Genomic DNA, 144,179 nt, shown 5'->3' with positions numbered 1-144,179 from the left:
TGGGACAGCTGCATATTCCTGCCTTGCAGAGGGCTGGACTAGATGATTCCTCGGGTCCCTCCCAACTCTACTGTGGTTCGGTTCAGCAGCCCAGCACATCTGAACGAAAGGTTTGTAGCCCAAGAGGGTTTGTTTCTCACGTGGGAGGTAAGGTAAAAAGCTAAAGGACCCCTGGACGGTTACATCCAGTCAAAGGCAACTACGGGGTTGCAGGGATCATTCTGCTTTCAGGCCGAGGGATCCGGTGTTTGTCCACAGACAGCTTCCCGGGGCATGTGGCCAGCATGACTAAACTGCTTCTGGCACAACAGAACACTGTGATGGAAACCAGAGTGCACGGAAACACCATTTACCTTCCCGCAGTAGCGGTACCTATTTATCTACTTGCACTTTGACGTGCTTTCAAACTGCTAGGTTGGTAGGAGATGGGACAGAGCAACGGGAGCTCACTCCGTCACAGGGATTAGAACCGTTGACCTTCTGATCGGCAAGCCCAAGAGGCTCGCCACCCACATCCCTATGTGGGAAGGATGGACCATCTTTCAAATATATGATTCCTTTCCTTGCATTCTGAAGCGGCGGAGTCAAGAATGTCACCACCTCTCATCATTCATTTATGTAAACTGCCTTTAGAATTTCTAGTAAAGGTAAAGGGACCCCTGACTGTTAGGTCCAGTCGCGGACGACTCTGGGGTTGCGGCGCTCATCTCGCTTCACTGGCCGAGGGAGCCGGGTGGGTTGCGACAATTTAAAATTCAGAATTATCAACAGGTAAATGGATGGCAGTCACGAGAATAAAGTGAGTCCTGAAAAAACCCACCTCAGGGGTCAAAGGTCAGGGCAAAAAGGTGTATCCTCAACTTTCACCAAAAGCTGTAGAGTGAAAAATCCAGATGTACCTCTGGGAGGAGGGAGTTCCAAAATTTCAGGGTGGCTACAGAAAGTTTTCTCTCCTGGACCACACCTTGAATTTCTGAACTTCTAAGAGGGTCGCTCCTGCTGCTCTTAACAACTGGGAGGGTCTGAAGGTGATCTTTCAGATACAGTTGTACCTTGGATCCTGAAAGTCCAGGAACTCGGACATTTTGGCTCCTGAATGCCGCAAACCCGGAAATGACTGTTTTGGTTTGCTAATTGGCTGCAGTCAATCAGAAGCCGCGATTTGGTTTTCGAACATTTTGGAAGTCGAAACAAAATTTAAAAATTCCTTCCAGTAGCACCTTAGAGACCAACTAAGTTTGTCATTGGTATGACCTTTCATGTGCATGCACACTTCTTTAGATACCAATATTTTGGAAGTCGAACGAACTTCCGGAATGGATTCCGTTCGACTTCCAAGGTACGACTGTACTGGGGCGGCCTAAATTCTTTAGGGTTTTAAAGACTAGCATGAGCAGCTTGAATTGGGAAGCCAATGCAACTGTTTTATGGGATTATCTGAGTTCCAGCCAGCAATCTGGTCACTGTATCTTAGACCAGTTGAAGCTTCTTGGTGATCTTCAAGGGCAGCACCTAGCAGAGAGCATTGCAGCAATTCAACCTAGAAGTGTAGATCAGCACTAAGCCCCTGCAAAAAGATGTTGATTGTTAGTGTTGCTCCTTGTGCCCAAATGTTTTTTTTTTGGGGGGGGATATTGATACCAGTGTTGTTGAGATTGGCCAATGAAATTAACAGAAGCGTTTTGCTCTTGCAACGCCTTGGGGTTCCTCAACACACAAAGGTGTATTTTCCCCCACCCACCCCCACCCCCAGACAGGCCGTAACAAATTCCACTAGCAAACTCCAAACAAAGCACCACCAGGACACACAAATCTGAATCATCATTTTAAGTCTTTCCCCCAAAAAATAAAATAAAAAAAATGCACAGAAAGGGCCAAAAAGTGGGGATTCCATTTGAGAGTGTGGCAAGAAGAAAACCAGGGAGCTGTGTGTTCTGGATGCTTGGAAGAGTCCCCCCCAGAGGCTTGGAAGTGTTTCCTGCAGCCTGAGGGGCAACCCTTCTTCAGGTGGAGGGTGAGTCGGAGCCTTCGCCTCTTTGAAACGCTCCCGGAAGAGGGAACCAAGGGTTCTGGGGCCTTCTGCAAAAAAATGCTGGTTTTGCAGGAAGCAGCCGTATTGCTTGTTGATTCCGGTGCCACTTTCTGGCATTACAAAAAGAAGAGAAAGAAAAAAAGTGCATTATGAATAGTTATAGGGAGAGAGGGCTCATGAGGGCCAGAGCCCAGCCACTTAGGGCTCCGCAGTCCTGTTTGTCCTCTGGAACTCTTCCAGCTCCAGTTTCCTGCTCATGGCCAACTGCAGTTCCTGCTTGATAACCTGAATCTGCTTCTCCAGCTCAGAGAGCTCTTGGATCACAGAGGTCCTGGCCACGTTGAGGGAGTCCGCTTTCCCATTTGTGGTCAGCGATGCTGGGGAGTCTCTCTTCAGGAGGGGGAGAGGTATGTCTTGCTGTTGCTGTTGCTGCGGCTGTTGCTGTTTAAGCACCACTTCGTTCTGGCTCTCTTCACTGCAGATGTATTTCTTCCGAAGGCAGTTGCCTGGGCTGGCTGTGTTCCAGACTGAATGTTGGCTGTTCCCTGCGTTGGACCTGCAAAAAAGAAGAAGTCACAGTTAGGAGATGACCATCCCAGACCCTCCAAGTGTTCCTATTTTCCAGGGACACTCCTGGATTTACAAAAGCCTTCCCGGTTTCTGATTTGATTCTGGAATGTTCAGCTTTTTCCCTAGGACAGGGTTTCCCAAACTTGGGCCTCCAGCTATTTTTGGACTACAATCCCTATCATCAGGGCCGGCGTGTCCATTAAGGCGAACTAGGCAGCTGCCTAGGGCGCCAAAATGGAGGGGGCGCTGGCCAGCCTGCCTGCCACCCCCTAGTGCTGCCTGGGGCCGCCTCCACTGCGCCTTCCAGAAAAATGTTGGAGTATGGAGTTATGTGACCCCCGAGCTAAGGAGATAAGTGACCATGCAACCTTTAGAAGTCATCTGAAGGTAGCTCTGGATAGGGAAGGTTTCTAATGTCTAATGTTTTATTATGTTTTCATATATGTTGGAAGCCGCCCAGAGTGCCTGGGACATCCCAGGCAGATGGACAGGATATAAATAAATATCAGAGTCCCTACCAGAGAAGAATGGCAAACCAAGCTGATAGACTATGCAGAAATGGCAAAGCTGACTGGAAAACTCAGGAACTAAGAGGACAAAAACTTTACGAAAGAGTGGGGAAAATGTATAGGTTATTTAAAAGACCACTGTAAGCAGATGGAAACTTTGGCAGGATTTTGATTTTACATGTAGTGTAACAATTACCATGGAAAATATGAAAAATTCCTTCCAGCAGCACCTTAAAGACCAACTAAGTTTTTGTTTTGGTATGAGCTTTCATGTGCATGCACACTTCTTCAGATCAATCCATGGAAAATATGGATTGGTATAATAGAGTATGGAATAAGATGCAGCTTTAAATGTTTAAAATGTTTAAATAAAATAAAATGTTTTTAAAAACTCCAGGGAGGGGATAGGGGGAAGCCCTGAAATTTGGAGGAATCTCTGTATATGGATATGTATTTAATTTTTTAAAAAATATAATTTTGTTTGTAAAATCAAAGAAAAACGATTAAATAAATAAATAAATAAATAAAAATTGAACAGGGCTTCCTTATTTTCATAGGAGAAATGTTGGAGGGTACGCCAGGAGTGGGGAGGGTGTGGCTCTCTGAATGTGAATGGACTCCAACTCCCACCAGGATGGTCAGAGATGATGGTTACCCACCCCTGACTTACATTGTGCCAATGGTAAAGTAATGGGAAACCCCCAACTCTTCCTCCTCCTGTTCTCGGCCACCTCTTGCTTCCAATGTATGTATGCAGGAGATGGAAATGTAGGAATAGATGAAACTAAGGGCCCATTGAGTTCAGCTGGGTGTTCCAACAGCACCCAGCCAGAACGTCCAGAAGCCCCCCCCCACCTTGTTGTTTGCTTTCCCGGGAGGTGGCATTCATAGGCAAAACTACAGAGAAAATGGCAGCATGTCCAGGCCTTAATCCAGCCCATAGGGCATCAGATTTCAGTTCTACAGACTCTTTTTAAGAGATAAGAGCTGAGCAATAAACAGAAATTTCCCTGGGCATATGCTAAGCACAGACACACTGTGGGGCAATGCAGAACCCATCTGCAATGAGCTTTTGTTTTCAAAAATGAAAACGGGCCAAAAATATCCCTCAGATCCAGATTGTGTGTGAACCACGTAGAAGAAACAACCACACAGTCTCCATTGATTCTAGAATAAAATGTTGTGTATGCCGCCCTATACTAAAATATACTCCACTTATCAGACACCGTTTTATTTTCACTCAGTTATTTTATTACAACATTTTAATCACATCATTTTTTTAACGTTTGAAGGCTTATTACTCAAATTTAAGTTTGTTTTCTTCTTTTGCTCTTATTGTGCGGAGTATTTTCAACTGGTATATTCTTTGCAAATCTTATATATTGTGTTTACAGCAGACCGTTGAAGAAGACCTATGCTCAGAACATCTTTGGTTTAGCTATGTTAAGTTTTCCGAAAACGAGTTCATATTGTTCTATTTCGTGGAATTTTGCTATCCAGATCCCAATTTGCTTGCAGAGGTTTGGGTCCCCACTCAGTCATGAAGCTCACGGGGAGACCTTGGGCCACTCCTAGTCTCTCAGCCTAACCAACCTCACAGGGTTGTTGTTGGGTTGAAATGGGGAAGTGGAGAACCAGGCACATCCCAGTCTGCGGGATGCAGGAGTTGATGGCAGGTGGCGAACATCTTACCCGCTGCCAGCTACCAATCTTGCTTGTAAGATTTCTTTCTTCTGCTAGATCCACATAGAGAATGTTGACCCCTAGGCCAAAGAATTTCCACTTAGCAAAATCTATGCTAACTGAAGCAAATGAATCTTGATATGTGAATCCTGTTTAGGGAAGCTTTTAATGTTCACTAGATTATCGTATTTTAATATTCTACTGGAAGCCACCCAGAGTGGCTGGGGAAACCCAGCCAGATGGGCGGGGTATAAATAATTTATTATTATTATTATTATTATTATTATTATTATTATTATTATTATTATACACCTGAAACCGTCAAAGAGGCGAGGGTGTGCATGTACTCTGTTTTTTATAGGTAGAACGTAAAGGTGAAGGACCCCTGGGCGGTTAAGTCCAGTCAAAGCATAGCTCTCAACCCTCCCTTTTTTTGCGAGAAACTCCCTTATTCCAAGCCACAGCTGTCAGCCTTCCTTTTTTTGGCTGGAAATTCCCTTATTCCAGCGCCATTTCCCGCTGCTATCCTGGATGGTTAGATATACCGTATACTGTCCCCGGGACAGGTGAGGATGCTGCTGATCCCTTATTTTCAAATCTGAAAGTTGACAGCTATGAGTCAAAGGTGACTATGGGGTTACGGCGCTCATCTCACTTTTAGGCCGAGGGAGCCGGTGTTTGTCCACAGACACCTTTCCGGGTCATGTGGGCAGAATGAGTAAACTGCGATGGAAGCCAAAGCGCACAGAAATGCCATTTACCTTCCTGCAGCAGTGGTACCTATTTATCTACCTGGTGTGCTTTCGAACTGCTAGGGGTTGGCAGGAGCTGGGACAGAACAAGGGGAGCGCACCCTGTCAAATGGATTCAAACCGCCAACCTTCTGATCGGCAAGCCCAAGAGGCTCAGTGGTTTAGACCACAGAGCCACCCGCATCCCTCTCTCTCTCTCTCTCTCTCTCTCCCTGTCTCTCTTTCTCTTTCTCTTTCTCTCTCTCTCTCTCTCTCTCTCTCTCTCTCTCTCTCTCTCTCTCTCTCTCTCTCTCTCTCTCTCATGTATACACACCCAAACCCTGTGCCTTCTGGGAAACGTATGATTGAAGAAAGTGTCAGAGTATTATTCCCTAGGGAAATAATAATACAGTAGAAGCTATTTTCATCAGTCCTCTGTTTCTTCTCGTTTTCCAATGCAGCAGCTATCTAAAGGAATAAATGAGTTTTATCGTGGGATGGAGGGGGAGTTTTGCTACACTGTTCTACTGCATTAATTCATTATAGTTTGGTGCCTGTGCTCTGGTTCAGCATCATGGCCCTGTGGACATTCTCGGTGAATCTGCAACAGAAACGCTGCTGGTTTGAACAGGCTTGGGGCTGAGAGGGTTCCAATTAGACCCAGCAAATGTGAAAGGGATATTTTTTATGATGGTGCACGACCCTTCCTGCTGGAGAGATCTTGGCCCCGCCATCTCATGCAGAATTGTTCTTTCTTTCAAGAGAGTTTGGGAAGTCACATTTGCCCGGAGATTCAGTTCTGTCAGCTCTCCCAAACTTGCCCTACGGTCAGGCTGGGTTTGTTACGGGGACACGGAAGGGGAAGGCAAAAATGGGCTCCATGGAAAAACAGAGGCAGGCACAGTTTGTGTGACTCATGGCATGAGTAATGCCAGGGCACTAAAAACACAGCTGTCAAAGTTGATGCAGTGTTGCGATGCCAGCTTGTATACTTAAGTCTTTTAAAGAGCAATGGCTTCATGTTGTAAACAGCACAGTGTTTTTTTTTTTAAAAAAACTGTCAGCGGTAACAATGCTGAAGAAAACAGGTTCGCAACTGTGGCGCATTTTTTTAAACAAGTCCGAAAAGGCCAAAAATAAATGTATGCCTAATTATAATTTCTGAACAGTGCCTGGCATTGCGGTGCTTCCTGCATTCCTCGGTTTGCACATAAGGAAAGGGATTTGAGCACGCAGAACAGCTTGGCCTACATCTGCAAACCTGCACTGGGACGCTGACCTTTTTTGGAGGGGATGAATGGGCAGATTCAAAAATCTGCCTTCCGCGAGTGTGCCGCTGCTACAGATGAGGAAGCCGACAGAGGGGTGCAGCTGCCACTGCGGGTCGCTCCCCGTTTTTCTAGATGTGGTTGTCTTAAATGAGAAGTTTTCATGTGCCAAGCATATTGAAAGGGAAAAAGTGGTTACATGTCTGACTGTCATGTCATTGCTGGGTCAGACAGCTATAGTGTGTATATAATAAAACGATGTGAATGGAATTGCTCTCTCATATAAAATCATACAGCCAAAGGCCATTCTTTATGATTTACGATTCTCTTGGCACAATAATAAAAAAATGATTTTCAGTTTCTCTTCAGTGTGTGACTCACATTATACAGGACTGTTTTCCCAAGTGTTTCTCGTTCCTTTTCCTTAACAAAAGAAAAGGGGGGGGGAGTGTTTTGTGTCGTGGGAGCTAATATCTATAGATTCATCTGGAAACAAGGGGTTTAAAAAGTCGTTTTTCTTACCTCTTTTCAACTCGCTTTGCTTTAGGCTGGTGTTTGTCTTCAATAAATGAACTATTAAGAGCACGGTGCAATCTCTAGAGGAAAAGCAGGGAACAAATTAATCAGTACAGTAGTAGCTTTGCATTTTACGGTGGAGTGGATAGGAAATATGAACGCTGTAGAATAGTGGGTAAGAAGGTAACACAGCTCTCAAAACAACCAGCTCTATATTCTAGCTCTGAGTCCAGACTGAACAGCAGCTTAGCCAACTGGCTTATATAGTGCTCAGTAATTTGCAACAGTAACAAACTTCCCCTAGCTACCCAATCCGTGAACAGCACTCTCAATCCTTCATTTGCATGTTGTGGACCTGAGTGAGAACTGCAGCCACAGTGGGCAGGGTAATACCGTAACTGCAACCACGGTGGCCAGTAGGAATACAGCAGTTAACTTAATACATAACACCCACTGTGGATCTGAGTGAGAACTGCAGTCACAGTGAGCAGGGTAATACTGTAACTGCAGCCACGGTGGCCAGAAGGAATACAGCAGTTAACTTAATACATAACAAACACTGCATGTAACAGGCTGTGATTTTGTTAGAAGTAAAGTACAGTGGAACCTTGGTTCTCGAACGGCTTAGTTGACGAACAAATAGGCTCCTGAACGCTGAAAACCCGGAAGTAAGTGTTCCGGTTTCCGAACATTTTTCGGAAGCCGAACGTCCGATGCAGCTATTAGCTATTGTTTCCAGGAAGCCTGAGCCAATCGGAAGCCATGCCTTGATTTTCAAATGTTTCAGGAGTTGAACGGACTTCTGGAACGGATTAAGTTCGCGAATCAAGGTTCCACTGTATTGAGCTGTTTGTGTATGACCTCCACCGTTGTGACCCCCGCCATCCCACTTTCACTGATGCTTTATGGTTTGGGAAGAGACCACAGAAGATAGCTAGAACCTTTCTCATTTAGACAAGATGCTTAGAAAGTTGAAAGAAATTTGATCTTTTCTAGTATTTTAACATTTGTTTGTATGTACTGTATGTCTGTTTAATTTGTATACCGCCCTGTACCTGCAGGTCTCAGGTACATAAAATCACGATATAAAAACACAAAATACATAATAAAAACAAAAACAAAAACAACTCAATAATCCTCCTGCTCCCCAACACATTTTAAAAGGGCATTGGATGTCAATCGGCTGAAGGCCTGGTTAAAGAGGAACGTTTTTGCCTGGTGCCTAAAGGTACATAATGAAGGCTCGGGTCAAACCTCTCTGGGGAGAGCATTCCACAAACTGGGAGCCACTGCAGAGAAGGCCCCGTTCTTGTGATGCCACCCTCCGGACCCTCATGGAGCAGGTTCATTAAGAAGGGTCTCAAGATGATCTCAGGGTCTGCGTAGGTTCATATGGAAAGAGGAGGTACTGTGTTTTGAAGTATGGCTGTGATTCCCCCCCCCCCATTTTTCTTGTTTTATCTTTTTGTAAGCGGCTTTGAGGGGTCCCCCCCACGCTCAATAAAGTGGTGTTAATTTTTTATGAAAGAAAATAAACACAATTTTTTAAAAAATAAAACCTTTGCTTCTCTGGATGGAGAATATAGAGAGGTTACCCAAGGCAGTTTTGTGGTGTAATCCAGGCCTCCCCAAACTTCGGCCCTCCAGATGTTTTGGACTACAATTCCCATCATCCCTGACCACTGGTCCTGTTAGCTAGGGATCATGGGAGTTGTAGGCCAAAACATCTGCAGGGCCGCAGTTTGGGGATGACTGGTGTAATCCATTCAGAACAAGAGTGATTTAATACCAGGAGTACGTACCTGACTTGTATGAAGCCAGTATCTTAGCTTAGATTTCTTTTTGAGTCTTGGGATCACCAGCCTGTATACGATGTGCTCTCCAATAGTAGTGAGAATTGACAAGCCAAACCCAATGCATAGCATCACAAAGAGTCCAGAAAAGTGTTTGATGCCCATCTGCAGTGTCTGTAAAGAAAACAAAGGAAGTGAGTGACATTAGAAAAAAAGTGGAATAAGGATGTAATCTGGTTGATTTTCTTCTTGCTGGTTCAGTCCGGGCCCCACCCAGGTCTAATCAGACCCAAGACCTACATCCAATCTCAACATGCAACAGGTCCCTTCTCTTTATCATAGATGCCCATTTTATCCTTCCCACTTTCACTGTGCTTGTGCTCATCCCCAGCTTCTGATACAGCATGAGAGGCTTTAGCCAGAGGCAATTCTGTGTTGACATTAGGGTTGCCACTAGGGCAGGCATCCCCAAACTGCGGCCCTCCAGATTTTTGGCCTACAACTCCCATGATCCCTAGCTAAGAGGACCAGTGGTCAGGGATGATGGGAATTGTAGTCCAAAACATCTGGAGGGCCAGAGTTTGGGGATGCCTGCACTAGGGTGATGGCTTTTTCATTTCTTTTCTCAAAAATTATTTCCTGTAGCACAAATGGATGAACCTTTGCCTATTAATGACTAAAATGAGGTACATTCCATTGAAATATTTAAAAAGGTTACGCACAAACCGTTTTTATTTTTTTGTATGCCGTTTTACCATTTCATAAAATTGTATTAACAATTCTATATATATTTCGTAGCAAATTTGAACACAACACCACATTCCACAATGGGGAGTGTTCTTAGCAACATAGGGTATACAAATGTCACACCTGCGCAAGGTAAAAGCCCCTTTTTGGGACCTCAAAACTCAGCCAGCAGACCCTGCCGGACATGCTGGGAGAAGAACCTACAGGAGAGGTAGCAAAACATCGTCCTCTAGCGGCGTCTATACTGTTACTGCAGCTAAAAAAAGCTTCCTTGTGTGTTTGATGACCCTATATAATGTTGTATATATATGGCTCTAAAGCTTGGGTTCAATTTTATATTTGCTTACAGTGACTTCAAAAATGATCAAAAAACTGATAAATATTTTTTTTAATCATTTTGTGTGTGAGGTTTTTTTTAATTTATCAAATCTCTTTGAAAGTAAGATTTTATCTAATCTTTAATGAAAGCTCATCAAATTATGATATAGGGAAATGAGGTTGTAAAAAAGTCATCACCCTAGCTGCCATCCATCCCTGGGAAAATGGGATCACCTCATTTTTGGACAAAAATGTCCCTTGTCCCATTTGGACATCAAATGGGATGTCTTCACACCCACACACCCCGTATTCAAGCGTGGCTGGCCCCAAATGGCGAGTGTATCACTGTTAGTGCAGCTGACGAGGAGTCTGGTGGCCTGGTTCAAGCATGAGTGATGCTCCTCCTCCTCAGCAGAAGCCTGATGGTCTAGCATGGTACGGGTCTGCTGCTGCTTGGCCACTCTGCCACACCAACCAGACCTCTCCTCCTCCCTCCCTCCCTCCCTCCCTCCCTCCTCCTTCCTCCTCTGCGCTTGAGTCTCTTCTGACGCAGCATGCATGAGAGGCTGGAGCTGCAGCTCGAGTCGTTCATGGGAGCCGGCCATCTAACCCTGGCCTCTGCCCATCTATGTGGGTCGAGTGGAAGAGCAGGACACCTAGCTCCGAGGGCCTTCTGGTGGTTCCCTCACTGCAATAAGTGAAGTTACAGGGAACCAGGCAGAGGGACTTCTTGGTAGTCACACCTGCCCTGTGGAACACCCTCTCATCAGATGTCAAGGGGATAAATAACTACACAACTTTTAGATGTCTGAAGGCAGCCATGTATAGGGAGGTTTTTGATTTTTGGTGTTTTTATTATGCTTTTTAAGTTTGTTGGAAGCTTCCCAGAGTGGCTGGGGCAACCCAGTCTGATGAGCAGGGTACAAATAATAAAAGCATCATAATCTTTTAAGCTCACTTCCTTAGCCACAGAAAAAAAAGGTAAATTACCCTGGTTAAGTACTTGACCAATTTGTAGCTATCTCTGGAGACAACCAGGAATCGCAAACAAAATGTATGACATGCAATTAATACCAGTTGATGCCCTTTTGTCCATTAGGACATTTTCCTCAATAAGACCCCATGAAATAAAACTTTGGTGTTTCTGCTATAATATTCTGTCTCATGTTAATTAATGAGTGAAGGGTGCTATTGAATGATGCTCTCAAATTTGTCTTGAGCTACCCTGTGCAAAACAAATAGATGGGTTCTTAATGGAGATGCCTCCATTATGTATGAGTAGTTTTCTCTTAGTAGGTAGGTGTGCATCAGAACAAATATATTTCTCTGTTCACATAGGAGATGCCAAAACAAAGCATGAGCGAAACAGCCAATAAATATGCTGTGACAGCTCTCTTGAAAGCCTACATTTCAGAGGCACATTTAAATAAAAATAGAAGAAGAGGAGGCAAATATAATTATAGCAACAGCAGATTTACAAACTGGCAATTTTCTTAGCTGTATATATCATAACACACACACACACACACACACACACACACACACACACACACACACATTTTGGGCAATCATAGAGCAAAATATGTATAAATTTCAATAAAGACAATAGAGCCTTGTGGCATCTTAAAGAACTGACCAAAGCAGAATAAAGTGGTATTATTCCTTTCCTTGATCTATTCTAGACGCTATCCTTCTGCTGATGCAGCCTAGAATAGCATTAGCTGTTTTTTTGCTGCTGTATCACACTGTTAACTCATATCAAACGTAAGGTTTACCAAGACCTCTAGAACTTTTTCACATGCATTCGTATCAAGGCAGGTGTCACCTGCTCTAAATTTTGGTGTCTGATAATTCCTGCCTTAGGGCTTATCCATACACCTGTTTGTCCTGAGACTTCCTCCTGGGAAAACCTTACTTTTGGTACTGAATTGGAAAAATGCAGTGGGCTTTCTGTGGATTACTTTTTGTTTTGATTTAGCGCTAAAGAGCAGGGGAAAGTGGCGGGTCAAAGGCAAACTTACTTGGACCTGTGTCTAGAAAACATGGGGTGAGCAAAAAACAGCTCGGACCCATGTTTTCTAGGTATGGGGCAAGCAGAAAGTATGGATGAGCCCTGAGTTTAGTACCTTACATTTGAAATTCATTTTATTTGTTAGTCTGCCCCCCACCCCCTGTAACCAGCTCTGGTAAGCAGTCTGGCCACAGTCTCTTAAAACTAAATGCTCCCCAAATGCTATTGTTGTTATTAAAATGCATTACAAAATGCAATTCACTGCATGACTGTGATGGAGGGAAAAGGATAAAAGCAACCACAACAGCAACATCACCACAAGCCCAAAGAATGTGGCTAACACCATAGCTGCCAAGTTTTCCCTTTTCTCACAAGGAAGCCTATTCAGCATAAGGGAATTTCCCTTAAAAAAAGGGAGAACTTGGCAGCTATGGCTAACACAACAACAGCAATAGCAACAATTTTATTATTTGTACCCTGCCCATCTGACTGCGTTATCATGCCCAATTTGGCCCCAGGACTGAAAGAACAGGTTCTTTCGATGGGACAGATAAGCTTCGCCAAGCTGACAAAAGCAGAATTGATCCAGCTCCAGGGTATGCCAATCTCAATAAAACTTTTTTTGCTTGGTTTTCGTTTTGTCCCCTTTCCTTTCTATAAACTGCATTAGTGAAATCTAATCTTGCTCACTGGCTGAAGCAAGCTTTGCAATGAAAATGCGCCATTGCAGAAAAGGTTTCAATATCATTCCCTTCCTATTCAGAACTGATAGCAAAAAAGTGTGGCATCTGTGCTTGATTAATTAAGTAATGAGCTTAATGATTCCATTTACTTAATGGAGGGGGGGGGAGGGCCTGCTCAATTTCAATGAGCTGAGGCCAAATCAAAGTGAAGTTAAATTCAAAGTTAAATATCTGAGTAGACCGGACACCTGTGGGGTTTGGTTTTTCTTACAAGGATTCCACTGTGAAAGTATTCCCTTTAACTGGGACCTTTGTAAAACCGGGGTGGCTTCTCCAAATCAGGGACGTCCCTGGAAAATAGGGACACTTGGAGGTTCTGAATGTACAGAGTTATGTGGTTTAGAGCAGGCATCCCCAAACTGTGGCCCTCCAGATGTTTTGGCCTACAGCTCCCATGATCCCTAGCTAACAGAACCAGTGGTCGGGGAAGATGGTAATTGTAGTCCAAAACATATGGAGGGGCGAAGTTTGGGGATGCCTGGTTTAGAGGAAAGTGTCCAAACAGAGCTGCCCTCTTCCATTCCTGAGTTGGGAAGAAGAGGAAGATGGAAAATGCTGAGAAAGTCTTGGAGTTCAGGCAGAGAACTGAGCCGCCCATTGAAAAGTCAGCAAAGTCTGACTCCAACTAAAGACCCAGCAAGACACTTTGTGATAGAAATGGGAAGTAGGGCCAGCTGAGGAGTTGCCAACAGTAGACATTTTGGCCTAGCAAGGACATTTGCAAATTGCTTTACAAAATTGTGTCTGTTAGGAGAAAACCAGGGCAAAATGCTGGTGAATTTTCAGGGTGTGTATGTGTGTGAATCTGTGGGATGTGACACATAGAAAGCAGTCAAGTGCATTTTCAGGGTGTGTATGTGTGTGAATCTGTGGGATGTGACACATAGAAAGCAGTCAAGTGCAACATTCCTAGAGCGGACATGAAAGGGGATGTTTGCTCCAGCCAGTCTGAACTTCCTGTGTCCTCCTGAGCTGGGACAAACTTCCTCTGTGTGTGACTAGAGGTGGGTGTGACCTTGCCTGCTCAGCTAACAAAGAGGCAAGGCACACTTTCTTCTTTTGGACATCTTTTGGACTCTCTTCTCCATCTTGCTTTCGTCGTGTGAGCAGCAGTGACTGCCTGTCTGCAGTCACTGGGACTAACTCATATACAGGGTAGTTCCACATGTATATACTTTGTAACCTAAGTCTGCCTTCAGGGATCCATCTGTGAACTGAATGTGTGAGTAAACTTCTTTTTATAATACTTTGCACAAGACTGTGTCGTGTCTATTCTTTTTAAGGGGGAGAAAAGGGGATTACCAGGAATTCTATATTTAGAAGCTTAAACAAGCTTGCAACAAGTTAACCATTCTGCGCTTAAAGGGGAATGTTAAAACTCTGCTAAGTTATAGAACTTACTAGCGCAAGTTAGGAAGGATATTATAAAACAATATATCCCCTCCTGCCTCCCTGAACATTCCAACAGAATCATAGACTGATGTGAAAATGTAGAGAACTAAGATAGGAAAAATGAGAAAGCGAGAGAAAATGAAATTGACAGATTTGCCCATCACTACCACAAACTTTGTGCAAAAAAGTAGGGTGAAGGCACAATAAACAGGTCCTCTAGCCACAACCCCTGTGTCGTGGGACGCATCTAGTTTTTCCTTGGCCCATGCTCCACCCACAAGACTGTCATTTCCTAATAAAACTTAAATCGATCAAGCAGCTAACACATGATTAGATGAAGCAGGCAAACAGCTCGGCCCAAGGAAACTAGCACCTTTCCCCCACAGAACAAGTTCAACTGTTTGGTTTAAAAAAAAAAAAAAAGTATGGGAAAGCAAAATCTAGAAATCAATTCACAGAATATTTCATCTGGGAATAAAGTGAAAATGCATTGTGTGTCTAAAAATGGGTTATAACACCGCAGGGGTAACAGTAAAAGCACAAAGATGGATATTTTGCCGTTTAAAAGGGTCATCACAATCAATATTTCACTTACAGATATAAGTGGGGTTGTGCCATTATTCTTTGCTGACATGTCATTGTAGACCAGCCAAAAAATTCATTTAAAGAAGAAGAAGAAAGATGCAAGGGGGAAACTGTATGGAACCTTGCACTGGTTATTATAAATATCCAGGTTCCCACTGTAGCATGTAGCAAGAGAGGATATCCTTTTTGCCATTCTTTCAGCCCAGAGAGATTTGCAGTTGAGCCAGCAGAAATGCAGAGAATAGGCTGAGGGAATTGTTATGAGGCTTAGGCACCAGTCCTGTGCCCACTTACCTGGGCGTAAGCCTCACTGAAATCAATGGGATTTACATCCAAGTAGACATGTTGTATAAGGTTGCTCTGTTAGCTTTCAAAAAGGTGCTTGACCTTTTGCCTATTCATATGAATGTCTGAGAGCTGTTAATGCAGGTGAGAAAAGAGAAGAGTGGAATTTGTAATGAAAATGAAACACTCCGGCCTACCTTGAATGTTGACATTTGTATTACTCACTGGCTTTAACAGTGCAATCCTAGACATGTTTACTTAGAAGTAAGCCCCACTGAGTTCAGTGGGATCTGACCACAGGTAAGGGGGTACAGGATTGCAATCTAAGCACCTTGTGAGGAAACTACCCATATTCTTCTCCTCTCTCTCCCCCCCCTTGATAATTATAGACTTCATAGAATTGTAGAGTTGGAAGGGATCCCTAAGGGTCATCTAGCCCAACCCCCTGCAATGCAGGAAAAATGAAAGACTGTTCTTGACATGCAGCTTATAAGGCTGCATATGAGTTTACGAAGCTGCTACTGTGCAAGGTATAATAGGATGGTGGTTAGTCTATATGTTATATTTGGCACGCCCTCCGTGCCTATGATTTTATATCAGGAGATACGGGATTCTGTAGAAAACAGACTACGAAAGTTGTCAGACGGTTCTGGCCAGGCCTGTTAAGCACCTCTTTGCATGATTAAAGAGTACAGGTGCCGGGTTGCCACAGAGAAGGCTAACTGGAGAGTATTCCAGGAGGCAGGCTAAAGCGAGCAGCGATTCAGCTAGATTGGTAAAGAAAAAGCGTTTTATATGTGTCGTATATGCGATATGACACTGTGACACCAGATGGCGCTGTGGAGTCCTGTCTTTCCCAACTGGATTTCCCTGTATGAGTTTACAATGAGTTTAATTGAAACACTTCATTGATGTGTCTAGATCCAGCCCAGGTCTGTTCTCTCTCCCCCGACCAGAGGTGAGGTCCATGGTGAGTGTAAGAGAACAACAGACCTGGGACCACTCCTTGGCTGGCTCTCTATGTTGAATCTAAAGCTAAGGTGGCACCCTCTGCCCAGTTTAGAATTGTGCCTTTCTGTATGCTTTTCTCCGTATTTCTGTATTCTTTTGCTTTTCAGTTAACAAAAGCTGCACCATCACCAGCAGGTGGGAAGAGCACTTATTCCCCGCCCCATTAACAGTTCAGTGCAAAGGGGGTGCTTGTGCAGATTCAATTAGGCTGACCAGAGCCATCTGGAAGATGATTTAGGAAGACACCTTGATATGATAACGGGATAACTCCAAATATGGGGTGTCCAGTTGGAAGGCTAGGTAAAGAGACACGAGCTGTTCACGGGTTGCTGAAACCAATAATATTGCAGAAATGATAGGGCACGGGGGCTTCATGCCTTCAGAATACTATATAGATGCCTTGAATTTTTGTATTTGCTGCCCAGCAAATTTGGAATTATCCACTGGGGCCACCTTTGTTCTGACTGCAGTAAGCAATAAAGCTGACCACGACGCTGCTGTCTTTATTTTGGCCAAAGAGGACCAGCCTATTTCTTGACCCCCTTTGTAGGCTTTGCCCTTAGAAACCTAGTGTGGAGACCCAGATCCACTGGACTGTTAATGCTGTGAGCCCTTCCATCTTATACTCGGCCTAAATATATGTGCAAATAGAACCATACACCACAAAGGCACCACTGTCTCTAGTGACCTTTCTTGTAAGGAAATCAAACCTGAGGTGTGTGCTGGAACCCTTGAAATCTCTCACCACCTGGAGCAGGCTTCCTCAAACTCGGCCCTCCAGATGTTTTTGGCTTACAACTCCCATGACCCCTAGCTAGCAGGACCAGTGGTGAGGGATGATGGGAACTGTAGTCTCAAAACATCCGGAGGGCCGACTTTGGGGATGCCTGGCCTGGAGACTGGGGAGCATATAACAAAGGTAAACAGACCAATCCTAACATTTCCTTAAAAGTATTTACGGCTGAGACTAGACAATACATTTACCACATGATCATCTCTATATACATACAGTGGACGCTCGGGATGCGAACGCTCGGGTTGCGATTTGGCGCTTCTGCGCATGCGCAAATCATGATTTAGCGCAGGGGGTCCTCAAACTAAGGCCTGGGGGCTGGATGCGGCCCAATCGCCTTCTAAATCCAGCCCGCGGACAGTCTGGGAATCAGCATGTTTTTACATGAGTAGAATGTGTCCTTTTATTTAAAATGCATCTCTGGGGTATTTGTGGGGCATAGGAATTCGTTCATATTATTTTTTTCAAAATATAGTCCGGCCCCCCACAAGGTCTGAGGGACAGTGGACCAGCCCCCTGCTGAAAAAGTTTGCTGACCCCTGATTTAGCGCTTCTATGCATGCACGAGCACCGAAACCTGGAAGTAACCTGTTCCAGTACTTCCGGGTTCGGCACAGTGCGCAACGCGAAAAGGTGCAACATAGAGCGTCTGTAACCCGAGGTATGAATATATACAGTGGTACCTCGCAAGACAAAAATAATTCGTTCCACGGGTCGTGCCGCCTTATGGAAATTTTCGTCTTGTGGAAACAGACGGCAGACGGCAAAAAAAAGCAGCAAAAAAAAAATCGTCTTGCGAGACGCAGCCATAGAAAGCTTCGTCTTGTGAGGCAACAAAGGATCGCTAGACGCTTTCATCTAGCGAGCTTTTCGTTGTGCAAGGCATTCGTCTTGCAAAGTACCACTCTCTCTCTCTCTCTCTCTCTCTCTCTCTCTCTCTCTCTCTCTCTCTCTCTCTCTCTCTGTGTGTGTGTGTGTGTGTATGAATAGTCTTCTTTCTTCTTCTTCTACTTGTAGCCGAGTAAGATTGTCTTCCATAAACATGGTTTTAACAATGGGCCCGTAAGTGACTGTGGAGGCCAATTCTGGATCCACACGTCCTTCCACAGTGGGGACATTGGCTTCCAGGTGGGAGTTGATCACGGTGTGGATTTGCCAAGCGTGCCTTCCTCTTAGCACATTTCTCCCTTGCGTCCTGAGATTGAGTTTCTTCAAAGCCCATGACACCTTTGGTAAAGACTGTTCTCCAACTGGAGCGCTCGCAGGCCAGTGTTTCCCAGATGCCAGTGTTTATACTACATTTTTTTAGATTTGCCTTGAGACAGTCTTTAAACCTCTTTTGTTGACCACCAGCATTACGCTTTCCATTTTTAAGTTCGGAATACGAAGACGATCATCAGGCATCCGCACAACATGACCAGTCCAACAAAGTTGATGTACCTTTTATATGAATAGTATTGCAGATTCAAGTGGTAACAAGAATAGCACTATCACACAAGTGTGCGTGTTGTCTAACTGTGACTCTTCCACCTTATTTCCTCCTTTGTAAGGCGTCTGGGAACTAGCCATGGAACCACAGCTTTTGCTTGGCAAGTGTAAAGAAGGCTGCAGCCTTAAGCTAGACAGATAAGCTCAATATCCTGCCCTTAGCCTGCACAGATATCTCAGATATAAGCGAGTTATCTAATCTGCAGAAGGATTTTTCAACTAGCGTTATCTTCTGCTTTAACAGTTCACATCTCCTCTAGTATAAACGTAACATTTTTGTTGTTGTTACATAGAATCACAGAATCGTTGAATTGTAGTGCTGGAAGGAACCATCAGGACCATCTAGTCAACCCCCTGTGATGCAGGAATCTTTCACCCAATGGGAGTCTTGAACCCACAACCCTGAGATTAACTGTCTCATGCTCTACTGACTCAGCAAGGCTGGGAGAATATTTGAAGCCACTTCACCTCATGTTCCAGGGCCCATGTTCAATGGCCAAGATCTTCTGTTTTAAAAGGCTCATCGCTTAGCAGGAGCGAGAGAAGCTTCTGCCTGAAACAATGGACAGCCTTGGCCAGTATATAATTCTATGCTAAATGGATCAATGGTGTGACTCAGTAGAAACTCCCAAAACAGCTAATTTTTTAATGAGCCAATATGTTGGTACTTTATAAACAGTAAAGGTAAAGGTAAAGGGACCCCTGACCATTAGGTCCAGTTGCGAACGACTCTGGGGTTGTGGCGCTCATCTCGCTTTATTGGCCGAGGGAGCCAGCGTACAGCTTCCGGGCCATGTGGCCAGCATGACTAAGCCACTTCTGGTGAACCAGAGCAGCGCACAGAAACGCCGTTTACCTTCCCGCCAGAAGGTACTTGCACTTCATGCTTTCGAACTGCTAGGCTGGCAAGAGCAGGGACCGAGCAATGGGAGCTCACCCCGTCACGGGGATTTGAACCGCCGACCTTCTGATTGGCAAGCCCCAGGCTCTGTGGTTTAACCCACAGCGCCACCCGCATTCCTATAAACAGTAATAGTAGAAGAAGAAACACCATTCATGCTAGTTCAGTTTATTCTCTGTCTGCTGCCCATGCAGAAGGACGAGATTTAGCTTCTGAGATTCAAAAAGAAGTCGTCTAGATAGTTTCCAACTGATGCTTTGTAACTGAAGAGCTCAGTGGGGAGGTGTTTTTTGTCAGGAACGTGACTGGCGAAGGGAGGGTGAAGCCTCCCTCCCCGCTGGTGTGTTGCTGCCCTGATGAAAATTGGTATTAAGTTTTTTTAACACCCTGATATAGTTGTTAACAAAGGATTTAGCAGCACATGTAGTTTGATGCTCTATGGCAGGGGTTCCCAACAAAATTTCCTTGAGGACCCCTCATCGAGCCGCTATTGTGACAAGGACCCCCATTAATTCCTAATCCTAAATTAATTCCTAATTCCTAATCTATTTTTTCCAGTAAGATTAACACTGATCTTGGAAGGGTTAGGTTCAAGGGACGCCGACGATTTAGGTTCAATGGACACTGACAAGATCGGTTCAAGAGTCACTGACTTACTTGCTTGAACATCAAATGCATTATCTTCCTCTTCATCTGTAGGCCTTTGTCGTTTTAACGAACCACTTTTTAACCAACGGTCCATTTTTAACTACGCGAACTGTAGCTTCCGCAAAAAACAATGCTTTGTTTACAAACACTACTGTTTTGCAAAGAGGCAGCGCGCGCCAGGGAGGAGGGAGGGGGATGGAGAAGACAGGGTACCTGCGCAGTAGTGCACAAATGAAATGAAGCCGACGTGCGCAAAGCATCTTGGGGAGGTGAGCGTTAGTAGAATGCCCGCGCTGCCTCTTTGCAAAACAGTAGTGTTTGTAAAGCGCCACCTAACGGCATACAGCAGAACTACTGCCTCTATCTAATTCTAGTTTTGCGCTAGACTCTGCTCCTGCAGGAAGCGGCCAAAACAAAAAAATCTGTTATCATACGAAATATATTTAATATATTTTTTATTCTAATAGCATCTTGCGGACCCCTCTGGCATAGCTCGCGGACCCCTGGGGGTCCGCGGACCACCTGTTGGGAACCACTGCTCTATGGCAGAGGTGTCTAATCTGTGGTCCTCCAGGACTTGTTGGGACTACAACTCCCATCATCCCTGATTTTTAACCAGGCTGGCTGGAACTCCAGCATCATCTTGGAGCCACTTCTGCTGTACAGACCAAAAGGATGCTTGAATCCTCCAGAATCTGAGTCAAATATCACAATTCATGTAATGATGGTTAGATTTAAAAAAATACACAGAGAGCTGCAAAGCATGGTTCTTAAACAAAAATCAAGCAACCCTTTACTTACACAAAGATTGCTTTTCAGTATTCCTAACAGGCAATTTTGTGCAATGCCTCAAAGGCTCAACTAGATGTCTCTCTTCCAGTACAGATTAACTTCAGCTTTCAAGGGTCATCACACGTTTGTTGTGGGTTAACATTTAATTCAATAGGAGGCTTCAAAACAAATGCCATTACATTTTTTTTTCATTGCAGGAGTTGCCAAGAAGTGTTCTCTCCCCACCCCCACCATAGCTGCCAAGTTATCCCTTTTTTACAGGGATTTTCCCTTATGCTGAATAGGCTTCCTCGCGAGAAAAGTGAAAACTTGGCAGCTATGACCCCCACCCCCATTTAAACAACAACCACTTGACAGACTTTTCTTTCTGACCTTTTAACTCCTTGGGGGAGGGGGGAGAGAGAAGAAAATAAAAACCACTACCGTATATCCTTTTTGCATTTCGCAGGCCAGCTTTTTCCTGGCAAAGGTACAGTTTCCTCTGTAAGCACCTTGGTGCTAATGGACAGCAATTGCCTGTTGTTCCTTTTAATACAATTTCATCCAAGAGGACAATATTCCAGAATATGTAAAGGACCAAGAGGTCAGAGATTATAGAGTTTGCTAGGTGCAGGCGTGCTGCCTTGAAAACTGGCATTTTCCCCAATAACATTTTATTTTGGATGACACTGTTGTTGGAGAATGTGGAGTGCATCTGGCTTAATAAACATCTTGAGATCAGCAGGTTTTCGTTATTAACCTGCTCTGCTTAAAGCCTACTGATTTCTACACGGTTGCTGCCATGAATGCTGGAGGGAAGACCACTCCCTGCTGCAAGGCCCATTTCTACCTGGCCTAGGGGGCAGGGCCCACACTCACCCTGAACAGCTAAGAGAGGTTCCGGGGAGGCCACTCGGACATTGCTGGAACAACTCTTGGGTTGAGGAAACCGGCTAAAATGCTTAAAACGGTTCTAATTTTGGTTCCTCTGATTCATTTTTTGTTGGGTTGGTGTTGGTTAAATGTTTAGTTGGGGTTGGTGGTTACTTTAATTTGGGTATAACTGTAAAATGTTTATTATTATTGTTGTTGTTGTTGTTGTTGTTATTGATTTTTATTGATTTATTAGTTGGTTTGTTGCTTGTATAGTATATCTTGTTTTTTAATGTTTGATGTTTTGTTGTGTTTTATACGTTGTAAGCCACCCAGAGTGGCTGGGGAAACCCAGCCAGATTGACAGGATATATAATAATAATAATAATAATAATAATAATAATAATAATAATAATAGTTATTATTAATTATTATTATTATTATTATTATTGCCCCATATATTTTTCTGTGCTCTACAACAGGGATGTCCAACACATCAATCACAATCTACTGGTCGATCCCTGTGAGGCTCAACAACTTTGAGCTGAACCCCCCCCCCCAAAATGGGGGTAGATCACCGCCAGATTTTAAATTTGAAAGTATATTGCAGTGTCTCTGGAATTGGCCACCCCTGCTCTACAACATCTCTAAATGTTGTTGGGCTCCAGCTCCCATCTACCCCAGCTAGCATAACTGGTCAGGGATGTTTTGGGGCATGTGCAAAGTGCCCATTAAACACGCCAGCAGAGTGTGCCAATGGAACAGAAAAACACCAAACAGTTCCAGATAGGATCAGTCCCTTTACTGATAATATAATGCAGCCTCATAGCTTATAGGTTGCATACAGTTGTAATATACAGTCCTTCCAGCAGTATGCAGGCTGGATCTAGATACATCCAGCCCACGACTTCCAAGCCTCCCCCAGCTGTCAAAACAAAGGGGGAAGGGGGGAATTCCGCCGGCTCAGGGTAGGGTAGGCTTGGGAGTCGTGGGTGGGTGGTGTTTCCAAATGTCACCCCCCTCAGCGAAGGCACCTGGGGCGGTCTGCCCCCACCACACACCCCTTCCTCTGCCCCTGGGCCAAGGGTAACGTGTCCAGAGGAGGGCAACCAAAATGGTCAAAGGCCTGGAAACGATGCCTTATGAGGAACGGCTTAGGGATCTGGGCATGTTTAGCCTGGAGAAGAGAAGGTTAAGGGGTAAAATGATAGCCATGTTCAAATATATCAAAGGATGTCATATAGAGGAGGGAGAAAGATTGTTTTCTGCTGCTCCAGGGAAGCGGACACGGAGCAATGGATTCAAACTACAAGAAAGAAGATTCCACTTAAACATTAGGAAGAACTTCCTGACAGTAAGAGCTGTTTGGCAGTGGAATTTGCTGCCAAGGAGTGTGGTGGAGTCTCCTTCTTTGGAGGTCTTTAAGCGGAGGCTTGACAGCCATCTGTCAGGAATGCTTTGATGGTGTTTCCTGCTTGGCAGGGGGTTGGACTGGATGGCCCTTGTGGTCTCTTCCAACTCTATGATTCTAGGAGCAAATTTGCTTCAAACACAAGTGCATTTATACCTTCGATTGTGCTGACTTGCTCTCAGATGCTTGCTTAATCAATTGCAGGTGCAGGAGAAACATACTCAAAAATTAACCAAAACACCTAACTCAGCCCTTTCTTGTCCTTTTTCTCTGCATGCATCAACCCATATACGTTAACTAGATGATGGGACTTGGAGTTCAGCACCCTCTGCGGTACCTTGCGACATACAATCCAGTTCTGCAAGTTCACAAGCTGCGTATCTCTCAGCCTTAGAGATGAATCCTAAAGTTCCCTTCCCTTTTAAGGTGCCATTCCATCAAAAGGCAGCAGCGATTGTTCTCGTGGTTCTCGCCACACATCACCATAATCCCCAAACTGTAAAATGGCTACGTTTGTATTAGCAGAGGGCGCAATTTTCCCCGTGTTTTTCACCCCTTCTCTTTCACCCCACTGTCCCTTGCATTAACAGAGCTGCTTACAGAGATTTGTCCTACTTTTCGCCATGCTGAAGCACAATTATCTGAAGTATCTTCACTTTAGCATATGGCTTTGGATTAATGGAAGCAGCTACATTTCGCCATGGTAACTAATATGGCTGTAGCTCAGCAGCAGAGTGCACAGATGGCAAGCAAGAGGTCTCATGTTCAACGTGACATCTCCAAGTAGGGCTGGAAAGGCTCCAGCCAAAAACTCTGGAGAGCCAGCGCCACTCAGCATTGCCAATGAGCTGACTTTGCACAGGCCTGGTGACCATTGGGCTGTGATAATGCAGAGGTGGGATTTTCCATTGCATTATGGAACACACTCCCTGAAATATGAGAGGCCCCAGCTTTTGAAGACGGAGGAAGTGCCTATTCACCGAGACCAGAGTTTCCCAAATTGAGATCTCCAGCTGTTTTTGGACTACAGTTCCCATTATCCCTGACCACTGGTCCTGATAGCTAGGTATGATGGGAGTTGCAGTCCAGAAACAGCTAGAGAGACCCAAGTTTGGGAAGCACTGACCTAGAAATTTCTAAGATTTCTCATCCCGAATCGCCTGTTTGCTGTATTGTCTTAATGTTGCTAATTTAATGTGCATCTTAATAGTGGATGCTTATATTTCAATGTTTGCACAACTTCTTATACTTTGTCGACCATGTGGCTGCTTTGCTTTGCACAAACCCCACAGCAGCATGGGTTCACAGCCACTGAAAAGTGACAGCCAGACCACTGTGTGGCTGCATGTCGAAAGGAATCAGTAGAATAAATCTTTGGCATTTGACTGGCTTACATTGGGCTCAATGGTCCTCTGTATTCATCCCGCTGCAGCTTCCAAAACCACCTGGGTGTGTCAGGAATTGGCTGGATGAGGAGGAGTGGTGGAAGCTGCCTGACCAAGACCCCCTCAGGGAAAGCACAGAGGGAGAGAATTTGGATCCTGGCTCCTGGTGGTGAGAAACTGGCCACAGCCCAGATGAGGGTAGGAGCTGGGAGGCAATGGAGGCTGAGAGCTTGAAGGATAATGAAGAGGAGGAAACAGGTAGGTGCCCAGACAGGAATCAGACTCAGGGGTGTAGGAAGATAGGGGCGGTAGGGGTGGGCCGCCCCGAGTGGCAGGCTCCAAGGGGCGCTATCGCAGGCGCCCGCCCCCATAACGCCCGCCCTGTCCCCGGAACATGTGCTACACCCCTCCGGGAGGCGCACCACGCCCCCGGAACGTGTGCCACGCCCCTCCGGGAGGCACACCGTGCCCCTGGGAGGCGTGCCACAGCCCTCCAGGAGGCGCGCCCCTGATCCTGGAGCGCGCACCCCGCCCTCGCCCCCGGTGCCGGAGCATGAAGCTCCGCCACTGATCAGACTTCGCAGCTCCACCACAGAACCACCCAGACAGATTCTGTGCTGACAAGTCCCTGCTCCCAGAACAAGGCGTCTATTGCAGTGTTTCCCAACCAGTGTGCCTCCAGATGTTTTGGGACTACAACTCCCATCATTCCTGACCACTGGTCTTGCTAGCTAGGGATGATGGGAGTTGTAGTCCCAAAACATCTGGAGGCACACTGGTTGAGAAACACTGGTCTATTGCATGTTACTGAGCAGAGAGCCAGGCAGAAGCAAAGAGGGTTCCTTGGGGCACACCATTGACAGAGGGATGGGCCTGACACAGAGGGCTAAGGAGTGAAGGGGGAGCTACAAGCCAGTCCAGGCAACTGCTTCATTAGGACAGGAGCCACCCTTAGAAGTCTCCATGTGTTCTCTCTTCTGCTTCCTTTATAAACAAACTAACTCTAAGTTAGCCGGTGTTTCACGGACTTTCTCTGATCTGCAAACGACCTGTTCTCCTTGTCGGCTCCCTGACAATGTGTCAATTACATCATACAGTGGTACCTCGGTTTAAGAACAGCCCTGTTAAGAACTATTCAGTTTATGAACTCCGCAAAACCGTGTGTCCCAGTTTGTGAACTTTACCTCGGTCTAAGAACGGAAGCCAAATGGTGGAAGGGCATTGGTGGCGGGAGGCCTCATTAGGGAAAGCACGCCTTGGTTTAAGAATGGTTTCGGTTCCAGAACAGATTAAGTTCGTAAATCGAGGTACCACTGTATTAGCATTTTACCAAAGTGCTGCTCAGAGGCTTGTCGTATTATTTCTGTCTCCGCCACTTCTAAATACAGTGGAACCTCGGTTTATGAACACCTCGGTTTACGAATTTTCGGTTTACGAACGCCGTGGACCCATCTGGAACGGATTAATTCACTTTCCATTACTTTCAATGGGAAAGTTCGCTTCAGTTTATGAACAGACTTCTAGAACCAATTACACCCATGCTTCGGGTTAAGTACGCTTCAGGTTGAGTACTCCACGGACCCGTCTGGAACGGATTAATCCACTTTCCATTTCTTTCAATGGGAAAGTTCACTTCAGTTTATGAACGCTTCAGTTTAAGTACTCCGCGGACCGTCTGGAACAGATTAATCCACTTTCCATTACTTTCAATGGGAAAGTTCACTTCAGTTTATGAACGCTTCAGTTTATGAACAGACTTCTGGAACCAATTGTGTTCATAAACCGAGGTACCACTGTAGTCATTGTTATTCAGACCTCCAAACAAAAATACAAAAAACAGAGGCCCACCTGCTTGCACAGCTACCTCTATTCACTCTGTTTTGCTCCCTTGACACCTTTCTTTATAACCCCCCCTGCAATTTCTGTATTTTTTGTTTTGTTTTATTCTTTAATTATCAAGAAGCACAAGTGGTTTGCTTTTTGCCCAGGGCAGCAAGAGCAATCGCTGCCCATTTCTGGTCAGTACTTAGAGGGAGCCACCATTGAACCTTGGCGCATCGAGTTTTGGGATTTAGCAATACCGGAAAAGCTGATTCAAGAAGGCCTGATTGCTTAAGGGGCAAATTCAGCATGACACGGTTTCACAATACATGGTTTTCTTTTATTAAATTTCCAACAGGACACAAAGAGTTCAGAAAAAGTTCCTTTGCAGTACACATTTCTGTGGCGCGGGTAATGGACATGTATTTTTGCTCTGGTGGATACCTTGACAGGTTAACAGAGCATCTATACAAGAAGCATTTGGCCTGGGGTAAAGGCCAGGAGAAATATAATTGTTAGATGGTTGCGTCTCTCCCCACTTTACTTTGTATTATTTTATTTCCTTCTAAAGAAAAGGAAAATCTTTTTTTAAAAAAGAAACACACTATGTGATCATGCTGCTGTCTTTGCATGCTAATCCCACATCCCACACACTTGTTGAAATAACTCTGCAAACAGCACTCTTTACATCAACCAGAGGCAGAGGAAACCGCTCAGGCTCCTGGGGCGGGGTGGGGTGAGCTGCCCATAGGGGCAGGGTGCACTGTGGGGCCTCTGGAGTCTGCCTGCCTCCTCCCACTCAGCTGCCCTACAGCTGGGGGTGGACCATTGGGCAGTGTGGAGCCTGTGGGTGTCCAAGCCACTGCGTCTCTCCCAGGAGAGACGTGCGGCTTGGGTGCACTGCAGGCCCCGCAGTGAGTGCTGTCCGGCATTTTGTCACCCCCCTCAGTGGTGACTCCTGGGGCGGCCTGCACCCACTGCACCCCCCTTCCTCCGCCCCTGACATCAACACCAATAATCTTTTAATTTCCGCCCCTTGCTGCACGTCATGTACTGAGTATGTGTGCGTACATGTAAGTAAGCATCTGAGCCGAGAGAAAAATGAGGATGCTGTCGGATGGATAACTACGGAACGTCTCTTACCTCCGTCACAGCAAAGCTTCTTTTCCCGCACGGTACAACCTTGTACCACTTGTCATGCAAGACATCCATGAAGCCGTGGGACTTATACTGGCTTATCAGCTCAGAAATATTTGAGGTTAGTGGAGAGTTTGGAGGAAGGCCAATACCATACCCTATGGAAAGATAAAACGCAGTGCAATTAGAGAGGCACAAACTTGGAAGACATCTCACGAGGTCACCCTTGTCCATTGTTTTGCCATGATGACCAAAACAATAATACCCACATTTTCCTGAGTACTCTTCAGCTTGCTTACGCATTCCTTGAACAGTGGATGTTGCCAGATGATGTCCAAACTGAATTAGGACAAATCCAATTTAAAATCCAGTGTCTATCCAAGGGTCTCCTGAGAACGATTGAATGGCTGCATAGCTGAACGTGGGTTGCTGTTTTTCTTATTAAGAAAAAACCCTTCCCCAGATCATTAATTAAGGTTTTATTTGTCTATTAGTAGATTCATTTTGGCAATAAAGTCCAATAACAGATGCTGGTTAGCCAATCATCATACCTTCAAAATGGCAACAAATTTGCACCCCCCACTTTCTCAAACCAGCTATGGGGGGGGGGAAGCATAACTTATTTGTCCTTCCTGATCCACTCCAAACAGATAATATGCAAAGGATATTAACCCTAACCCTAATCTACCTTGTAGTACCCCCACCCCCACCCCACCCCTCGTGTTCCACGGAACAATGTGTTAAAATATAAATATAAAATATAAAGCAGAGCAGCCACAAATATAAATGTTAACAAATATATGCATATGTATTTACTCAGTTCCCTAGAAAGCTGTGTGGTGCTTGGGATATAGTTTTGTGACTGGCGAACAATCAACACAATTCTATACCTCCCCCATCGTGGACCCTCAGTTCTAAACACACTATAATTCTATTATGCGAAATAGGTCGCTTGAAGAGGAAATGTCTCCATCATCCAATAGTACGAGGGATTTCCACCCTCATTTGCTTTGTTCGATTTTGTTGGTCCTTGTCAACCGACCAAAATCAAGGATCTCTCTGTGAGCCACAGGAATAAGTGATAGATGTTGGCAAATGTGGAGGCTTTTCAAGGTCAAATAAGTAATAATGAGGTAACCCAAATGGGGAGCTCATCAGATATTGAAGCTATTTCCACCAGAGCAGCCACAATCTCCTCTAGTACTACTTCAGATTGTGTTGTGATTTGCAGCCAATACATCTGTTATTGTGCACAAATTTGAATGTGTGCGGGCATGCACTTACACCCACACACCATGTGGATTCGTTGTCATCCTCCCCCCCCCCCCGGTGTATACACAACACAAGTTCATTTGTCTCTTCATCTACTGACATGCTGGATACAGACAAGGAAAATGCTGTCATAATGACTGATGGGGGTGTTTGTAGAGGGTTCGTATAAACCTCTGCTTCCTTTGCATCTAGAGACATTTTGAACCTCGGATCCTCGACAGCGTGGGTTCTGTTCCCCCCACTCCATCACAGCCCCAAAGTGTAGCACTTTGCTTTTTCCTCAGATGTAAATGCTAACTGTTCACATATCTTGGAACAGAGGCGACGGCTTGCTCCAAAGATTGGGGCAGCGTTGCATGCGTGACATGCGATGTGGCATCACGATGGTTGGGAGGAGGCAGGAGCAGAGCTGAACCCAGTGCCAGAAGCTCCTCCTCTCTGGTGCTCGGCCTCCTCCTCCTCCTGCCATGGGGGGGGGCGCCTCCCCACCAAAGAATATTGGGGGGGGGAGCAAATTAGTCCAGCCCTTAGGAGATGGCGCCCTTGTCTTGCAGAGGGCAATGGGGAGTATTTGGAGTGGAATCTTGACCCAGCTCCTTCTCTCATCAGAAACCAGCCATTGTGAATCATGCCTGCTTCCATCCTCTCAGCCCCACTGCAGATTCTATTCCTTGGTCACACTAAAGTGTGACAGAGTGCGGGGAACTACTGCAATGCGCTCTACGTGGGGCTACCTTTGAAGGTGACCCGTAAACGACAACTAATCCAGAATGCGGCAGCTAGACTGGTGACTGGGAGTGGCCGCCGAGACCACATAACACCGGTCCTGAAAGACCAACATTGGCTCCCAGTACATTTCCAGGCACAATTCAAAGTGTTGGTGCTGACCTTTAAAGCCCCTAAATGGCCTCCGCCCAGTATACCTGAAGGAGCATCTCGACCCCCATTGTTCTGCCCGAATACTGAGGTCCAGCTCTGAGGGCCTTCTGCCAGTTCCCTCACTGTGAGAAGCGAAGTTACAGGGAGCCAGGCAGAGGGCCTTCTCGGTAGTGGCATCCGCCCTGTGGTATGCCCTCCCACCAGATGTCAAGGAAATAAACAACTCTCCGACCTTTAGAAGACATCTGAAGGCAGCCCTGTTTTGGGAAGTTTTTAATATCTGATGTTTTATTGTATTTTAATATTTTGTTGGAAGGCGTCCAGAGTGGCTGGGGAAACCCAGCCAGACGGGCAGGGTATAAATAATTTATTATTATTATTATTATTATTATTATTATTATTATTATTATTATGGGGCAGAATATTGGAAACTTTCTAGTCAGATGTAGATCTGTATGTATGTATGTATGTATGTATGTATGTATGTATGTATGTGGAGGGGGATGTTTGTGGTTTGCATTGTCATAAACTGGATGTACTATAAGCATGCTACATTGCTTCCCACTAACTATGCACCGTGAGTCGTGCATCTAAATGCCAGCTCGTAGTTTAAACAATCCTTTGTATGGAGGGGTGGGGGAGAAATAAGGCTGGCTGGGGTCATTGAGAGTTGTAGTCCAAAACAATGCATGGTGCCAGGTTGATGAAGGCTGGTATTGATAGACGTAGGGGTATGTTTATGTGTGTGTCTGGTAAGAAATTAAAAAAGGACATGTCTTTTGTGTACCACAGTTAGTTCACTGTCGCAACACCTCTAAGTGCACAGAGAAAAGCAGCAGGTTCAGACTAGTAAAACAGAAGAAGCAAAAAGCTTTTATGCCTATTAAGTGGGTGAATTCACAAACAACTCTGCAAGTTGCCAGCGGGAGATTGCTAATTGCTTGTATAATCACCCTTTTTAGCACATGCAAATTCATGACTATTTGCGGCAGAAGAGTAGCCCACAAAGCCATAAGCACAAAGCCAAGAAGCAGCAGGAGGTCGGCAGCCCCACTGCCATGTTATACAACTAGGAAATTAGGCGACGTTGTAGTGTGTATATTTATATATATGGGTATATACACATGAAACTATATTTAGCTGGTTGAGCTGGCCTGCTCTAGGGGCTTGCCCGTTCTAATCAGCTAAACACACATAGGCGGGAGGGAAAAATCGGGCTACCGAAAGTTTAAAGTCCAGTTCTAGAGAGAGGCAGGCAGGAAACTCAAAGAAGGCTCAAAGAAAGAGAACTGCATGTTCAGGTCGTGTGCACTTGGATTTGGCAACTACAGAAGCACCAGGAGAGTGAAAAAAGGCCCGAAGGAGCGGAAAAAACAGACCAGTTTCAATATGCAAGCCAATTTCTGGATTGCATCTCTTTGTCACACTACAGCGTGACCAAAAACCTGAATGCTGGGCAGATCTACCGTTGATTCGAGAGCTGCACTAACATTCTATAAGCTGTCCTGCAGGCTAACAGTACACGCATTCTCTGAGTGTTGATCCTTATGTCACCAAAACAACACCATCAACAACAGACAATAGGAAGGTGCAGGGAGCATGGGTGAGGAATCCCAAGGTTGGCAAAAAGCAAAAAGCAAAAAAACAAAACAAAACCCACAAACCATTGGTTTTTTTTGGGGTGGGTGGGTGGGGAACCCCTTAGGTAGGAAATTGCAAAACAGTTAAATGAGGACATGCTCCATGGCCACAAAACACTGGATAGTTCAAATACATAGACCCTCTAAGTGTCCCTATTTTCCAGGGATAGTCCTGGATTTATAGAAGCCACCCCAGTTTCTGATTAGACCCCAGAATGTCCCACTTTTCCTTGGGAAGTCCTATTTTCATTGGAGAAATGTTGGAGGGTGTGGAGTTATGCAACCCCTGAGCCAAGGAGATAGACAACCTTTAGAAGACACCAGGAGGCAGCCCTGTACAGGAAAGGTGGTTTTTTAAAAAAATACAGTAATGTTTAATGTTTTATTATATTTTTGTTTATGTTGGAAGCCACTGGGTTGGGGCAACCCAGCCAGATGGGTGAGGTATAATAATAATAATAATAATAATAATAATAATAATAATAATAATAGTAACACCCCTCTTTTCATCAGAGAAATGTTGGAGGGTATGTAACATTTCTGCTTTTATCTGTGGGAAAAAATGGAGGGCAAGTTAGTGGTGATGAGAGCCTGTGACTGCTGCATGCAAGCCATGAATCTAAAGGACATTTAAAACACACCCCAGGATTCTTTGAGTTATCAAATGTGTGGTGTGTTTTCAGCCAAGGGCTTGGGGACCTTTGACTCTGCAGATGCCATCGATCTACAGCTCTTCTCATCTGGCCATGCTGAATGCAGCTGATAACAGTTCCCCAGCCCTGGCTTAAGCCTTACAAAATGAGCTTTCAAGGGATTCGGTAATCTGAGACAGCAGCTACCATGTCATTATTCATCCACAGCAACGGAGAGTTTAAAATGGCTTTTCAAACAGGCCTTTCTTCAAAATGGCAGTGCTCGAGTTCTCGATAGTATCGAGCAGTATTGAGTGCTCGATAGAACCACTCGACTTCTCATGGTTTCATAGCACATCAAGTGGCGGAAATTGTGCTTGGTCCAGCACAGTGGTCAGTGGGTGTGGAGTTAGATAGATTGCCGCAGAAAGCGGGGGACAGGAAGCGGGAAAAGGGCCTCCATCTCTTCCAGCTTGGATCATCCTTCCCAGGAGAGTGAAGAAGCCCAAAGTCTAAAGGCTCCTAATATGGTCCATGGTGGTTATGTAACTGCTGCTGGTCCTTCAAGCTGTTCTTTTGAGTTTCCTTCATGTCAACCTCAAGGGAGCACAGCGGTGGGAGAGGCAGAGGAAGAAAGCCCATGACACCTTTGGTAAAGGCTGTTCACCAACTGGAGCACTTGCAGGCCAGTGTTTCCCAGTGTTTATACTACATTTTTAAAGATTTGTCTTGAGACAGTCTTTAAACATCTTTTGTTGACCACCAGCATTACGCTTTTCATTTTTAAGTTCGGAATAGAAACTCGATCTCAGGACGCAAGGGAGAAACGTGCTAAGAGGAAGGCACGCTTGGCAAATCCACACCGTGATCAACTCCTGCCTGGAAACCAATGTCCCCCCTGTGGAAGGACGTGTAGATCTAGAATTGGCCTCCACAGTCACTTACGGACCCATTGTTAAAATCGTGTTTATGGAAGACAATCTTACTCAGCTACGAGTGATCGCCATAGAAGAAGAAAGAAAATAAGAAGAAGAGGAAGAAAATGAGCCACTTAACTCAACCACCCATTTGGTTGAAAATTCAAGACGTCTGTTTGAAAGCGGTATTGGGGGAACCCAATTTCAGGTGTAATTGTGCACCAACAGCACCAGTGAAACCAGGACTCTTAACTTGTGAACGACTGGAACATTAGCGAGCGCCTTCGGTAGCAATCCTGTACCACACACACATTTACTTGGAGTAAATCCAATTGAACTCACCGAGACTTCTGAGTAGACATGTGTAGGATTGAGCTGTTTTGTCATTTAATGCCCAAACAGACAAAACCCCAAAACCTGATTATAAAAGGAAGTGAGATGTACTGGAAATGATGGAAGTGATTGATGTTGTGATAAATATCGGTGACGGTTATGGATGGCAGGCAGCCTGAAATAATTCCAGGGAGGAAAACATACAACAGCAGCAGAATCTCATGTCTAATCAGAAGCAATCCCCGTTGAGTTCAATGGAACTTACTCCCAGGTAAGTGAGTTCAGGATTTCAGCCAAGATGGCTTTGGCTTGCACTCTGAAATTAAATGATATTTTAAAATTTGATCCATTCAATTCAATGGGTCTGCTCTGAGTTTGCAGCCCTTTGATTTCAAAGGCTGAATTGACTCATTACACAGCCCCAAGACTTACTGCTTTTCATGCTGCATCCTGGGCTGTCACTTATTTATTTACTTGTATTTAAAACTTTAAAGGATTGCTATTCTTGTACTGTTTTTAATACTGAAATGCTTTGAATTTTATTATTGTAAGTTGTCTGGTGGGCTTGTGTAAAAGAGAGAGAATCACAGAATTGTAGAGTTGGAAGGGACCACGAGGGTCATCTAGTCCAACCCTTTGCAATGCAGGGATCTTTTGCCCAATGTGGGGATCAAACATCCAACCCTGGGATTAAGAGTCTCATGTTCTACTGTTAGGCTTCGGGGAATTGGCTTCCTCCCCCGTGGCCGTAAATGAGCAGATCAACAAAAGGGAATTCTTACCAGTTTGTTTCTTTAATAAACACAGCTAAGGATAAAATAAAGCATCTAACCAGAATGGTGGTGCTCCCAATTAAGGTCTCTCCCCTCTCCATCCCTTTTAATCCATGTCACTCCCACATTTTGTAATCTGAGCTTGTACCCTCTTTTCTTTCTGTTCTGAAACTTTCTGAGCTCTCCGGGACTTTGGGGAAGTGGGGTGGATACTATCCAGAGACTGTGAATCTGTTAACTCTCCCTCTTCTAGTGTTTCTTCTGCTAGCTATTCCCCATCCTGTATTTCCCAGCTTCTGCCTTCTGAACTATGCCCCTCTGCAAACCACCGTTCCTGGGAAGATTCAGGATCAGGATCTGGATAAGGGGCAGTGGGTGGCTCCCACCATTCTTCCTCAGTGCAGCCCTCCTCAGCACGGTCCCTGACACTGACTGAGCTACACCAGTTACCTGGATGTATGTATAAGTAATAAAGAATATCTGAGTGCTTATACGCACTTGTAGAAATATTTCCACAAATATTTCATACCTTCAATAGCAAATGGTTTCCCCACTGTTAAAAGTTTGCAGTCGGCATCTATTGACACTTCATAGTCCAGGAGCGCTTTGTCCATGATGAAGGCATCTAGTTTTTCTGGATCATGCCTGTAAGTCAAAGCATAAAACCACCACCACCGAGAAAGATCACTTGATAAGGAACAAGAAGCTATTCCGCTGTACTCATCAGCAGAAGCCTTATTGTTTCTGGATGGAAATTCTGGATCTATTTTAGCTAATCCCCAGGAATCCTTTAACATAAACACTGTACAAAATCAAACAGAAATCTAATTTATAAGTCAATAAACACAAGTGCTTGATGCTGATGTCAGAACACATAGTAGTCAATCGATTTATTTATCTGATTTTTTTGTCTTAAAAAACCCCACACCTCTCTAAGAATTGAAATCAAGTTGGTTTATAAATGCTTAACATGAATTTTATCTAAGAATATCATGAAAAAATAACCAGAGATTATTCTTATTTTAAAGGAAATGGGTATTTTTTAATAATAATAATAATAATAATAATAATAATAATAATAATAATAATAATAATAATAATAGGTTGTCTGGAAGGATTCCCTAAATAAAAATGATTTGATGGGTCCTGAAGGCTAAAAATATATTGGCCACAACACACCTGCAGTTAAAAATTTCAGAGGGAAATATTTAAAGGCATGTATAATTCATTACAATTGATGGAGCTTGCAAGTACTTAACTTTGACTTTGAGTTCATAGAGCATTGCACAGACTTCTCTGGTGGTTTAGCTTAGATGGTTTTTAGTAATCTCTGCCAATTTACACAGGCTAAGCATCGAGGTGGAACTGATCCAAACAGTGGCAATTAAATCAATCTATAGGAAACCTACCAGATCCCAAAGGTCCACCTCGAGATACAATATCTTTATGTGAAATTGCAATGTGCACTTACTTCAGGTATTCCACTCCATCGGGAGTTGCAGGCACGTTGAATCTTTTCATGTACTCATGCATGTCTGGAAAGCTTTGCTTGAAATAATCTTCCGCGCTGCTTTCTCGCACAGTTCCAAAGCGAAACCCTTGTGAAGGGTGGTGCAGCTAAGGAAAAACACAAAGGAATATGTATTATGTCCAGGGCAGCTGTCCACCAGCTCTATCTGGTACGCAGGCTGAGACCCTACGTACCAGCGTGGTGCATGCTCTGGTTATCTCCTGCTTGGACTACTGCAACGCGCTCTACATGGGGCTACCTTTGAAGGTGACCAGGAAACTGCAACTAATCCAGAATGCGGCAGCTAGACTGGTGACTGGGAGCGGCCGCTGAGACCACATAACACCAGTCTTGAAGACCTAGATTGGCTCCCAGTACATTTCCGAGCACAATTCAAACTGTTGGTGCTGACCTTTAAAGCCCCTAAATGGCCTCCGCCCAGTATACCTGAAGGAGCGTCTTCCACCCCCATTGTTCTGCCCGGATACTGAGGTCCAGCTCTGAGGGCCTTCTGCCGGTTCCCTCACTGTGAGAAGCGAAGTTACAGGGAACCAGGCAGAGGGCCTTCTTGGTAGTGGCACCCGCCCTGTGGAACGCTCTCTCATCAGTGAGTATAAATATTATTATTATTATTATTATTATTATTATTATTATTATTATTATTATTTCATTAATGGGTGAGGAATCTTTGGCCTTTATTATGCTGTTGGATACCAACTCCCACCAGCCCTAGCTAATAGTAGTAGTAGTAGTAGTAGTAGTAGTAGTAATAATAATAATAATAATAATAATAATAATAAATTTTATTTATACCCCGCCCCCCAGCCAAAACCGGGCTCAGGGCGGCTAGTGTGTCAATGATGGAATGATGGATCCTGTAGTCATAGAATCATATTATCATAGAATTTTAAAGTTGGATGGACCCATGAGGGTCATGTAGTCCAACCCCCTGCAATGCAGGCAACTTTAGCCCAACGTGGGGCTCAAACCCATAACTCTACAATTAAGTGTCTCATATTCTACCTACTTGGCCCATAAACATCTGTAGGCACCCCAGGTACCTCAACATCATTTAGTTCCTCTAGCTTCTCAGGCCTTTGAGCATCTCAGCCACATTAGCAGATGAAGATCACAACTTCTGTGCTTCGGGAATTAAGTGCTTAGAGCCTTCAGATGTCTGTGATAACTGTCTGAGTTGTGTGCTGGGCTGCACAGTCACTGTGGGAGCACTCTCCTGATCTAGGATTCCAACATCCTCCCAATTGAGAGAACCGTATGCTTACGCTTTGCATTCCGTTCTCTTCCTTCTACATTTTATTTATTTATTAAATTTATTTCTTGCCCTTCCTCCCAAAAAGAGCCCAGGACACTAAATGATAAAACAACGGAAGTATCTAAAAACAATTTCATTACAGTTGCAGACCGTTTTGCGGAGGTTTTTTTTTTTTTTTTTTTTTAAATCCACCTTGGAGGTAAGCCTGGAGACAGGCACTCACTTTGAAATTCGCTCCTCGCCCTGCCGCTCCTTGCCTTGCGGATTACTGCTGCCCCTTATTGCTGTATGCTGACGATGCTGTGATACTCTTGTTCTCTAGAATCGGCTTAAGGAGGGCACTTAAGATTTTTGCTTTGTATTGTAAATCTAACCTGTTTGCAGACCGTTTTTGCGGAGGGTTTTTTTTTTTTTTTTTAAATCCACCTTGGAGGTAAGCCTGGAGACAGGCACTCACTTTGAAAGCTCAGCCAATACTCAGGACTCAGCTATACAGATGCAAATAAAATGCTTTAAGTGTGTTGTACTGTGGGTTAAACCACTGAGCCTAGGGATTGCTGATCAGAAGATCAGCAGTTCAAATCCCTGTGACGGGGTGAGCTCCCGTTGCTTGGTCCCAGCTCCTGCCAACCTAGCAGTTTGAAAGCACATCAAAATGCAAGTAGATAAATAGGAACCGCTACAGCGGAAAGGTAAACGGCGTTTCCATGTGCTGCTCTGGTTTGCCTTTTAAGGTGCATTATAAAAATGTGACACTAGGTGGCGATGGTGAGCTATGGAAAAATCAATGTATTTTTCAAAACTTTTTTTAAAAAAGGATTTTCACAGCGTTTTTTTTAAAATGTGTCTAGATTCTACCTCAATCAACATATTGTTTCAACTGAGGATCCAGATCAGAGTCAGCTTCTTTTATAGGAACAGCTGCAAACTTTGGGTATCATCTATCCTCTGTTCAGCAGGTAGCTGCAATACCATTCTCTGTCCATCTACAGTGGTGGTGCTAAAATACAGCAGAGACCAGATGCGCTATCATCTGGCAAGTTTATACTGTGGCACAGAATATAAAGTATATGGAGTTCACAATGCCAGAATTCCCCATTCAAACCCCCACAGATAACTGCCCTTAACATTGCATCAAACTGAATGACGAAACACCAGTTCAAAGAATAACGTATTATTTTAAATCTATATTACGCCTAATTTTCCTACAGTTAACAAAAAAAAGCCACAGTCTTTTAGAATGTGCAGTATCCCCCCATCCTCTCATACAATTCAACCAATTTTCAGAATTAAAATACAGAAGGTGCCAATATATATGCACCCCAATATACTGTATTGTTGTATGTCATTTCCCCATATGTCTTCACTTTCCTGCACACTTTCCCCTTAATATATGCAATTTTGTGAATAGGGTTTTGTTGGAGAATTGCATTGCAAAATTCAAAAAAGTGTGAACTTCTAAAGATAGCTGTGTTTTAATTCGCATATTATTTCAGAAAGTGTGAATTGTATAGATTCCAAATGTCCCCTTTCTCCAAATTTTAAATCGAATTACACATGCGAAATTTAAAATGGAATTGTGTGACTGTAAAATTCTGCAACAATATTCCATGTTTTTGAGTACTTCAGACTTGATGCAATCTCTTGATAGTTTCCTCAAGCATAAAATATGAATCTCAGCTGTCAAATGCTACAGACCATTGCACATTAGATACCAAATACCATTACAGGCCAACCATCAAATTTAAGAAGGTATGAAATACTGTTGCATACCAACATATCAATGCTTCAGTTGCAACACATGGGAAAAAAGACTGAATTTTATTTCAAACTACTGAATGCACTGATCAAATATTGTAATAAAATATCAAATAGGGAAATTAAATACTTTCATATTTCAGGTACAAGTATCACTTGTTCAGCAAATGTTCAGCAAACATTTGAATATTCAGAGAATATGGTGAACTTCCAATACAAACACTTGTAGAGGAGAATTGAGAGAATATGTTTTGTGAGCAAATTCATTTCCACAAGAACTCTGTTCTGTGGCCAAAGTCCCTCAGGGGAAATGAGACTGATTTTGAAGACCAGGCATAATTCACTACAGAGCCACTTCACATTTTGTCATCTTTTCTCCATGTTTTTTGATCATAAATAAGACTTAGGGAAAAGCTTGTGAGGAGAATGTTTAAGTCTCCTTCTCCTTAATGCTCAATGTCCTTTATTCACTTTAGTGCCATTTGGAAAATAGACCTGTGCCTTCATCAGGCTGGTTGTGCACCTACTTCAGTCTTTTCACTATGCTTGCAGTCCTTATTACATCAAAACACCTCTGCTGCTCCTTAACTGAGTGACATGATTCCTGAGTTTCAGATACTTAACAAGTCTTTGAAGGAGACTTCATGTCCAAAGTCCTTTTTGGCAGCCTAATCCAGCCTGCTGGTTGGTTTGATCTGGCTACCTGTGGGTAAAATCCTTAAAAATCCTGGGGTAAAATCCTAAAAAAAACCTCAACAACTTCAACCCTTAAAAAAAGCTCAAAAACTTCAATCCTAAAAAAAAGGCAACAACTTTGGTTGGCCCTTTCGTTGGCCCTCATGGCCCTTCACTTCATCAAATCTGGCCCTCTTTGCAAAAAGTTTGGACACCACATAACCACTCGCTAGTCAAAGAGCTCACAACTGTATTGTGAACAAGACTATTTGAAAACTGAGTATGTATGCCTCTCCCTGGCATAGTTAATTTTCCTCTTTATCAGTTATGGTGTTTGTCAAATCAAGGTAGCAGAATTGCCCGGCAAACCTAAAGAGACTCAAATAATATTTCCAATTTATGCTGACCCCTCTGCTGTTCTGTTCTGCTTGCCTGCCATGACCCCAATACACACCCTCCTATTTTTCAGGGGCAGTCCCGGAATTACAGAAGGCATTCCGGTGTCTGATTTAATCCCATAATACCTCAGTTTCCCCTTCTTCTTCCCCTCCATGTCTCAGAGTACCACTAAAAGTGGGGTATGTGAAGATGCAAAAATGGAGTCCTGCTTAAATTGAAAATAAAATAAAATTCCTGTACTAAATGAAGGAAATTGTGATGCTGGCATATGAAGCCTTTGCTATAATTTTGAAGGAAAACGTCACCAAGACACTTTAAATTCTTTAACTGCAATGCTTCACCAGCCAGCCATTTTTTAAAAAAGAAAATGCGTGAAGTGTTTATTCCTTTATTGCAGGGGTCCCCAGACTTACCGCGCGGCGGGCCGGAGGGCAGGGGAGTGCGCGCGCAGCGGGCCAGAGGGCAGGGGAGTGCGCGCCCGTGCGCATGCGCACACGCACACGGGCGGGGGAAAAATCGCCGAAAATCTCTTGTGCACATGCGTATGGGCCTCCCCCGACCCGGAAGTGCACCAGAAATGACCTCTTCCGGGTCGGGAGAGGCCCATACGCATGCACACAAAGGATTTTCGGCGATTTTTTGCTGATTTTTTAGATAGTCGCTGTGCCGCGCGCCGTGAGAGCGGGCGGCGGCAGCGGGCGGCGGGGGTCGTCGCGGGCCGGATTGGAAGGCCGATTGGGCCGCATCCGGCCCGGGGGCCGTAGTTTGGGGACCCTGCTTTATTGTAAACGGAGCGTTACGCTGCAAACCTTTATATGTCTACTCAGACGTAAGTCACACTGTATTCAATGGTGCTTACTCCCAGGTAACTGGGTAAAGACTGAAGTCTTACACTGCTATCCTAAGCATTTTTATACAGAACTAAGTCCCACTGAGTTCATTCTCACAGTTTCTTCTTCTTCTTCTTCTTCTTCTTCTTCTTCTTCTTCTTCTTCTTCTTCTTCTTCTTCTTCTTCTTCTTCTTCTTCTTCTTCTTCTTCTTCTTCTTCTCCTCCTCCTCCTCCTCCTTCTTCTCCTCCTTCTTCTTCTCCTCCTCCTCCTCCTCCTCCGCCTCCTCCTCCTCCTCCGCCTCCTTCTCCTCCTCCCCCCCCTTACTACTATTACTATTATACCTTTTTCCTGGCAGGGGCCCAAAGCTGCTTACAGCCGAATTTTTATTTCATTGCATTTATCTATGTAAGGTGTTGTATGTGATCCCTTCCCTCACACAACAATCTTTCTTTACAACAATCCTGTGAGGTAGGATTGGCAAAATCTTGTAACTGGCTCAAGGTGACAGATTTATATGTGTACAATATGTCTATTTGTCTGGCAAGATCTAACACAGGAGAAGCTTCCTGATGTAGAATAGAAACGTCTCTCTTTTTATTGGAGAAATGTTGGAGGGTATGATCTAAAGGCACCTCTGCAGCTTTAGATAACAGAAATCCATCCCAGAAACTAGCTATTTCCCCATTTAATTTGCAGTTGAGCCAAACAGAAAGTTGAATAATCGCCCCATAAATGCAGCAGGGGGGGGGGCAATAGCTGGCACCCATGCTTTATTGGGAGACGTACAGCGCACTCTCTCACACGCTTGGCAAAGGCTGCTTTCATTGCAGTCATGTGCTCACTGATTCACTCCAATTAAATCGCTCTGAACTAAAAGACTGCAGATTCATCTCCAGCTCTGTGACACAGCCGGTCTTGCAAAAATGCAGATAGCGTGCCCAAGGCTGCTGTAAAAGTCAGAGACATTAGCACGCACGGCTGTCAGGATTGGAGGCCTGGGCTAGTCCAGAAATCACTTTTCCTAGCATCCGTAGCAGAGCTCTTTCCAAGCAGTAATCCAAATGGGTCCTTTACTTTAAAATTTGATCTTGTTTTTGCCTCAGGGATTTCTGAGGTCCGGTTCTTAATAGCTTTGTTGTTGCCACCTGGAACGCCGCTGCACGAGGAAAGATATATGTGACAGTTTTACCACACCACTGCACCTGATGCCGTAACATATATATATACACACACACACACACACACACACACACACACACACACACACACACTGCTGTGTGGGATGATACAGAATTTTGGGGATGACATGTAGCCAGAGGTTTATAGGAGGCCCTTGCAGATGTGGTGATTTTCATCACTCCAAGGCTATCTCTTGCAACCATACAGGGCCGGCCCTAAGGCAAGGCTGGGTGGCGCAATGCGCCAGGGCAATGGGCCACCAGGGGGTGCCACACTGCGCCGCACTGCGCCCACGGCAGCCACGCTGCGCCCGCCAGACAGCCCGGCCGCCCTCCCGCTCGCCCTGCTCCTTGCCTCCCTCCCTCCTGCCGCGGGTTCGATTCCCGGCCTCAGCCTGGCGGGTCGGGGGCATGAGGAGGAGAAGAAGCCGGGCGCTGCAGGGCACCGGCCCCCCCAACAGAGGCCTCCGTGCAGGAGACGCCGGCGCCCCGAAGGACAACCAGGCAGCCTGGCCCACCTACTGTGGCGCCCCTGAGCCCGGCCCACCCTCAGCGCCCGGCCCGCCCATGCCATGTCCCTCCTCGGCGTCCATGGTGAGTTGGGGGGGGGCGGAGGGACCTTTGCACCACAGTGCTCAATGTGGTTAAGACGGGCCTGCAACCATAGAGGCCTCTTCTCAAAAGAAAGGTTTACAACATGTGATGCTGCTTCCACAGGGCTCTCAGGAAATTGGCTCTTGACTATGAGGGCAATTGGAAATGGGAATGATGGGTTGTGACTCTGAAAGACAAGGACCCACTTTCCCAAAATGGCTGAGACCCCCATGCCCCGAACTAAGAATTGGTATTGGAAAAAAGACTGCCATTGTAGTCAAGGGTACTTTACATTATAAGTCACGTACATTATAATATACGGTTGTCATATTTCTAGAAGTAAAATACAGGACACAAAGCTTTTTTGAGGGGAAAATCAAAGTTGTTGAGCATTTTGGGGGAAGAGCTTTGCCATAGAATAAGTAGCTCAGTGGGACACGGGTGGCGCTGTGGGTTAAACCACAGAGCCTAGGGCTTGCCGATGAGAAGGTCGGCGGTTCGAATCCCCATGACGGGGTGAGCTCCCGTTGCTCGGTCCCAGCTCCTGCCAACCTAGCAGTTCGAAAGCACATCAAAAGTGCAAGTAGATAAATAGGTACCACTCAGGTGGGAAGGTAATTTCCATGTGCTGCTCTGGTTTTGCCAGAAGCAGCTTAGGCATGCTGGCCACATGACCCGGAAAAACTGTCTGTGGACAAATGTCAGCTTCCTTGGACAGGAAAGCAAGATGAGCGCAGCAATCCCAAAGTTGTTCGTGACTGGACTTAACTGTCAGGGGTCCTTTACCTTTACCTTTTAAATAGCTCAGCAGCTGAACTCAAGCCTTTTTTTCCAGGGTGTGAGGAGGAGAGGGAAGAGGATCCTGTTTGAAATCCGGAGGGCAGCTGTAGGACAGTGTAGCTCAGGGGTAGGCAACCTAAGGCCCGGGGGCCGGATACGGCCCATTCGCCTTCTCAATCCGACATGCGGATGGTCCGGGAATCAGTGTGTTTTTACATGAGTAGAATGTGTCCTTTTATTTAAAACTAGCTGACCCGGCCACGCGTTGCTGTGGTTCTTTCCTGTGACCCCCACCCTGTCATGATCCATGACGTATCCTGCCCCTCCTCCCTCCACCCTGGCTCATCCCTGTGTTTCCGTAGGATACCCTTCCCTCTGTTGTCCCTGGGGAGTGTTGGCCCCTCCCCCCGTATCTCCATACCTCGGCCCCCACCCTCGAAAAGGAACTGTTAGGTTCTGGGTTCTATTTCCCAGCATGCACTTTTGTCTGAACCCTCTGTTGTTCCTGGGGAGTGTTGGCCCCTACCCCTGGTATCTTCGTACATTGGCCCCCATCCTTGGAGAAGGAGCTGTCAGTTTCTGGGTTCCATTTCCCAGTATTTACTTTTGTCTGAGCCCTCTGTTGTCCCCTCCCCCCTGTATCTCCATACATTGGCCCCTGCGAACGAATCGTGAACATTTCTATATGTTTAGATTAAGGATCGGGGGTGATGATGTGCCCTGGGACCCAGAGAACTACTTAAAGAATCCCAACCCAGGGAGGGGGGGTCAAATAGCGAAGCCGCATAGCCCCGTAGCAACAGACAGGCCCAGACAGAAGGAAGAGGGTCATATGGGGCACTTGGCGCGGGCCTCCGAATCTAAAGGGGGCCTCGGTCAGCATATTCACAATCAGTAAAATGAAAAAAGTAACTAAGGGGTTAAAAACAGGGACACATTATCTTATCTACCTGGGCCGGGCCTCTGTCTGGCCCTGCAAGGGCCTGGCAACAGAAGGTGCGTTCTGAAGTACCCGAGTTGTTCAGTTCCATAAAAAAACCCAGGAAGTGGCAAGGGGAAGGTAGGGAATTGTAAATGGGGTGGGGGTGTGTGCACTGCAAATATCTGAGGACTTAAACTGGGGAGAGAAAGTGAATGGTTGTTGTTGTTTTTTTTAAAAAGACACAGAGGCTTGCAATCAGTTGTTTCTCCTAAAATAAGACATACCCATAAAATAAGTCATATTTATTTTTGTCTTGTGGATTTTTTGGGGGTAGTGGTGCTAAATTGTAAAGTAAAAACCCCTTGCAGTGTAGGGGCCTACATAAATCAAAGGCCGTGCTGCGGCCTGTGGCAACCCCCCCCCCGGGCAGGCCCCGACCTCCACTTGCCAATGTTGGTTCTTTGGTGGGTTTTTTTTGGGGTGGGGGTAGTGTTGCTAAATAGTAAAGTAAAACCCCTTGCCGTGCAGGGGCCTACATAAATAGAAGGCCGTGCTGCGGTCTGTGGCAACCCCCCCCCCCAGGCAGGCCCCGACCTCCACTTGGCAATGTTGGTTCTTTGGTGGTTTTTTTTGGGGGGGGGAGTGGTGCTAAATGGTAAAGTAAAACCCCTTGTTGTGTCCCCAAGTGCGTTGCTGTGGGTTATCCCCCTCCCCGGGCCTAGTGGAGGCCTGGCAGCCTGTCAGGGGCCTAAAACAAAGTCCTAGATAAAATGGCTGGCTTGGTGTGTTTCAGTTGCTTGGTTGATGATGATGTCATTCGGTTTGTGGGTGTGGCTTAGATTTCTCAGGAAGGGAGGGGGTGGAGGAGGGTATTACGCCACTTAAGGGCGCTGTTTGAGTTGGTGGGAAAGCATTTCTGTACCTGTGCAGGTGTGTGGTTTGAGGGATTTTTGTCCCCAACAACGCTCTAGGAGTGGCCTGGATCGTTGTGTCCAAATTTCAGGACGATCGGTCAAGCGGTTACGGAGAAAAGTGGAACCCCGGATTTTACAATTTTTACATTTTTATATATATAGATGCATCTCTGGGTTATTTGTGGGGCATAGGAATTCGTTCACCCCCCCCCCCAAAATAGTCTAGCCCACCACATGGTCTGAGGGACGGTGGACCGGCCCACGGCTGACAAAGGTTGCTGACCCCTGGTGTAGCTGGTCCTCGACTCTGTGCAAGGCAGCGTGGATGGCACTGCTGTCCTTAAGAGGCAGGTCCTGAAGTCTGAGGCTCATCGCTATAGGATTTGTTGATCCAAAGAGCTCCCAGTGCCCTCCTAATCCTTCTTGACAGTTCCTGGATGTACATCACCATCATCTGTCAGATTACATCTTTACACAGAGAATGGCAGGAGATGACAAAGAGCAATTTCACTTTTAACATTTTAGGGCCAAATTAGTTGAGGGGTGAAAATGCATGTCACATGAGCTGGGGTATGTGTTAGATGCTATTTACTGAAGGGTTTCTTTTTGGGGTGGTGTGGGGTGGTAGAATGGCTAACAATCCAGATTGGTGGAGGAGGATTTAGCCCTGTCCTCCCTTGCTGCAGTTGGTTAGAGCTTGGTGCTGATGATGCCAAGGTTGCAAGTTCGATCCCCATATGGGGCAGCTGCATATTCCTGCATTGCAAGGGGTTGGACTAGATGATCCTCGGGGTCCCTTCCAATGCTACAATCCTATGATTCAATGAAGCTGCTTGTTTGCCTGGGGAGCAAATCCCCCACTGGGGCCAATGACGGATTTCCCCCCCAAAAGCAAATCCCAGCTTGAGAGGTGAAATTTTCTCCAGGAGCAGAGCTAGGGTTAAGTCCCCCCCACCCCCGGAGAACTCCATCATTATCAGCTACCACCCTTGCAGTGATGCCATTTGCATTAAAAAATATAAAATAAAAAACTGTATGTGGTTTGACCCGCAGAAAAAAAACCCCTGCTTTTGGATCCTGTTCTATCATACTGTACCAAGAATACACAGTGTTTCGTGTGAGTTATATACCAGTGATTTCTTCACTGAAAATTAACTGGTCTGCCTGTAGCCATCAGTGACCTTAGACTGCTCCACCATTGACAGTGGAAGTCGCTATGCTTGACATACTGGTCTTGCAGTAGTGGGATTTGCAACTGGCTCATTGGATGCAAAAGATCTAACCTGATTAAAGTAGGACTCTGTTATGGCCGCTTTGCAATGCTGGCAATTTGCTGCTAATGTAATAAGGTTTTGGATTCTGGAAGCAGTTACCTAACACACACAAAACCCCAACTCCCTTTCAAAACAACAGTGACGGCTAATGGGTCTTACTTGGTGCTCCTTCCCTTTTTAATTCTTCAGAGTGCAAACGTAAAGCCCATTTGCCATGCTTCAGTGCTTTTGATCTTTATCTGAATTTAGATTGCTTTTTTTTTGCTGCCACTGTTCTAGTTCACACACAGTTTAATTGCCAGGAGATTCCATTTTTAGAAACACATAGAGAAGGGCGGGCTTAAATGTCAGGGTGCTAGGCTGGTGGCTGCCTGATCCCATTCAACATCTGGAAGCCCTCCCACACAGGATCCCCAAGGCCTGTGACCTATGCTGGAACAGATGTGGGGAACCATTGGCCCTCCATATGCTGCCGAACTACAACTCCCATCAGCCCCAGCAATCATGGCCAATGGCCAGGGATGATGGGAGCTGGAGATCAGCAACATCTGGAAGCCCACCAATTTCTCAATCCTGTTCTCTGACTTGATCCATTTAAATGAATGGAAATAACTAACTTAGGTCTATTCATTTCACTGGGTTTTAGTCTGGGGGAAAAGCTAATAGAACACAACCCTTTCTATCACATTCTCTTATCTGTCCCTCACTATCTGGAAAAAGATGAAGAGACATCATAAAATGCAAACACTATATTATAAAATAAAGTACATAGTCAATCATGTACTGAATTTCATGCACTCCTGATTGCTCATTATATTCAAATGTTTCTTTTAAATTACCCCACCACCATCATCATTAGTCTTCTGAGTTTCAGAGCCCAGTATCGGGGCAGACTTGGGTGATATCAGTGAGGACAAAAAATTGCCCCCCCCCAAAAAATATTTCCTATTTTCATGCTCTCCTCCCCTTTGCCTTCCATTCTGCACATTTTCTCAAGTGCACTACGTCATAGTTGTGGCAACTCAATTTCCTCTCTGACTTGGGCCTAACTTTGAGTATGTACCAGTATAAATATAGGTATCATCATCATAATCATCATAATCATCATCATCATCATGCACCCCCTTGGCTTGGCTCTCTGTGCGGGGGAACCACCCTCACTGCCGAAAATCGGGCACTGTTAGCATTGCAGGGTAGCAAATTCTCAACTCCCATATAGCCATTAGTGTCCTTGGATGGAATGAACAAGCTTTACAAATTTTGCTTGGTATTTAATGTATGGCCTGAAAACCACAGAGGAATACTGTTACATACATGGATGAAGACCTGCATTTCCCTCCCAGAGCTACAATTCCTTAGAATGATCGAACAATCAATCCCTCTTCACAGGAAAAATCTGAGAATGGTTGCTCTCTGTAGAGGATAGGAGTTTCCTAAGAGCTCTTAACAGACTAAAGCTCCCAGGATTCTTTGGGGGCAGCCATGACGGGTTAAAGTTGTCTCATGGTGCTTTCAGTGTGTGGTGTGATTGGGCCTAGGACTGAGGAGACCTGCCTATGGAGTTGAACACAAGGCGTTGGGCTAGTCTCTCACCTGAGCCTAGCTTACAAGGAGGGATGTGGGTGGCGCTGTGGTCTAAACCACTGAGCCTCTTGGGCTTGCTGATCGGAAGGTCGGTGGTTCAAATCCCCGTGACGGGGTGAGCTCCTGTTGCTCTGTCCCAGCTCCTGCCAACCTAGCAGTTCAAAAGCACACCAGTGCAAGGTGATAAATAGGTACCACTATGGTGGGAAGGTAAACGGTGTTTCCGTGCTCTCTGGTTTCTGGTGTCCCATTGCGCCAGAAGCAGTTTAGTCCTGCTGGCCACAGGACCCGGAAAGCTGTCTCTGGACAAACACCGGCTCCCTTGGCCTGAAAAGCGAGATGAGCACCACAACCTCATAGTCACCTTTGACTGGACTTAACCACCCAGGGGTCCTTTACCTTTACCTTTACCTTACCTTACAGGGCTATTGAAAAATGACTGTACATTGCTCTAAGCTCCTTGGAGGAAGAGGAAGGGAGTTTAATTTGTTAAATAAATAAACAAATAAACAAACAAACAACATGTACTTTAAATGTCTGGCAGGAAGAAATGAACAAGAGCTTTTATCCTGCATGGAGAAGTAAAGGTAAAGGTAAAGGGACCCCTGACCATTAGGTCCAGTCGGAGACGACTCTGGGGTTGCGGCGCTCATCTCACTTTACTGGCTGAGGGAGCCAGCATTTGTCCACAGACAGCTTCCGGGTCATGTGACCAGCATGACTAAGCTGCTTCTGGCGAACCAGAGCAGTGCACGGAAAAGCCGTTTACCTTCCCTCCAGAGCGGTACCTATTTATCTACTTGTACTTTGATGTGCTTTTGAACTGCTATATGGCAGGAGCTGGGACCAAGCAAATGAGAGCTCACCCCGTCGCGGGGATTTGAACCGCCAACCTTCTGATCGGCAAGCCCTAGGCTCTGTGGTTTGGACCATAGTAGTGATGAGCAAACTCCACCTGTTGATATCTGCCTCCTTGGCACTTGTTAAAGAGATGGGGGACTTGTGAAACACCCTTTAAGACTCTTAGCCCCTGTGGTGGTGTGACTGATGAGTTCTTCAGCTACCACAGGATGCCTTCTTATCGTGCATTTTGATAGGGAGATAGACAGTTATGTTTCCATCTGACCCTGCTTATTTCTTGTACCCTGGCAATGGCGTCTTTGGATGGGAAAGTTCTTAATCTCCTTTTTTTTCCGGGGCAGAAAGTCTGTTTAATATTTCAGCGCAGACTGCTGGCTCGCTTGAGAGCTCGCAGGGGATTTTATTTCTGTGTCAAACCTGCCATCTGCCAGCCCCAAATCATACTTGTCTTCCACCACCTTGAAAAGGTTAGCATTTGTTAAAAGATTTTTTTTATGCTCCCCCCTAAAACCGAAAAAGGGATCCAAGAGGCAATTTGAGTGGGAGGAGACCATCAAGAAGAAAGTCTTGAGAAATGCAGTTTGATACTCTTTGATCTGTTTGTTTTTTTTGACCTCATTCATACTACTGGTTTCAAAGTAAGGGCACAGTTAGAGTTTTTGTGGTGATATGCCCCACGGCTATTTTTAGATTTATTAGGTCTTTTTATTGTACATGTAAGAGTCAAATTAGGTGCCAGCAGCCATTTGTCTTCCCCAATCATTATAAAGTAGGGTGGAATAAGAACATAAGAAAAGTATGCTGGATCAATTCCAGTATCTTGCTCTCACATTGGCCATGAGATGTTTTCTAGATTATACTGCAGCCTCTGCACGCTTAGTTGGTGGAAACCAGAGGTAGAGCCTTCTTTGCGGTGGCCCCCTTATTACAGAACTACCTTCCTTAGGGCTCTTCCACATACAATTTCTATTGCACGTGATGGTTGGTATTGGGGTGGTGGTTATATGGTTGGTATTGCTGGGTAGGTGCAGTGGGAGTAGGACAGTGATGGCGAACCATTTGCGCTGTTGTTGTTTTCCCCCCATTTGTTCTCCCACTCCTCCTACAGCTTGTCTCCACTAAAGCTTGTCTCCGCTGTTAAAACCCGGATCCTTTTGTTGTTGTTGTTGTTGCTGGTAGCCAGAGATTGGTTTTTAACCCTTTCTGTGCTGTTTTTCCCCTGGCGCTTTGGCAGACTATGATTGGGTGTAACAGCGTTCATTTTTTAACCTGTTCTGTGCTGGTTTTTTTGGTGCTTTGGCAGACTATGTCGGTGCTACGTGTTAGTTCCAGTGAAGGTATTATTCGTCATTTATTTCTGTTCTCTCCCCCCCCCAAAAAAGCGCAGCAGCTTTGGGGCATCCCCCCCCCAAGCAAAGCAACTTTTGCACCCCCCCCAAAAAACCTCCAAAACTTTGGTCAGCAGCTCCCCCAAAAAAGCTCAACAACTCTGGGCCCTTTGTGATAAATAAGGGGTTTGGGGTTTGGTTTGGTTAAATAATTAGTTTTTTGTTTATTAAATACAGTTATATATTACAATTATACATTTTTGTTTTAAACTATAAATACCGTGAAATTATGGTTTTTTTCTTGAAGTGACACACCACCTGAGTTATGCTCGGTTTTTTGGCGAATTCTGACACACCAAGCTCAAAAGGTTGCCCATCACTGGAGTAGGATGTCCCTATGGTCATCAGAGAAATGTTGGATGGTACGCAACTTGCTGAGGAGGAAGCAGCAGGACCCAAAAGGAGAGGACGTGGGGCAGATTTGGGTGTGCTGTGGCCCACAGCCAAGCAGTTCCCCACCCCTGTTTTAACTGGGCCCACAACATAAACAGGGGAAATAAAGGAGAATAATTGTAAGGAGTGCATTTCTTCCATGTTTTCCTTTCACCTAATGAATAGTTTCCACCCACTGCAGGAGCTAATTGTGCACAAAGGAGAGAGGAAGGATTTGTCATAGCCAATCAAGGAGAGGGCAATAGTCACCCAGAGGCTTTCCAGTTAATTAAACACGGGGGGGGGGGGAGAGAAAGCCAATTAATTTGATAGGAACTGGTCTGGACTTCCCTTGAAAGTAGCTGCTGTTTTATCACTACACTTGCCAAGCCTCTAACCAATATTAATATCATAAGCCATCTCACCACTGTTCTCTTCAGCTAGAACAAAGAAACCCTGTTCTAGATTCTCGTCTGGGCTAGAAATGGAATGAAGAAAGGAGCAGGAGACATTATGGGATGACATGCACAGAAGTAATTTCAAAGTGATCTAAGAACTGAGATGGCTTTTCTCCTGAAGAAAGATAAAGGCATGCACATTTCCAAACCGATGAGAGGAGGTCAGAGCCAACTCTTGTTAACTGCAGTGTCTCAAAACCAGAGGATGCTTGAAATTCATCCATGAATTAAAGTATTGCAATGGACCCTACATGAAAACGCGAGTCCTATGCATGCCCAGAAGAACACAGTAAGACACACTTGCAAGGAAGTGTTGTTATTATTATTATTATTATTATTATTATTATTATTATTATTGTTTTATTGAATTTATCTACTGCCCTATATCCACAGGTCTCAGGACGGTTCACTGGATATAGGATTTCACTGAACACAGACAGCAATTTCATTTGAAACCTTTCTCCTAGAAACAAAACCGAGCCAGTTTGTCGAAACATTTTCCAGCAATATTTTGAGTGCTAACCTTCACTGTCACTTAATTTCAAAAGCAATCCTGCATTTATTTCTTTAACTCCATCCCACACACCCTCAGATCTTCCCATTCATATTCTTTTTGCACACCAGAAGATCCTTGTTGGAAGAGAGCAGAGACCCATTCAGTCTAGCAGCCTGTTCTCACAGTGGCCAATCAGATGCCTGAGGGAAGCCTGCAAGCGGGAGCAGAGCACAACAGCCGAGCACAACAACCCTTTCACCTCTCTTGTGATTCCCAACAACTGGTAGCCAGAGGCATAAACTATTTTAAATTAAGACTTGCTAGTACAATCCACACCGATGGCACCAGCTGGAAGCAACTTGGTTCTCATTTTAAAAGCCGCTAAGAGGAGACTCTTGAGAGTCCCATGGACTGCAAGAAGATCAAACCTATCCATTTTAAAGGAAATCAGCCCTGAGTGCTCACTGGAAGGACAGATCCTGAAGCTGAGGCTCCAATACTTTGGCCACCTCATGAGAAGAGAAGACTCCCTGGAAAACACCCTGATGTTGGGAAAGATTGAGGGCACTAGGAGAAGGGGACGACAGAGGACGAGATGGTTGGACAGTGTTCTCGAAGCTACGAACATGAGTTTGACCAAGTTGCGGGAGGCAGTGGAAGACAGGAGTGGCTGGCGTGCTCTGGTGCATGGGGTCACGAAGAGTTGGACACGAGTAGATAGCAACTAAACGACAAAAACAAGGCAAGAGAAGAAGAAAAAAGAAATCTAGATCTTTGCCCTCTAGCAAATGAAACCATGTTCACATACACACACACCACCTTTGTGAGGACTTTCCAAAATGTCATAAAATAAACTTTCTATTTCTCCAGAACTCATCACCAGGCCAGATGTTAAGCAAAGTAAGGGGGGTGAGTGGGTAATGACTCTTATGCCCTATACTCACGACCTCAGGTTTGAGAAACCCATGATGACCCTCCCTATATAGTTGGACTCCGGTTCCCAGCAGCCAGCATGACCAATGGTCAAGGATGACGGGAGCTGTAGTCCAGCAGAAGTTTCCCCACTCCTCTGCTATGGAATGGGTGTGTGTGTGTACATTTCCACCTGCACTGCAAGGTACATAGGAATGTGTAGGGTGTCCAGGTCCCATGTCAATTGTGGCTTATGGTTATGTTCAGTCAAGGCTGCTGCTAGTGCATGTATTGCATACATAGTTTTTCAACACTTGATGACTCAACCATTGCAGTCTCACCACTGAATGTACAACGAGCACTCAGTTTTGAAAGCAGGGCATTGGAGTTGACATGTGGCACATAATCTTGTCCGTGATGATTGATCTGTGATGGCTCATTCATACATAGAATCACAGAACTGTAGAGTTGGAATGGAACCCGAGGGTCATCAACCCCCTGCGATCCAGGAATCTTTTGCCAAACTTGGGGCTCAAACCCACAACCCTGAGATTAAGAGTCTCATGCTCTACCGCTTCTTGCTGCAGTCATCAAGTGATGAACAGTATGTCTAAACCAGCCCCCCAAAGCCCTTACAATGGGGAAACATGAAATACAGTTCTAATTTTGACACTGCGGCATAACGAAATAATTTGCACAGACAGCAATAGGGAAGGCTGTTCTTATAATGGAAAGAACCAAAAGCTGAATATATAAATAAACGGCTGGTCCTTACTTTTGGATCGTGTATTCCAGACAGTTCTTCATAGATTTTCTCTCCCACCATGACAGCAGCCAGATTAGCCGTGTACGTCGACAGACAAAATAAACAAAAAATGGCCCAGAGGTTCATGAGAAACCTTCCAGTCCAGCACTTGGGGGGTTTGATGGCAGCTGTTCTACCAAACAAGATGGCGTAACAGACGTTCAAGGCAGAGGAGAAGGAGAAAACTTTATCCCTGTTTCTTCCCTTGGGGGTCATCCCAAAGGGGCTTTTCCATTCATACAGGGTGAGGAAGATTGCAGTGATGTGCAGCGCCACAAAAATCCCCAACCACATGGTCCAGTGGAGCGGCCACATAAAAGCTCCAATAGGAGCCGCAGTGTCTTTGGTTCTCACCAGGATGCCCAAGCTGGTGGAAAAGAATGGGCTGGTGAAATCGATCACTTGGCTACGGGCTGTGTTGATGCTGAACGATGTCACAGCCATGTGGGCGGTCCCAGCCAGGAGGTCGCCTACAAGCCCTGTCCACTGACCGTTCTTCAGAGCCCCATATTTCCCGTCGCCGACAATGTACAGGTCGAAATCAAAGTTCATATCCTCCGCTAATTTCTCCAGCAAATCTATAGTGTAGCCGTAGCAGCATTTCTTCAGCTCTGTGGGCACCGTGTCATTGCCCCCTTGGAGGCTTTCGAAGAGGGCGTCCAACACAGCTGAATCATTGGTCAAGGGGTCCAAGCAGAGCTGTCCCGCTGGGCACAGTCCTTCATCATCCACAGCCCTTGTGAACACAAAGGGATGCTCAATGAGGGTCACCACCCTCAGGTGCAGCCGGGTGGGATGGTGGTTGTGATTCTTGTGCCTCTGGGCCTGCTCTGGCCAGATCCCGTAATCCATTATAATCTTTCCTTCTTGCCAGCTCCCCAAACGAGTCCACATCGGGTTCCCTACCGGATCGTGCTGCAGATTCCAAATGAAGAAGTTGTTTTCTGAACTGATGATGGAAGAACCTCTCACTTTAATGTGGCCACTGAGCCCGTGAAAGGTGGTATTGGCTAAAAACCTACGGGACAAATGCAAGATGTTACAAAGGGAGAATCAAGACAATGGATCTCCCACAGCAGAAATTTGCTTTGCCCTCTCATTCCTATGCTTTTTCTTCAAAAGAGCCTAAAATTGTAATCCAAATGCTATCTACTCAGAAGCTCCCCTGAATGCAGTGGTAAACAGAATTAGGACTGAGGTTTAGGGCCAAATTCAGATTTTTCTCTGGGATGATCCTTTTCCCATGATGCTGTATGTGTGGTTTTCAGCCTCAAAAAAAGAAGGCGAGACGTCAGGGTTATTTAATCATAGGAGCATCTGTGTGGAACACCTGCATCATATATTGCATTATGGATCTGATGGAATGTTGAAGGCATATCTGCACACTCCTTTACCCAGCGGCAGAGGAAGATTCCCCAACATCTGGGGCGGTGCATCCAGGGGCGGGGAGAACCGCTCATAGAGAGGGATGGGACGGAGCATGCAGCACCCATTCCCGCCCCCTGGTTTGTTTGCTCGCCTGCCTCCTTCCCATCCTCTCCCCTGTCTGCCTGCCTCCTCCAGCCGGGAGCATGGGGCAATGGTCGCCACCCACCTGCGACTCTCCCCTGACTCCCGAGTTGTCAAAACGAAGGGCGCAGCTCCCCCTTCCCCCGATGGCTCAGGACTCTACCCCGAGCCATCAGGGGAAGGGAGGAGCTGTGCCGCTTTGCCGGCGGACTTCCCCCTTCGTTTTGACAGCTCGGGAGACTTGGGAGTTGCAGGTGGGGGACACGCCGAATGTCACCCCCCCCCCCCGAGGATGACACCCCGGGCAGACCACCCCCCCGGCCCCCTTTCTCTGCTACTGCCTTTACCATGGGAGAAAGATCTTTGGCCTGGGCAGAAATATATGAGATTTGTCTAAGGCAGTGGTTCCCAACAGGTGGTCCGGGGACCCCCAGTGGTCCGCGAGCTATGCCAGAGGGGTCCGCAAGATGCTATTAGAATAAAAAATATAATATATTAAATATATTTCGTATGATAACAGATTTTTTGTTTTGGCCGCTTCCTGCATGAGCAGAGTCTAGCGCAGAGTCTGTTTTGCAAAGAGGCAGTGCGCACATTCTACTAACGCTCACCTCCCCAAGATGCTTTGCGCGCGTCGGCTTCATTTGTGCGCTACTGCACAGGTACCCTGTCTTCTCCATTCCCCTCCCTCCTCCCTGGCGCACGCTGCCTCTTTGCAAAACAGTAGTGTTTGTAAACAAAGCAAGCATTTTCTTCCATGTGTTTCATGAAAAACAAATATAGGAATCGGCTCGACATGCGGTCGGATTTCAGAGTGAAAGTTTCAAGTTTGGAACCTAATATTTCAGAAATAATGGACTCAAAGGACAGATTTAACTCACCTCATTAAGAACTGAAAATTAAAACTAACTGTATACTGATTGAGTACTCTGTTGTAACTGTAAAAAACATATAAATATAAAATATAAAAAGACTCTTAATTTGGCTCTCACTTTTTAATTTTAGGATTAGGAATTAATGGGGGTCCTTGTCACAATAGCGGCTCGATGAGGGGTCCTCGAGAAAATTTTGTTGGGAACCCCTGGTCTAAGGCAATGATGAAGGCCTTGCTGGGGTAAAGTGAATGATAAATGCAACAAAGGACTACAGCTTTGGCCAACTACACCTAGTGTGCTAGTATGTTACACACTTGTCATCTTCACACCTTACATCTTTAGGTGGACCCTTTTTTTTTAAAAAAAAAACTTAGTTGTGTGCCTAAAATGCAATGCATGCAGCCAGTAGCTCATAAACACAAAGGCATTGCATTTTGGTCATTTTCATGAATATTTTGAAACCCTGGTGCTTCTCTCCCAAAGAGTCGCTGTAGTCAACATTCGCTGGTGGGTTAATTCAATTATTCTGCATTCATTAGTCTGATGGCTTGGTCATTCTGTCTTTATCTCGCAAAGTTTAGTACAGAATGAGAAAATGAGTATGGGCAGCAAGTCAAATCACACAGTGCTTTAATTACCTAAATAGCATAGTTAAAACACCATAATTTACAGATGAGATGGGCCTTTCAAGTCCTAATGCTTTTTACCCTGTTACAAGGGTGATCAGCAGAAATTCTCTCATCACGAAGCCTCTAATGCATGTGACCCACTGCAAAAGCGCAGCCGCAAACTTATAAGAGAACTGTTGAGAGACGCCAGTTTTTAAACTACAGAGATTGCTCCTCTTGTACTAGCAAATAGTGTGGGTTCCATCTGCAAAGTAGAATAGCAATAGCTTTTTACAAATAATTAGCCTTTAGAAACTTATAATGACCATAAATTCCATAAACAAGGAATAATACAATCATAAAATAGTAGAGTTGGAAGGGACACCAAGGGTCATCTAGTCCAACCGCCTGCAATACAGGAATAAGAATACTGTCATATCAGGGATGGGGAATTCTTGGCCCTCCACATGTCTGGCTTGTTTCCCTGGCCATTGGCTTGTTTCCCTGGCCAATAACTTCTGGGGGCAGGGCACAGGATTCCTACTGCTGTCCTAAAGTTATCCCATATCCTCTATCATTACTGTTCTCCAGTCTTCCTGAAAAAACCAGCAACTCAATTTAGCTCCTATGAGCTAATGAGTCCCCCCCCCTCTTCCAGGATGACTTAATAAGCCCAACAAAGGTGACTGTGCTTTTCAAAATATCCCCAAGTCAAGGGGGAGGTTAGGTTGAAACACTCCTATTTTGAGGGTCATCACCTGCCACCATATTTTTTCAAACCAGTACAAATTATATTCTAAAAGCAAGCTGTACACCTTTAAATGGAAGCTGTCACATCACAGAATTTAAAAGTCAACTTAAAAAAAAGAAATCTTGGGTGGGACAAATCATCTGGATAAATCCTTAGATATCACAGTGTCATAGTCAAATGGCTTAATTGCCGCAGCAACACCATGGCCCCAAAGTCTCGCTTGTATTTGAGAAAGCCAGACTTGTGAGAGCGGAGATGTTTTGTTACTTTATATAACCATTTGGAAAGCTTCTCTATAATAGGTGAGGATAGGCTAGCTCTTGGTTCTGTATGGCCATGAGTCCTGTGATCACTGGAGATGGCCATAATGTGTTGACATTCCCTTGACGCCATCACAGTTGGGTCATGCCAGCTGTCACATTATTTCTGCTCCTGGTAAGGAGAGTTCTCACATCAGCACTGGCATTTCGGGAAAGGAAGTGATGATGTGATGGCCATAGTCATTTCCACCAGACTCTCCATGATGTCATTATTGTCTAGTACTCCACTGAGGTCAACATGAAAATCCAAGTGAAATTATTATACAGTCAATCATAAAAATAATTGCCTACAGAGCACATGAAATAAAAAGAAGAAGCTGTTTCACTGGAAATAAGGGCCAGATTAGATGATGGCAGGACTTCAACGAACAGCTGCAAAGTGAGTGAGGATGTGAGTTATAGTGGAGAAGTTGCAGTTGGGTTAACTCCCCCTCCCCGTTACTTTCCCCCTACACTGCAACCCCCAGCTCAGGTTCCCAGGCCCAAGTTTCCTGAGGCTGAGAGAAAACTTTAGACAAGTCCTGATTGAACCCTTAAATATGGAGTGTCAGCGTCACACATTCGCAGTGCTTGCAAGGAAATTAATTGAGAGATAATCTTACTTTGATAAATACTGGCCTGAAGTGAGATTTTCCCTCTCCGTGTTCAAGCAATTGGTTGTACTTGGAATAAGCGCCAGTTCTGGTTGGATCATTGTAGCTGAAGCAACAGCTCTAGCTACCAGCTCCATTGCATCCTGTATGTAGTCTTCAAAAAAGGACTGTGTTGTTTTCCCATGAGCTATGAGACCCAACGGCAAGCCTTCTGTCCTCAGCTCTTCCACGTTGTGCGAATCTCCAAGAATCCAGTGGAGATCAGGAGGCATCACCCCAAATTGGGTGGTAATTTCAAAAATCCTCCTTGTGCTTTCCATGTCGCAGCCAAACATCACCACCGTTGACGTTGTGTCCTTAATGTTCTCCAGATGAACTTGCAAGTAAGTCAAGAGGTTGCTGGTTGACGTGAGGTTCCCTGTGATATTTATAATGGATCCCAAATGAAACTTGGAGCTCTGCTGTGTGAGGAGGAGAAAATCTGTGATGTTCCACTCTTCCTGGCACACCATCAAGCTAAAGTTATACCAGTTGTTCAAGGCCAAGATGGAAAAAGTGACATCAGCGTCAAAACTTAATGAGCGTTCTAAGCTCAACTGCAGGTGAAGGGGATTCTGCAAGATAAGAAAAATATTGGTTAGGGAAAGCCTTGACCACAAATATATTATACTTGGAAGGGGCTCTTTTGTGGGGTGGGGAAGCAAATGTATGCAAAACTCTGTTGCTTGAATAAAGCCATAAATCATAGAATCCTTTAAAAGTATCTAATTCACCTTGGTGTTTCAATTTTTATTGACCTTGTAGCATATGTTCAATTTACATCTGCAATCAAGTATCCTGTTCCTGGCTGCTATTTGAAATAGCTCATCCCTTAAGAAAACTCCCACAGAATGAAAATCCATCCTACATACGCTTGCTTGGCTCTGGAGTCCTAGCTTCCAAAATGAGGCAAACCTATCATCCCACGTTTTGACTGTTAGTTAAAACTTTCCATGTCCAGCCTTTCCTAGCTTTTCAGGAAGTTTCACAGGCTATGTGCCGATCAAATTCAAGTTTTCTATCTAGCTTAACTATTTTGGGGTACTCTTAATATTTCTCATTTTGAGGGAGAGATGCAGAAATGTCCTATTTTCAGATATTTTTTGATTTTTTTAAAGCACACAATTAGGATGCACCAAAGGGATGTGGGTGGCGCTGTGGTCTAAACCACAGAGCCTAGGGCCTGCCAATCAGAAGGTCGGTTGTTCGAATTGCCATGACGGGGTGAGCTCCCGTTGCTCGGTCCCAGCTCCTGCCAACCTAGCAGTTCGAAAGCACGTCAAAGTGCAAGTAGATAAATAGGAAGGTAAACAGCAGGAAGGTAAACGCTGTTTCTGTGTGCTGCTCTGGTTCGCCAGAAGTGGCTTTGTCATGCTGGCCACATGACCTTGAAGCTGTACGCCGGCTCCCTTGGCCAATAATGTGAGATGAGCACCACAACCCTAGAGTCAGTCACGACTGGACCTAATGTCAGGGCTCCCTTTGCCCCTTTACCGTTAGGATGCACCAAATTCAAGGCTTTATATGGTGTAGAGGTATCCAAATAATTGTGGTTGATGTAAGTGAGTAACTACCAAGCATCATTATATATATGCCATTTTGTAAAAGGTAAAGGTAAAGGACCCCTGGATGGTTATGTCCAGTCAAAGGTGACTATGGGGTTGCTGTGCTCATCTCGCTTTCAGGCCGAGGGAGCCAGCGTTTGTCCGCAGACAGCCTTCCAGGTCATGTGGCCAGCATGACTAAACTGCTTCTGGTGCAATGGGACACCGCGATGGAAAACAGAGCGCATGGAAACGCCATTTACCTTCCCGCCACATTTATCTACTTGCACTTGGAGGCTTTTGAACTGGAGGTTTAGACCACAGTGCCACCCACATCCCCATGCCATTTTGTATAACATGTTGATCACTAGAATCATGCAGCTTGGAAGCACCAAAAGGCCACCGAACGTAACCTCCCATTTCAGTGCAAGACCAGTCACATACTAAGCTCCAAATATCAAGAGGTGCAGCCTAGGCTACAAGGTTTTACATGTCAAAGTGAGTAAACAGAAGCAAGACATACTCCATGCATTTTGTTTTGCCCAGTGCTTGTGGCCTTTCCATTTTCAAAACACCAGAAACAGGTATACGGATTTGCAGTGTGGGAATCACATAAGAAAGCTTATTAACAAGGTTTGCAGCATGTTAATCCATGGCGAGATGAATATGCAGTAGCAAGAACAGATTTGTAATGAGCCAATGATGTAATTCCCAAAAGTGTGATAAGAGACGCTCCAGTTCAGGATATTCAGTCTCCCCCCCTCCCCTACTCCTCCTTTAAGTATCCAAAACCTCTTTCGTAGACTAGCTAATTAAATGGATAAGAGCAACACAATCAATATGCATCTTGTAATAGCAATAATTTACTTGGACTGTAGAATGAATAAAATGTGCTGATGGCTTTGAATTGCACAAATCCAGCAGCCACTGAAGAAGGAATGGCATAGTCTCCAATGGTACGATTTCATACCTAGTTCAGTAATGTTCTCTCTCTCTCTGCCAAAAGTGTGTGGTGTCCACATGTGCTAATACTTCATTTTACATAGGATGCTTCCACACCAGAGTTTATCATTGATGCTGCTATCATTGGTGCAGCATCCACACAATATCATCGTCTTCAAAATCTCCTCCCATATTATTTTTCCAGTTTAATTTGGATTTATCATAGAAAACCCAGCACGTAAATAAAAATGCAGAAACAGTAAATGCAGATTGAAACGGGGGGGTGGCAGGAGAAGAAATATGGGATGACATTTTGAACAACACAACATCATGTGGTTCCTGCAAAAATCTCACTAGCATCAACAGTGCCAAGTCAACAATAAGCCACAGTTTGAACATGCCTTTATTAATGCAGAATATAGCAGTAAAACTGTTGCAAAACAACAAACATGCAAACAACCCATTGCATATTAGAAATGGGGTTCAGTCCTACAAATTTTGCTCTCGCTGATCCCAGGGTGAGATTTGAAACATATTAACTAAAATGAACAGTAGCTTCTCTGCTAAAATCACAAACGGCACCTCTCCCCTTCCACTGCGTCTCTGTGTTGCAAGCACCCTCATTTACATATATGTAAATGAGGGTGGATATATGTACATACAGTGGTACCTCGGTTTATGAACACAATTGGTTCCAGAAGTTTGTTCATAAACTGAAGCGTTCATAAACTGAAGCAAACTTTTACATTGAAAGTAATGGAAAGTGGATTAATCAGTTCCAGATGGTCCGTGGAGTACTCAACCTGAAGCGTACTTAACCCGAAGCATGGGTGTAATTGGTTCTGGAAGTCTGTTCGTAAACTGAAGCGTTCATAAACTGAAGCGAACTTTCCCATTGAAAGTAATGGAAAGTGAATTAATCCGTTCCAGATGGGTCCGCGGTGTTCATAAACCGAAAATTCATAAACCAAGGTGTTCATAAACCGAGGTTCCACTGTATATGTAAATGAGGTACTCAGGCAGGTACGCAGGTCTTAGTTCTCCTGTTGAGTGACAGACCTAAAACTTGTGATGCATTCACAAGATTTAGTCACAAGACACCTTACCACACCCAGTGGAAAATTACTGGCTCTCTCCCTATACCCCCCCCAACACAAAAATCAACCCTTATAATACCCTTAAACACAGCATTGTTATGTACATGAAATTTATAACGTCAGCACTGGGGACACGGCCTAGATGCATCAGCCGATCTCTAAATTTCCCTCACTGTGCTGTGATGCTGAGCCTGGGTCCTATACAGAGGTCTAGAAAAGCTGTATGCCATGTTAAGATAAGGGACCATTACAGACAGGAAGTGAGAACCACAAGAGGAAGGAACAGCAAGCTGCAACTAGGAAAGTGGACTGTATATGTTTGTTCAACAATATTGTGGTAGTTTTTGAAACGACATACCAAAGTGGTATCTCAGTGCTTAAAAAGTATGGTGTGAATGTGGCCTAGGACTGAGGAGACCTGGGTTTGAATCCCACTTGGCCATGAAGCTGACTACATGATGTTGGGCCAGTCTCTCGGCTGAAGCTCCCTTACAGGGCTATTGTGCGAGAGAGAAATGGCCATTGTACATTGCTCTGAGCTCATTGGGGGAAGGGAATGGTTTGTTTTTGTTTTGTTCCCCCATGGCGTAAGCTGAATCAGATGAAGATGACTCCATTTAGTTCTTTTAGTCACTTTACAAAATGCATATTGGAGCACAGTTCCAATATTCCGCTTATGTGCTTGGGGATCTGGCTCAGGAAACATAAGCCTGCTGCAACTGCAGTTTTGGCCCACAAGTCTCTGGAGTTCTTCCACTTATATTAATAGGCGCTGGATCAAACTCATTACTCTGATTTACTGATCATGTTAAGCCTGCATGATGTATAGTGCTATTTAGTTTCTTAGATGGGAGTACTTCTAGAACTTATTTGTTTCTTTTTTTGATGGCTTCAGGTTTCTCGGCTTGCAGTCTGTAGAAAGAACTGTTATTTCATTTAACAAGCAAAGTCTTGTAGCTGTGCCTTGATCAGCAACCTCCTTGTGCAGGAATGAGTCCCACAATTATATTGGCTCCCAGTACGTTTCCGAGCACATTTCAAAGTGTTGGTGTTGACCTTTAAAGCCCTAAATGTCCTCGGCCCAGTGTACCTGAAGGAGCATCTCCACCCCCATCGATCTGCCTGGACACTGAGGTCCAGCGCCGAGGGCCTTCCAGCGGTTCCCTTGTTGCGATAAGCCAAGTTGCAGGGAACCAGGCAGAGGGCCTTCTCGGTGGTGGCGCCCACCCTGTGGAACACCCTCCCATCAGATGTCAAAGAGAAAAACAGCTACCAGATCTTTAGAAGACATCTGAAGGCAACCCTGTTTAGGGAGGCTTTTAATGTTTCATAGATTATTTTATTTCATTTTTCTGTTGGAAGCCGCCCAGAGTGGCTGGGGAAACCCAGCCAGATGGGCGGGGTATAAATAATAAATTATTATTATTATTATTATTATTATTATTATTATTATTATTATTATTATTATTGTCTCCATGTGATGCAGCATGAGCTATCTTCAGTTGTAAAACTTAATTATTTTTATACCTTTAAGCTCCTGTAATCTCCCCCGGGACCTTATGCCAGAGGGTGAACAAGGAATTGAAGAACAGCAAAAACTTTTCCATGCCACTATTTAATTCAGAAGCAGTCATGTTGAAATTGCCCAAACTATTTGCTCAAAACCCCATATATGACCTCTCTTTTTTGGGGAAAAAATTCTCTCTAGGATGTGTGGAATTTTCTGCCTTATTTAGACAGAGTTTTCCACTGTCTCTCCCTCTGTATCCTTCATAGTGTTGAATATGGGGTTGGTGCCTATTGGGACTGGTGCGACAGAAGGCAGAGAGGCTGGCTAACAGTGTGTATAACCAGAGCCGATGACAAACAAAGCCAGTTTTGCCCCCATCTTTCTCCTGTAGAGTAGTACAGGAGCAACACTGAAACTAAGGAGGAGCCACAACAGCAGAGCCACAACAGGCTGGCATGAAGGTGCCAAAGGAAAGTGGAAATAAAGAATGGAACTCATGCACACATTTATAAGCAATCGTTTACGTGAGAGGAAATATTTGTAAAACTTTGAGTCTCTGAAATGACAGCTGTAAGCATGATTCTATTTTCTTACTATAAAGGGGTAATTTGATACTTGATGGACTCTTCTGGGACTCAGCTACATTAGTCAAAAAACAGTGTTTTGAATTTGTTACAAACTTTCAACACCAGATGGCACTGGAGAGTAATTTTTTAAAATATATTTTCCATAGTGGTTTTTTCCTCTCTTTTGTTATAACAATTTAATTTCTCACTTATTTGTAGTTGTCCCCCCACCTCCACCCTGTGTGGAGATCCACCCTGGGACTAAAATGCAAGCGTTTTCATCAGATGTAGAGTCTTGTCCCAGATTCAGTCAAAGGATACCTTTCCACTTCACATGCATTCTAACCCCCCCCCCCTCTTTTTGAAGTCACAGGGTTTTCCTCACTTACAGACACACACAATCTCTAAAATAAAAAAGCAGCAATGAAACACTTTGCCTAAGGGATCATGGCCCAATGCAGACAAATGTATGGATGAACAGCAGCAAGGTTCAGCGAAATCCATTCCCACCTGCCTATTTTTGGAGCTGCTGCATACATATACAGTGGAACCTCGGTTTATGAACACCTTGGTTTATGAATTTTCAGTTTACGAACACCGCGGACCCATCTGGAATGGATTAATTCACTTTCCATTACTTTCAATGGCAAAGTTCGCTTCAGTTTATGAACAGAAAAAGAAGAGTTTGGATTTGATATCCCTCTTTATCACTACCCGAAGGAGTCTCAAAGCGGCTAACATTCTCCTTTCCCCTCCTCCCCCACAACAGACACCCTGTGAGGTGGGTGGGGCTGAGAGACTTCAGAGAAATGTGACTAGCCCAAGGTCACCCAGCAGCTGCATGTGGAGGAGCGGAGACGCGAACCCGGTTCCCCAGATTACGAGTCTACTGCTCTTAACCACTACACCACACAGACTTCTGGAACCAATTACACCCATGCTTCGGGTTAAATACGCTTCAGGTTGAGTACTCCGCGGACCCGTCTGGAACGAATTAATCCACTTTCCATTACTTTCAATGGGAAAGTTTGCTTCAGTTTATGAACGCTTCAGTTTAAGTACTCCACGGACCGTCTGGAACAGATTAACCCACTTTCCATTACTTTCAATGGGAAATAAGCTTCAGTTTATGAACAGACTTCCGGAACCAATTGTGTTCATAAACCGAGGTACCATTGTACCTGTATGGAAGCTGAATATGGAACCATGTTTCTCTGTGTATTTAGCAAGCTAGATTTCGGAATCACCTTCTGAAACGTTCACGAAGGGAGCTTCAGAAATGGAAGCTAATTAGACAGCCTTAAAGATCCCTTGCTCCTTGCAGCAAAAGCAATTTGGCAACCGGCCAAGCATCACAAATATGCAGACATCCAACTATTGATTTTTTAAAAAGCAGCAAAATGTTAATCACCCTCTCTTTTGATTAATTTAAAGGTTTTCTGAATGTTGTCTTTGGGCCAGATTGTGGACCATGGACTGCAGGGTTGCTGAGCATTTCGAAAGGCTACACACCAGCACCCAAACTTAGGACATATGAATATTTCAAGCTTTTGAACAAGGTCAGAGAGGCTCTAAACAAAAACAAAAAAAGCAAAAATTATGAACAGTCAGCCATTTTAGGAGAGAACGATCTATTATTTATTCACGTTTCTGGTTACAAATGAGGATAAATACTGTGGCTCCAGATACTTGCAAGTGTTCTCCATTAAAGGGCATTTAAAGGGAGCAGAAAAATTGGAATCTAGTACAGGCTATTTTAAGTTATGAAAATTAGATCAATGAACAGTGGTGGCTCCATCGAAGCATGGCATGATGTCGAAGCTAAATGGGAATACTATACAAAGGGGCTTTCAAATTATTTATACTGCAGCCTGTTTTCTACTGCCTGTGTTTCTGAAGCCACACTGCAGAATGCAGATCCTCATGTCTAACCTTAGCTTGTTTTCCTTACCAACCACTGTTAAGCCTAGTATCTGAATACCTAAAGCACAATTAATGACTGGCCAGCAGCCACAAAACAGGATTTAATACAATAGTATGAAATGGTTCCTGCTAAAGCTGCTCCACTTCCCAGGGGGCGGGGTTGTGGTGGACCACGTGACCACCCACTCCCCTCCGGGGGGCGGGGACATTGTTCCGCACCTCCTGGGGGGATCCTGGCCACGTCATCCATCGGCTGGCCTATGGGCTGGCTGGGGTGGGCGTGGCCAGGGCTAGTTTAAGCAGAGGAGCGATCCGAGAGACTTCCTCTGATACGGGAAGGGAGGCCTGGCCATCACCTGCCCCTCCATGCTTAGGTGTATTCTGTTAAAGGAATCTGGGTGTGTGGATCTTGTCCGAAGCCTGGGGCGGGGCTAGGGCCATGCCACTACCCTTCCGGGAACCTTAGGGGGAGCTCGAGTTGGTTTGCATTGACGGGGCTCCTCCTACCAGTGGTTTATCCTACCAGACTTCCACAGCGGGCAGAAGTCAGATATAGCCTGGTCTACTCAATGCCTGATCAGAAGGTCGGCGGTTCGAATCCCTGTGATGGGGTGAGCTCCCGTTGCTTGGTCCCAGCTCCTGCCAACCTAGCAGTTCGAAAGCACGTCAAAATGCAAGTAGATAAATAGGAACCGCTACAGCGGGAAGGTAAATGGCATTTCCATGTGCTGCTCTGGTTTGCCAGGAGCGGCTTTGTCATGCTGGCCACATGACCTGGAAGCTATACGCCGGCTCCCTTGGCCAATAATGCGAGATGAGCGCGCAACCCCAGAGTCGGTCACGACTGGACCTAATGGTCAGGGGTCCCTTTACCTTTACCTTACTCAATGCCTAAGCCAGGCATCCCCAAACTGCGGCCCTCCAGATGTTTTGGCCTACAACTCCCATGATCCCTAGCTAACAGGGAGGACCAGTGCTTTATGTGAGCTGAGACAAAAGACCACTTGGGGCATGTCATGAAGACACTAAGTGCCACACCCCCCCACTGGCTGTCCACCTTCCTTTGCACTCCTGTTTCTCTACCTAAGGGCCACTTCACATACAGGAAATATGAAGAAATCTTGACTGCCCTGGAGAGCTCTTACACACATTATTGGATTTAAATAATAATAATAATAATAATAATAATAATAATAATAATAATAATATATTATTTATACCCCACCCATCTGGCTGGGTTTCCCCAGCCACCCTGGGCGGCTTCCAACAAACATTAAAATACAATAGTAAACATTAAAAGCTTCCCTAAACAGGGCTGCCTTCAGATCTCTCCTAGAAATCCGGTAGTTGTTTTTCTCTTTGACATCTGGTGGGAGGGCATTCCACAGGGTGGGTGCCACTACCGAAAAGGCCCTCTGCCTGGTTCCCTGTAGAGGTTTACATTGCACACCCAAAGCAGGAATAGTGAAAATGTGTGGTCCTTTGGATGTTGTTGAACTCCAACTCCCATCATCCTTGACTCTTGCCATGCTGGCTGGGGTTGATGGGAGCTGGAGTCCAAGAACATCTCAAGGGCTATAGGATCCCCAAGCCTGACCTAAAGTGTGGACACATCTAGAGGGGAACAGGAGCTTGTCTCAACAAGAGAGGGAGATACCCGTGACTCTTCACCAGCTTGACTCATCTTTACCTCTTGGACTCCCTCCTCTCCCCACTCCTGCTTCCGATTCAGATTCTGCCTCCGTTTCTGGACTTCTCTCTGCTACTAACTCTCCTAACACTAAGCCCTGTTATCTCTTCAGCTTCAGATACCTCCTCTTCCTCTCTCTCTTCCTCTCTGACCACTCATCACTGGCCCACCACCAGTCCCTGGGCTCTGAGCCTTCTTCCCTTGGGGGTTCCCAAGGTAAGATACTTTGGTTCTAATAACAGGCTGCATCCAACTAAATTCTACTTAGTGCAGACCCTTTGAAATCCATGCTTGGATTTTTAATTCATTTTAGTGAGTCTACTCTCAGTAGGACTACCATCCGAGGCAACCATGTGTGGGTGTAAATTTACATAGCAGGAGGGCGGGCAAACGAGGGCTGAGAGCAATTGTAAAAAGGATGGCATAGCTGCATATTCCTGCATCGCAGGGGGTTGGAATAGATGATCCTCATCAGGGCCCCATCCAACTCTACAATACTATAATTCTATGAGAAAGGAGACGAAAGGGGCCCCTGCTTCTCTTCCCCTGGCTTGGGGTGGGGCCCAACAGGCTCCATAAAGGAGTGCTTCTTCTTCTACTGGGCAGAAGGGGCTCTGTTTATTTTATTTTATTTATTTTGTTTGATTTGCTTTTCAAATTGCTTTTGATTTTTTTATCTATGTCATTTTAAAATGTGGTTGATATTAATGCTGAGTTCTTAGTTTTAGCTTTTATGAATTATGTGGAAATTGTTTTCCACCTGGTTGTGTATTTTCTGATGTGTTTTATTTATTGTTTATGACTTTTGTTATGTTGGTAATTATGTAAATCTTGTCATTTTGTAATCCTCCTTGAGCATTGTTTTAACTCTGGAAAAGCGGCATACCAATGAAATGGTGATGATGATGATGATGAATTTGATCCCCAAAGGTGTCTTTCCACGTGAGAAAGGATTTAAAGAGAGGCAGGAAAGAATTAGGTGAGGAGATGCGGAAAGTTGGGAGGGGGCAGAGAGAGGGGGGGAGAGTTGCCTTGTTAATTTGTTCGCAACTTCAGAAACACAGCCCATTACTCAGGAAAGGAAACCAATGAATACCTGAGTGTAGGTGCTTAAAAGCTACAGAGTGCATTGCAGGCACCAGTCCCAAGCACCAGTGGGGTGACTCGCTCTCCCCAGTGTGGTGTAGTGGTTAAGAGCGGTAGCGGTAGACTCGTAATCTGGCAAACCAGGTTTGCTTCTCCACTCCTCCACATGTAGCTGCTGGGTGACCTTGGGCTAGTCACACTTCTCTGAAATCTCTCAGCCTCTCTCACCTCACAGAGTGTTTGTTGTGGGGGAGGAAGGGAAAGGAGAATGTTAGCCGCTTTGAGACTCCTTAGGGGAGTGATAATGCGGGATATCAAATCCAACCCCCCCTCCTCCTTCCCCTGTCGCCTGCCTCTGCCACCCAGCGGTGGCTGTAAGGGTGATGCCCAAGCCTGAGTGGGTTTAGGGGGTGGCGGCACATGCACACACTCTACCACTGACAGAGAAGGAAGCCGAGAGAGGGGGGAAAGAATGAATAGTATAGCATGGTGTCAACCCTCTCACTGTGCACCCCTGTGGCACTCGGGGTGGGCCACTCCTCTCGCCCCCGCTTCCCCGGCCAGTAACTGGTGGGGCAGAAGGCTGGCAGACCATCAGTAACTGGAGCCCGGGCCAGACTGAGCTTGATGGGGCATTGCCCCATTTGCCTGCATAGACCAGCCTGCAAACATTTCAGACTAGCTGCAGCCACTGTTGACAAGGGGTGTGTGTGTGTGTGGAGTGGGATGCCACTATCCAATAAAGTAAGCTATGCACGCTGTCAGCGGATGAGAAAGCAGAGCGTACATATTTTATGGATTATTTTCAGCTGACATTAAAGGAGCCCCCTTCCTCATGATGGTGTCAGAAGCCTAAACCTCTCATCCAGCATTTGCTTAAGGAGCATCTGGTGCGCTTTCAACCATTCAGACACGGGGATTTCTTCCTTCAGTCTTCCTGGCTGTAAAATATTCAGTGGTGGAATTAAGTTGGCCTGCAGAGCGTATAAATCAGCTTGATTTCGCACCCCCAGGCTTGTAAAAGATCCTGCTCCTGGGCCACTTCTAATGCTGTTTTTAAAATGTATATGAAAGCATGCATTTAAAAAAGCCCCTGATACTTTTAGTAAGAGGGAAGCGTTTTTATGATCTCATTGAAGGTGACTTTGAAAATGAAACACACACACACACACACACACACACGAGAGAGAGAGAGAGAGAGAGAGAGAGAGAGAGAGAGAGAGAGAGAGAGAGAGAGAGAGCCACCAGTCACTGAGAACTGAGTTGGGCCCTTTTAAAAGTAGTCAAGGAAATGCTTCAAGGGAAGCATTACTTAGGGAAAGAGGAAGCTGCCATACTGAGTCAGATCACTGGTCTATTTATCGCAATGTCTTCAATAACTTGCAGGAGTTTGCCAAGATTTCAGAGAGTGTCCTCTCCCATCCCCACCTGGAGATGCCAGGGGTTGAACCTGGAACTTTCTGTCTGCATAGCACATGCTCCACCACTGAGCTCTAGCCCTTCCTTGATCATCCTTTTCCACACTAAATATGGGCTTTTCCACATTAACTTAATGATTTACTTGTGGATACAGTATTTTTTGTCTGAATTGGAGAGAGAATGGCAGATAGGGTTACAAGACTCAATAGAGGACAAGACTTCTGTGCCTTTAATTGCCCTGCTCTCTTTTGAGTCTGGAAACCTTAAAGAGAAACCAGAAGACCCTTTGTTTAATTTCCAACCAAAGGGTCGCTGGTTTCTCTTTAAGGTTTCCAGACTCAAAAGAGAGCAGGGCAATTAAAGGCACAGAAGTCCTGTCCTCTATTGAGTCGTGTCAACCCTAGGCAGAGAGGGTGTTAAAAGAAGGCGTTTAAAGAAGGTGCAATTTTCGCTTATGCATGTGGAGGCCTTTAATGTAACCCCCACATAAGTAATATATTTTTGTGTGTGTCTCTGTGTGTGTTTAAATAATGCATAGAACTTTGTCATTACAGTCCTGGAAATTATTGCTTTTTAGCATTTTCTCCAGTTTTTGTCCAATTTACCAATTTAGTTGAATAAGTTGTTTTGATGTTGCATTTTTATTGCTTCCATCATAGGCTGCCTTGGGGACACATTATCCAAAGGGCGGGCTATAAATCTATGAATGAATAAATGATTGGCCTTTGTTCCTGCAAAAGGTTGGATGAGACAAGCCAAAGACACAATCCTTTCTCTGTGGACTCCACCAGATTTGGTTTTGTTTTTTTCATGCATTCACAATGATTTGTGCTCATAATGGCTTGGGGGCAGCTTTATGTGATTCTGCTTTCAAATACTGTTGACATCTGCAAAAATTTCAGGGTGGGCATACTGCTTCATTTCCAATCAAGGTATGTCCCCATAACTTCCTGTTGAAACCCTGTGACCAGAAATGTTCCAGATTACATTTTTGTCCTGCTTTTGTTGCCCCATCTGCACCATACATTTAAAGCACTATCATGCCATTTAAACAGACATAGCTTTCTCCGAAGAATCCAGGGCACTGCAATTTGTTAAGGGAGCTGAGATTTGTTAAAGACCCCCTGTTCCCCTCACAGAGCTACAATTCCCAGAGTTCCCTGGGAAGAGAGACAGACTGTTAAATTACTCTGAGAAATGTAGTTCTGTGAGGGGAATAGGGGATCTCTTAACAACTCAGCACAATTACCAGTGTGTGTGTGTGTGGTGCAGATGGGGCTGAGGTAGCAATAATGCAGTAACACTGGGGCATTGCAGAATAACTAAAAAAAGTGGGACGATGTGTGGACGGTCCAGCATAAATGAGCTTTTATTGTGTCAATCACATGCTGAAATAGTAGGCTTGACAGCAAAGCAGGCACACAGCATAAAAGTCTCCATTTCCCAGTTACTAGAAGAGATCAGGAGGTGGTGTTGAACTGTTTAATTAATGGGAGGACTTCCTGTGGGATGCCAGCATCTGAAATTGAGACCATGTTTTATTTCTTGCTGATGTTGCTCTTCTGCCACAGGACCAGGTGTACTCCCACTTCTCAAAGAAAGCCTCATTTGAAAGGGTTATTTCACCCCCCCTGCTTCTCTTTGTAACACCTGCTTTTGGGTTGTAAGTTATAAATAGCTTCACGTTTCGCTAGGAGAAAAGCACATCCGTCTTCTGAACAGGCTAGCTCAAAACTGGGATGGCCCAACTTCTCAGGAGTGGTCTGAAAACAAAAGAAGCCCCACAACTCTTTTGCATGTTTGCATGTAAACAGTGCTTTTTTCCCTAGAAAAAGAGGTGCAGGAACTCCCACTTTCCTTTGATGGACAAGCAAAGTCATTGAGCTTTTTTAGGGGGAGCCAAAGTTGGGGGGGGGGCTGATGGTTAGCTATGTTAGCATTAGCGAAACAATCTTTGACTTTTTATTTTCGTGTGCATGTTTTAAAAGAAGCTGGAGCCACATGACGTACCCCCTCCCCCCACAACTGATCCTCCTCAACCCCCCATTTCACACACACCCTCCGAGCATTTCCTGTCAGAAGATGGCAAGTGCCGCCACCACCACATGAACAGGGCAAAGCACATACACCCTTCTCTGTCCTTAGAAAACCCCTTAATCCCTATTTGATTTTATTGTTGCACAGGACACTGCTGAAAGTTGAAATATCAAAGCCTCCATCCCTGCAGAATGGGAATGCTGGAGCTGTGTGCCTGAGGAGTGAAGGGGTGAGGTGAGGAGGGAATGTGCGGGCACATAGCTTAATAAACCAGAACGCATGGATCAGCAACCGGATGGCATTATGTCTGAACCAAGCCATTGTCTCTAGCCATGATGTCAGTCTTCAACATTGGACACTTATGCTCCTGACTCTCCAGGGTCAGGAATACCCCCGCTCTGGGATTGCTTTGGCGACAGAGAGTCGGCTAGAAATATTTTAAATAAATGAACAGAAGGCTGATTTCATGCCAGTAACATCATAGGAAAATGACCCCTCGCCTGCACTCCCCCCCCGTCTCTCTGGTGTCCCTATTGCCCTCTGGATATTTGTTCTTCCTCACATGGAGGTTATAGTAACTTTGTTGACGTGAAGTACTTGGAGTGCTAAAAATGATTATGTCAGCCATAACTGTCAGCAAGATGCTATTTATGCTTCGGAATGTTAAGGACATTGCATTAAGCATTAGATCTTCTTATAAAGCATCTATGGAAATGGAGACTCGGGTAAGGCATTGGCTCCCACTGCAAGAAAGGAAAGAGAGAGAAGCTTCCAGAATACAAAGATCAAATGGAAGGGCTACTAGAGATCAATGCCATACAAGTAAAGGACAAACACTATTGTGGCTTCTCAGAATTCGGCCCATTCTTTGGCACCTGAGTCATCATGCTGAACATAGTTTCCTTCTTGCCTCCATCTGAAACAGGAATGGGTTGGTATTGCATAGCTGGTTACCTTCTTAGGCGAAGATGGGGAAGAGTTCAGGGCAGGCCTCAATTTAAAGACCCCTGGGAACAGCCCCAAGCACCCCCCATTGGTTGGTTGGTCCCAGTGCCAGGGAAATGCCTGTATCCCTGTATCCCACACAATCTTAAAAACAGTCGACTCAGAAGTACATATACTGAACTGAAGATAACCTAATACTAGCATACAGTGCTACCTCGACTTACGAAGGCGATCCGTTCCGTGGCCGTCTTCGTAAGTCGAAGTCTTCGGTTGTCGAAGTGTCCATTCTGCGCATGCGCGAAGTGCGATTTTGCGCTTCTGCGCAGGTGCCACCCGCGCGAAAACACTTCCAGGGTTGTCGACTTTGGAAGTCGAAACCTTTGGAAGTCGAGTCGTTCGGATGTCAAGGTATGACTGTATGACTGTTCAGTGTTTTACAGTGGTACCTCGGTTTACAAACACAATTGGTTCCGGAAGTCTGTACTTAACCTGAAGTGAACTTTCCCATTGAAAGTAATGGAAAGTGGATTAATCTGTTCCAGACGGGTCCGTGGAGTACTCAATCTGAAGCGTACTTAACCCAAGGTATGAGTGTACAGGTAATTGGTTCCAGAAGTCCGTACTTAACCTGAAGCAAACTTTCCCATTGAAAGTAATGGAAAGTGGATTAATCCGTTGCAGACAGGTCTGCGGAGTACTTAAACTGAAAATACTCAAACCAAGGCGTACTTAAACCGAGGTATGACTGTATGGTCATATGATTTGTGTATATAGTACATTAATATCATGCAACCTTTACCCCCCCCAATGGTCCACCGGGTGGTTGTGGAATCCAGGCCTACTCTCTCACATTAGGTACCATCACCAAACAACACACAAACACCACTCCCACCCCAGGGACTAGGGACTTGTGTACACAAATGGATGAGCTATACACATGTTGTGCTCAAGGAATGTATTGTCTGCATACCTTGAACATAATGGCTATACAAATCAACAAATGTGTGCTCTCTTACACAAACCCTGTGTACAGTTTGAATCTGTATTCTGTGCCGTGTGTGAATAAGCCTTCTGCCGTGATGGCTGATCAATGTGCTTTATTTCAAAGTATTACAGTACACAAGAAAATAGTTTGCTCTTGGTTCCCTTGAAAGGACCTAATATCACCACAGTCAAAACTAACACCCTGTAAAAAAATGTACAGCTGAGTGAGGTCATAATAAATATTGTGAGAGAGATTGCACTCACTAAGGAGATCTTCTGGGTGTAATCGGATGCAAACACAGCACTAATTGCTTTAGCTAGCATGTAAGTACCCGACACAAAGTGAATAATTCATACTGATTAGAAAAAGTGGCCCTGGAGATGATTGGGTAAATGACAGCCTTGGCTCCAAACAGTCAACTGCCACAGCAAGATTTTTAATAGGAGTTCACAAGAGATCACTGTGGAAATGCAATAGTGCTATGCTCTGTGCTGTTCCGACACACTTAATGAACCTGCTTATTTTCAGAAGAAGAGTTTTGCTCCATTCATCTCCGTACAGTGACAATGAACAGAGGTAAAAAAAATCTGGCTTTTACCCAGAGGTCTTAAAAATATATATCCAGGGCCATTTTTTTTCCTTTTTGTTTTTTGTTGGTAGGTTGACAATGCTAATCATGTCTCTCTCTCTCTCCTTCTTAGCTTTTTTCTTTAGCTGCAGGCAGAGATGCTGAAATTCAACTGATCCAAGAGCTCGCCCCTCTGTTAGTGTTGATCATGTGTCCAGGATTCCTAGGCTTTTTGACATGACATGTTTAGACCTTCAGCTACTTCAGATTCCCAAGTTTGAAAAGCAAGACTGCAGCAGTCCTAACCCCCCCTTACCTGGAAGTAAGCCTTGTTGAATTCAACAGGATTTACTTCTGGATAGTCAAGGTTAGGATTACACAGTTAGTCTTTAGGGCTTTTAGAATTAATGTGGTTAGAGATGCTTGAGGAAATCAGTCTTTGTGAATTCCATTATAAAATGCCCTGATCCAATGGGGCTTACTCCCAGGTAAGCAGGGTTAGGATTTTCAGCCTTAGTTATTCCCTGGGGTTGTTATGAGGATAAAATGAAGGCGGCGAGAACCATGTACTAAACTTCCTGGGGGGGGAGTGGTATAGAAATGTAGTACAGTGGTGCCTCGCTTAATGAATGCCGTGCTTAACGAAATTTCCACTTAACAAAAGGTTTTTTCTAGTGGAGGTTGCCTCGCTAGACGAATTCGTTTTACGAAAAATTCGTCTGGCGAATCGCGGTTTCCCATAGGAATGCATTGAAATTCAATTAATGCATTCCTATGGGCAAAAAAAAAAAATTTCAAAAAAATTTCAATGCATTCCTATGGGATTCGCTAGACGAATTTTTCGTTATAAGAAAAGACCCATGGAACGAATTAAATTCGTCTAGCGAGGCACCACTGTAGTAGTAAAATAATAACAATAATGACAACAATAACCATATGGCTCGTGCTGAAGCATATTCTTTTTTCTTTTCTTTTTTTACAAACACAATTTCCTCTTTAAAAACAATAATATTTACTGCAAAAATGCAGTTCCTTAAATGTTATCAGCAATGTAGCTAAAGTGTTCTTTGGGAAGCGAGTGCTGCATTTGATAATAGTTTTCTGTCCTTTTAAAACGCTACCTGAGCAATCTGAGATAAACGTATAGGGTTTAGTTCCCCATAAGAGTCTTTTATAAAACTTCATCAACACAGAGCGTGTATCAAATACATCGTTGGCATGTCTAAGAGCACACACACAAAAAAACTGGAGTGCAACTTAGACCGCCATTAGGGAAATACAGAAATCTTGACAAAAATGCCCCGGCAGCTTATTTTCTACTTTCAGTTATGTCTTCCCCATTTCCTTTCCCAATCTGTGAAAGAAACACTGGGAATATAGCTGAAAATTGGCGATGAATCAGCAATAAAGATTCCATGGCTGAAAATAAAAGGCTGTTCAGCTCTGAATTTCTGGGCACTTTAAATCTTGTGATATGATTCTAGCAGTCAAATGATGGCCATCATTCCCCCATTCATTCCTCATTGGCAGTGGCTAATGGTCCACCAATGTCTCCCACCCTTCCATCTGCTGCTTGCAGCTATTCAGATTTCACAAGCAGAAAGCTTTTCAGAGGAAAGTTAATTAGCCAGCACGCTGCAGATCAAATATTTCCAGTCTGCTGCCGAATGAATGCTTTCTTGTCAGCTGCTGCAAGGTGTCCCTATCAATCTCTGCCACTCTAGACCCAGCATTGTCACCCCTCAGACTTGTGAGATTCTGATCTCAAAGGAAAGTCCAGCCAGCAGCCAGCAATGGCTGGTGTCCCCTAGAACTGGTAGGGCAGAAGAGAGGGAGGCCAGCAGTAGATGGCGCTAGAGCTAATGACAAATAGAGCCACTCCTCTCACTAAACAAAATAAAAACGCATATATCATAAACATGTGTTATACCGGTATTATGCAAAAATGCTTTGCAAACATTGGAACTTTAGGCAAAGTTGCATACAAATCTGAATATTAGGGGGAATTTGCATTAAAACACGGATGATTTTTGGAACTGATGTGGGAATGTGGAGAACTTACACCTGGTAAAATGAGAAATGGAGAGAAACCGAAAACAACAGATTTGCTCAGCCCTAGTTCTGGGTCAGGGGGGTCAGCATGCCACTGTCCCTCAGACCTTGTGGGGGGCCGGACTATATTTTGAAAAAACAAACAAACACATGAACGTATTCCTATGCCCCACAAATAACCCAGAGATGCATTTTAAATAAAAGGACACATTCTGCTCTGTGAAAATATGCTGATTCCCAGACCGTCCTTGGGCCGAATTTAGAAGGTGAATGGGCCGCATCTGGCCCCCGGGCCTTAGTTTGCCTACTCGTGTTCTGGGTGATTATCCCAAGGAGTCACCCTTTTAGACGAGGTTCCTAGTTCAAGGTTCACCAATCCCTTAACTGCAACAGCCACACAAGGCTTAATTGCAGCTTGCACAGCTGAGGAATGGAGCATAGCTGCCAAGTTATCCCTTTTTTAAAGGGATTTTCCCTTATGCTGAATAGGCTTCCTCGCGAGAAAAGGGAAAACTTGGCAGCTATGGAATGGAGAGTTGTACCATTTTAGGAATCAGATCCTGGTGTGCAGTCGAATCAGATGTTTGATAGAGGAGAGACCTTGCACCTTTGAATTGCAAGGTGGCTGTGACATTTGGAGGAAACCCATGTTGCCTCTGGCTTTCCTAGTTGCTTACATCAGATCGAAAGGTCTTGCCATTCTAGAGCTCATAGACAGGAAGAGGGAAGGGAGCAAGAGAGTGCTGCAATCTCCCTTCCCATCGGCTTTCTGAGTGTGAGCATGGCAGCAGGAAGGCTGGACAACTGACCAGTGATGGGCCTTTTCATTATTTCACCTTAGCGACCCCACAACATGGCGTGCTCTGAACTTACCAAAACAATACACCAACCTAAACACAGCTATCCTTTGAAATTTGCACTTGTCTGAATTTTGTGATGCAGTTCTCCAACAAATGTCTACAAAAATGCATACATTAGGGGAGCGTGCATGAAAATGAAGGCGTTAGTGAAAACAACACACACAACTGCATTGTTTTAGGGAAAGTTGCTTTCAAATGTGCACGAATTAGTCAAAACTGCAGATAAAAAGGAGCTCATTGGGAGAAATCCACAGGAAAAAGCTGGTGAATTTTCATGAAAATTTGTGTGTGAATTGCTGTAAAATGTGGAGAATTGAATTCAAGATTGGAGAAATGAGAAACCAGAGAGAACCGAAACTGATAGATCCTTACACCTGTACCTGCAGCCGAAAAGGGTTCTCCATCCCTGGCGTAGCAACAGACCGAAAACTTTAAACAAAGCCACAGGTCTCTAAAATAAGAGAGCATGAAGATCAAGAATACAAAAAGGAGCGGAATTTTTGTGTGGAGTATTTGGAAAATAATTGTAAACAAGTGAAAACACTAGCAGGATTATTTAAATTCAACAGCATACTACATAATAAAGGAAGAATAAGGGGAGGAAGTGAACTAAATGGATATATAAGAATATATAGGGATGGTGGGAAAATCAAAGGAACCAGAGAAGGGGAAGAAGGGAAGTCGTTGAATGTTTTATTATAAAGAAATATACTAATGGTGGAAATGCATATTTGAATGTGAATGTGATTTTGGAAATGGTAATTATATATATATATATATATATATATATATATATATATATATATATATGCTTTAAAGAAAGTCACTCTGAGGCTCCAATCCTATTCTCATTTATTTACCTGGGAGTAAGCCCCATTATACTGAGTTGCAGATTATTCCTGAGCAGGCATGTATAGGATTACACTGTCAGGATAGAAACAAAGAAATGAATTTCCCAAGGGCAGTAAATTTCATTTCGGTTATTTTTGTTTGCCACAAATGAATGACTACTTGCATTTGATTTGCACAGTCAGGAAGAGCCAATTGCCTTTTGCTCTCAGTCATACAAGAAGCCTCGCAAGCACCATCATTCCTGTGCACAACTATAGCATTATGCTACATTAGCACAAGTTCCATCCTTTCCATGGCTTTGCTTGAGAAACGCATCCAGGGGGAATATTCTCCCGTCTGTGGCTTGGCTTGGCCTTTTCATCACATTACCGAATCAATAGGGGTAATGATTTCATACAAGTCGGCTGCAGAGGTGTTTTGTCATGCGATGTCAGATAAATGAAACAAGCCAAGTAGCAGAGTGCATGCATTCTCTTTGACAACTCCAAAAGGGAGGGGAGAAAAGTAATTAATTCTGGCGTCTCACCCACTCGCTGTTTTAAGAAATTGCTACAACTTCGCCAACCTTGCTAGCGTTGAAAAATCGAAAGGGCTGCACCCAACAGCTATTTGCTTAGACTCGACAGATACAATTTGCAAAATGCTAATTGGATAGGTCAAAGGTTTACAGTGGAAGCTTTGTGAGTGGCTGTGAGAGGAATAAGAGATAGTGCTTTTTGAGCTAGTCATTTTGTTCCTTTGAAGTGTGTGTGTGTGTGTGTGTGTGTGTGTGTGTGTGTGTGTGTGTATATATATATATATATATATATATATATATATATATATATATTTCAGGCCATTACAAAGAGCCCCAAATTTTGCTAGTTTTGGATAGAGCTGGGCGATATATCTATATATTGCCAAAAGCTAGTTTGAAGTCCATATCGTGATATCAGTTTCTTACTTTTTGACCTGGCAATATATTCTGAATCATTTGCACGTGTGTGTGTGTGTGTGCTATGCAAAAATCACGATGCAGGGAAAACTGTGAAGCCAGCCAATGCCTCTAGGTCCATAGCGCCATCCTTATTTCAGATATCATGATATATCAGTAAATCACAATGTTTAGCGGGTGATATATCACAATGTTGAAAACCTGATATCACCGAACCCTACTGTTCACCTCTACATAGTTCCACCCTTATTAAGAAAACCTGATATCACCGAACCCTACTGTTCACCTCTACATAGTTCCACCCTTATTAAGAAAACCTGATATCACCGAAACCTACTGTTTGATATATCAGTAAATCACAATGGTTACAGGTAGGTAGCCGTGTTGGTCTGGATCGAAGTAAAATAAAAAAATTCCTTCAGTAGCACCTTAAAGACCAACTAAGTTTTTATTTTGGTATGAGCTTTCGTGTGCACACGAAAGCTCATACCAAAATAAAAACTTAGTTGGTCTTTAAGGTGCTACTGAAGGAATTTTTTTATTTTACAGTAAATCACAATGTTTAGCAGGTGATATATCACAATGTTGAAAACCTGATATCACCGAACCCTACTGTTCACCTCTACATAGTTCCACCCTTATTAATTAATGAAATTTATATGCAGCCCTATACCCGCAGGTCTATGGGTCTTTTTATCACTTAGAAATTCATCAGATCATGGGAGTTGTTTATATTCCTCAGTGCTCTATCTAAATCAAATCATCTTTCTCTTTCCTCAGATAATGATCTTATAATACCTTGAATCAAATTTCATACTAATGAGTAAACAGACCTGCAAAGGTCAGAGCTGTAGTGCTGTTTATCTATAATCTGCATTTCAATATACACCTGTAAGGCAGAAAACAAGATAAAAATACAAAAAGTACAATGAATTCAATTAAAAATGCAAGTGAACTACAAAATTAATTAAAAAGTGGATAGAATAAAAATACAATCTGAGCTAAGTTATGAATGTTGGTGGACTATGATTGTCATAATGCTATTTCCAGAAAAGAGGCCAGAGTCACATCTATACCGTACATTTAAAAAGCGCTGGGAACCGTGGCCAGGGGGGGGGGGGCGCCAGAGGGATCCGTCGCACCACGGCGCCAGGGCGCCAGAGGTGCTTAAGACGGCCCTGATGGGGGTAAACTATAGTTCCGAGGATGGTGTGGGTGTGGCCCAAGACTAGAAAGAATGGGTGGAGACTGTAGCTAAGCATGTTTTGGCCAAATCACACCGGGCTCAGCCGACTGCCTCAGGACTCAGTGGTGGGCTCCTCTTCACTGAAGGTATTGAAGCAGAGGCTGGGTAGTAAGGTGGCTGGAGATGCAAAAGAGGACAGTAACTGTGTGAAAGGGGGAATATCACCAAATGTAGCTTTCCTATTGCACACCTGTCAAGGATGCTACAGTTATGCCTAGAAATGGACATATTAATGTAAGCACTATTCTACTCCTGGTAGATGAAAAAAGGATGGCATCTGCCATGGGCCTTTTGGTCAGAGCTTTCAAACAATGGCAAGAAGAGTATACTGCATGAGAAGGTGCTCCTTACGTTTTTCTTTCTTTGAGTCTTTTATCAGCCACATTGAACAATTGTAGGCCTGGCACAGCACTGGGAACCACCAACCCTGGACCCTAATTAGGCCCACAAGGCCTCCATATTTGTTGTAGCTGTCTGTTTGGCTCAGCTGTGCCCAGCTACGCATCACCTGATGTCATATGATGTCAGGGATGAGGCAGAGAAAAGCTTGGCTTCTAAACAGCCACCGAATCCAAGCTGCAGCTGTTAAGGAATACCCTCCAACATCCCACTAATCAAAACTGGGGTGTTCATTTTTTGGTCCTGAGAACTTTGGGAGCCAGGTGACATGCCAGAGTGCAAGACCAACCACCCCCCCAACAGTGATTTTTAGTCTGGTACTCTGGCATGAGCCAGTTGATGCCTTTAGAAGGCATCTTAAGGCAGCCCTGTTTAGGGAAGCTGTGAGGGGCAAAGAGTACAGAGAGCCCCCTCCCATCCTGAGGAGCAGCTCCTCCACCAGCAGTAGCGCCAGCGGGGAGGGGGAAGAGTCAAGTGAGGAAGGAGGAAGGAGGAGACGGGGCTCTGGTAGCATAGGAGAGCCCCTGCTACACGTGGGAGAGGAAGAGAGAGAGGGGGGAAAGGGGGAGAAGGAAAACAGGGAAAGGAGGCCCTTTTCCCCCTCTGGTTCCGGAATTGCGCAGGAGGAAACGCGGAAGGAGATTTGGCGTGCCCAGACTCTTATGTTGGAAGAAGACGCGGAGCGCGCCATTCCAGGGTTCTGGTTCGGACTAGACGGATGTATCCTGTATAGCTCTATCACTGTAAATAGACTGCACATAATAAAAGCATGAAAAGGCAAAGGCGTGGAGAGTCGTTACTCTAGCGTAGTCGCTACGCATCCCCTGTGACAGAAGCTTTTAATGTTTGATGGATTTCTGTATTTTAATATTTTGTTGGAAGCCGTGGCTGGGGGAACCCGGCCAGATGGGTGGGGTATAAATAATAAATTATTATTATTGTTGTTGTTGTTGTTGATTCATGCCACAGTGCTGGGCCAAAAAATGGGACATTCCGGGACCCAATCAGAAGTTGGCTTGGCTTCCATAACTCTGGAATATCCTGCTTAAATCAAGATGCTTGAGGGGTGTGCAAAGGCATATTCCTTTGTAGCCACGGGTTGAATTGTCACGGCTTAAAATTAGCCACTGTTTCTTTAATGCAAAAAGAACTGAGTCAGCATGAGTCAGCGGCCTACAATGAACCGGCAAAGCCTGCACGACCCATGCAACCTTTCACCTACATATACCTGTATATATAGATTGTGTGTGCTGTGGGTTGGTTGGTTGGTTGCTAGCTGGTTGCGTTTGATATGTGTACAGTAAAAGCTGTTGGTCATAATTGGAGAAGATTATTTTTAGAATAAAAGCAACATTCTGCAAAGTACTCTTTCTCTAGGACTTTTTGTGCCAGCTAGGGTCTGAGGACCAGGCAAAGGAGGTCAGAACCTTTTTCCTCCCCACCCCCCCAAACAGTGACATGAATATGGACATTGTCAATCTCCTTCTGCCAAAGATGGAATCACCATTGCCGAAGCATTGCTTCTGCAACATCAACTTTGTTGGACTAGTCATGTTGTGTGGATGCCTGATTATCGTCTTCCAAACCAACTACTCTAGTCCGTACTTTAAAATGGTAAACGTAATGCTGGTGGTCAACAAAGGAGGTTCAAAGACTCTCCCAAGGCAAATCTTAAAAAATGTAGTATAAACACCGACAACTGGGAAACACTGGCCTGCGAGTGTTATCAACCTACTCCATGAACTTCAGAACCTCTAACCAGTGATACTGTCAACTTGCCTGGAATGTGTTTGTTTCTCCCAGTGCAAATGCCGAGCATCAATTCAGCGCAGTGAAATTGCTTGTGTGTTTATGCATGTCTGCACTCTCCCTAAATTGGAGGCTCCAAAAGCAGAGGACAAGCAAAGTTCCCTAATGACCCTGGATTCCTGCATAAATACCTTCTTAAGCAATTCTGTACAGCAGCGAAACATGTATAGTGCGTAATTGGAAGTTTCCCAAGCAACCTTCTGAACAGCAGAGGATTGATAAAATTGAGGAGACTATGATTATATACACATTTACTCAACAAGTGCAGCAAGCAAGAAACTCTAACTTAAAAGAAAAGAAAAGAAAATATGGCACAATACTATAGTTTCCAGGCCCAGCTAGCTAATATGATACCAGGATTGAACCCTAACTGCTGGCACTGTGAACAAGCCAAGGGATGGTTCTCCCATATGTATTGGGAATGCCCAGAGGTAGGGGGATTTTGGAATAAAATCCTTTAGGTTATTAATGAAGTTTTTAAAGTGAAGCTACCTATAGACTTCAATCTTATGACAATGGGTATACTAGGAAACACGGCCATAGAGAAAGGTGACCAGCACACCTTCAAAGCAATGGTACTAGCAGGAAAGGCAACAATAGCTTTAGGTTGGAAAGATAGAGAAAAATGGACAGTAGAGGTCTGGACTAATTATTTGTTTGAATTTATTCAGTCAGACATCGCGGCAGTAACGTCACAGGAAATAACATGGGAGGCCAAGTCTACTGTGATAAGGACCAGATGGGACCCCTATCTTCAATGGATAACAACTACTGGACCAGAAGACATTCAGTGGAAATTAAAGACATTGTGCCCATGGCTGAGGACAACTGTTTGAACCCTTCCAATGGATTATGGGTGGGGGAGGGGGTGGGAAGGGAAAGGAAAAATGGTACGGGAAATTAAAAATTGGAAGGAGAGAATATGATGTATGTAACAATTCTCGTACTTCAATAATAAAAGGGGGGGGGGAGAAAAAAAGAAAAGAAAAAAAATACTATAGTTTCCATAGGTCTCCTGTTTGGAAGCCCTTCAAGTCTCTGACCAAATTTCAAATGCAGGTGCATATCTTTTCTTTGGTGTTACTGTCTTTCAGCTATGTAATTAGCACAACCCTATATATTAGGGCTGTGCACTGGGACCCGTGTTCATAGTAAATCGAAAACCCGAGTAGTGTTAAGATATATCTGTTTTATATTTATTATTTCATAACATTTACACACTGCTTGATTGTTGTTGTTGTTTAAAAAAAAACCTAAATGCAATTTACAAAAAGAACAAAATAACAAAATTAGTATCAAAACAGTTTTTTTAAATTAAAAAAAAATGACTATTTAAAGCATTCAAGAAATGAAAGTAAATGACAGACTAAAGGCAGATTAAAACACGTGCCAACATTTGATGCATCTGGTTGGGCTTGTCTAAAGACAAGTGCCAAAAACAGTACAGTGATGGTGCCTGCCTGATGTCAATAGGCAGGGAGTTCCAAAGGGTAGGCTTCTTAAAAATGGGGAATGGATATTACATGACACCTGTAATCATGATAGTTCTGCAGGGTAGAAAAGATCGTGTGCAGGAACACACCTCAATCACTCATGCTTTCAGTTAACTGAATCATAAGAAGATCCTGCTACATCAGTTTAATGGTCCATCGAGTCCAGAATGTTCTCACAGTGCCCATCCATATGCAGATGCATATGGGAGACCTCCAAGCAGAAGCTGGGAATGGAGGTGTGCCCTGTGGGTGCCAGGGAAGACCCTGTGGGCACATGTGTACCTGTGGGCAGCATCTTGGAACCATTTGGTTAACAAACGCCATCTCGTTGAGAAACTAGAAAATGTGGCTCCTAGGCTTCAAAATGAATGAATCCAGACCTTGGCACAGGTGAAGCCAAACATTCCCAGACTTGCTACAAAGACGGCCCAGCAATGGGATTGGCTTTGTCTCCATTAGGGACCCTACCTCTTCCTCCTTTTCCTTCCCACATCCCCTTATTTCTTCATTCTGAAGGAAACCAGCACATCTCGCCATCAGCCTGGAAGCCTACCAAGAAGACATCCATAACTCATGTGGCTCTTTAGTCACTGCAAAGCCACTCTTCATTTCTAATATATAGACTCAGTCCTCCAGCAGCATCTCGGCTATCACATTTTAAAAAATTACTTGGCTAGCTAATTAGTACAGAAGATATTCATTCTTTCTTATAGGAAACTGAACTTTCTTTTGGCAGCATAGAAAGACACTTCGTTTCTGGGTTGCCTGCATTTTCAGCTTACCATCAAACCTTGCTTCATAGGTAATTCATTTTTTTTTAAATAAAAAAACCTTTATGTTCATCTGTGAAAATGTTTCCCTCTCTCTCTCTCTCACTTTTTATGCACACAATATCTTCTGCTTGTTTAAAGTTATAAGAAATAGAGAACTTCCACATTCCGGTCTTGCCATTCCCCTTTGGTGTTGCACATCATGCGTCCTCTTGCTTGCTGTTTTGTGTTTTAAAATGGTCTTCAAATATACAGGCTTGCATGGAACGCCAATGCCAGGCATGGTGCCATCTTCATTATGGAGAATGGCCCCTGTTGAGATGGGTTGCAGCTTAGCAGACAGAACATCTGCTTTGCATGCAGAAGGCAGATTCCATCCCTGGTATTCCCAGGTAGGGCTAGGAAAGCCCCCCCCCCCTGAAACAATTGCAGGTCTTGTCTTGTGTACCTACAATTATTGCACATTGGGAACAGAGGCACTGCATTCTAAAGATGAAACTGAGTATTGCATATGTTTGTGTCTGTAGTTAAAGAGCCTGTCAGCCGCAAACTCCTCTCTCTCCAAAACAATTACCTGTCAGATCTTCAACGCGATGAGCACTATTATCAAGGAAAATCCTAACCACCTTTGCTAAACGATTGCTTCAAATTGCAGCATTTCGCTCACAGTTATGATTTATTTATTTCCAAATGGACGTCAGGAAGTAAGCAGCCTTCCTCGGTAATAACAATGTTTGGATTTATTGTCAGCAGACATTACCAAATAAATCTTAGGGAGGGTGGATAGAGAAGAAAAGCAGGCAGTAATACCAGGTTGTTCCCTTCTGGCATCGTCCTGATGTCTGGTGTGTTTACATTTTGGTTTTGGGTTTGTTTTTTTTAAAGGTCTACATTTCTCTGCCTGGCTGAACAACTTCTTTCCCAGCTTCAGGATTATGTTTGTGATATATAGATATTGTTAGTGTTGCCAAAAGTTAGGAAAAAATCTGTATTGGGCTACAGTACTTTGTTGTTGTTTCACATAGTTGCTAGATGGCCAGTTATAAAACATTAGCGCCAGGGTTGTGCACTGCATTCTGCGACCTGTATAAAATGATGCACATTAAACACACCTTGACATTCTGGACTCTTGTGTACAATTTATACGAGTTCTTCTAGTGAGGATGGTCAAAGTGATAAGCCATCCCATTCTCCCTCTTTTTTGTATAATCTTTTTTATTAAGTTTTACAGTGCACATTTAAATTCAAACATTAAACATCATCATCAACATTTAGGATTCCCTGAATCCTTAGACTCCCCTCCACCCAACCATGGTTACCATTTTCAATCTTTTTCAACTGCCTCACATATTTTCTCTATTTTTCTTAAATAGACCACTTTTTACCTTAGTTTTTAGTACAGTGGAACCTCGTGTTATGGACGGGAAGAAGAAGGAGGAGGAAGAGGAGGAGGAGGAGGAGGAGGAGGAGGAGGAGGAGGAGGAGGAGGAGAGTTTGGATTTGATATCCTGCTTTATCACTACCCGAAAGAGCCTCAAAGTGGCTAACATTCTCCATTCCCTTCCTCCCCCACAACAAACACTCTGTGAGGTGAGTGAGGCTGAGAGACTTCAGAAGAGTGTGACTAGTCCAAAGACACCCAGCAGTTGCATGTGGAGGAGCAGAGACGCGAACCTGTTTCACCAGATTACGACTCTACCGCTCTTAACCACTATGCCACACTGGAGGCCTGTCCGTAACACAGAACTGACACAAGCCAAAGCGCTGCGTCTGCGCATGCACGTGGCGCGATTTAGCGCTCCTGTGCATGCGCGAGCGACCAAACCAAAAAGTAACCCGTTCTGGTACTTTTGGATTGCCGCAGGATGCAACACAAAAACACGTAACCTGAAGCGGACACAACATTAGGTATGACTGTACATTACAAGCGTTACTCAAATCCTGCCAAAGCTTTTAGTTGTTTACAGTGTTCTCTTAAGTGAATTTTTTCCCATTCCTTATTAAAGTTCCTTTCTTCTTGGTTTCTGATTTTCCCAGTTATTTTTGCCATTTCACTATGGTCCATCATCTTCATTAGCCATTTGTCTCTGAGGATCAGGACTTTATCTTCTTTCCATCTCTGGGCCAGTAGTATCCACTCTGCTATCATTGCATACATAAATAATTGTTTCTGCTCCTTTGGTATCTCTGCACCAAGCCATCCCATTCTCAGACCAATGGGAAATTTTTCACTCTTTTCAGTGCCCTCTAAACACATTTTTGTGTAGAGAGGCCTACCCAGATATCTAGAAAGTTGGCATGTGTTTTAACCTGTGTTTCGCTTATCGTTTATTTTAATTAATTTTTGAATGTTTTAAATAGCTGCTTTTAACTGTTTTTGCTGATCATTTTATTACTGATCATTTTATTTTTGATTCTTTTTGTGAACTATGTTAAGATTTTTCTACAGTCTAGTGGTGTATACATTTTATGAAATAAATAAATGAAATGATGGCTGCAGGGGAATAAACTCTTTCCATCAAGAAATTATCTCCCTTTCAGTTGCCAACTCCCTTTTGAAGCTGCTGTTTGCCCTGCAGAGGAGAATCTACAGTACTCTCAAGTATATCTTGATGTTTTTATCCATGGGACCAATAGCAGCTTCAGAGGAAGGTGATTTAAATTGGGAAATCATTGCCATGGAAAAGGTTGAAGTCACAACAACAAAACCAACCAAATCTCCCCTAGCACCATGGTTCTGAAAGTCTGTTTTTAAAAGCAGAAAGTCTTGCTCTTGCAATTCCTATCTCTCATCTTTTTTGAGCCTGAGATTCTGCAGACATTGCTCACAAAACTCTACATCATGAAAGGGCACTTCCAAACTGTTTTCAGATGGGATTCCATTATACACTGGCAAATCCAGCGTGCTAAAAAAAGAAGAAGCTGATTTGGAGCTCTTGCACAACAAACTTGTTCCCCCCATCTCCTAAATACTGGACTTCTTACAACAGGAAAGCAATGGGAAAATGCTCCGGAAAGTGTGGGGTAATATTTGCTGGGTGGAATTTCATCTGATCTCATAGCAAACAAATAAGAATGAATGTCCAGCAGATAGTCAAAATCGTGTAGTCTCCCTGAAAAAAAATCAGGATAAATGCTCTATAAACAGGTTGTCTATAAGTGGTCCATGACTATGGAGTTGCTTTAAGAAGCAAAATTAAGATATTTTGGGGCTTTAAAAGGGGGTTAGATAAATTCAATGGAGGGAGCCCTATGAGGCCTCAGCCTCCGGCAATAGGATACTCATGAAGCTTTTGGCAGCAGTCCTGTATCTCAGCGACTCATATCTGCTCATATGAGCACGCAAAACAGCAGAGTAAACGAAAGCTTGGCTGCGGAAGTATGTAGCACCACTAATTTTATTGCTATATGTCAAATCAAACCGAATCAAAACAGATCATAATAAAGAAAATAACAACAGTGCGAGGAGCAGCTCACACAGACATCCTGTCTGTCCAGGAGACAGAACAAAAAGCAGAAATACAAAACCACAGAGTATGGAAGTCTCAGTTTCCGCTCTCACACTCCCAGAGGAATGGAATGTGAACAGTGTGGATCACAAGATCCAACAGCAATGGGAGAATGAATAATACTAACATGCCCCACCAGTACTCCTGACACACACACACACACACACACACGGCCATCTTAAGCATGCCCGGCACCCTGGCGCTGTGGCGTGACGGATCCCTCTGGTGCCCCGCCCCCGCCCCGTTTCCCAGCGCAGCGAGCGGGCGGGCGGGTGGGCGCAGCTGCACTGTGCCACCCAGCCTGTTGTAGGGCCGGCCCTGGGCCAGGGTGCGCTGCCCGCCCTCTGTTGTGACGCCCCTGCACACGGCGGAGGCGGCCCCAGGCCCGCGCGCCTCCGGAGAGCGGCCTGAAGCCGCTGAACAGCGGAGGCGCGCCTGAGGCAGCCTCAGCTGCGCCTCTCAGCGGGCACAGCGGTGCCCCTGGTGGCCTGGCACCGTGCGCCACCGGGGGCGGGCCTAGAGCCGGCCCTGCACACACACACACAAAATGGTTACTTGATGCTTTGCTACAGAAGCAAGTCCAGCTCCCAACTCTAGTGCAAAGAAATGCAGACCCCATTAGGGCACCCCTGGGAGCTTGGAGTTACTTCCTGTACTATGGTCTGTTGCACAAGTTAAGCAGAGGACTTAACCTCTAGCTATGTATTCCATTAAAATTGGTGGTACTTATGAAAACTGTGTTGTGGATCAAGCTGCAAGACATGCTGATATTAACTAGTAATAAATAACATCATCACATTTGACAACCCCCCCATCCTGTGTGTGAGCTCTGAAACTCACACACAGATGCACAAATTTTAATCCATTTTAAAAGCATAGCATTCAGTAAGAGCTGCGCTACATGACCAGCAGAATCTTCTGATGCCTTGACTCTGGACTTTACTATTAAAAACTGCAGCTGGCCGGGGGGGGGGGGGGGCTGAATCAGGGCTATACCATGTCAAAAACAAACAAACAAGACATCCAGCCACACTTTACCTGCAAAACTGCCACAGTGGACAGAAACCTTGCCTAGAATCTCTTTGCATGTCCAGAGGGTTTCATTTACACAAGTGAGCATTGATTAATGCCTTCAGATCCTCGTCTGCATTCTGAGTTGGCACACTCAACAACAACTACACCTAAAGAGTCTGCTGTTTCTGTAGCTTGGTAGAAAATGAATTTTCCTCTCAGGCTGCAGTCCTGCAACCACATACATTTCTTCTAACTGTGACTCACAGCACTGGGGTAATTGGTGCAACTACAGCTATGGAAATATTGTGATATATGCCTCTTTCCTCTTTCTGTGTCCTGTATATTTCTCAGGGAGATATTCGAACCAATTGTCAAGCACTCCAGTCCTTGTTCAATTGACACCTCTGCTCTGCTCCAGGCACCCCATTGCACAAGGAAGCCAATTTAATAGAAATGCTCTCAGTTCGTTTCCATGGAATATGCCATCCCACTGCAAAACTTGTAACAACTATACATTACTGCTCCACCTAGCCCTGGATCTACATTTTTTCTCTCTGTGATTATATTTCAAAGATAGCTTTCACTGCTGTCACCTTCAAGCAACCTTACTAAGTTCTTGTCGGGAGCTGCCAGCCTCAAAGGAAGAAAGGTCTGCTCCCTGGATGTCATCTCAAATCAGCATGCTGTCAGAGAGCTGGTGAGTGGGGCTGAGATGTAAAAGTCACATCACTGCCCTTTGCCTCATTTCTCCTGGCTGGTTGAGCCTTCCTGAACCTGGCACCCTTCAGATGATGCTGGACTACAGCTCCCATCATCTCCACCCCTTGGCCATGCTGGCTGGGGCTGATGGGAATTGTAGTCCCTCCTAAATCCGAAAGGCTGGAGAAAGACTGGGCTACACCAATGCAGGAAGCATTTCAGGACTTGTACCTGTATAGGAAGGGTTTCACACATACATGCAATTCTAGCCTATGGATATTGCATACCTTTCAACATTTCTCCAATGAAAATAGGGACGTCCTATTCAACAACAACAACAGCAACAACTTCTGTTTCAGTGTACCTGAAGAAGTGTGCCTGCACACGAAAATTCATACCAATGACAAACTTAGTTGGTCTCTAAGGTGCTACTGGAAGGAATTTTTTAATTTTGTTTCAACTACGTCAGACCAACACGGCTACCTACCTGTAACAACAACAACAACTTTGTTATTTATATCCCACCCATCTGACTGGGTTGCCTCAGCCACTCTGGGGAGCTTCCAACACATATAAAAACATTTTAAGACATTAAACATTAAGAAACTTCCCCATGCAGGGCTGTATTCAGATGTCTTCTAAAGGTTGTATAGTTACTTATCTCCTTGGCTTGTGGGTCACATAACTCCATACCCTCCAACATTTATCCGATGAACAGAGGGACATCCTAAGGAAAAGTAGGACATTCCAGGATCAAATCAGAAACTGGGATGGCTTCTTTGAATCCAGGACTTCCCCTGGAAAATAGGGACACTTGGGGGGGGGGTCTGATATTGTCACTTGGGCTCTGCTTATAATCAAGGGCCTGTAAGAACAAGGTCTGCAGCAGCTGATAAGTTTCTGAATGAGTTCCTGGAAGAGGTGGGGTGATGCATCTGATTAAATGTAATGCAAGCCTCACCAGTTAACTGCAGAGATTTTGGCTGCATACCCATTTCATTCCAGAATCAATGGAGACAGAGTATTTGTTTTTCTTCTTCTACGTAGCCCACACACAATCTAGATCAATTGCTTATATTTCATCCTTGCAAAGCACTTATTGAGAAACTGGTTTATTTCAAAAATAAAGCTCATTGCAAATTGAATCTGCATCGCTCCACAGTATGCCCTTTCAAAAACAGATGCAGGCAGGCCTGGCAATGAGGGTTGTATTCATACATGCCCAGTGATCCTGTACCAAAATCGCAAGTGCTACTTCTTCATTCACCTGGGGCATGTGTAGGGAGGAAAAGTCACAGATAATCTAATCCCAGAGAGGGTTTTCAAGAGCTTTACAAGTAACTACACCTATCCTTGTGAATGGCAGGATCTATAATTAATCTAGATTTAAAACAGCATGTTGAGGACAAGCATGAACAATTCTGGATTTGGGGGTGGGGGGTGGGGACTGCATTTTGTGCTATTAACGGGTTAGTGTGTACACAGTTTGGAAATGCCACTTGCTGAGGCTGAATTGTTAGGAGATGCTGTTTATCTGTGCTGATCTGCTTGCCTTTTAATATAATGCAGTGACCTGATTCAACATTTTTGTTATTTCTATTGACAGTCTCTCTCTCTCTCTCTCTCTCTCTCTCTCTCTCTCTCTCTCTCTCTCCTCACCCACCCCCACCCTCGGACAAGCTAATTTGTAAGCCTCATATTGGCTGGAGAGGTGAAGAACAATGCAATGTTCCAACTAGGTTTTACAAGCTTCTGCAGACACATCCCCATCTGGACAGTTGATGGGAACAGAGTGTCACCAGCACTAAATTCTGGTGCTTAAAACCTTGTGTTGACTGCCCATACACTGCCAGGTCAGGTTCAAGACACTTGGATTAATTTACAAGACCCGTGACGAATTGGGAACAGGATAGCTGCAATAAACTCAGTGTGGCAGGTGGCGGTGCTGCGGTGCAGTGTGTGGTGGCGGTCAGCTCAGCAGGATCCCACCTTCATCGCCAGTGAAATATACTCGGAGTCAAGAATGAATTTCATGCTCTTTATTCAGCTTGTAGTAACAACAGAAGAAGAAGAAGAGAAGAATGGCTCTTTCCCCAAAATGTCTGCTTATGTACATTATTTACACAATGGGCCTTGCGTGATTGGCTACTTCAGGGCTGCACCTGTAGGCCAATCAGGTTGTGGATTCACTTCTGCTAGCAGCCTGATTGGCTGCTCCTGCAGGCCAATCAGGTTGCTGATTCACTTCCACCTGGAGCTGGATTGGGTGGCTTCTGCGGACCAATCATACTGCTGCATTCTGGATTCAGCTCAGTACATAGCAATAGCTCAAGGACTACCCGATCCCTTACAACTCTGAGGTCTTCAAGGAAGTCACTGTTAATGACTCAGATGCACAACTCATATCCTTCAGAAGCCATGCTGCGTTCAGTATTGTGAGCTCAGTTTTGTGGAACTTCCTTCCAGCTGAGGTCAGAAAGGCCCACTCTCCCTGTTGAACTTCTAGCTCTTACTGAAGGCTTTCCCCCCCTATTCTAGCAGGTTTTCTAATAGAATTCTGATTTTGTAGGTTTTAGTCTCATTTTTAGTCTTATTGTCTGTGGTCCCTTGTACACTGTTCAAGGATGACCATGACTAAGCAGAATACAAATTGTTGAAATAAATAAATAACTATATTGAGTGGGAGATTTCAGAAAAGAATTAGAAATGGAGGAGTATAATCTTCTTAACTGTTGCTAACTCCCCTAAGCATGGAGTTTTTTTTTTATTTGAGACCATCACTCTAATTCTTTCTTGACCTCTGTTCTTAAATTATCGTGATTATATTTAGCCAGTTTTTTCTATATCTACCTACCTACCTACCTAATATCTTTATACTGTACATTCACACACCCAAATAGCTTATAGGGGATTTTTTTCCTGGGCACTTTATCATATGTTTTGTTAACATTGAATTCCACCCTTTCTGATTTTGTTAAATTAATTTCATACCTCAACAGCTTGCTAAATTCATCAATCAATCTCAAGACTTTCCAAAATATATATATATCAGGATGTTTGACAAATAATGCATCATCAGCATAGAGATTAACTGCCTGTGGTAATGGCTCAATGGAGAGCACAAACAACAGGGGTGATGCGGCTCATCCTTCCTAAGCATCAACTTAAGTCACAGGTGACTAACCTTCAAATCTGCCCTTCAAATCTACTGGATTCCAACTCCCATCAGCTCCAGCCGACATGCCCAATAGTCAGAGATGATGGGATCTGCCGTCAAGCATCATCTGGGACCCCATTCCTAGGCTTATTCCCTGGCATGTATAAAAGCAGCTCAGATAGCACAGCTGGGAAATACAGGTGAAACTCGGAAAATTAGAATATCATCGAAAAATGCATTTATTTCAGTAATGCAACTTATTATTTTTTTCTTTTTCTTTTAATTTTTACAAATGCTTTCTTTTGGAAATTCCACAGTAATAAAACAAATAGTTACTATAATACAAAAATAAACAAAAATAAACATTGCAATTACATTTCATTAATTCCATTCCATTTATAATTGACCCACCTAATGACAAATAATTACAATTACAACAAATAAAGGCTTGACATATCTTGCCTTGCATGTCATGCATCTATCTCATATATTGGTTTCACCTTTTAAGTTGCATTACTGAAATAAATGCACTTTTCGACGATATTCTAATTTTCCGAGTTTCACCTGTATATCTTTTTAACGCTATCAAGCAGAGTTGGTGAAACCTCGGGATTGTGGGGCAAATATGGCCCTCCAAGTCTCTCTCCATCTGGTCCTTGAAACTCTCCCCAGGCTATGCCCCTCAGCGGATCAGGAACTGGCAGGATGAGGAAGAGTGGGGGGAGCCACCCACCCGCAAGCCCCCCAGGGACAGAAGGTGACTTAGATCCTGGATCCTGGTAGTGGGACACTGAAGAGCAGTCAGCGGAAGGGACAAGCTAGGAGGTGCTAGAAACAGGAGGTGTGAGCAATTAAGAGGGGTCAGGAGAAGGAGGGTCTTCCAGAACAGGGTGAGAGAGGCTGAGTGTCGCAGTCTGAGTGCAGGCTCAGATAGAGAGGAGTCAGAGAGTGGCCCCACTACCCACCAGCAGGACAGTCCCAGGCCTGCTGACTTGCCTCCCCCTCTGACACCCTGACCGAGCAGAGTCCTGCACATTGCTGAGCAACAGGCCAGACAGGCCCAGAGGAGGAGCTGGCCACTCGATGCAACCTTTGTCTTCTTGGGAGGGATCCAAAGTGAAAGACTAGAGGAGGGAGGGTGGAACTAGTGGCCAGTTTCATTAACTTCTCAGCTGGAGTAAGGTGAACCATAGTGTTGTTATTTTCTGTTAATAAAGAGCTAATTGCATCCTGTGCCTACCATGTGTGAGCCTGCCCTGTGTTTGACCAGGCTCCTTGACAGCTCCTTGACTCTCAGTGACCCTAATGACCCTGAGTGTAATGTGTCCTTGAACTCTGACCATGACTTTTGCTTATATCTAGATGGCGGGTGCAGAGGGAGGTGTGAGTTGGTGTAGAAACTACCCTACTGTGCCCCTCCCACTTTTGCCTCTGGCCTTGCCCACCACTGAAATGTGGTCCTCTGAATGTTGCTCAGAAAGGAATGTGGCCTTAGAGCCAAAACATTGGGAAACCTGCTGTAAATAGCTGGAGCAAGTCAGAGTAGCCCGGTGCTCAGTGAAACGTCTCATTAGCCCAACTCTATAAAACCTTATATTATGGTTCTGTTCTTGCTCCCCAGCCTAACTCAGCAGTGTGGCTTATGTCCTCAAATAACCCCATTTGCAGAGGAAGGTCACTACTCTTTTTTTCAGAGTCCACTTCTGTGTCCATCCGCAAGCAACCTGACTGCTTGATTCAAGATAGGAAGGGCCAGAAAGCAGCTCAGTTCCTAAGTTCCTAATCATACAGTTCTAGCTCCTTGATGCCTTGCTCTGAGTGGTACAGAGAAGAGCACATGTCAAGTGATGCTCTGCGCCCTGCGTGATAGATGGACAGCAGGTAGCAAATAGAGGGATGACCCGGAAGAGTCAAGAGGGAGCAAATTAAGCACTAGCCTTGTGAGAGAAGTAGTGTGGACAATTTCAATGCAAATTATGCTGTACTTTATGAATGTGAATGCATTTTTCTAGGTTATAAATGCCCCATTAGGAGTAGAAATATCCTTATAGCACAATGACTTTTATTATTCAATAACTGCAGGCCTATTTTAATAGCTTTATAAGTTCATAGTAGTACCACTGACTCTTCTTTTGGGGTATTAAGTTGCTCTGCAGTCCTGGAGGACAAGAACCCCAAGGAGTCAGCTAAAATGTATTGACGATTTTGGAGAAAAGCAACCATGTTAGGACACATCATCCTTTGGAGCTAAGAGGGAAATGGTGTGGGTTTTCTTTAATGGGCCACACAGGAGGAAAAGATGGGTTGCTTTAAAACCATGCCTCCATAGGTAAGGGTGCAGATGAAAGAAGTTAAAATTGCATCTTCAACTATGTTGATGGCCTGATGGCTGAAAAGCAGGAAGTAAACATACCCAACAAATAAACAGACATTTTTCAGTGGTGCAGCTGCCAATGGGGAATCCAGATAATTTCTTGTATAAGGTAAGGATGGGAAACTCATGGCCCTCCAGATGTTGTTGGACTCCAACTCCTATTAGCCCCAGCCAGCAAGGCCAATTGTCAGGGATGATGGGAACTGTAGTCCAGAAACATCTGGTGAGTCAAAGGTCCCATGCTTTAGCACGCTGGCACAGTAGAGAGAGGATGTGATTTAACACAGTCCATTCCCTCCTTTGCACGCAGGGAATGTTTTATGGGGAGGTGGCATTAACCCCCCCCCCCCCCCGATCACTTACAACAGCTGTCTAAAGTGGCACAGCCTCATCATGTTATTTCTGACACATGGTGGAAATATACAGAAAACAGCAGTGCTACAATTAAATGAATGCAATATAAATTCATTTCTTTCAAAAAGACATGGGGGCAGTTTCTCCCACATCAGCTGTGTCCAAGAATTGAAGCTCACTAACTTTGTCCATAATATCTCAATGGACATAATTGAGAATTAAGCTTCCCCCAATCTGTACAGCCCCATTCTGGGTTCCATTGAATAGCAATTGACAGAGACAAAACCCAGGAACTGACTTCTGCAAGTATAACTTCTAACAGGTGCTGTGTTAAATATGGTCAATGGTATTACATGTTCACATTATCCTGGGCCTCATGTGGCACTCAAGACAAGAGCTGGCCCAGGGACCATCAGCTAAGCAACACAAAATGGCAGACTTCTGACAAGTGGGAACTGCTTCCCCTCTGGGTTTATTTCAAAACAATTTGACACAAGGCAGACCACAATGTGCCACAAGCAGAGAGCAGGAGCAAATAAGAAACAGTGCATCAATTAAATGGCAGAGCCAAGGGTTCCAGGTAACTAATTCAGACTCTGCAGCAAGGGGAGGTGGGAGAACCCACATCTGTCCAGGTAACGGACTCCAACTCTCATCAGCCTGAGCCAACATAGCTAGTGCTCAGGGAGTATGGGAGCTGTAGTTCAGCCACATCTGGAGGGCCACGAGTCTCTCCCCTGCTCTGCAAAAAAAAGCCCCACCACACATCCCAGTGTGACCTAGAGGGGAAATGCACCTAATCAGTCTTACTCAAAAAACACCTTCCATTTTACCTTCCACCTGCCAAGTAACATCCTATCTCTATCTGTCCCTTAGTTCAGTTCCAAAACATTCATTCATCAGTAATGTATTGATGAGATGTTTATACAGGACACACACGTGCACACTGCCCCAGGCCATTTTAACTACTTGCAGCCAAATTCTATACATGTTTACCTTGCAAGTATATCTGACTGATTAAATGGGGCTCACTTCCCAAGTAAATAAGCATAGGATTGCTGTCTCAGGCTACAATACTATGCACACTTGACTGGGAGTATGCCTGAGTAGATACATAGAGGATTGTATTGGTATGGTGTCTGTATGCCCTGGTCCTCCATCTAGATAGAAGAAAAACCCACAAGAGCTTCATCACACTCTGAATTGCCTTTTCGGATGCAAGACTATTACCTGCAGTGAGCTAAATGAAGAGGAAAATGCAAGCTGTCACAGAGTGTAAGAAGATGGTGCCAACATTCATCACCTTTCCATGGACTCAAGACAGATTAGTCACATCCCCGACCTCTGATCTTAAATAGAAAGCAAAGTAACAGGGGAATTCCTCCGAAATCCATGGTTGGGCAATGCCAGCCAAAATGCCAAAGAATCCAAAGGCCTGGCATAGTGGCCTAGGACCTGGGAGACCAGTGATCAAATCCCCACTCAGCCATAAAGCTCATAGGTTAACCTTTAGCCAATCAGTGCCTCTCAACCTAACCTACCTCATGGAGATGTTGTGAGGATAAAATGAGGAGGTGGTTAAGTGTGTATGCCACTGAGCTCCTCAGAGGAAAGGTGAGATATAAATGCAAGAAGAGAATGTGGCAGACCTTTGAGTTTTCCAGAAAACTTCATTGATCATGATGTTACATAAATCGAGGGATGGGGGGAGAGGGGGGGGCTGGTGGGAGGGGGGAAATATAAAGATGCCTTGAAGTTGCTTAGCTAAGTTAGACTTACGTAGTGCCTTGAATGTTGAAAAGTGTATATAAATAAAAAAAATAATAGTCTAGCATCTCAAGTATGACTGTTCGTCTCACCCACCTCTGGGGTTGTGTGTATGTGTGTGTGGTGTGTGTTATTCAGGAATAAATGTGTGTGTTTAGTGTATGTTTATCTGCAGCATGCATATGTTTGCAGAAATGAGAGAGAATAAGAATGAGATTGAAGAATGCATCTACTCAAGCATTAAATGATCTGAAAGAAGTTGAGTAGTCACCACTGAGAACGCCGGGTTGTTTAACAGCTTCATGAGCTTTAAAACCACACAAGTCTCTCTCTATAGCGCACAGATGTTCAGGGTAAAGTTAAAACAAAACGGATCTCTCTCTGCACCTGGGTGCTTAGATTTGGTGGGTATCCATCTGGATTCATCTCTGAGAACAAGCAAAGTCTCTAGGCAGAAACTTATGAGTGAATTAAAAGTTCATTTAGCATGAATTACAAAAACGTGGAACCAGGTGGGGAACATCTGCCGGCCTGATCCCAAGCGCCTTTGCCAAGTGGAGCTACCCTCTCAGTGGGAAGAAAACGGGGAAGGAAGACAAGACACCCAGAATAGCAAACGCTCACGCACAAGTGAGCGCTCTTTGATGAAAGACGGTTTTGTTGTGTGTGTGTTTTTTGAACGTGGAAGTGTTGAGACCGTCTCTGCATAAAAGCAGTACTGTACTGTAGTAACCAGGCGCGCTGTCCATGGTACTGAAATATCAAACTATCCATTGTGCTGAAATTCGCAAACTGAAGCAGAACTTGCCTGAACTCACATTCTCCATTGGAACCGCCCCCCTTCCCCTTCCCCTTTCGGAAGCTCTTAAATATGTACTGTATAGTGGCTCCGGGCCATTTTCCTTCCCCCCCTCCCCTGCATCACTTTCCCCGGTACGCTCACAGAGGCTAGACCCCAGGCATCCCTTTTTCTCTCCCCACCCCAACGCCCCCCACCCCACAAATCCTCCACCGGTACCTACCAGGCTCTTTCTAGGGAACTCGTTGAGCACGATGCTGATCACGGGGATGTGCAGCGCGGTGGCGACGAAGTCCATCTCCAGCATCTCGCTTCTGCTCTGCGGGAAGGCGAGGATGGCCGAGACCCCTTGCACCACGACGGTGTGGCAGATGCTCTGCAGGAAGGAGACCGGGTCGTTGCTCCACGAGGCGCTGGGCGAGGAGAAGGGGAAGAGAGGTAGATCGCCCAGCCCCGCCTCGATGGCCATCACCACCTCCAGGGACAGGTTGTAAGGCAGAAGCCCCTTGACACGGTTGAGGGTCTCCACCGCCGACAGCAGCGCCTCCCGGGGCAGCAGCGGAGGGAGACCCTCGTCGCCACTCCCGTTGCCCAAGGGCGCCCTGCTCCTCAAGCCGGTTCCCGCTCGCCACCTCCCTGGCGACCCTCCGGACCCCTTCCACTCAGCCGCCCGAGGCGCCTGCGGCTCGGCTTGGGGTCCGGCTGCCGCCTCTCGTTCTCCTTCTCTTTCGAGAGCAGTGCCATGGTGCGGTCCTGGTCCCCGGGAGTCCGCGCCGGCGGGGGAAGTGGCAGCCCAGGGCTGCAGGTGCGCCGCGCCGATCCTCACCGTGTGCCCGATCCGCTTGAGGATCTGGCAGGGCTGCGGGTGGCAGGAGGAAACGGGCACCCTGGCCAGCACCAGGGCGCAGGGCGGCAGCAGCAAAAGGCACACCCTGCTCAGGAGCCACCACACGCTCAGTCTCCACATCACGGGAGAAGAGCCCGGTGCCTTGCGCGCAAGGAGAAGCCCCCTTCTCCCCCGCTGGCTTGGCACCTCAGCCGCCGCCTCCTCCTCCTCCTGCGACGCTAGGCGCTCCTCTCCCAGCCCCTCGCCTTCCGCCAGCCATACAACTTGGACGGCTCGCCAGTAGCTCCGGGCGCCTTGCAGGCTCCTAAAGTCCACATCAGCCAGGGCGGGGAGAACACCGACGGGCAGCCGCCGCCTCCCGTCGACGGAGGCTTCGGATCCCCGCCTCGAAAGGGAGACCTTCTGCTAGCCGCTCTCGTAGTCCTCCTCGCGCCTTCCACCCAACCCGACGACGCGCCCCAGGGCTTAGCAGGGGAGTCGCGAGAGCCACTCCATCCCGGGCGGATCGCCGCAGCCCTTTGGGGCGATCCCTTCTGGCGCCATGGCTTGCGTCTGCTAGGAGGGAACAAGCGGGGAAGCCAGATCTCCAGATCGCCACGGAGGGAAGCAGACTCGGGATCCCAGCCTCCTGATCTGCCTCATCTCCCTTCGGTCACTTTCTTCTTCTTCTTCTTCTTCTTCTTCTTCTTCTTCTTCTTCTTCTTCTTCTTCTTCTTCTTCTTCTTCTTCTTCTTCTTCTTCTTCTTCTTCTTCTTCTTCTTCTTCTTCTTCTTCTTCTTCTTCTTCTTCTTCTTCTTCTTCTTCTTCTTCTTCTTCTTCTTCTTCTTCTTCTTCTTCTTCTTCCCTCTCTTTCCCCCTCTCCAATGAGCTTCCCCTTCCCGCTTTGGAGGCTGTTGCGAAGAGGAGACCAAAGTTGCCCGGCGCGGAGGCTGAAGCCAGAGGCAGCCGCTCTCGCCGCTCTCCGCTTGTCCGAAGTGGCTCCAGTCGGTCGCTTGGCTGCGCTAAACTCCCACCGACTGGCTGACTGGCTGCCGAAGAAGGCTTTGGGGGAGGCGAGCAGGTAGCGCCTCGAGCGGGACAAGCTCCCCGCGAGGGATGTTGGGGGTTGTAGTCAACCCAGCCCGGGTGCTAGGAAGTGCCCACAGCTCCATGGCTTGGGGAAAAAACGCCTTGGCTCATCATCGGAGCCATAGTTTAGAAGGCTGCTCCCCCCCCCTCTCCCCATCGTCACAGATTGTCTAATATTTGATGAGCTAGAAGAGAGCTGGAAATCCCCAAGAAGGATGGGGCACACCCCTATTTCCCAAATAATTTCCTGAAACGTCTAGCCCAGTGTTTCCTGCATTGGTTGACACTGGCTCTCCAGGATTTCAAACACAGCAATGAACCTGGAAAGCAGATGCTTAGATAGATAGATGATTGATTGATAGATAGATAGATAGATAGATGATAGATTAGATAGATAGATATAGATGATAGATTTGTAGAGTTGTAAGAGACCACGAGGGTCATCTAGTCCCTTGCAATGCAGGAATCTTTCTACTGAGGTACAACAATCATACCCTCCAGCTATGGGTTGCACTCCCCATCCTATCTAACAGCTGCATGACAGGTAGAAAATCAACAGGTGCACTGTTCCCTCCATAAAAAGAAGGGGTGGGGAAAATCCACTCTTCAAACGAATATAAAAATAGACCTAACTGAAGATCAGACTGAAGGCTTATCAAGTCTAGAATTCTGTTGTCACACTGGTTGGCCAGATGCCTGTGGGAACCACATGGGATCGAGTTGGAAGGGACCTAGTCCAAGACCCTACAATGCAAGAAATTGCAGCTGTCCCTTATCGGGAACAAACCTATGACCTTAGTGTTATTAGCACCATGCTCTAACCCAGTGTTTCCCAACCTTGTGCCTCCAGCTGTTTTCGGACTACAATTCCCATCATTCCTGACCACTGGTCTTGCTACCTAGGGATGATAGGAGTTGTAGTCCCAAAACATCTGGAGGCACAAGGTTGGGAAACACTGCTCTAACCAACTGAGCATGAGCACAAGAGCTTCCCAGTGAGAAAATCCAGTGAGAGCCCCTGTGGTGTAGTGATTAGGGCAGAGGTTTTCAACCTTTTTGAGTCCACAGCTCCCTTGACCAACTACATTCTTTTCATGGCACCCCTGTGGGGCTCAGAAGCCCAGTTATGTCACTCTTTGCCTTTTTCAAACACCCTCCCTTGTGGAGGGTTCCTCCAGCCTCCTCTCCCCTCTCCTTGGGAGTCCTTTAGGCAGCTGCAGCTTCTGCCCCTGGTCTCTGAGCACACCGCCACCCCTGTGCCACAAAGAGAGATGCCTCCTCACACTGGCCCTCAGGAGATTGAGAAGCAGCCCCAGAGGCACCATTCGCCTGGAGAGCTTGTAGCCAGGGGTTGCTGCAACAAACAGCTGTGCAAGGCTTTGGGAGGCAGAGACACAAGAGGGCATCAGAAGAGGGAGAGAAGGAAAAGAGGGATAGAGGCCAGTGTTGCCTGTGGCACTCCAGGGTGCCACGGCACACTGGTTGAAAATACTGGGTTAGAGTATTGGGCTAGGACATTGGAAAGCAGGGTTCTGGTCCCCACTCGGCTGCAAAGCTCATTTGGTGACCTTCGGCAAATCACTGTCTCTTGGCCTAACCTACCTCACAGGGTTGTTGTGAGGATAAAATGGAGAGGGGAGAACCGCTTATGTCACATTGAGTGCCTTGGAGGAAAGGTGGAATATAAACCAAGTGTATAAGAGCCCCAGCACATAGTATTTCTGGAAACAGGGGCAGACTTCGGTAATCTTTCATAGTATGGTGCCAAACGCGATCTCCTGTGTGGGGCCAAATTTTGGTGGCCCCAAATGGATCTTCTCAGTTAAGGATCTTCTCAGTTTTGCACCTCCTTGGCTCAGAGCCTGTGTAATGGAACTGCCCTAGATCCAGTGCTGCTGAAAATGTGCCTCTGATATTGAAAATGATGCTGCGGAATCATGACAAGTAGCGTTTTAGAGAAAAGGTGTTTAAGACATGCTAAAAAAAATTCTGAAATTATGCAGGGCATGGAGAAAGAGGTTAGAGTTAAAGTCTCCCTGCCTCCCTATTGGGGACATTCGATGAAGCTGAATGTTGGAAGGTTCAGTATGGACAAAATAAAATATTTCTTGACACAGCACACAGTTAAACTATGCAATTCGTGCCCCCCCTCCCCCAAGATGTAGTGATGGCCGCAATTTGGATGGTTTTAAAAGATGTTTAGACAACATCTTGGGGTATAAGGCTACCAATGACTGCTAGCTCTGATTCCAAAGTCAAAGGATATCAGTTGCTTTTGTGTTCAGGTCCTGCATGGGGGCTTAGCCACTGTGAGAACAACATGCTGGATTAGTGGTATATTATTATTATTATTATTATTATTATTATTATTATTTTCTATATCACCCTTCACCCAAAGTTCACAGAGCAGTTTACAATATAAAAACACAAAGATGCATACCATAATAACAAACAAAAACACCAACAACAGTTTAAAAGGCAAGAGATTGTTTAATTAGCCATTATTTCTAGGTTATCTTTAAAATCTGTCATATTAAGAGTTGTTTTAAAAGAAAAGTGTGAAGTCATTTCTGTGTCATTTGCATGACCATCTCATTTTCAAGATATTAGTAAATGTAGACATGTGTGCAATGTTTGTTTCTTGGATTTTTCCAATGGCGTAATGTTGTGGGTGATCGTTTAGCTAAGTATATATTTCTATGGAAATATATGAGTGTTATAAGGATGTCAGTATATTGATTTTATTAGTCGACTAGCTGGCCCTGCCACGTGTTGCTGTGGCTAATCCCTGTGACAGCCACCACCCTGTGTTGATCCATGACATATCCCCCCTCCCCCCAGGCTTTCCCCTGTGATTTCCCCCAACCTGTCCTGTCCCAGACGTATCACGCCCCCTCTTCCCACCACCCCCGGGTCATCCCTTTTTGAGATTGGAATTATGACAACTCCCCCCTGCAATATAAAGTTTTGCTGTATCAGGAAAACGTGATCTATTTTGTGTTTATTTGTAGGATATATGTTGGGGTTTCTATTAAGCCAACCTGTAACCGGATTTTGGCACTGCTCCTGCTGCTATTAGAAGCTAAGTCATGGTTTGACTTACCATTATATGTGAAAACCCAGACTTATGGTTTGCCTTGTTCCAAACAATCCACAAACAGTAGGCAAGTTTTGTTTCCTTCTTTTGGTTTGCTTGGGAGATACAAAGCAAAAGTCCAGGTTGACATGTAAAACGTTTTTAGTAGTGCTGCACCAGAGGTAGTTTGAAGAGGCCTAGGGCTGTTGTGGAGGCGGTCTGGTTCGTGGGGGGATGGTGTTATCGGTGGCGGGATCCATGGGTGTGTGGATTGGTGTGATCTCCGGGGTGGAGGGTGGGTCTCAGGAGGTGGCGGGATCACTGTGGGTGCGATCCATAGGGTGTGTGTGTGTGTGTGTGTGGAGTGGGCTTGCTCAGGGCGGGAGAGGGTCACGGGAGGTGGCGGGATCGGCGGGTGTGGGATCCGTGCGGTGTGTGTGTGGAGTGGGCTTGGTTGGTGGGGAGGGGGTCGCTGGTACGTGATCTCCTGAGTGGGCGCGGGTCCCTGGGGAGCGGCCTGGTCTCGGATCTCCGTGGCGGGCTTGGTTCCCTGAGGAGCGGCTTGGTCTCGGGGCGGTTTGCTCTCTGTTGGAGGCGCGGTCTCCAGGGCGTGAGGGATTGTGGGAGTATGTTTGTCCGTTGTTCGTTGAATGTCCACTGGAGGGCGCAATTTTTTTTACCACAAATCCAGGTTTTTACCTGTGTTCGGTGTGTCAGCTGGTCAGTGTAAGTGCATGATTACCTGCTCACATGTGCCTCTGAGGTTGTGGCCAAATTTCAGGACGATCGGGTAAGTGCCTGTGGGAGAAAAGTGGGGAATAATACACATGCACCTTCACCATTTTTATATATATATATTTGAGGTTTGCAAAGGCGATTCTTGGAAAATAAAATATAGCATTTTCCTACACAGCTGCTGTTATTTTTTTCCTGATTGCTTTTGCAGCTGGCTTGATCTCACTTGTTATTTCCAATCTTGCTTCATATCTTACATCTTATAAACATGGGAACTGATCCCTGAGTACAGCACAACCTCTCAACATATCATTTGTTCATAAATTTATTCATTCCAATGTATCAGCAGTCCTGCCATATGCTTAGAAACCTCCCAGGGCAGCCAAACCCCAATTAAAAAACATAAAATTGAATCCATATAATATAAGAAAATCAATTTGGAACGTAAACACCATCAATAACAATTACAAATCCCCCCAAATCCAACAGCAGGCTCTAATAAAAGACCTCACACCTGGAATAAAACACACTTTTCTTGTAATGCTCACATCACAAGAGCAATATGGATCTAGCTGATTTTTTTTTAAAAAAGGACAAAACAAGCTGATGTGCTGAATCTCTCTTGGGAGGCAGTTCCATCATCAGGTTCCCACTAAAGGGTCCCACCCATTTTGTGGGCCAGCCTAAGATCTACCAATGCTGAACTTAGAGCAAGGCCCTGTATGATGACTTCCGTGCATTGGTTGTTTCATACAGGAGAAGGCATTCCCTGATACATCCTGTGTCAGGGACTGGGATGAAGAGGCAGAGGGATGGTGAGGATCTCTCCCCCCCCCATCTCCTGTAGATGACAGGAGGGAGATAGACTGTTTTGAATTGCAGCCAAACAATGAGAAAGATAACAAGGTAGGGGCAGTTGAGCAGCCAAGCTACGCTGAATTGGGAGAATTAAGGGAGGAAGGAGAGCAGCCAGCGAAGACTTCAATAAACAGTGTGGAAGATCCTCCGTCCCCTAGGACACGACAGCCGTTGAAGGTACAAGAGCAACGTATGCAGCAGCATTTGGCAACTGGAGGCTTCTGGTGCTGTTGGGGAAGGGGAAGGGGAAGGGGAAGGGAGGAGGAGCCAGGGTGAGCAACTCCATCATGGAGTAAAGACTGGAATTCTTTGTTACCGCAGTGACTAAATAAATCATACTTAAATGCTTTCTTGTTTTCTCCTGGCTCCTTGAAACCATCGGGAGGGGAGGGAGACATTCCTCAGGCCTGACATCCTGGGGTGAAGCTGATTCAAAGGCCAAAAACACCACCTTAAATTGTTCCTGGAAGCTCATTGGTGCTCTCATGCCCACACTCCTAAGTATTCAAAATACGACTTCACACTTGCAGTCTGAAGAGGTACAACCTCAGTCTACCACTTCAATGACATTTCTCCAATGAAAATAGGGATGTCCTATTTTTCATGCTGGCCACATGACTTGGAAGCTATACGCCGGCTCCCTCGGCCAATCATGCGAGATGAGCGTGCAACCCCAGAGTTGGTCATGGCTGGACCTAATGGTCAGGGGTCCCTTTACCCTTTACCTTTTTATCTGGTGCCTCAGAACATAACCTGGCCATATCTGCTGCTTCCCAATCTTCTGTCCTCCTAACCCTAACCAGAACATTTTAGTTTGAATGAGACAAATGAAACAAGACTATACTGATAGGGAAATGCTGAATTCTGAGAGCACCTGAGGCAGATAAAATTCATCTGTTTAAGATATTTAGATTTTAAAGCTGCAGTCCTACCCCTTCAATGCTGCCTCTCTCAGCTGGCCTACAATGGTAGAGAGAAGTGTCCCTGGTGTGGGAGCTCTGGTGGAGGCTTCAGCTATGTACCAGCAGATGGACAGCGAAGGACCTTAGCTCAGTGGTAGACTATTCTGGGCACCACTATTTAAGAAGGTTGTCGAGAAGCTGGAACATGTGCAGAGGAGGGCAACCAAAGTTATCAAGGGTCTGGAAACCAAGCCTTATGAGGAACAATTGAAGGAGCTGGGTATGTTTAGCCTAGAGAAAAGGAGACTGAGAGGAGATATGATAGCTATCTTCAAATATCTCAAGGGCTGCCATATGGAAGAGGGAACAAGCTTGTTTTCTGCTGCTCTGGAGGGTAGGACTCGAACCAATGGCTTCAAGTTACAAGAAAGGAGATTCCGACTCAACATCAGGAAGAACTTTCTGATTCTGACAGTAAGAGCTATTTGACAGTGGAACGGTCTCCCTCGGGAGGTTGTGGACTCTCCTTCCTTGGAGGTTTTTAAGCAGAGGTTGGATGGCCGTCTATCATGGATGTGTTAGCTGAGATTCCTGCATTGCAGGAGGTTAGACTAGATGGCCCTTGGGGGTACATTCCAACTATACAATGATATGATTCTATTATCTCTTCTTAAAAGCCTGGTTGGATAAGTCGTCAGTAGGAACTGAAAATATAATAGAGATGATGCCTGTCTGATGTGTAATGGGAGGGAGTTCCAAAAGGTAGGTATCACCACACTAAAGTCTCAATTCCTACTTCTTTTGGAACAGACCTCCTGATGGAAGCCCTCTCTTGCAAATTGCAATGATCGATTGGTTTAAAAAGTGGTGAGATGACCTTTTCCCAGGGTTCCCTTGGGAGATAGAATAGATATTAATGCAGTTTAAATCCATAATATGGATATGACCAGAAACTACAGAGATACAGTCATGTTACGTCCGCTTCAGGATGCGTCTTTTCGGGATATGGAGGCGCTGAACCTGGAAGTCCCGGAACAGGTTACTTCCAGGTTCGGCGCGTGCACATGTGCAAAAACACTAAATCGTGCTTTGTGCATGCGCAGAAATGCCGAATTACATCATGTGTCTGCGCAGATGCGGCGCTTCAGGGTGCGGCCTTTTCAGGTTGTGAACGGGCCTCCGGAACGGATCCCGTTCGCAACCAATTGTCCCAAGGAAGAACCTGAAACCCATCTAAAATCAGAGGAGAAATGCAGGATTTGAGCCTCTGACATACAAAGGGGAGGAGAACATGACTTAATATGTGAGGCACTATAAGGATTTGTGTGGGAACGTCTTTCCAAACAAATAGCAACAAACCTTTAAAGGGCCCCATGCTATCGTATATTTTGATCATGCCACATGAGCTCGGCCTAATGATTTGTTTTATTTTCTCTTTTGCTCTTCCCTTATTACATAGTTCCTGTTTCCTCCGCCTTTGAAATGCATTAATTGGTGTGGAAACAATGGTGTTCCTTGCACGAAGCAACCCAACTAATGCCCACGTGGACAATTTGGGGATGATGAATATAATGACTTGCGCGTTTTATTGGCAGTGCTAAAGTTCCTTTGTGGTTACCTTCATCAGGTTTCTCTCCGCTACCCTGCTTCGTTTGTCCTAATGAACATTGTGTGCCATCAATAGAAAAGAATGGCGCTTTGTAGGCAGTCACAGGCCAGGCCAAATTGCTCTCAGTCAGATCAAATCAGAATACACAGCTTGGCTGGCTGGTGATTCAGAAGAAAACCAAATCCAAACTGCTATATCCTGGCCCTCAGATGATTGCATTGTCCAGTGCAGTGGACTGTTCCTGGACCCTCAGGCAGAGGCATACCTAGGGGTTGGCAAAACACCCCACCAGGGGTGCACACCTGGTAGATGGGTGTGCAAAATCACCTACAGACTTTCCAAGTGTCCCTATTTTCCAGGGGCAGACCCAGATTTACAGAAGCAATTCTGGGTTTTGATTTGATCCTGGAATGTTCTGCTTTTCCTTAGGACAGCCCTGTTTTCATCAGACAAACGTTGGAAGGTATGGAGCTATGCAAGATAAGTAACTATACAACCTTTAGAAGACATCTGAAGGCAGTCCTGTATAGGATAGATTTTATGGTTTATGTTTTATTATGTATTTAGATATGATGGAAGCGGCCCAGAGTGGCTACAGCAACCCAGTCAGATGGGTGGGGTACAAATAGTGAAATTATTGTTGTTGTTGTTGTTAAATAAAAAGGTAAAGGGACCCCTGACCATTAGGTCCAGTCGTGACCGACTCTGGGGTTGCGCGCTCATCTCGCATTATTGGCTGAGGGAGCAGGCATATAGCTTCCAGGTCATGTGGCCAGCATGACAAAGCCGCTTCTGGTGAACCAGAGCAGCACACGGAAACGCCGTTTACCTTCCCGCTGTAGCGGTTCCTATTTATCTACTTGCATTTTGAGGTGCTTTCGAACTGCTAGGTTGGCAGGAGCTGGGACCGAGCAACGGGAGCTCACCCCGTCACAGGGATTCGAACCGCTGACCTTCTGATCAGCAAGCCCTAGGCTCAGTGGCTTAACCCACAGTGCCACTTGGGTCCCCCAGTGAAATTCTGTTACAGACGCTTCAGGTTACAGGCACTTCAGGTTACAGACTCCGCTAAACCCAGAAATAGTACTTCGGGTTAAGAACTTTGCTTCAGGATGAGAACAGAAATCGCATGGTGGTAGCGCAGCGGCAGCGGGAGGTCCCATTAGCTAAAGTGGTACCTCAGGTTAAGGACAGTTTCAGGTTAAGAACAGACCTCCAGAACGAATTAAGTTCTTAGGACAGCCCTGTTTTCATCAGAGAAACCAAGATCATGGCCACTGGTCCCATCACCTCCTGGCAAATAGAAGGGGAGGAAATGGAGGCAGTGAGAGATTTTACTTTCTTGGACTCCTTGATCACTGCAGATGGTGACAGCAGTCACGAAATTAAACGACGCCTGCTTCTTGGGAGAAAAGCAATGACAAACCTAGACAGCATCTTAAAAAGCAGAGACATCACCTTGCCTACAAAGGTCCGTATAGTTAAAGCTATGGTTTTCCCAGTAGTGATGTATGGAAGTGAGAGCTGGACCATAAAGAAGGCTGATCGCCGAAGAATTGATGCTTTTGAATTATGGTGCTGGAGGAGACTCTTGAGAGTCCCATGGACTGCAAGAAGATCAAACCTATCCATTCTTAAGGAAATCAGCCCTGAGTGCTCACTAGAAGGACAGATCGTGAAGCTGAGGCTCCAATACTTTGGCCACCTCATGAGAAGAGAAGAATCTTTGGAAAAGACCTTGATGTTGGGAAAGATGGAGGGCACTAGGAGAAGGGGACGACAGAGGACGAGATGGTTGGACAGTGTTCTCGAAGCTACGAACATGAGTTTGACCAAACTGCGGGAGGCAGTGGAAGACAGGAGTGCCTGGCGTGCTATGGTCCATGGGGTCACGAAGAGTCGGACACGATTAAACGACTAAACAACAACAGCGCAGCGGCAGCGGGAGGTCCCATTAGCTAAAGTGGTACCTCAGGTTAAGGACAGTTTCAGGTTAAGAACAGACCTGCAGAACGAATTAAGTTCTTAACCCAAGGTACCACTGTATTTGAAACACGATTCAAAAAACCTGCAAACACCCTCTAAATCTCTGGATACCCTTGAAAAATGCTTAAAAACCCCCAGCAGCCCTACCAGAGGGGCAAGAATGGTGTCAGTCTTCTTCATTGCTGGAGGACAGTGTGTGTCAGGGACTGGCTGGATGAGGAGGAGTGGTGGAAGCCACCTGACCAAGAGGGAGAGGATTTGGACCTGGGCTCCTGGTGATGGGAAGCTGGCCACACCCCAGAGAAGGGGACGAGCTGGGAAATACAGGCGGCAGAAAGCTTAAGAGATAGTGAAGAAGAGGAAACAGACAGGTGCCCCAGTACAGAGCAGAGGCAGGAATCAGATAAGGCAACTCCACCACAGAGCCACCCTGACAGATTCTTTGTGGCAGCCTGCAAGCCCTCTCACCCCCAAAACCTGGCACCTGTTGCATATTGCCAAGCAGAGAGCCAGGCACATACCCAGAAGGTCCCTTGGAGTTCACCGTAGACAGAGGGAGGAGACTGAGACAGAGGGCTAGGGAGTGAAGGGGGAGTTACAAGTCAGCAAAGACAACTACTTCATCTGGATAGAAGCAACTCTTAGGGCTGGTGAAACAAAGATTGTGTACAGACCACTGGTCAGCAAACTTTTTCAGCAGGGGGCTGGTACACTGAGAGCCAGTGTGGTGTAATGGTTAAGAGCGGTAGACTCGTAATCTGGTGGACCGGGTTCGCCTCTCTGCCTCTCCACATGCAGCTGCTAGTCACCTTGGGCTAGTCACACTTCTCTGAAGTCTCTCAGCCCCACTCACCTCACAGAGTGTTTGTTGTGGGGGAGGAAGCGAAAGGAGAATGTTAGCCGCTTTGAGACGCCTTCGGGTAGTGATAAAGCAGGATATCAAATCCAATCTCCTCCTCCTCCTCCTCCTCCTCCTCCTCCTCCTCCTCCTCCTCCTCCTCCTCTTCTTCTTCTAGCGCTAAAGTTTTTTCTTATAACATTTGCGGGTCAGATTTAGAAGGCGATTAGGCCAGAACCGGCCCCCAGGCCTTAGTTTGCCTACCCATAGACTACACTATACCTTTAAAGTACTTTTGAAGCACATTCTTATCTCAAAAATATTCTGGGCCCTGTAGTTTACCCCTCACACTGTTACAACTCCCAGCAACCCTTAACAAACTACAGCAATCAGAAGTCTTTGAGGTAAATAATGTGCTAGGAATTGTGCTTTAAAGGTACAGTGTGCCTGTAGCTTAAAGAAGCTATTTTTGTATTTTTGTATGGATAACTTGAAAGCAAATAAGCCTTCAGTTTAATCAGTTTAAGAGGTAGATTAATCAGATAAAACTATGATTTATTGTTGAGAGGGTCAATTTTGATGAGCAAGGGCTCGTTTTAATTGGTGCAGCTGAGACCATTTTTATATTTTGAAGTTACTTTATTTTTGATGTTCTCCTGTAATAGGGAATGCAGAAAATATGATATAAACGACGCCTTTCCTTTAAAGGATGAGCAACAGGTTTTGTTCATCCTATCCCTCATTACCTTTCTGCATTTCAAAAAGGTACCTATTATAAATTGAGGTTTGGTGATATGCAAATTTATTTAGCTTTAATCCTTTGGTTTGCACTATTGGATACAGAGGGTGTTACTTTAGAGTAAACTTTATTTATATGACATTGTTTCTATCATACATTGCTGAGGTATAAAACTCAAGTTGCTTTGCAAATAAAGCAAACTAACAAATAAACCACACAAAATTTAAAAGCAGCCTCACAATATAACCAATGAACCAGCCAGCCAACCAAAGGGTTACTGAACAAAGTCATAATCAGAGTAGACACACTGGGTGGTATTCAGCTAAGTTTTACTCAGAGTAGATCCAATGAAATTAATGGACCTAACTTAGTCATTTCCATTAGTTTCAATGGGTCTACTCTGACCCATTGAATATCACCCATTGAAATCAATCAACCGAAGCTGGTCATGATCTCCATTGACTAAAAATCTAAGCTAAACTGTCAGCTCAGAACAGCACCACCGCAATAGCTTAGCTCTTTAGCAAGTTAATTAAAATATGAATATCCTGGCTTTGTAAGAGATCAGCAGCGTATTAGGACTATTATTTACAAACCATGAAATGGGTGGTAATGGGGGAAACAATCTGCTCTTCACCCTCAGCCCCTAGCAATAGTTCAGTGCAGATGGCTATTCATGGACATACCAATGCATGGAATAGAAGAATGTGAATGTGTCCACCCTCCATGTATTAATGAGCTCTTCTGACTAGGGGCTTCCAAATTTCACGATCCTGCCCCATTACCATTTGCCGATCACCATGGGACTTTGGGGGTTTGGGATGGGTTTTTGGAAGACGCCTGTGCGTGAATTTGTTTTATGTGTGTAGATCAGTGTGCACGCTGACCAACGCACAGCCTTCGCAGTAAGGCTCTGCTCCGATGGCATGAGTAGTCACGACGATCGGTAGATTCTTATCTGCTGCAGCCTTCATCCGCCTTCACAGCCGTTGTAACATACCGTTTGTTATCATCCACCTGTTCTACCATTGAGGACTTCTTGGATCATTCTTTGCCTAGCTCCTTCCCTTTGACCTTACCACCTTGGGTAACCCTGCTGGGAGTACGAGATTCCCGACAGCTTCACTCACAAGGGTCATAGGAATGTGCAAGCCCACTCACCACGACGAGGTGATGATCCAGCGAGTGAGAATGAGCTCTTCTACACTGTATACAAGTCATGCACTGTTGTGTACAATGCCTCTGCATAATCTGTACCCCACATTCACTGCCCGAATCAAGGTGGCACAACATTGCGAGGATCCATAATTGAGAAGATTTGTTTTGGAGCAACAAATTTTACTCTCATGCAAATGAAGGATTTCTAAAGTTTCTCCCTGCTTCATTGTTTTCAGGGTACAGAATGTGCATGCAGAAATTGAATGTGGACATGCAGTTTTTACACAGGTAGACTCGGTGCAGAAGAGTCCATCAATGTATGGACATCAAGGGATACAATCCTGCTTGGTCCTTAGGTATCTACAAGCACCCCACTGCTTGTCCCGAAGTAGTTGGGCCTTCACGAGCATTTCCACTGAATTCTCAAATCTCTCTGTGTGTGAAATGCAAATTCTTGCCTCCCACTCCCACCCTCCAAAAACAGAGAAGGTTTTCACAGAGCAGCCTCCACTGTCAAGGCACTCTGACATAGGAAAGCCCCCTCCCCGAGTGGCAGAGCTTCATCTCTGGCACCGGGGAGCGGAGAGCAGGCAGGAGCGGGGCTGGCACACGTCCTGGGAGCGGGGCGCACCACCCACAGAGGTGTGCCATGCGTCCTGGGGGCGGGGGGATGCAGCCTGCAGGGGCGTGGCACCCAGCGCAGGCGGGGGGCAGCCGCAATGTCACCCTGCTAGGATTGCGCTGCCGGGGGTGGTGCGATCCCCCAACTCCTCTTCCTCCGCCAGTAGCCCCCCCCCCCCCGGCAATTTGCCTGGGATTCACTTAAACTTGGAGCCAGCCCTGGAGAGAATGTTTGTCTTTTCTCTTCATATGAAACTATTTTCAGGAAGTATTCAGTTGCACACTGGCAAATTCAGGTAGCACAATTATAGTTGATAGGGAGGTTTTCTGCAACAAACCCACATCCCCCAAAGATCAGATTTTTACCAATAAGGCAGGTAATGGGAAAATGCACTGGGAAGTTTGGGATAACACTTGCTTTGATGCAACAGTAATTGAACCTCCCCACAAACAAAGCAGAATGGATGCTTTTTAAATGGCCAACACCATCTCATCTCTCTGAAAACAAATATGGATAATCCCAATAAACAGGTCATCTGGAAACACCCTTAGATTCTCTTTCTCCCTCCTTGTGTGCTATTTCTCTTGAACACATGAATTAGCGCTAAAGTTTTTTCTTATAACAATGCCATTATTGAAAGTGCCGGCAACAGAGCTGCTGTTGTGTGGGAGGATAAAGCAAACACTTTTGTAACATGTCATGGGGAAAATTTAATGTAATAACTGGCCCACGGTGAGCAATAAAAAAAAAAAACACAAAAGGGTGCAATGAAGTGAGCCAAGCGACTGAAACAAAATAGTAATAAGCTGTTTGGGTTTTCTTTTTTGAGGGGGGTGGAGGCATGAAAAAGAGAATTAATTATTATTTTCATCTGAAGTTGAGAATCACAATACATCTGATTGACAGCATGGTCTTCTGTCTCTATTCATAGGGTTCTATTCAATGAAACCCTACTTTGAGTAGACCCACTTGAAATGAATGGACCTAAGTTAGTCATGCCTATGAGCTAGGAGCAGCACAAAATGCCACGCGTACCATTTCATGGAGGACTGTAGTTCTGCTTTAGGATATCATCTTATCCCAGTCAACTTATTCAAACATATTCAGGGGTAAAATTCTAAAAAAAAGGGATGTGCCAGAGTTAACGCTTGTGCAGATGCTCCTCCTCTAATGGGATATATGAGAGGACAGATAAATCTGTAGTTTTGGTTCTCACAATATCTCGCTTTTCTGCTGTCAGAGCTGGGAGGTTCCCACTGCTGCTCTGCTCCTCATGTCTCGCTGCAGAGCTGGGTTTAGGGGACCACAACAGGTTCGGTCATACAGGGTGCACAGCCTCGGGGGCACTACAGCTATGCTGTAGAATGGAAGGCAAGAGGTGGGGAGGGAGCACCAAATTTTGGCATTGTACAATTACGATTCCAAGCACAATTCAAAGTGTTGGTACTGACCTTTAAAGCCCTAAACAGCCTTGGCCCAGTATACTTGAAGGAGTGTCTCCATCCCCATTGTTCTGCCCGGGCACTGAAGTCCAGCTCTGAGGGCCTTCTGGCGGTTCCCTCACTGTGAGAAGTGAGGTTACAGGGAACCAGGCAGAGGGCCTTCTCGGTAGTGGCACCCGCCCTGTCTAAAGCCCTCCCACCAGATGTCAAAGGAAAAAAATGAATACCAGACTTTTAGAAGACATCTGAAGGCAGCCCTGCTTAGGGAAGTTTTTAATGACTGATGTTTTAATGTATTTTTAATCTTTTGCTGGAAGCCACCCAGAGTGGCTGGGGAAACACAGCCAGATGAGTGGGATATAAATTTATTATTATTATTATTATTATTATTATTATTATTATTATTATTATTCTGTTGAAATTTGAGACTCGAAGGTCAGCCACTCCTGGCTGCTAGGTAAAAGTAGGTATCAACAACCTGGGTGCCGATGACTTGGGGTCAGAGATGCCGACTTCTGCCCAAGATTGAGGGCCCCCCTGATGTGTGCCGTGTGTGACTTCATGCACCCATTGTGCATTGCACATGTGTGACATCATGCACATGACATCACATTGTCAGTTGGAGGATGAACACATTGCACAATGTGGCACAGCTTCAATGGCCGGTGGCTTTCCCTCCCTCGTGCTCAGAAGGAGCCAGTCAAAGAAGCTGTGCCACGCTTGGCTCCATGCTCAGACTCCTTGGTCCCCTCAACATTGAGGGGCCCTGGCCCCCTTCCAACAGATATTGGGGTGGGGGCAAAGACACCTCAGCCCAATAGTGTTGGCACTCCTGCTTGGGATTACTTATGAAAGAGGGCTGGAGTAGTGCATAAAGGAAGGAAATGGTGATGGGAGGGTTCATTCTGGAAGAAGACAGATGAGGCAACAGACTGAAACAAGGGGAACCGGCAAAGAGGCAGCTGAAGTGGTGTGCTCCAGGTGTTGCTGAAAAGTTGGTGGTTTTTGTTTTTTGCAAAATTGCAAAGAAATTGGATGCTTGGTTTTCCAGCTGCACAGTTATGGATAGGAAAGTGCTCCAGAAGGTCATAACCACAGCCCGAAAGATTATCGGTCATCCTCTCCTGTCTCTGGAAGAACTATACAACTCCCGTTGCCTTAAAAAAGCAAATAATATTTTACAGGATTCATCTCATCCTGAATATCGTCTTTTTGCACCTCTGACTTCAGATAAGAGATACAGAACAATTAGATCAAGAACAAATAGATTAAAAAACAGTTTCTATCCAACAGCTATAACCACCTTAAATGCTGTAACTAAGTAATATGATGTGTGTGGGGGGGGGGGCTGTAATTGTGTTTTTTGTTTGTTTTTTGTTTGTATAGGATGGCATTCAATTTCGTTGTACTATGTACAATGACAATAAAGTATCTATTCTATTCTATTCTATTCTATTCTATTCTATTCTTTTAAGCTATTTCTGAGGAAAATCAGAAAAAAACAATGCTGCTGACATGGGCTGCCGGATTTTCCTGGACATCTCGACAATTTTCGCCCAGACACTGCTTGTGGCTGCAGTATTACAGATATATACAGTGGCACCTCGGGTTAAGAACTTAATTCGTTCTGAAGGTCCGTTCTTAACCTGAAACTGTTCTTAATCTGAGGTACCACTTTAGCTAATGTCGCCTCCTGCTGCCGCCGCGCCGCCAGAGCACAATTTCTGTTCTCATCCTGAAGCAAAGTTCTTAACCCGAGGTACTATTTCTGGGTTAGCGGAGTCAGTAACCTGACACATCTGTAACCCGAGGTGCCACTGTACAGGAAATTCTGTCAATCCTACTCCATGATGATAGGAGTCCAGTAACATCTGGAAAGCCACACAGGTTACCACCCCTGACCTAAGGTTAGGTTAAGTAAGGTAAAGGACCCCTGGATGGTGAAGTCCAGTCAAAGGTGACTCATCTCACTTTTCAGGCTGAGGGAGCCAGCGTATGCCCACAGATAGCTTTCCAGGTCATGTGAGCAGCACGACTAAATAGCTTCTGGCGCACAGAGAACCGTAAAGGAACAAGGGTCTGGCATGCACCCATTCACTCTGCTTTTGTTCATCTTTATGGATATGCATCGCTTTTGCTGCACTTGGTGGACATCTTGCAAGTGCATGAATTATTGGCACACGCAGAATGATTAAATGTTCACCTTGACTTAATGTAGGGACAAAATCTCTCACCTTCATTCTGCTGAAGTTTCCCAAGATGCAGAGTCCTTTTAAAGTGAGTGATATGCAGCTGTCTGTCTGACCCGTCTCCAGTCACTGGAAAGTAACTAGACCATATGATCACCGGTTCCATATCCCTTAGCACAATTCCTTACCATATAATGATCCTGTGGTTCATAACACTTGACAAAAAGGAGCCCACTTATTACTAAAATTACAGCACTTCAAAAGCAACTTCTTCAGAAATCCAGTCCCCGTCTATGGGTCACTGCTACCCTACCAGTTATAAATGTTTCTAAGCAGAAATGGAGGTACACCAATGGATATTTGTCTAAAATGTGAAGAGTTTCCTTTTCCCCAATGAATAAAACTGGTATCTGTATTGAATTTGATAAAATTTTTTTAAAAAAAGCCCTCATTTTAACTGTTTTTATACATGTAATGTTTTAAAATTACTTTTATATCTGCACTTCTTTTATAAATGCTTTTATTGCATTATGAAATTGCCTTGAGATGGTTCTTAGGAAGCAATCCTGATGACCCCCCAGCACTGGTCCTTATTAGCTTGCACTTGCTGTCCATATTGGCACATATTTCTGGGCCAAGTTCAATGTTCTTTTATTAACTTAAAAGGCCCTTATCAACTTGGGTCCAGGATACATTAAGGACCACCTTATTCCTTATATACCTGCCCAGTCGCTGAAATATCTGGGAGAGAGTCTCAGATAGTCTTCTCCCATGGCTCAGATGCATAGCTCCCATTCACCAGATGTTGTGCATTTATTATAGTCCTCCTCATTCTGTGAAACTCTGTTTTGGCTGAGATTTGACAGGCCCCCTCCTTGTTGAACACCACATGCCAGACAAATCCTATTCTGCAGGAATTTAAGGAGGTTTCCTGTTCTTATTATTACTTTATATTGATTTAATAAAAATGTTATTAATGTTCTTTCCATGTTTTTTTTTTTTTTTACAATTTTTATGTACAGTGGAATCTCGGTTTATGAACACCTCGGTTTACGAATTTTCGGTTTACGAACGCCGCATACCCATCTGGAGCAGATTAATTCACTTTCCATTACTTTCAATGGGAAAGTTCGCTTCAGTTTATGAACGCTTCAGTTTATGAACAGACTTCCGGAACCAATTACACCCATGCCTCGGGTTAAGTACGCTTCAGGTTGAGTACTCCGCGGACCCATCTGGAACGGATTAATCCACTTTCCATTACTTTCAATGGGAAAGTTCGCTTCAGTTTATGAACGCTTCAGTTTAAGTACTCCACGGACCGTCTGGAACAGATTAATCCACTTTCCATTACTTTCAATGGGAAAGTTCGCTTCAGTTTATGAACGCTTCAGTTTATGAACAGACTTCCGGAACCAATTGTGTTCATAAACCGAGGTACCACTGTACACCACTTAACAACTTGGGTAATCAGGTAGCCTATAAATACCTTAAAATAATAAATAAATGTGTAATCATGTGCTGTAGATTAGGGGTCACCAACATGGTCTCCTCCTCCCCCCGCCTGAAGCTTTTCTTAGTGTCCGCAGGGTCCTTTCCACCCTGCCCTGTCGAAATAAGGCTTGAGATAAGCATCTTATTGTGAACAATTGTACTGCTGCATATTTATTATTACAATCCTTGGGGAAGAACACTATAATGAGGGGGAACCCCCCCCAAAAAATTGCTCAGTATGGACTAAACATCTACAGCGGGCTTAGAATGATGATTGAGGGCCTAACTATATTTGTCATTAACAATGCAATTAGTAATCCAATCATGCGTTTTATTATAGTGATTGTTATCAAGATTGCGGCAACTTTCAGATTCTCTTCCTAATGCTAATTACTGTGCTGGGGGAGGGAGATTTAATGGAGATTACAGCCGGCGGGGGCGGAGGGGGGGAAGAAAGCTTAAAACTCCCCTCCTCATGTGCTGTGATACTGATAACAGTCACCTGCAATTTGCTGCACCTGGAATTTGATGTTTGAAAAACACACACAATATGATTGCTGTTCACATAATTCACATGTCCTTGTTGTTTATATAAAAAAATTAATGATTTGCAATGTACAGACTCTTTATATTCAAGATAATTTTACTTTCATAAACATATAACTGAGAAGAACATATGCTTATTCACTTTGTTCCTTATAGAAAGCACAGGTTTCCCTCTATTGACATTTAGGGATCTTTCTCTGTCTGCCACCCCAGACAGACACACACTGTCCTCAGCAGCATCCAGAGAAACCTCTCTCAGAAGCCACCCTCACCCCCAGAGAACGGGGGGAGAACAAAAAAAACAACAGTTACTTGAATAACAGTCACAACAAAATGCATGCCTCTCTCATGTGACTTGCAGTAGCCAATCACATGAGAGCTTTTACCAAAGTAAAAACCCCATGCTAAAAATACACAGCAATTCAACATAAGCGAACATTTCCATTTCAGGAAATTAAACTATTATCCTTAGCAGTTTTAGACTCTGACTATAGGAAAGAGGGAGAGAGGGGAAATGGAAAGGAGTATGCTAGAAGAGGCATGGCTGGCTGGAAGAATCTAAAAGCAGAGCACTCCACACTGCAACGTTTTGTTGCCTGCCCCATTTGTCATTGATAATGGCCATTGATGGGCCTATTTCCTGGGGACAGATCTACATCCCAGACTAAATTCAAAAATATGTCCCCCATAACAATTAGTTTTCAAACAGGGAATTCTTCTGTCCATGTCATCAAGCAAAATGATATTGCACCATTAAATGTGTCCAATTAAAGTGGAAATATACTGTATTTAGCAGTCATCGTTAGACTGTGTGCTCTCAGCATATGCGAAACATCATACCCCGGCTGCTGCTATTTATTATTATAATGTTGCCATTTCCAGCAATAAATATCATGCTGCTTGATGGATTCATGATCTTAATTTCAATTACATGAATAGTCCTTTGGATGCCAGATGGTAAACTTAAGCAATCAAGTCAGTGGTGAGGCTAACTTTGCAACTAAATGAATTAACTGCCATGCCCTTTCCAGTAATTTTACATATGAAAAATGCCATACCAAAAAAACCCAGTTGTAGTGTGTTAAAATACCAGAATAATTCCTGAGCCTGTCAGCTTCGCTAATGGCGATGGAACCTTTTGTATGATATACATTTCATTTATGAGCCTTAACGGTATTCTAAGGCAATTATATGCTTGTCTAAGCATTTCCCCTCATTTGGACGTTGGTGTCTTGATTTTCCTTAGGACTCAAAATAAATTTCAGTTTTGTCATGATTTGCTTTGCTTTGCAGAGATTATGGACCCTTTTCTCTCATCCTTGTTTAAAATAGCACAACTCTTTGCAAAAACAAAAACCCTCAACTCTGAAAGAGGAGGGAGGAATACGAAGAGGAGCCTGGCAATGGAAAATGGATCCAACTTATTGGTAACACATATCAGAATGTGGAGCTGGAATATACAGATATTAAGACAGGCATGTCAAACCTGCGGCCCTCCAGATGTTTTGGACTACAATTCCCATCTTCCCCAACCACTGGTCCTGCTAGCTAGGGATCATGGGAGTTGTAGGCCAAAACATCTGGAGGGCCGCAAGTTTGACATGCCTGTATTAAGACATTCTTTTAGACTAAGGCTCCCATTTGTACTATACATTTAGAGCTATGTCATAATACATTTAGATCTATGTCATGGTTTCACCCAAAGAATCATTGGAACTGAAGTTTCTTAGGGGTTCTGATAGGTTTTTTTTTAAAAAAACTTTATTAAAAATAATTTAAAGGCAAAAGACGAATGAAGATGAAAAGGGGGGGAACCTTATAAACTTCCAAATTGTTATTATACAACGAAAGTACAGAAGGTATGTATAAACTCACAACACATGAAGAAGGGTTCTGAGCGTTGTTAGGAGACCAGCATTTCTCTTCGAGAACTACACTTTACAGAGTGGTTTAATAATCACTTCCTTTTCCCAGGGAACTTATATCAAAAGGATTCCTTCTGGTTCCAGACCCCTTTTTGACTCAATAAGTTAGTGTGGGGCAATCTATAAGAATCCTGCTGGACCAGAGCAGTGGACCACCTCGGCCAGCGTCTTGTTCTGACAGTGGCCATGGCCAACTAGATGTCTATGGGAAGCATGCAAGTAGGAGACACAAGCACAAGATTACTCTCCCCTCCTGCAGTTTTCAGCAACTGGTATTCAGAAGCATACAGCCTCCAACAGTGGTTGAACTCTCCCATGGAAATCAACGAGCTTTAACATACTTACCTTTGCCTCAAATAGTTTGGGCACTGTCATGTAGGTTTCAGAAATGTCCTCACTCTAAGAATATTTTTTGTTGTTTTCTGGATGATGTCTATGGGATAATTTAACCTCCCCCCCCCCACAAAAAACCCACAGAGAAGGTTTTTATCAGAATTAGGAGCTGCTGCATTCTCTAAAGTGTCTGATAACCATACTTTAACGATGAATTCTTTTGTCATGTAAAATTAATTTTTGCCCATCTGTTTCTAGATTGTAGACATCTGGTCCCAAGGTACTTACCTCCCCCCGCCCTTCTCAAACCCCAGGGGAATATGCACACTAATTTTATACTCTTCTCGAAGTCCTGCCTGAACATTTCTACTTAAGCGAAACTTTTATGGGTCTGATTTTAATGGGATATACAGCAGAATCCTCATTATTGTTGGCTTTCAGGTGATATACGAAAGGTTCCATGGACTGGATCCAATGGAGAACAATGGTGGATCCAGAGGCAGCCTTCCATGGGTGAAAGGGAACATTTGTATCCATTCCTTTCCTTGGATCCAACCACCTATGTCAGGCGGAGAAATCTGTGGTCCTCCTGGTGTTTTTGGACTCCTGTCAGCCAGCAGGTCAGGGTTGATAGGAGTTGTATGTATTCTGGCAACATCTTGAGAGTCTGCTCATCCTGTCAGTGATGGCTATGTTAGGCAGCTGTCTCAGGCTGCAGTGGCTGGATCCCCTCATTGGAGGAAAGAGCTGTGTGTCTTTCAGCTGCTAGGCTGGTTGACTTCTGTATGTAGAGTGTGTGAAAGTGAATCTTGTCAGGGAGAGAAATATCTTTGGCTGGATCTGCTGCTATATGCAATATGTAACACACTCTCTTTTTCTTCTTCTTACCAGTGTAGACTCATTCACACATAATAGTCATGACTTCATGTCACAGGAATCAAGTGATAAAGAAGAATGCCTGACTCCAGCCCATAGAAAACATATTAAATGCCTCTTAAATGGCCCAGAGACTTACTTTTCCATTGCTAAATGTGTTCAACTGCAACAGCATCATAGGACTGGGCTGCCCATTTCCCTTGAAATTCTCAGACTAGATCCTTCCAATCCTGTCACTCCTGGCGCTGGAGAGACAGTCTATTAAACCACAAGTCACCTTGCTTATGAACATCTGCGTCTGTTCCACTACATTCTCTGACTCATCACTTTTGTCCTAACCGTGAAAAGACTTTGCTGAGAACAAGGGAGATTCCACCCCCACTCTCCTGTTAATGATAGACTGGAAGCAACGAGAACTCCTAAACCATCTAGGCATTATCCCTTAGGAATTCCTTTCCTGAACTCCACGCTGAGTGGTTTTGAAATGAAATAATGAGGGGATCTGGGCAACATTTCATACGGTGTGGGATGGAGTATGTCATTGATTAGTCAAACTGAGATGCCTATGGTGGCTTTCTGATGCGAACCTGTGTGGGTGCTTCATTCTCTCTTTCCCCATGTACAAAACACAACATGTGCCTTCCACACAAGGGGAAAAAAAACTCCAGGCTCCTAACTTAAGAACTAGCTTATTTGAAAGAGGGGGGGGAGCACCTGAGTAGAAATGGGATTAGACTTGACACAGCACTGGGCAGGATTTATTTCTTTAAAGGGAATGTGGAACAACACCCTAGTTTATTTTTTATTTATCATTTTTATTAATAAAAATCAATACAATTTATCAATACTACAACCAATAACATTTTCCCCATCTCCCCCCTCCCCACGCCCTCCCTCTACCACCCTCCTCAGACTTCCCTCAGCTCCCTTATCTGATTTGTTTATACATATTGTTTCTGCATGTTATATAATTGTACATATCATTTCCCTATTTGTTCATATACTTCTAATAAAAAGTTGTGTATGTTTATTCAAAGCCTGCCAGTGAATCTAAATCTCTTTGTTGTTTATTCAGGTAGTTTGTAAAAAGTTACCATTCTTCCTTAAATTCCCGATTGTCCCTTTCACGTGATTTATATGTTAATTTTGCCAGTTCCACATAGTTCATCAATTTTTCTTGTTGGCAAGAACAACACCCTAGTTTAAACACTTGCCCAGATGCTGACGCTGTGGCCATCCTTGTGTGGTGGAGGAGGAAAAGGTGCACATCACTGCTCTTCCCCATTCTCATAACCTGTGATGCACTCACTCCTTTTGCTATTTGTCTGACCTGAATTATTCTTTCTTCTCAAAAGGCTTAAATCAGATGTTTGGAGCTGCAATTTTCTATGCATCATGTATCCTGCCACTTAATCAGTTCAGTTGCCTGGATGTTTGTCCTGTGAGATCTTCAGCCTTGGATCCCTAAATATTGCTGGACTACCACTCCCATTACTACCCAGCCTAGGCAGTGATGAAGGATGATAGGGATTTTAGTCTAGCAACTATTACTACTTGGGGACCCAACAATGAAGAAGCCTGCTAGCAAAAATTTTGTTGTTGTTTAGTCGTTTGGTTGTGTCCGACTCTTCGTAACCCCATGGACCAGAGCACGCCAGGCACTCCTGTCTTCCACTGCTTCCTGCAGTTTGGTCAAACTCATGTTCGTAGCTTCAAGAACACTGTCCAGCCATCTCGCCCTCTGTCCTCCCCTTCTCCTAGTGCCCTCGATCTTTCCCAACATCAGGGTCTTTTCTAGGGAGTCTTCTCTTCTCATGAGGTGGCCAAAGTATTGGAGGCTCAGCTTCACGATCTGTCCTTCCAGTGAGCACTCAGGTCTGATTTCCTTCAGAATGGACAGGTTCGATCTTCTTGCAGTCCATGGGACTCTCAAGAGTCTCCTCCAGCACCATAATTCAAAAGCCTCAATTCTTCGGTGATCAGCCTTCTTTATGGTCCAGCTCTCACTTCCATACATCACTACTGGGAAAACCATGGCTTTAACTATATGGACCTTTGTAGCAAAAATAGACAAGCTAATTCGGACTGAGGGGAACGGTTCTCAATTCAGCCTACACCCACTATTTGGAAGGGAAAGAAGATATAAAAAATACATAGAATCATAGAGTTGGAAGAGACCACAAGGGCCATCCAGTGCAACCCCCTGCCAAGCAGGAAACACCATCAAAGCATTCTTGACATATGGCTGTCAAGCCTCTGCTTAAAGACCTCCAAAGAAGGAGACTCCACCACACTCCTTGGTAGCAAATTCCACTGCCGAACAGCTCTTACTGTCAGGAAGTTCTTCCTAATGTGGAATCTTCTTTCTTGAAGTTTGAATCCATTGCTCCGTGTCCGCTTCTCTGGAGCAGCAGAAAACAATATTTCTCCCTCCTCCATATGACATCCTTTCGTATATTTGAACATGGCTATCATATCACCCCTTAACCTTCTCTTCTCGAGGCTAAACATACCCAGCTCCCTAAGCGGTTCCTCATAAGGCATCGTTTCCAGGCCTTTGACCATTTTGGTTGCCCTCCTCTGGACATGTTCCAGCTTGTCAGTATCCTTCTTGAACTGTGGTGCCCAGAACTGGACACAGTACTCCAGGTGAGGTCTGACCAGAGCAGAATACAATGGCACTATTACTTCCCTAGATCTAGATGCTATACTCCTATTGATGCAGCCCAGAATTGCATTGGCTTTTTTAGCTGCTGCATCACACTGCTGACTCATGTCAAGTCTGTGGTCTTCCAAGACTCCTAGGTCCTTTTTACATGTACTGCTCTCAAGCCAGGTGTCACCCATCCTGTATTTGTGCCTTTCATTTTTTTTGCCCAAGTGTAGTACCTTACATTTCTCCTTGTTAAAATTCATCTTGTTTGCTTTGGCCCAGTTGTCTAATCTGTTAAGGTCATTTTGAAGTGTGATCCTGTCCTCTAGGGTATTAGCCACCCCTCCCAATTTGGTGTCATCTGCAAACTTGCTCAGGATGCCCTCAAGCCCATCATCCAAGTCATTGATAAAGATGTTGAATAAGATTGGGCCCAAGACAGAACCCTGTGGCACCCCACTAGTCACTACTCTCCAGGATGAGGAGGAGCCATTGATGAGCACATATGCATTTGAGTAATCCCCACTGAGCCCAGCCTCCCATAGCATTCAGAAAAGGTGTTAGGAACAGGCACAGACTAGGGTAACCATCTCTTCCCACTGAAAGGCAGATACAGTCCCAAGATTATCCACAATGATTTCACCGACCCCCAAGAAAACAAAATGTTGTCTCTCTTTACAAAGTTATCTTCACAGTCAGAAAGTGATGATGAGCAAATCGAGCCATTGCTCTTCTCCACATTTTCCCTCCCAGACGTAGAGAGCAAGGAAACAAACAAAAACCAAGCGTGAAAGATAATAACGCACAAACTAGCTCCTATTATTGCAGCAGAGATGATATCGCACTAATGCAAACATTGGTTGTCTCCCAAACAATCAAGGCTTGCTAAAGAAATACATTTTGTTGCTCACATTTTATTTCTGGAAATAATAGTATCTTTGCTTGCAGGGTATTAGCTTCCCTGCTGGTAAATTGATGCCTAAGCAGAGTAAATCTCTCAATTCCTTCCATGAATTATACATCAAATGTTTTGTCGGGCACACCCAAATCTTTCAAAGCAGGAAGTTAGTCAAAAACTATAGTTAGTTCCATTTTCAGTGCAAAACCTTGGTTTCCTGTAGGGACCAGGGGGAGAAATTTGTTTGTTGACAAATTTTAATGCAAATATATCTAGCCTGCACTTCTCCAGACAATATTTCAGGTGGGGAACATGGGGCTCTTCAGAAGTAGCTGGACTCAAACTCCCATCAGCCCTCATCAGCCCCAGCTCCCCAACTCAGTTATCCTTCAGAATTAGATCTTCCATTAATTTTATGATGCAGTTATTCAATAAGAAAATGCTTGCATAGAAAGTATCAGTAAATCCAACTTAACCATAATTGGATTAGACCATTGAAATCAATGGACTTCTGTTCATAGATTTCAATGGGGCTTACTCTGACTCTAACATTGACTATCATTCGGCTTAGGCATTGGTTGTATATCCCTCACAGCCCCCTTGATGGAGGGCTGTCACATGGCAGGGTTAAGCTAAGTATTAATGGGTCACCTGCAAGCTGCAGGTATGAACCTCCCAAGCCACTGAGGGAAGCTCTATGGCTCATGTGCCACATGCTTTGACTTTTGGGCGTAGACTTCCTACTAGACCCCTTTAATGGGGTACCCATTTATCACAAAGTTCTGGGGTGGGAGTGATGCACCTCTGTATGAAGTTATCTGCTCTGTGTTCTTCAGCTGCCAGTAGTCATTGGGGTTGGCTGCAGCCAGGCTTTATCGGGACCCAAGCCCCGCCCACCTGGCTCAGCCGGATTGGCTAGGATTTCAAATAAACCAGGAAAGCCATTGCCAATCTCCAGCGGCCAGCCTGGGAATTCCCTACAGCTGGTCGTCTTGCCCTGTTGTTGCTCCCAAGGGGGGAGAAGCCCAGCGCGATGAGCCACAACAGCCGCCCACCCTGTGACCGGGTAAGCAGTCATTTAATTTACAGTCTACCACAGCAGAGAACACCAAATCTTTGGTATCCTCACTTAACCCTGACCTACCAATGCAGTATACAGCACACAAATAAGTGCCTTCAGGAATCTGTAATGTGGAGCTTGTTGCAAAGTAATCACTGGTATGAAAATGAGGGTGTTGTATAGCGCGTTCTCCTATCAGGGAGAGCGAGAGTTGCGGCCGGGCCAAAAGATATTCCTCTGGGTGGGGGAGGGTCTAGTGTATGTAAGAGCGTGAGTGATTGGGGGCTTTTTGGTTGCTGGGGGGAAAAGTATGTTGCCATTTTTGATTGACAGTAGGTGCCCATTATATTCTCAGCGTCTTGTAGTTCAGTTTCACTTTTGCAAAGGGTTTGAATCTCCCTCCCTCCCGCCGCTTTTTCTGAAGGTTTAGCCTGACATTGCTTTGCCTCTCATGGGGTCGCCTTTTGCAGGGGCCCAGTAGGATTTTTGCCATTTGGCTGATTGGCTGTTGCCATTTGGTTTTTGCCTACTGCTTAGCAAATCATCACAACTTGTTAGGTTGGCGGTTAGTCATTGGTTAATAATGCCTGGTTGGAGGAGGGGTATGGTATGGAGATACCTACCCCTCAATAAAATGCTCCTCATAGAAGTATTCCGTTAAAGGAATCCTGGGGCTATGGCTCTTGTCCGTACACCCCCGCAACAGTGCGAGGGCTTGGGCCATTACAGAGCACGAGCCTTGGGGAACATTTCTGGTCAAGAGGAGAGTGCCTGGGCACAGCTACCTCCTCTCTCACGAGGTGTTTACTTGACTTCCCTAGACGGATAGGGAATTCAGAGCTGGTCCTGTCCCAAGCGGGGGAAAGAATATTAACCAATGCCTAAGCCAACACTATGGGACCCAGGTGGCGCTGTGGTTAAACCACTGAGCCTAGGGCTTGCTGATCAGAAGGTCGGCGGTTCGAATCCCTGTGACGGGGTGAGCTCCCGTTGCTTGGTCCCAGCTCCTGCCAACCTAGCAGTTTGAAAGCACGTCAAAATGCAGGTAGATAAATAGGAACCGCTACAGTGGGAAGGTAAACAGTGTTTCCATGTGCTGCTCTGGTTTGCCAGAAGCGGCTTTCTCATGCTGGCCTGGAAGCTATACGCCGGCTCCCTCGGCCAATAATGCGTGATGAGCGCGCAACCCCAGAGTCGGTCACGACTGGACCTAATGGTCAGGGGTCCCTTTACCTTTACCTTTAAGCCAACACTAAAATTTTAAAGTTGTATTTAAATAAAGTTGTGGCCAAAATTAATGCCAAAAACCCAAACAAAAATTATGTGTGTGGTGTGAGTTATTTAGGGGGGATGTCTGATGGCCTCTGCATGCAAGTCTGTTCTTCTTTATACCCATCAAACCTTGGCAGGCATCTAATCATTGTGACAACCCTAAGAAAGCCAGAGCTGTCATCTTCATTTTAGTAGCTGGGGCTTAGTGAGGGCGAGAGCAGGTTGTCTTCACTTGTATCTTGGATGAGCTTTGACCCAGCCTTCCCCATATGTAGCATGTGCTTTTAACCATTGCAGTACATCACTTCACATGCGCTACGATTTGGGAACAAACGCCTCCACGCCGCTCACATGTCAAGAACATAGTCAGCCAGAGGCCAATAGCTTAAAGAAATGAGCAATCATGCAAGGATGCTCACTGACATTTTTGTAATGTGAATTAATCTGGGAGAAAGAGGCATGGGGGAAGGCGGGAACCGAGCAATTTATGGAACATGGCTACTTTGGGAATGTGCCCTGCCAGTGCCTTCTGTTTTGAAGAGAGGTGCGACAATGGAATGATGTGACAAAGCATGAAACCCCTCAGAGGACGCATGCATGTGCAGTTTCAGCCACTGAACTCAGCAAGTGAAAACTCATCTCCGCCACATTATGGTCTTGCTTGAAACATCACTTCCAGTAAGATCCGGGCATTTGTTTGCCTTGAGAATATATGAGCTCCTCGAAGCCTGGAATGGTTAATTATGGCAATGTCAGTATTTTCTTAGCTGCCGAAGAGGCAACATTTAGAATGTCTTGTACAGTCATTAGACAGCTTTAAATTCCTCCCGGAGTAGCTCATCTCGTCTTCCTTTGTAACTCTCGCAATGCAACCTAATGGCTAGTAAAACCTTTAATGTTGTCACAGATGAAAGGGGAAAGCAGCGTGTGGAGCTTGTTAACATGGGCTGTGACGACCGTTTATCTGATATTTTCAGCACATTTGAAGCGATTTCATTACCACCGAGGAGCTTGCTTTAGGTCTGTCTCTTGCCTGCATTCATTCAGAAAACAACAATGTCAGCAGCACTCTGAAGGAATGTGTCGCCTTGTGGAAGAAGCATTACCTCTGCTCAGAAAACACACCAGCAAAATAGTATGAAGCTCCAAAGGAAAGAAAGTAACAGGGCCACCACCTCCTTCCCACCCAGATTACGGAATCAAGGTGTTAAAGCACTTTGGTATCATTTCCTTAACAATAGACTCAAAAACTATGTTGTATGGATTGCATACCATCTAAAGACTGAGCAAAGTGGTGGTGGGGAATCATTGGGATTATCTTTGCAAACCACAACCTCTTTATTAATGCATCTCAGCCGCAGAGCATATGTCCAGCTCCAAGGGCCTTCTGGCGGTTCCCTAACTGTGAGAAGTGAAGCTACAGGGAACCAGGCAGAGGGCCTTCTTGGTAGTGGCACCCGCCCTGTGGAACACCCTCTCATCAGATGTCAAGGAAATAAACAACTATCTGACTTTTAGAAAACATCTGAAGGCAGCCCTGTTTAGGGAAGTTTTTAATGTTTGATGTTTTTATCTATTATTCTATCTATTATTTTATCTATCTATCTATCTATCTATCTATCTATCTATCTATCTATCTATCTATCTATCATTCTGTTGGGAGCCACCCAGAGTGGCTGGGGGAAACCCAGCCAGATGGGCAGGGTATGTATGTATGTATGTATGTATGTATGTATGTATGCATAATAATAATAATAGTTAATAATAATAATTGTATCTGGAAGGTCCCAGGTTTGATTCCTGGCTAAAAGGAGCAGGCAGCAGGTGATAGAGAGTCGCTGCCAATCAAAGTGCTGCAACAGACATGAGGAACCTGTGTGCCCTCCAGATGTTGCTGGACTCCAACGTCCATCAGCCCCAAGCAACATGATGGGAGTTGTAGTCCAAAAACATCTGGAGGGGCCTAAATTTCCCCACACCTGGAATCTGGTGTAAAACCCTTTCCCCTAGGTGGATTTTTTTTGGGTTATTTATATTTTATTCAATTTGCATTAGAAGTCACACATCAGAACCATTTTTCTTTTAATCCTTATCATTTCGTATGCTTCCCCCATTACTCAATTCCTTCCTCTTTTTCTTTAAAAATAAATAAATCTAGAATGGATTAATCACATTCTTCCTGAAAGGTATCCAAGACAACCTAAGATTCCTAATGGGTTTTAAATTTGGGTTCACCTGGGAATTCAGCCTGTTCTGCAAAACATCCTCAGATGAGAGAATATTTGCTTCCAGATGTCCTTCTTTCTTATACGTTATCTCTTGGCGCGAGTGGATGTTAAATTTCTGAAATGTTATCCCTTGAAAAAGAAGTACCCTCAATAAAGGATATAATGTGGGCAAGGGGGGGGGAGAGTAACTTTTACCTTATGAATATAATCTGTTCTCTTGGTTTTTCTAGCTAATTGTGCTATTAATGTAGCTGTCTTGATGACCGTGAATGGATTTGCCACTGGGCAACTTAATGAGCAGCCAAGGATTTTAACAAAAAGATCCTTAATGTCTTTGAATCTCTCTCCAGTCTTGAGAATGTGAAACATGCCAAATTTTGATGGAAGGACAGTGAAAGGCAATGTCTGTCTGAGTCTGAGATGGGCAGAGAGAGCTGTGAATTTAGGTGGGTGTGAAGTAACTTAGGGGGGTAAATAAGCTATTTTGGGAGTTCAGGGCAGGATCAGTTCACAAAGAGGATAATTAAAAACACACCTTAGTTGTATCCAACTAAGGTCGCATCCACACCATGCTTTAAATCACATCCAACACACATTTAAAACACATGAGCAAAGGATCCTGGGAATTGTAGTTTGTAAAGTGTGCTGGGAATTATTGTAGCTGGGAAGCTACAGTTCCTAGAATTCTTTGGGGGAAGTCATGTGTATTCAATGTATGGTGTGTCCAATGTTCTATTCAAAAAAAGACTTAAATCAATGGACTTAAGTCAGCCATGTCCATTCATTTCAGTGGGTCTACTCTGAGTATGGCTAATGTCGACTACACTCCTAAGGTTACAATCCTAAACTCATTTACCTGGAAGTAAGTCCCACTTAATTCAATAGGATCAACAACTGAGTAGCATGGAATCTTCAAGAAGCCACTATAGCTTTTGATGGTTCTGCTGCAACACACTAATATAACTACCTCTCAGGAAACTTTCAATTAGGGTGGTTGTGTCCTACTTTACATATTAGAGTTCTCTATATGGAGGAGTCCTCTGTCTGAAGGGGGAGTCCTAGGATCATAGGAATGGGAGGAGAACCCTGAGGTTGTAAATCTAGAGTTAGCACCTGGGCAATAGACTGAGCAGGCACTCAAGTCATCATATATATAGCAACACATGGAAATGTTATGCTTATCTGTGTCCTGTTTGATGCATATGTAGCCCACCCTACTTTGAACCTTGGAAGTGAATGGGCCCCAGTGTAGATGGCAAAGCACTGATGTAATATGACCAACTCATCCAGTCCCACTTAACAATCTTGCAGCCCTGTTCTGGACAGCTGAAATCCCCAGACTGCTTTCAAAGGATCTCCACGTTCAATGCAGTAAATCCAAGAGAGAGGTTATCAGAACCGTAGCAAGGCATCTCTGTCTGGGTAAGGTTGCATTTCAGCCCAAGCTGGAAAAGATGCTCAGCGTCACTGAGGTCAGCTGTGCCTCTAGTGATAATGCTGGATCAAAGATCACATTGAATCTGTGAGCCTGAGTTTGGTGCGTGTTCAAGCCCTCCAGATCAAGTAGAACACAACACATCTGGGCAGGCAAACAGCTCAGTAACAATACCTCCCTCGTTTCTCAGTAGAGGTTCACTTCATTGGCGCTTATCTAGTCTGTTATCTACCAGATGCTGATTCAGAGAACCCACTTTCTCACCTGCATTTGATGAAAAGAAGAAATTCAACACCACTTTTGGGTCAGTTTTGCTCTAACTAAGGTTTGCTTTCTGCATGACAACTCTTGTTTAGGAGACAGCAATTCAGAGCCCCAGTTACTATGCAGATTGGCTCCAGGAACTAACTAGCTTGTGACCTGGACATTGGCATTCCTAGCAATGATTTTGAATGTTGATCTGATATGCATGTATAGACACAGACAAACATTCCTGGATTATTCATAAATCAGCCTGACATTTCTACAGGCCAGTCTGTTTGCTTAGGCAACCAACCAACCAACCCTCCTCCCCCCAAATCAATTTTTCTTTAAAGTAAAAATGAGATAAAGCACATGACATATAACCCAGACAGGAACGTGAAGCAGCTTTGCAACTCACAACCAACATTGAAAAAGAAGGTTGGGATTTGATCTCATTCATTTCTGCACTTTAGATCAGCTCTGGATACTGGGCTGCCGGCTTCCTATTATGGGGCCATTCCAATTAATTTTAGGGCAACACAAGACATCAAGTTTGGTACCTTTGGCAGTAATAGTGGTGGTGATGATGATGTAGTAAGATGCACATGGCTGGCCACTAGGAAAGCAGAATGCTATCTAGACAGACTTTTGGTTTGATGCTGCTGGGCTCTTGTTATGTTCCAATGGGACAATGCTTCTAGGATATTATGCCTCAGTGTCAAAGTCATGTCAATACGTTTTCACACTATATACCCCGACTTGAGGTTGAGGGAGGGCCATTTGCATCTGTGCTACAGGTAGCAAAATGTTTTGGGCTAGCCACTGATTTATTTGTTTATTTATTAAATTTGTATACTGCCCTATACCTGTAGGTTTCACAATATACATAATCAAAATGATCAAAACAATTAACAATAGAAATATATTATACAAGCTTTGGGTTGGGTTTTTAGAAGACGCCTGGGTGTCAATTTGTTTATGTGGAAACCAATGTCTCCACTGTGGAAGGACGTTTGGATTCAGAATTGGCCTCCACAGTCACTTATGGACTCATTGTTAAAACAGTGTTTATGGAAGACAATCTTACTTGGCTATGAGTGATCGCCAAGGAAGAAGATAAATTATATAAACTAATAAAAAAATACACTCCCCAACAAAAGCCCCTAAACCAGGGGTCAGCAAACTTTTTCAGCATGGGGCCGGTTCACTGTCCCTCAGACCTTGTGGGGGCCAGACTATATTTTGGGGGAAAAATATGAACAAATTCCTATGCCCCACAAATAACCCAGAGATGCATTTTAAATAAAAGCACACATTCTACTCATGTAAAAACACCAAGCAGGCCCCACAAATAACTCAGAGATACATTTTAAATAAAAGGACACATTCTACTCATTTAAAAACATGCTGATTCCCGGACCATCCATGGGCTGGATTTAGAAGGCGATTGGGCCGGATCTGGCCCCCAGATCTTAGTTTGCCTACCCAGGCCCTAAACAATCCCCCAGCCCACAAATAAAAAATCAAAACAAAAAAATAATCAAAATTAACACACAACACTTCCTCCCAATAAACCTGAGATTGAAAAGTAGGGGCAGAAGGTTTCAGGACTGGAGTCGATGCCTGGGAAGAATATAAACCAGTCCTGTATATGTCTGCTAATACCACTTTTGATCCACAGCAACCTTTCCTTTTCATGGATTGATGTCCCTGCATTTGAGTGGGGAAAACAAACCAAAAAAACTAATAATTTCCAGCTGTTTAGATGGCATTTACGAAGAGCTAATTGGAAATAATCTTGCTACCTTTCCACAGATTTTTAATGAATGGGCACTGGCTTTATACAGGTAAAGGAGCCCATGTTTTGTAGACAGCTGGAAGGAACAGGTGTATTCCAAGTTTTGTAGCCGATTTACATATCTAATTGAATAAATGATCAAAAAATAGATGGGAGTCACACTCTGACGCTTGTAAGAAGAACAGCACTGGGAAAAGCCCTCCCTTCTACTTAACATACTTTGCAATATGTCATTTTGGAAAACTTACTTGGGGAGAGAGATTAGGTATAATTCTAGACAATGACTCAACTCCATCTCCTTGCTGGAAAATATATATATATATATATATATATGTAGGAACAGGAAGCAGAATGATCATGCACAAACTCAACTGCTTCAGTCTTACAGATTCATAGGTTCCCTGGGTTAACTTGGACAGAGATACTGGTTTGCAAGCCAGGCTGTAATTTTATCACCATAAATTGTTCGGGGTGTTTCAAAGCAAAGAGTAATGAAAAGCTGCTGGATATAGCATTGTTTTTTATTACAAGTGCAGGAGCAGTCAGCTCGCAGTAAAAGTGTCTTGTCGAGCTGACGATGGCCATAGTATTTAAGGAGCAGCTTCAGAGTTTTCATCATCATCCTTTGGAGCTCAGGGGAATCCGCTGCAACTTGCAATACAAAAATGAAACAAATGCAAGGGATCAAACTCTGGGTCAAATCCAGGGCCGGATTTAGGTTTGATGAGGCCCTAAGCTACTGAAGGTAATGGGGCCCTTTCTATGTCCAGCTGTCCTTTGTCAACAACAAATTGTCGCTGTTTTTTGCGTTGAATATATGCTATATGGTAATTTATGGACCTAAAGCCATTTGCGCATGTTTCCATGCAACCAGTTCATGCAGAACGTAGGCACCCTATATATAGAAATGAGCAAACCAGTGATATTTTTGGGAACAGGCTAGCAGGTGGGGCCCATTATTTACATTATAGGAGCCAACACAACACAACACATCCAGGTTTTTTTTCCCTTTAATTTTTCTTGGGGCCCCCAAGAGAGTGGGGCCCTAAGCTATAGCTTGTTTAACTTATATGTAATTCTAGCACTGGTGAAACCCTAGTCTTACCTGTCTGCTTGAACCAGGTTGGAGATGACCACCTTAAAATGATTGCTTAAAGCAGCATAGGAATGTTGATTAGTGATGATGGAACTGACCTTATTGCACGTTGGCACTGGATGCTGAATATGAGCTATCTGCCAAAAAGTGGGATGAAAGTCTTCCTCTCTGCTGAGCTTTCGAATCATGGCTGAATTTTAGCACATGCACATCACTGAAGTAGAAGAAGCTTGGGGGACAGGTCTCACAGGGTGGGGCAAGGCAGGAGGGAGGTGCCTTAGCTGCTCAGTTTCTCTTATTGAGAAACATGCTGTGCATGTTTGTTTTTTCAGGTCTCGTCTTGGTAGTTTGCAATTATTTAATGAATTCTTGTAATTTACAGAGCCTCACTCCTGGGGGCAGCTTGTGGCCTATCCAACCGTCATGAGTCTCCTCAGGCCACAACCATCACTAACCTGTTCTGTTCTTAACCAGAACGTGTCCCTTTCCTGTAGTGATGCTTGCCTGGATAGAGGTGTGTGTGTGTGTGTGTGTGTGTGTGTGTGTGTGTGTGTGTGTGGAATATAGCTTAGTGCACAAGTGTAAGAGCCACACCTGTTGCTTGGCTCACTGTTGCATCTGTTTCTGTCCACTCCTGTCCACATGTTTGGATTTGATATCCCACTCACTACCCGAAGGAGTCTCAAAGTGGCTAACATTCTCCTTTCCCTTCCTCTCCCACAACAAACACTCTGTGAGGTGAGTGAGGCTGAGAGACTTCAGAGAAGTGTGACTAGCCCAAGGTCACCCAGCAGCTGGAAGTGGAGGAGCAGGGAAGCAAACCCGGTTCACCAGATTACGAGTCCACCACTCTTGACCTCTACACCACATGTGTCTCCCAGAAAAGCTGTCCATGAAGCAATGTGAAAAAGTTTCCCCACCTTTGTGTGCTTGTCGTTTGCTGGTCTTTTGTGGATCATCACCTCATATTTCTACATGTGAAATGAACGCTGCACTTGAATTTTGCTAATGTGTTTTTAGTTATCTCTCAAATATTTTGCATAGAGGTTCCTCTTCAATAGTCAGTGCTCAACATGTGGATGTGAGGGGCTGGGCTAGACTGGCTGTGCAGCATTGGGAATGGGGCAAGCATTCCTTGTCCTTACTCTATGTTCAGACCCCCCCCCTCATAAAAATAATGCATGAAGGAGACTCTGGAAGCTCTCCTAGCAGCAGGTCAATGGTATGGCCTGGGGGGGGGCAAGGGGAGCCGTGGCTCAGGTGCAGAATTCGAAGGGGGCACAACCTGGTTCCCTTGCTGAGGCTGCCTGGCTGACACCTTCTGGAGCCACAGGGAGGAGAGCTGCACCTAGGCTGGGGCTGTGGGCCTATGGTGGTGCCTCCTTCTCCTCACAGCTGGCAAAGGGACGGCTGTCCCTGGATGGAACTTCTGCCAGTCAGAGCCTGGAATTTCCCCAGCCCATGTTGGACCTTCCTCAGGGCCTCCCTCATGGCGTGTGTCCCCCCCCCACACACTCCCCAAAGGAAAATGAAACAAAAGAGCTTCTCTCTTTCTCTTGGGTTGGCTACCATCACTCCCAGAGGACGCAGCCTGGCTAGCTATCCCTCAGCTACACAGACAGTTGCCCTTTGTCATTCTCTTCACTTCTTTGAAGACCTATTGCCAGAGTAAAAAAAGAAGAAGCAGAACCACACCCACACAGATCAGCCTGTATTACACAAAAATGGGACATAGTTGGGCCTCAAGGGAGTTCCTTAAATTCCCACTAATTGTTTCCAGTTAGCAGTGATCTTCCTGAAAGGTTATATAAAAAAATCAAGTTTCTGTTCCAAACCCTTAATCGAGCAAAGGGCTTTTCTACTCAGCACCCAAACCATTGTACTAAACTGCCATAAAGCATTGATTGCAGTCATAAGGAGCAGAATTGAGAACCCTCCAAGGATGTCATAACTTCATCCTGGCCTTGTATAATGTTTGCCTTCATTACATCATAAAAAAGCAGCTGTAAATGGATTTACGGCATACACTGAACTCTAAAAATTTTTTGCCTTGACATGCGCTGTGGGGGATAACATTAGATTCATTAATCAAGCTGGGCCACAACAGATGCGCTGGATTACCCCTCCTTGCCATGCTTCAAAGTGATAAAGGCTAATATCACTTACAAAGCAAGTCCCATTGGGGGGCTGCCACGCTAGCTTTAATGGCTCAGGAAGTTTAGGGTCAGATTTGTTGCTCATTGTCAGAGGTTGTTGCGGCTACTCTAGAGTAACGACTCTCCACATGCTTGTCTTTTAACAGTCTTTATTGGTGCACTCTATTTACAGTGTAACGGGATGTTGGGAAACATGTCTGCTTATTCCGATGCAGAATCCGGTACTGCCCCCCTGCGCGACTTTCTCTAACATAAGAGTCGCGGGACAGTCAATCTCCTCCCCTTTCTTCTCCTCCGTAATTCCGGAACCGGGGGAAAAGGTCTACGCTCCATGTTTTCCCTTCCCCCCTTCTCTCTTCCCTCTCTTCCTGCCTGTGGGGCCGAGGCTCTCCCATGCTGCCAGAGCCCTGGTCCTCTCTCTCCGTTTCCTGCCTAGCCTCTCCAGAGCCCGCGCTTCCATGGCTGCTAGTGGAGGAGCTGCTTCTGATGAGAGGGGGAGGTTCTCTGTACTCCCTTCCCCTTACACTCATTATCCACCAAACAGAGCCAAACAGGTGTTGTTTGTCTCCATGTGGCAAAGCATTAATTCACAGCACCTTGCGATGACTTAGGTGATTGTGTCCATGCTGTTGTGAATGGTCATTCTGCCATGTTGTTGAGAAAACTTCCTGAGGACAGTGTGCCCTCGCCCTGGGACATGCACCAGCCCTGCTCCCCAGTGCCAGAGCATGAAGCTCTGCCACTGCGCAGGGGTACACATACTCCTAAACATTCTGCAAATCTAAGTTTGGCATCATTGAGGGGCAGTATTTCAATATGTGAGAGCTGGACCATAAAGAAGGCTGATCGCCGAAGAATTGATGCTTTTGAATTATGGTGCTGGAGGAGACTCTTGAGAGTCCCATGGACTGCAAGAAGATCAAACCTATCCATTCTTAAGGAAATCAGCCCTGAGTGCTCCCTGGAAGGACAGATCGTGAAGCTGAGGCTCCAATACTTTGGCCACCTCATGAGAAGAGAAGAATCCTTGGAAAAGACCCTGATGTTGGGAAAGATTGAGGGCACAAGGAGAAGGGGACGACAGAGGACGAGATGGTTGGACAGTGTTCTCGAAGCTACGAACATGAGTTTGACCAAACTGTGGGAGGCAGTGCAAGACAGGAGTGCCTGGCGTGCTCTGGTCCATGGGGTCACGAAGAGTCGGACACGACTAAATGACTAAACAACAACAACAATTTCAATATGAGTAGGAAAATGAGAGTACCCCTAAACATTTTCTTTTAGAAAAAAAAAAAGCACTGGCCTTGCCTATAAAACTCTTATTCTAATTCTCCTTGTGGCATATTACGCTGAGCTCTGCCCTCCTGGATACTTTACTTGAATTAATTTCCTTGGTTCCGTGTTTTATATAAAAGGTGGTCCCTTGCCTGGGTTAGAACAAGATGGTGTAGAACTAAATTCTTACCACAGGAATAATTTTGATTGGCAAAACAGGGTGGGAAGGAAAGGTTAAATGCCTCATTCCTTACTACTACTTCCTGATCTTCATAGCAGCTGCGTGCTACTTGGTTTTAGAAAACACACACACACACCTAAACTGGCAGAAGATCCTGGTCACTGATCATGTCCAGTTTGATCTTCAGCAGGAATTTAAAAGCTGGATCTCCCAGTGACATATTCTCTCCATTCCATTGGCTCTTTGATAATTGATTTCAATACAGTGGTACCTCGGTTTAAGTACACAATTGGTTCCGGAAGTCTGTACTTAACCTGAAGCAAACTTAACCTGAAGTGAAATTTTCCATTGAAAGTAATGGAAAGTGCATTAATCCATTCCAGACGGTCCACGGAGTACTTAAACTGAAGCGTACTTAACCTGAAGTGAACTTTTCCATTGAAAGTAATGGAAAGTGGATTAATCCATTCCAGACGGGTCCGCAGAGTACTCAACCTGAAACGTACTTAACCCGAAGTATGAGTCTAATTGGTTCTGGAAGTCTGTACTTAACCTGAAGCGAACTTTCCCATTGAAAGTAATGGAAAGTGGATTAATCCGTTCCAGACGGGTCTGTGGAGTACTTAAACTGAAAGTACTCAAACCGAGGCGTACTTAAACCGAGGTATGACTGTATTTGATATTGGACAATATTGGACCGTTGACATGCCATGATACTAACCAGATCACCTTAACTGTGTACAAGAACAGGGTGTAGCTTATATATCAGTAGCACTCATTTTAATGCAATTCTAGTCTATTTAAATTTCAGGAACTGGCAATGCAATCCAATGTATGTCTGTTCAGAAGTAAGCCCTTTTGCGTTCAAAAGTACTTACATTTGTGTCACTGAATATACGATTTCGTCTTGAGTAACTGAAAAGACAAAAATCAAAAGAACACACAATGATCCATCATGGAATAAATGTCACATCTGATTTGGTTGCCGTAGATGAAATGAAAGGCAAATAAGTAAAGCGAATTTGGAAAACTGTTACATATTAAAAATAAGGCGCAGCAAAGCGCTAATAGAAACTGGAAGATTTATCACTGGTAATACAGAACCTTGTGTTGGATTGATTGAGTCATGCGTTGCAGAGCCAGTCACTCTGGCCAGATGATCAATGCATTTTTTGAACTCAAAGGCTTTTCAGATTTCAAAACCCACCGACGTTTAAAGGTGTTATGAAACAATACTAGAGTTGGGGGTCACCCAATGACACTGGAAAAACAGGACATCTTCACATCACATAATTAACACATGAAAATCGCTACCACTAGATCTTCATGGATGATGGGTCTTTAACCATAGTTTTAACGATTATATAAAAACAACAACAACAACAACAACAACAACAACAACTGGTCAGCTGGTGACCTGATGGGCTATATCTGGTCTCTGAAGGTGTTCAGGTGTTCCCTTGTCATGCCAATTAATCATACTAAGGGGTGCTGTAGGGACAAATGTGCCAGGTCTACCCTCACCACGATTCGTGCATTGACCTCCAATGTGTCTGAAGCAGAGAGCTGTCTGATCTTCCAGGGTTCTACAATTGGGGGGGGGCACCACCAGTTGGCCTTCAGCATGTGGAAGCCAATGAGTTCCTTAGAAAAAGGATAAAATGCAGCTGCCCCAAATAAATGAAACCCACAAGCCAAAGTAAGTGGATGCTTAAGGATACAGCTCCTCTAAGGCGTAAGAAGTTTACCACTCCTCCCCTAAAACACATTGCTGCTTGGTGCAAAAACTCATAGTCCTGTACATAAAGGTAAAGGGACCCCTGACCATTAGGTCCAGTCGTGACCGACTCTGGGGTTGCGGTGCTCATCTTGCGTTATTGGCCAAGGGAGCCGACGTACAGCTTTCAGGTCATGTGGCCAGCATGACTAAGACGCTTCTGGCGAACCAGAGCAGCACACAGAAATGGTGTTTACCTTCCCGCTGTAGCGATACCTATTTATCTACTTGCACTTTGACGTGCTTTCGAAGTGCTGGGTTGGCAGGAGCTGGGACTGAGCAATGGGAGCTCACCCCGTCGCGGGGATTCGAACCGCTGACCTTCTGATTGGCAAGCCCTAGGCTCTGTGGCTTAACCCATAGCGCCACCCGCGTCCCAGTCCTGTACATAATTGAGCCTCCTCCTCCTCCTCCTCCTTCTTCCTCCTCCTGTAGAATTATAATTCTTAGTCTTAGTCTTAGTCTTGTTTCTTGTTGAGCTAAAGCTTAACAATGTTACTGTGTAAATCATCCAAACAGTGAGCTTTTTACAAAGCTAGGGAAAAAAAAGAAAAAAAAAGATACCAATTAGAGAAGATGAGGCTTATTTTGTTTCTCATCTTTTCAAATCCAGTTAAAGAAACTGACAATTACAACTCATCATGTGGGGAGATCAGAATGAAATCTTTGCTTTAGGGTGGTCTCTGTACAAATAAGTAATGTAACCACTTTATTTGATCAACAGCATATGAAGAAATCCTTAATTTTCACAGCCATGGTTCCGGATCCTGCCGTGCCAATTGCTTTGCTGCCTCTGAAGAGTGCAGCACCACTAGTTTACAAAAGCAAAATCATTCAATCAGCATTGTCAATATGTGGCTCACAGCGGAAGCAGAAACTTTGTGAGGTTTACCCAGCAAATTCCCACCATTAGTTTAATGTTAAATATCATAACAGTAGCAGTCTTTTGAGAGAGAAAGTATTTAGCAGCAAAATAAAAAAAATAATTCACATATCAGGTTGTAAATGTTGGATATTCACGTAGACTCTAAGAGGCTAACATGTGGTTAAGTTCCTCTACTACTTTAGCATCTTATTTGGCTCCCCAGACAGTATAAAATGCCCTTCAAGCCACATAAGGGGGAGACTCTGGTCAAACAGCCAAGCAGCTCATCTAGAGACCCCTATGCTTTGATCACCTTCTGCTTGCTGTGAGAGACGATGATGCCAGGGAGATCCTGGAAAGAAGCCCCTAGGATGAAATTGGCGTGGAGGTCATCAAAGATTTGGCAGACTTAGCCCTGGATGTTGTCTGATAGTCCCTGGATGTTAAAAACCAGGACAGAGCAGGTGGTCTGCAGATGCTCAGTGACCTTTTCCAACACTGTCGGAACCCTTGATTCCAAATTCTTCTCCTTACTTATTCAATTTATATACTGCCTTTCATCCAAAGATCACAGTGTGGTATATGATATAAAAACACAAGAATATGTATCATAAGAACAACAAACAAACAAACAACAACAACAACAACAACAGTAGGGCTCCCACACTTTAAAAGGCCATAAATTGCTTAATTATTCAAAGACCTGGGAGAAAAGGATAAAAAAAATGGGGTCTGTTATATACAGTATGTAATGAAGGTGCCGGGACGTGGGTGGTGCTGAGCCTAGGGCAGGGGTCACCAAACTTTTTCAGCAGGGGGCCGGTTCACTGTCCCTCAGACCTTGTGGGGGGCCAGACTATATTTTGAAAAAAAAAATGAACGAATTCCTATGCCCCACAAATAAGCCAGAGATGCATTTTAAATAAAAGGACACATTCTACTCATGTAAAAACACCAGGCAGATGCCACAAATAACCTAGAGATGCATTTTAAATAAAACAACACATTCTACTCATGTAAAAACATGCTGATTCCCGGACTGTCCGCGGGCCGGATTTAGAAGGCAATTGGGCTGCATCTGGCCCCCGGGCCTTAGTTTGGGGACCCCTGGTTGCCAATCAGAAGGTTGGTGGTTCAAATCCCTCTGACAGGGTGAGCTCCCATTGCTTGGTTCTAGCTCCTGCCAACCTAACAGTTCAAAAGCATGTCAAACTGCAAGTACAGTGGTACCTCTACTTACAAATAACTCTACTTACGAATTTTTCTACTTACAAATGGAGCTCCATCCGCCATCTTGGATGCGGTTTAGATAGGATTTTTTCTACTTACGAATTTTTAGATAGGGTTGCTTCGACTTACAAATTTTTCTCCCAATGCATTCCTATGGGATTCGACTTACAAATGTGTGTTCGGAACACATTAAATTCGTAAGTAGAGGTACCACTGGACCTAATGCTCACCTTTAATGAAGGTGCCAGGAGAGCCTCCCTGGGGAGAGCCTTCCACAAGCAGGAAGCCACCACAGAAAAGGCCTATTCTTGTGTTGCCACCCTCTAGACCTCTCACAGAGGAAGAAGGGCCTCAGATGATGATCACAGGGTCCAGGTCAGTTGGGGAGAGGCAGTCCTTGAGGTATTGATTTCCTGAGCCATTTAAGGTTTATAGGTCAAAACCAGCACTTTGAATTGGGCTTGGAAACTAATTAGAAGCCAGTGCAGTCAAGCCAGCATTAGCGTTATATACTCAAACCGTCTTGCCTTGGTGAGCAAGCTGGCCACTGTATTCTGCAGCAGCTGACGTTTCTGAACTGTCCTCAGAGATAGCCTCACATATAAACACATTGCAGTAATATAACCTAGAGGTTACCAGAGCATAGATGAGAAAAGTTAGGCAATACCTGTCCAGACAGGGCACAGCTGGGCCACCAGCTGAAGCTGATGAAGGCACTCTGTACCACCAACATCACCTGAGCCTCAACTGACAGTAAAGGATCCAGAAGTATGCCCAAGCTGCATACCTGCTTCTTCAATGACACATTTCAGTGAATGCCCCCTAAGACTTCCTGACAAAATCAGCTCGGGGGGGGGGGGATGAGGAAGCCCCCAGAGCATACCAGGGGACGTTCCACTATGTCGAGCAGAAGTTGTTGTACTCACAGAATGACTTCAATGGGTGTACTGAATAATAAACTTCACAATTTAGAGGACTATTTGGGAAAGATCCAGCTCTAGGGAAGGTGGGATTCAATGCAACTAAAACTGAGAACAGAATGACTGAACTCCTCAAGACTGAACTCCTCAAGAACAGAATGCCTGAACTCCTCAAGATAGTAAGTTATTGCCAGTGCTCGGTAGTTGAGCATCTAAACTATTATAGCCTTTGTAGAGGACCCCATTCCAGCTATCATAGTGCCCCCCCCCCACATACCCAGCATGAGTTTGTGAAAGAACACACTTGGTATGCAAGAAGTGGAGCACTGTTTTTACCGTATGCCTCAAGGACACCTCCATCCAGCTGGTCAATAAGGACTTTAATTGAGTCACCCATCTTTGGGCATGCAGTTCAATCACAGAGAAGACAAATCACACTGGATGTGTTGGAAGGATGAGTCTTTACCAAACCAGATTAAAAACCAAGGCTTGGTATCTAGTCTTTTGAGGTGACAGTATAAAGTGGATATAAACAGCAGGGGTGCACAGTGAATTTAGGCAACCCTCCATCATAGCCAAGTCAATTGATTTATGCAGTTGGACATTAAGGCAGCTGAGCCAAGTAAGAATTCAGCATGCTGGGCTCCTACTGTAGTTTGATCCACGTAGCCAATAAAAGAAAAACCCAATGGCATAAATTGGCTTGTATAGCAGTTTTGAGTCTGTTTTAGGATAAGTAGCTAATTTGTGCAGAACTAGGCAGGATTGATTTTCATCCATTGGACATGGTACAGCAAATGTTAGGATGTTGTGAGTGGAAAAGACATGGTTCATCTAAAGGCAAGAACTCCAGAAGCTCTGAAATGATACATGTGCCTCTAGACTGGGGTGGAAATTTCTTTTCAGCCAGAGGACCACATTTCCTTCTGAATACCTCCCGAGGGCCAGATGCTAGTTGTGGTGGGGTCAGAGGCAAAGTGGGTTTTGCCTTTGTATGGGTAGGCTCTTTCCCACACACCCCTCTCTGTTCTCCATCCGGACAAGCAGGAGACATTATTAGAGTTCAAGAGATATATCTCAACTAGGCACTCAATATCAGAAGCTGACCAGTGAGAGGTGTAGTCAGATAGGAAGGTCTGAAGGGCTACACCTGGCCCCTGATCCCGGGTTCTCCCTCCTCTACAGTAGATGGCAGAGTTCATTTTCTAAGATTTGCACTAATACATACCTATGGAAAAGTTGATCCATTTTGCTGAACTCACCTAGGTCTTCATCTGTCATTGGGAGAAAGTGGTCCACCCAATCCTCTTATTTCCCCAGCAAGAGATCAATGTCACTGACCACTTTCTTGCCCTAAGTTCACCTCTGTCTGCATCATTCCATTTCAGTGTTGTCCCAGACACCTGCCCCTTAAAATGGGGTTGTTCAATCCTGGTCATTTTGGATTTTCTGCATTTAAAGGGGAAGAAGACAACACTCGGATGAGGAGGACATCATGGAGAGACAGGCAACTCCACATTTTGCTCTGGTGTAGACAAGCTCCTGGTAGATAGACAATTAATATGGGCATCTCATGTGAAAGAGCTTTTTCTCCCAAGCCTTCCCAAATCAGTCCATTTTATCCTGCAATTTTAAGTTACAGTTGGTTTTTAAATGTGCTTTCAATGCAGTTTATTTTTAAATTTCTGTATGCCCCCCTGGGAATTCCTTGAATTTAGAGCTGTTTATGAATTCTGAAATAACAATAGCTTACTGATCTGGAGAACAGTCCTGAGTAAAGAAAGTTGAGGCCCATTTGCCCTCTGCAGCCTGTTTTCAATAGAATGTAAAACTTACTGTGAAGTTTAGTAGATTTCTGCAAAATTTAATTTGGGAATTGTTTACCTTTTGAGACCAATGGAC

At 44.7% G+C, this 144,179-nt stretch overlaps 1 protein-coding gene and 1 long non-coding RNA gene across 3 annotated transcripts in view; both read right to left on the bottom strand.

Moving 5' to 3' along the window:
* Positions 1–27,410: 27,410 nt before the first annotated feature.
* GRIN3A (glutamate ionotropic receptor NMDA type subunit 3A) lies at positions 27,411–98,914 on the bottom strand. Its single transcript, XM_035141027.3, has 6 exons — positions 98,171–98,914; positions 57,518–58,122; positions 52,823–53,870; positions 35,340–35,485; positions 34,398–34,513; positions 27,411–27,580 (listed from the first exon to the last, which is right to left on the bottom strand). Exons 1-6 carry the CDS (start codon positions 98,912–98,914, stop codon positions 27,411–27,413), a joined length of 2,829 nt encoding a protein of 942 aa, XP_034996918.3.
* Positions 98,915–138,321: 39,407 nt separating this feature from the next.
* The window catches only part of LOC148683427 (uncharacterized), a 6,309-nt gene continuing 451 nt past the window's right edge, over positions 138,322–144,179 (bottom strand). Inside the window, exons 2-3 of one of the 2 annotated variants that reach the window (XR_015947163.1) lie at positions 143,506–143,726; positions 138,322–138,400 (exon numbers count right to left, since the gene is read on the bottom strand). This is a non-coding gene — a long non-coding RNA (uncharacterized LOC148683427). The remainder of the gene's footprint in view (positions 138,401–143,505; positions 143,727–144,179) is intronic. The other variant, XR_015947164.1, reaches the window with a different exon arrangement.

The sequence above is a fragment of the Zootoca vivipara genome, chromosome 15 (genome assembly GCF_965207765.1).
Source record: "Zootoca vivipara chromosome 15, rZooViv2.hap1.1, whole genome shotgun sequence".
Lineage (NCBI taxonomy): Eukaryota > Metazoa > Chordata > Lepidosauria > Squamata > Lacertidae > Zootoca > Zootoca vivipara.
Note: the sequence above shows the minus strand (reverse complement) of the source record. Positions and strands in the feature narration are given on the sequence as shown.

What these genes read in the sequence shown, in the direction of transcription:
- GRIN3A (XM_035141027.3), bottom strand. Translation starts at nt 98,914, where the DNA reads ATGTGGAGACTGAGCGTGTGGTGGCTCCTGAGCAGGGTGTGCCTTTTG. An exon ending in AGTTCCCTAGAAAGAGCCTG is followed by an intron (nt 58,123 to 98,170) that starts GTAGGTACCGGT and finishes CTTATCTTGCAG; the next exon opens with AATCCCCTTCACCTGCAGTT. An exon ending in CTGGAATACACGATCCAAAA is followed by an intron (nt 35,486 to 52,822) that starts GTAAGGACCAGC and finishes GTTTTTCCTTAG; the next exon opens with CTGCACCACCCTTCACAAGG.